Source organism: Balaenoptera ricei, chromosome 14, assembly GCF_028023285.1.
Source record: "Balaenoptera ricei isolate mBalRic1 chromosome 14, mBalRic1.hap2, whole genome shotgun sequence".
Classification (NCBI taxonomy): domain Eukaryota; kingdom Metazoa; phylum Chordata; class Mammalia; order Artiodactyla; family Balaenopteridae; genus Balaenoptera; species Balaenoptera ricei.
Window position 1 is genome coordinate 86,707,980 of NC_082652.1, and position 121,896 is coordinate 86,829,875.

A 121,896-nucleotide genomic window follows, 5' to 3' on the forward strand; every position below is an offset into this window, starting at 1 on the left:
AAAGAAAGAACAAGAGAGGGAAAGGAAAAGGGAAAAGAAAGCTTTTGCAAATTTAAATTAGAGCAGTAAAATCTTTTTTATAATTTAGTAAGCTTGGAAGAGAAGGTTAAGCAAACCTCAGATCTCCCACAAAATAAAGCAGCAAAAAAAAGAGAGTGAAAATAAAAAAGATTGGAAAATTATAAGATAAGAACAGCACTGGAACATATAAATAATAGATGGTTAGAGAAAGAGAACAGAAGTGGGAGAAAGAGAGCAGAGAAAAATGGTGGAAGGGAAATAATTCACAAAAATTATAATAATAATCCAGAAGTATTTCCCAGAAATGAGACACCTTGGCTCCTTGATTGAAAAAAAAATCTCATAAAGTATTTGGAAAAATACTCACACCATGACACATCATTATGAACCTCATAACAAAGGATCAATGCCAGGCACTATTGCAAACGCTTTGTTTCTACTTCAGTAGCAGGCTGTGAAGATTAAATGAACTGGTGGGCTGTGTGTGTGTGGTGCTTGCACGCTTGTGTGCATATACCACGATATAGTACCCCCGCTCTTAGTGTTAATATTATATAAACACTAATGTAATACACCATTAGACTGTGCTATTATGAAATAACTCTTTTAACACATGATCCTATTGGTAGAGACTATTATAATTGCCATTTTACACTTGAGGTACTTGAAGGACAGAACAGTAAAGGGATAGAGTGGGAACTCAAACCCAAGTCGTCTTCCTTCAGAGCCAGCACAATTAACCATCACACAATACAGGATCCTTAACTTAGGGCATGAACCAAGAGAGATTCCCAATAAATTAAAAAGCTGAAGATAGCAAAAGAAATTTATGAAAATATAAAAAGAACTTATAAGAAAATATTTTAATAATCTTGTGATGAAGAAAGACTTATTTCAAGACACAAAACCAGAAACCACCAACACTTGACTACAAAATTTAAATACTTTATGTAGCAAAAGGAAATTAAACAATAAGATGCAATTTTTCATCCTTCAACCTGGCAAAATTTTTAATCTAATTAATATCCATATCATCTAATGTTAAGATAAAAAGTACTCTTATACCCTCCAAGTGGGAATGTAAACTAGTGAAATGCAAATTGACAGTTTATATCAGAAACAGTGGCATAAAACAACCATTAAAATTTTTCTTTTTTTGACAATTTGAAGGATGAAAAATTACATGTCATGTTTAATCATTTTATGTAATCTTAAGCCAAATTACATAATTTCACTAGCAAGTACAAATACCTCCCAGAGAAAAGGTCAAGAAAATAATAATCCCTAACAAAAGAAAAAGTGTCACCTACATTTTCTCAGATTAATGTCTCCTGATTAATTTTATTTATTATAAAATGAATGGACTATGGACTGAACTGTGTCCCCCAAAGTTCATAGGCTGGAGCCCTAACTCCAAATATGACTGTATTGGAAATAGGGCCTTGAAGGAGGCAATTAAGGTTAAATAATATCATATGGGTTGGACCCAAATCTAACAGGATTAGTGTCCTTATAAGAGGAAGAGACCCCAGGAAAGTGCACACAGAGAAAAGCACCAGTGAGGACCCCCTGCCAGCCCAGGAGAGAGTTCTCACCAGGAGCCAACCCTGCCAGCACCTTGACCTCAGACTGGCCTCCGGGACTATGAGAAAATACATATCTGTTGTTTAAGCTACCCAGTCTTACAGAATATTGATATGAGGATTTTTAAGAATAATATTTCTAAGGTAGTTAGCATGGAAATATGTGCTCAATGAACAGCAGTTATTCCATCATGGCTTTTCGTTTCCAAATCACTTTCTGTCTGCGTTGAAACCCATGATCTTCATTCCCCGGTGGCTCAGATGCGCTGAACCGAGCCTCAGTTCCCCCCAGCAAATCTATTCCAGGGTCAAGGAGCTCCTGGGACCCTGGAATCCCCACAGGCATTTCTGGAGCACCCCCCTAGGAGAGCACAAACATCGACCAAAACACAGTCCGCTTTGAACTGTAATTAGAACAAACTGAGGACAATTCAAATACAGCTTAGAGAAGAGCCACTGACTACAGGTCCTGGGCACTTCTAAGCATGACTGATACATGGTAGGTTTTTACTAAGAGACTGGAGATGGCCCTTGTTGCTTCTACCTCCTGTCTCGTTTCACCTTTTACCTGCCTGCAAGGTAAACATACAAGTTTTAAACATCCCATAAAAACCTGCTGGCCCCAGATTCACTGCAGTGAGAGCCCTTAAGCCCTGTGCTTTGCACCCCAGCTTATTCTTCCATTCCCTCCTCCAGCACCCGGGCCTGATCTGCCGTCTGCCCTCTCCTAACAAGGGGTTTCTAGCCACGGAAATCAGCATCTCCCCGGTGTCCCCCTAGTCCTGCTTGTCGCTGATGCCTTTATTCCAGGCTGCTCCCTTCTTCAGGAGGCAACTGTTTTATTTGGGGTTTTTTCCTGCTTTGTTTCGTTTGTTTTATTATTTAAAGGGACAACCCTCTTTCCTCTCCCCCAGATTCTAACAAACTAATAAAACACACAAATTCACATCAGCACGTAGCATTACTGGGGCATCGCCTCTTACCAATTAATAACCACAAGTTTTATGCTTTGGGAATCTTCTGACTTCCTTCCAAAACAATTTCCTTTATATTGTATGTAAAGAATAAAATCGGTATTAATAAGTATGGAAAACTAGAAGCTAGCAGAAAGGGAATGAGCAGTGGTAACTCTGTAGCAGGCAGCAAAGTACTACTTAATCCCTCAGGAAAGAGAAGATATTTACAAGAGCCTGTCATTCTTCACTTTCTCTCCTAGGTGTGATGTGAATCTCTGGTCCTGCATTCAGATTTGGTAGTTATTTTCTACTGCATTGTGTTCCATCTAGTTTATTCCTGGTTTGAACCTTTCACGATGCGGCAGGAAGTTTTCCTTCTATGGCTAGAGTCACTGCACCTTTCTTGTCACGTGGTACTCTTCAGTTTCCAGGAGAAGTCATGTAATTTTGTTAGAATAAACAAATGTCTTAAATGCCTCTGTATCCAATATATGTCCTTCCTTTTGGAGTGGACCCATGTTTCTCCATCTGGGGCTCATATACTTGCCATGGAGGGAAGGGGGTAGGGGATGGTATGAAGTGTCATTTCAGAGTATACTTCAAACCACCAGGTAAATATGATATGTTTCTCTCCCAGATTGTCAATGTTACCTGAATACATGGATAGAAAATATTATTTTCTATTAAAACAAACATGAATATACAATGGAGTAGAAATGAAAATTCAAAAGGACTTTTAAGATAGACTGATAGCTATGAACAAATTTGTTACTTTTAAATTGCAGCATCCCCCAGATGCCCAGAGTCTGTCTTTCGGGGGATGGTCCGGAGGGGAAAGTTTAGGAAGGATTTAAATAGGGTCTCTGTTGATTGGAATGAACAGGTCTAGTCCAGCAAGTTTTTAATTTAAGCCACAAAGTTGATTTGTTTTGTTTTGTTCTCATCAACAGTGCCTAAGGGCACAATTCAAATAAATGCTGAGAAAATGATTAATTACTTCTCTCTTTTGTTCTCATACTCATTGTTGCCAAAATCAAACAGCACTTATTAAGCCTTCATATGTTCAGCTCTGATTGAGGTATGTTATTTTTGTGATAAGCAGAAACAGCATCATTTGTGAACTGTCCATAAAGAAATGGCTGAGGTAAGAAAAAACATCATTTCATCTCCAATTAGACTAGAAATTGTTTGTAGAGGAAACAAAGAAATCTTCAAGATGACCTTGAAGGAAAATAATATTCCAAACCTGTCACAGTGAGAACAGCGCACTGCGAGGGTAGACAAAGTAGACATTGAACAAGAAAACGGACAAGAGTGTGGACACATTCAGCATAGAAAGAAGGGGAAAAAACTAACATTTATTAGGTACCTACCATCCCAGGTGTCTTCCTGTATGTTGTTTTGTTTAACCCTCAAAATACCTTAGGAAAGTATGTTCTTTCCATGCAAAAAAATGAGGCTCAAAAAGGGATGGCAGAGCTGGATTTTGGACTCAGCAGTTTCAGAGTCCGTGGTGGTGGCGTCTACACACTCTGCGGAGCAGAGGTCACCGGTGATGGTTGAACTGAAGTGTGCAGTTCCGTAACCAGCTCTTCTAAGCTCCGCTGGCGTCCTGCTCTGATCCCATACAGCACTGGCTGTGCGGACCCTTCATTTGATGTTTACTGTTATCTATCCTTGTCTGATGATCATTCCCAAAGCAGCTTGTGAAACTCAGGAACCATGGTTTCCATAACTTTGTCTTCCCTGTGGAGTCCTGAACTATTTTAGTAGATGCCTGGCAAATTTTAGTTGCATGATTGAAGTTTTACCCGCAAGATTCTAGATTCTGTGTGCATAGGCAAAGACTCTTCTATATTCACGACTTAAACCTTAGCCTTTAGACCACAAGTAATGTGAATTAAAGGTGTGCTCTCACATTGCTCTCTTTCAGATATTTCTAACATTTTTTAAAATAACAGGATAAAACCGAGGCCAGGAACATGGTCTTAATATTAGGATTTCCAACTGGTTTGTGCTCATGAACACCAGTCTCTCCTCTTACGGGAACTGAACTATCATCCAGCAAGTCAATGGTGAGATAAGGAGGCAAACTGTTAAAATTTTAAGTTATGTTCCCCATATCGGATTAGTGTATCACAACCTTGTCGTATAAGCATCATGTCAAAAGGCCACCTCCTTAGGGAAGCCTTCATGGACTGCCCCCTATGGATGACCATGCTGGATGGAGTCCCTCATGGCATCTGTCTCTTGCTGTGGGGATGCATTTAACATGTATGAATTTAATTGATACACATTGATTTAATACTCAAAAGCACCATATTATACCATTATTGTCATCCAGAATGTGCAGATAAGGAAACTGCGAAACCCAGAGACCAAGTAAGTCTCTCAAGATCAGTTACAACGAGTTAGCCGCAGGGGCAGCGCGTGTGCCCGGAGCTCTGACTCCTAAGTGCCCCAGCTGATCTCGCCTCTAACGGCCAAACCCTCCTGCCTACCCCCAGCTTCATCTTCCTCATTGCCTCCTCAGGGTCCTACAGCAAAGAGAAGACACACTTAGCTGAGAATTTGATGATGGAATTTAATTGGACCCTCGAATCAGCTGTCGGTCCAATTACTGAACCAGTAAGGAGACGTGAGAGACGGCAACAGCAAGGCAGCCCTGCCCGCCTCAGGCCTGAAGGAGCACAGAGAGGACATGGGGTTTCAGGACCCTGGGAGAGGGAGGGAAGGGAGCAGAAAGGTCTGGAAACTCAGAAGCAGGAGGCTGGGTGGCAGAAGCACAGGAGCAGACCGGACGGCCTCAGTAGGAAATGCCCAGGCCTCTCCTCCCTGACCTGCTGCTGAGTCTTCATGAGAGAACCAGGCCAACAATGAAACGAAAATGATTTTTATCTCGAAAGCAAGATTTTGCTCTCACGACTTTTTAACATTAAGAGGTTCTACCACTTTAATTACCTTGTTATTGCCCAAGGCATTTGCATTTCCTCCCTGGATCCCAAGCTTCAGACTCGACACGGATAGATTCCGAGTCACCAAACACACCTGACGATGAAACTGGCTTTCAGTGCATGACCTTGCGAAGGCCAGCCCCACCTGAGGAGACTGATGACATGTTTGATGTTTCTGTGTTAACAGATCATCTTCCCTGGATTCCTCGCCATAGAGACGAGAAAAAATATAAACCAAACTCAATACATCTCTTGCTTTGAGTGAAACAGAAGCTCTGAGGGGGCAGAGCACACTGTATTTTTTCTTCTCTCCCCACTGAGCTCATCCATTAGGTAATCATCATTCTCACGTGTGAAGAACAATTACTGACTGATTAAGAAGGATGGGGAGACCCCTGGGAAGTTCACCTGAAGCCCTAGAACGCATCCTTTCTCCCTACGTTGTTAGCATTCTGCTAGTTTTCCAGTAATCATTTCTAGATTTTGCATTAAACAAATTTCTCGTCGCAGGGGTGCATCTGAACTATAAAATCATAGAAATAAATTTCCTATAAGACTTAACTGTGAGGCCATTTTAGTAACCATGAAGGTTTATCGTTTGGGTTAACCATATCATGAAGTGGGCTCGGTTACTCACAAACCCGCCAGGAGAAGCCAGGGCCTGGAACGCAATCACTGTGAAAGCTTTTTCCTGATAATTGATGGTGACGGGTTAGGATAAAGTGTAGTCTGCCTGCTCAAAAGGTTTTAAGAAGTATGTCATTTGCTTCTGTACGCTGAAAAGTATCAAAGAAAAGAAAGCGCTTACAGGCTCTCCATCAAAAACAGCTTTTTTTTTTTTTTGGAAAAGCTTTTTGTGCTTTTGTTCCAAAGGTTGAAGGAGAGTACAAGTCTGAGATCCCTAGCTCTCTGGCATCCAGAATTTTTGAGAAGACACACTAAGGAAACTATTGAGCCCTGCATACAACATTTTTAACTCACCAAGGAACCAGGCGCCGTTTCTCCATGTTTACCTACTCACCTCGCGCTTTTCGGAGTCAGTTTCTTGGTACAGCTCTCCTTCCTTTTTCTCTCTCCAGGTCACGGGTTCGGGGCCTCGAAGATGTCACGTGCACAGACGTTTCCCAGCTACGCCTCGGAGCAGAGCGAAGAGACGCAGCCGTCCTTGTCCCGGTCCAGCAGCTACGGCTTCAGCTACAGCTCCAGCCTCATCCAATGACACCCAGAGAGATGCTGAGACCAGAGAGACAGTCTGCCCGGACCTGCCTGGGGGCCATCGCGCCCTCTACCTCGCGGAGGACCAATTGCAGGGAACATTGAAATGGGTCGGGTCTATCCCCGCTCCCAGTGGAAGGTTAAAAACTGGAGTTCTGCTTCCTTGATTCCGTGGCTAAGTTCTTTATTTACTGAGTTTCTTGCGGGGGAGTCTACGTTTTACAAAAATAGAATCCAAATCGTCTGAACAGTCATTTAAATAAAATCCTTTGAGTCTGACAGTAGCAGAAGCCTGGGCAGGGTGAGAAGTCGCCCACGCTGGACCGTACCTGGGTGAAGGCATTGCCCCTGTCCTCCTAGCTCAGTCCTCCCACCTGAGGAGAGGTCTGTCCTTAGAAAGGTGACCCACCACAAGTTCTGTGGCTTGGAGGGTTTCGACAGGGACAAATCCAATAAGCTCTACAAATGGCATCACAACTTTCCGTATAAATAAGCCCAGTGACAAGGGAACACGCCCACGAAATTTAGAACACACTCTTAAGCAGGGCCTTGTAGCTCTATTCTGTGTGTGTGCTCTGTGTGTGTGTGTGTGTTGTGTGTGTGTGTGTCTGTAGACAAATATAGATATGGATATTGCTGTATCCATCTATATCTAACAAGTATATATCAATGTGTGCTGAGAGTGACAGGATATGCTCACTTAAATTGTTGAAAACTGTTATTTGGTGCATTAAAATTAAGATCGTTATGTTGAATAGCTATGTTTAAAATAGTGCTGTAAAAAAAAAAAAAAGGCTTCTTATTGGCAAAGTATTCATGTAGTCACGTCTGCTCCTGTGACAAACAGAGGTGACGATGTGAAAAGGGGGACCACTTTGGAAGCGAAGGAACCAGTCTGGCTGCACGTCACGTCACTGCACTGTCTTTCTGTTCAGTAATCCCTTGTTGGTGACGATGTTTCTCCCTTTGGCCCCCTCTGAGCTACGTGGGGAAGATTGGGTGTGATCCTCGACTGGCTTTCATTTACCCTCGAGGAAAAGAAGGACTCTAAATGACAATCTGTTTAAGAAAGAGATAAAAGTACACTTTAAATGAAATCAGACATTTTGCAGTCAGGAGACCAACAATAGGGACAGGATTGTAGGTATCATTTTATGTGTGACAGATGCTGTTCTCAGAGAGCCATCAGAGGCTTGTAATTTACTGTGTAACCAGAATTGGCTGGGCTTTACTTTCCTTTTACTGGATATGGGTTGGCTGGGATTATAAGAGAAAATGGATCCAGAAAAAAAAGTTATTTTCATTCCTGAGACTAATGACAAACCTACTAGATTTAAAGGGAAGTGGTGATTTCCACGTGAACTGGGGAAGTTTGGCTAATTTGGGTCAACATAGGTATTTTTGCCCTTAGTTTTGGAGTTTACTCAAGTAAAAATAAAAATCATTCTGCCCGAATTATCTGATGCCACGTGCCTAAGATGGTCAACTCATAAATACTCCAAAGGTGGATTTAAAGAACAGCGAGCCCAGGTCATGTAAGATGAAAACCTGATATTTTTTTCAATATCAAAATTTTTTTAAGCTTTCAAAGTTAGTCTGTTGAAAGGGTACCTTTTTTGCTGATCTGTGATAAGACTTTTCTTTCATCCATGTCCATAGCTTGAATGCAGTCACAATTCATTGTGGAGAGTTATTCGTGGTAAAAGCAGTATTCAGTCCCTCCGTGATAAATTTGCACTTATAGCAACTGCCTAGATTTTCCACATCTCTCAGATAAGTCTGAAAATGCCCCCAAGATGCTAATCATAAGAGTTAATGTGGCTGTGAAAAATAATTATTCTAAGCTTTCAGGGATAAAAAGAAAATTACTCAAATGCTCTGCACTGTGAATTTTGCTGACACAGCATAAGAGCGGATGACTGGTTCCTGACGATGATACAGCCTTCCCTGAAATCCCAGCTTTCAGGGTTGAACACCTCTGAATTACTTTTAGCACATGGCATTTGCTTTTGAAATGCCGCGAGTGAAACACACCAGAGCAACTCCCAGCTGAGACCATCTGAGCACAGCTCCCAGGGGTGCCGCGCTCAAAGCAAGCCTCTCGCGGCTCACTCGGTCGAGTTGTTGCTTACAGACCACAAGTTTCTACATGGAACTTAGGGGGACAGATCCTCAGGGGTCCTGGTATATGTCTCAGCTTTATTACTGTGCCAGAAGCACAGACAGCGGGTCCGGGGGGATTCTGCTAATTAGACGAGTCTGCTCTTGTGTCTGTTTGGTGGGAGACATGATTCCTGCATGAAGTAGTTTCCAGAACACTGTTTGCTTGTGATCATTACCAGTGAGTGTAACTGAGGGGGTCCCAAAGATCAGGCATAACCTTGGGCCGGTTCATTCAGAAAATAATGTCATAAAAAAGAGTCAGTGAGAGAGAAATTTCCTTCCCGTGTCCTTAAGCCAATCTCATCACAATGAGAATAATGCTGTAAAAGATTTCGTGATAAATTTTTGGAGATTTATTCTAGCATGCTCCTCTAACTATACCTAAAATTGCAACTAAGTCAAAATTGCTAAATGAACAGATAGGAGAATTTATAGTAACCTAATATACTTGGCATAAGGCAATGCACACTGTAATCAGTGACAAGCAGATAAATATTCTGCAAAAACCAAAGATGAAAACTTACTGAACCAGTCTGCTGGAAGGTCATAAAACCAGCACCAGTGGAGTAAGTAGAGTGGTCCTAGGCATGTATCCAACTCACTTGAGCTTGTAGGTTTTTGACTAAAGATGCCTCTACGCTTTGCAAGCATTTTTCTCCCTTCAGTAATTGTGTTCTTCTTTAATATACATGTGACTTTTTCATTGTGAGGGAGTGACTGCTATGAACCAAAGACATCTTTCAGCTCCTTCTGAAACTGACTCAGTCAGCTTTCCATCCAGATGTAGACCGGTGGACGAAGGTGGTCACAGTTTCCATATCGAGTTGGAAGAAAGCAGTGGTCAAGAACCCAAGTCATAAAGGATCTTCTGAGAGCAGAGAAAGCCTGGAAGACGTACACATTTCATGGAAAGATTACCTGAAGGGATTTATTTTTTATGTCCCCAATTTTTTGTTCTGATAATATTAATTGTTGTACACGTGACATTATAATTATGTAGAAAAGTACAAAATAACTTTGACCCAATGGTTTACTATTCTGGTGGGAGGGAAAAGAAAACACTTCTTTCTCTTAGTCATCAAACAAATAATAGGCACTCAGAACTAATTTGTTTATGCAATAAATATTTATGAATCAATAGGTTTTGGCCACTGCCACAATTTGAACTTAATGAAATAAGAAATATATATTTACTTATATATTAAGGAAGATGTGGTTTGATAGAGCATGTGAAATAAAGTGAAACGTATTTATTAAAAGTAAACCTCACCTTTTCCAACAAGTAGTAACTATAGTACTAGTCCTGGTATCTTGTACAATTTTCCTCTGTCTTCATTGGGCAATTATGTTTGAAAATAATTTATCACCTATAAAATGGTTAACCACTTATTCTTTCTGTCCAGTATAGAAGCAGTGGACTGATAAGTAACTTTACACTGTTAGTAGTTTCTATAAATCCAACTTATTGCATGTGGTATCTTTATAGTAGATATTAAAAACATCATAAAAATTGATGTCTGCCCCTCATTCTTTGGCCAATATCTCAGAAAACTCTGTAAAAAAGCATGATTACACTACTCCCTTGATTATTTGAGCCACTTACTAAAATTGACCATTAATGCTACCGTGAAAACAAGCTAAGAAAATTATATTCTTGTAAAAACATTGTAGTCCAGATATGATTTTTACAACACATACAGCACAATAAATGGGCAGTATACATTTAGTGGGGCTGAGCTTAGGCCTTTAACACTTTGTGTTTTATAGCAAACAATCTACTAAAAACTGCTCAAAGTGAAAATTATACATTTTCTCCAAATCTATCATGTCTGTCAATACCTTACAATTTCAAACTGCTTTATCAGTCATTAACTATACTTTATAATCCCGTAAACTTGGCCTTCTCAAAATAGATAGAACTTTGCCACTAGACCTGTGTTAATAATTATAGTAGATGATACACCACACAAATGAACTTCTAGCCTATGAAATCTATGGAGTGCAATTTCCCATGGAGGGGGTAGAGTAAGAGGAGGGGGACTAGTCAGTAGGGCAACAGTTTAGATAAAATTACAAAAACTCCAATGAAGTGTCCAGTGTTACACTGGGACTCTGCTGTCTTCATAATCTGACCTCAGTTCTATGTCACAGACATGGCCTTCTTTACTAGTTTCACCTCGTACTAAGTATGCAATTGAAAGAAGAAGACATCGGTTGTATCAGGTTTTGAAGTTACCACAGAAAGACAACACGTATCAAGTATGCTTCCTTCAGTTTAGTGAAAATTATTGCACACAAAAGAATATATCATCACAAAACACCCATGGTTAAATGTCTCTTCAGTGACACGAGCATCAGTTTCGTATGGTCAACCTCATCTGAGTTTCAACACGAAGATGTATTAGCTGTGACACTGGCTGGGGACTAAATAAGAGGTCAACAGCCTCACATGTGAATTCTCTATCAATGTATTCGAAAGATTCACCCACTTTCTTCTCTGAAACGACCACAAATACTTCCTTTTTTACTCGAGAATGTGAATCTTTGTTGTATCATTTCTACAATTATTACAACTAGGTGAGGCATGGCATAGTTCATAGACTCTCGGGGAAGTATCATGAGATGTTGGACACATTTTCTAAATAGATGGAATGCTAGCTAGCTCTGAAAGCAATCATGTAGAAGAAAATTTCCGCTTTATGTTCTGCTCAGGAGAAAACCAAAACCCGTGGGTATTGTAATTTATTCAAAGGCAAAGAAATGGTCAGGAATAGTTTCGCCTCATTCCAGGCTTCTAATCCAGGAATGTTTCCTTGACGCCATGTCATCTCCCAGTTAGGCATGGTGGGAGCCGAGAAATACCACATGGCCTCTAAATAAATAGGCCCTTGTACATTTAAGGGTTTCTTCCAATTTTTTAGATGTTCCTCACCCTTCCTGGATTCATCACCACTATATCAATAGAAAGGCTTGATGAGGCAATTCATTAGACTGGTTGTAGGTCATGAATGATTAGGAGAAGTTGTATTACTCCTACACTGTCTTCGAGTTCTTTGTTGGCAATTCAAACTTATTTATCCTAAAGCGATAGTTGAACAACTATAAAAAAATTAAGTAGATGTCTATGTTTTGTATTCCTGCTACTTCATCATATTATAATTGTGATTATTATTTTGAGGATCTTTATCATTCTGTAGCACTTTCGTTTAATTATTTATGGCATTTGTCACAACTTAGATAATAATATCCAAGCTACATTTTTTTTCATGTGAACTCAAAAAGCTTTCATTTTCAATTGAAATTTGGGGAATGGCATTTTTTACACTAAAATACCTTACACATCAAGTTTTTTTCTTACACACTTCAGTAGACAATTATTTAAATTAACTTTAGATAAATAAGTTAAAATTACTAAATAATATGAAAACCACATTTTACTTGTGATTTTAGTATATTTTTCCCAGTTGAAGATTTTAACATCTTGTTAAGATTTAAAGGAGAGGAAAAATACATTTTTAATTGAAATATACCAACTTCCTTCTAATAATTCAGCTTAGTAAGTTTTTATTTTACCTCATCTTCTATGTCTGCTACCCTAGTCCATATTCCATATTCTGGTTTTAAGAATGAGTGGATTAAAATTTTCTATAGTTATTTTGGTAAGTTTAGTAGTTGATGCAGTTAACTTCCTCAGTCTGCTCCCTGATTTTAGGACAATTTTAGACTTAAAGAGAACATAAAATCAATCCTTTTTGTAGACACAGAATCGTGGGTCAAATGGAGCAAGGTCTCCACACCGTCCCTGTAGTTGTGTTCATGTTGGAGTTTGATTGTTATCTTAACACTCAAGTGATCCACACCCTCATAAGAGTTGCTTATTTTCAGGAATCAGAAATTTAAAAACCCAAATTAAGGAGAAAAAGAAAATTGAGATGATGATTTAAAAAAAATTTTTTTTTAAGTCACCACATGATTTCTCTCAAAGAAAACATTATGAGAGGGTTTTTATGGTGTTTCAATATCATTAACTCTTTGAGGCTGAAAGGCAGGGAAAAATGAAGAAGAAAATGACAGAAGTATCTTGATATTAAGTATGAATCAGAAATTAATATGATATAGATCAATATGAAATAATTTGATTAATAAAATTGAGATTTACATATATATTGCATAATTCAAAGAACAATGCTTTTTCTTATCAAAAAGAAAATATATATATAAGTGGGTGGAGTTGGGGGGAGATGGAGTTGCAAATTTTTGTGATGACCTGAAGTAGAAGATTCTTTCCCAGTATAAGACACTATAATTTTAGTTATAGCCAGCACTGTATAAATCACAGCAACAAATCAGTCTACCCCTTGACAATAAATGAATATGAAAGCAAGAATCATCTTTACTGCAGATGACAGGAGAACTCCTAGGGTCTGCAGGGGCCCCAGTTACTCTCTCCACACAAGCCCTAACACACACACACACACACACACACACTTTTGACTATTTACCTACACTATATATTCCACTGTAATACTTTTTCCTAGGTCCACACAGAATTATCCCATCTTATAAAATCCTTATCCCTATGAATCTTCAAAATATATTAAAATTACGTGCTGTATGTCTGCTTTCTGTAAATTCTTTTAAATTAATTTATATATACTTTGTGAAGTCTTATACTGTACATTGTAAACAAATGTCATTTGTCATTGATTAAATTTATTGTTTATGAGTACTTTGATAAAAATAACTTTGGATGCTAGGCCCCTGTTAAGAAATAAAATACCCATTGCAAATTTGCTTCTATTGGAAAATATGTGATTTGACATTCTTTATTTTTAATCACAATCTATCCCAGATAAATAATAGTTTGGGGACGTCTGGACTTAAATACTCGTTGGGCCACCTTTGGGAAGGGAATGCAAAGAAATAGCTGTCCCTGGAAACTAAATGTGAATTTCTGGCAGAACAGAAAATATTATTATAATGTGGCAATAATAAAATTAGAAAATTAAATTATTTTAAAATCTGTCTGTGTGATTTTTCCCCTTGGTAAAATACATGAAATGCATAGTTCAAGAATTACCTTCTTCTGAATTCATAGTTTCTATATATCAATCCTTAATAGATAAGACTTATTAATGTCTTACTCATAATTCTAAGAAACTTACAAATGATATTGCTACCAGAAGGAAAATTTATACTGTGCAAGATTAAATTTCCCCCATCACTTAAAAAAAGGTAAAGCAGTTCAAAAATACTACTTTACACCACAACTTTGCATGACTGAGATTTTGAATATCTAACTCGATGGTTTTTACTCAAGAGTTGTTTAATATTGTTGGCACTGTAATATTATATGATTTCCTTAATTTTTGTTATTGAATGATGAACTGTAACTATGTAATTAAACAGAATTCTGGCGATCATATTCTGCTAACCTTTAAAATGTCAATTATGCCTTCACTTATTGGCTTGCTATTTTTAAAATAAAGTAAAAGAAGGAACACCCTTTATTAAATGTAAGGTTACTGAGAATTTATTATGTATTTCCAGTGTTTTTCTCACCCTATGTTATAATAGAATATAATTTTTATTAGGTTGACTCTGGTTTGGTGGAATCATAGAATATTAATATTGAAAATGACATTGGTGGTCAACACATTTTCTAATGAAGTCACACCCGAAGTTTTTAAGTGGCTTTCTCAGTGTCACACAACTAGAAAAAAGTTTTTCCTCCAGAACTATGCTCACCCTCTAATAAAAAAAAGAAAATTATTAAAAATGAACATTTGGTAGACAAAGATTTAATATCCAAAGTGACATGTGTGTGGTCATGACTGTACTAGACATCAGTGGCTTCTTTATTATTTTCCATCCCATGATATAGAACCTTTGTCACTTGGATTTAGACCACAGAACCTGTTCCTGAAACTTAATCTTTAAATATTAGCTGGACATATCTTATTACTTTACCAAATTAGTTGGGAATATTTTTCCTTTTAGAGAGTCATGTCTTTAAAGAAAGGGTGAGGCTTCCATAATATCAGAGAAATCAAAATGGGTGAGGAAGCTTGGGTCAAGCAGTCAGTCCTAGTGCTAAAATGTCCTGCTCCAAGCAGGTCTGGACAAGGTCATGAATTTGAAGAAAGCAATGAAAAATGTATGAGTGCTTTCAATTCTGTGCAGAAGGTAGAAGGTTGGAAAATACTTAGAGAGTTGCAATGATGATGCAAACACTCATTCTTTCTAACTGCTGAAGGAAATACAGCTTATTCTGGATATGACTTTTCTGTGCTAATTTCATAACAAATTGGTGATGTGAACTTGATGGATTTTTCTTTCCCTTTCTGTCACTATTAAAATCACGGGTATTATATTTACCGGGGAAAGGGTCTTTATGAAAAGTGCAAGGTTTGTGTAAGTTTAGAGCTGACATAAGAGAAGATATTTAATAAATGCATGTCAGAGGGCACGGCCCAATAGCAATTTTATGCTATTTTTGTAATATACAAAGAAAAGCAAAATCAAATAACTCCCCAAAATGGCAAAACTGCTATCTTTATTTCCAAGTTATTCAAGAAAAATATTAGGCAAATATACCTAATTTTGATATCCATATGGTAAAATTTTAAATCAATGTTTGAGCAAGAACTGGATAGAGTATCTAAATATTCATGGAAACATGAATTATCTTAGTATCTAGGTGTTTTAGGAAATCAGGCTGCTGATTTATACGATCTCAAAGGCTAGTCAGTGGCTAAATACTTACTGAATGCTTGATATTGACAAAACATGAGTAGAGGGCACCCGGTATCTCTTGGCTCTTATTCTTGCCTCCTTTTAATTACTTTTGATACACAGCAGTGCCAGGAGGGCACTCTGATGGCAAAAGGCTATGTGGCTTTCCACAGAAGACCTGAGATGGCAAAAATAAAGGAGTAAGGGAGGGAAGAGAGACCAGCCTCATCAGCTTCCTAAATCCCTTTCTCAAAGCTGTCTCTGCATTTCTCTCTTCCTCCTCCCCCTTCATCCCACCCCTCCCCCTCCTCCTCCTTCTTCTTTCTCAATCCCTCTCTTTTTCTCTCTCTCTCTCTAAATAGCTAGGCCTCGCTTTTTTTAATCACAGGAAATTATTAGGCAGCATAGTCTAACATAACTCCAAAATTACCTCTTGCTATTTCTATTGTATAACTTTTGTTAAACCAGTTTTTCTAAAATTCCCTATTCCTCTCGACACAAACGTGTACATAAGACGAATACGCACTCGCCATCACTGTCTATGTATGTGTGAATTACAGAAATCTGTTCTACATCTCTTATACTCTTCTGAATATTTGCAAACTTTGATTATAAGGTAGCTGAAAGAAAAAAAATACTATTTCAAAATTCTATTTAAAAAACATTAATTGAATCTTCTAAGAGCTGGGAATTCTAAAGTGAGTAAGACTTGGATTCTCCTTTTAAGGAACTCACCATTTAAGGAAAAGTATGCTTTTCAAGTCATGAAGTAGGTATATCCAGTCTAGTGCTGTTCAGCCAATGTCGCTTGACTTAATAAATTCCTTTCTTGTTCCAATATCCATTAAAAAATGTTTTAGGTAGCCTGCTGTTTCTGAAGTTTATAGTTTTTTAACAAATGTAATTCTATTTCAGAGACCTAAATAGATAGAGCTTGATGTCCAAAACAATAAATATTAAGGCCATTAGCAGAACTAATCCATTTCACTCACTCTAACTACAGCCACCTCACTGTCAGAAAAATCATCTAAAGTAAAAATGCCACAAAGGATGTATTGTGAATGTTCTCCTCAGTTCCGCACCCCACCCTCCTTCCCCACCATCTGGCCCTCTTTCTCAATACTGAGAGAGGCTGGCATTCTAAATTCTAAATTGCATGGACCATTGAGAGCGCTAAGAAATATAACTAAAATGAATCATCATAAATTTAGAAATTGTAAGTGGGATGACTAGGTATTATATAGGAAAGATTGTCCACTGCTACTTTTAATATTGTACACAACTTAGACTGATTGGGGGTGATATTTGATATCTCAGGTAAAATCAACATTGCATATAGTACAAACTATTCACTACATACGTGAACAAAATGTAATTATTCCATCCTTCGTGTGACATTTGTCCTTTCCAACTCTTCAATAGAGATGTAAAATGTATACATATCCAAGAGGCACTATTCCCCAAAAGAGATGTTATATTATGATGTTTGATATTTTAAACAATAACATTTATATGCTATACTTAACTGTGTGTTGTAGAGTTTGGGGCATTATTTTTAATGTATCAGAACATTATGAGCTCTCAAATAATTCAGGTCACTGCTAAGAACTCGAGTAAAAGAGATCATCTTTGTCTTTTTTGGTTCCTGTCTAGACACCATCTTTTCTTGAAGTTTAAATGACATGGGATTCTTACAATAATAACTCGTGGTTATTATTAACGTTGTTCCCTAATCTGGAAGTGATGGTAACAGGTCTTGGGCAGTAATGGGTTGTTTCTTAGTCTAACTTAATAGAAATATTCAACTTCAACACTGCTTCTATTAACATGTAAAGACAAAGAGTTTAGAGTTTTAGAAGAAATTGTTCAATGATCTATTTAGAAAAGCTTTGCAATATTTTGGTTTATGGCCATATGGAGTGAAGAAGCTAGAGGGCCACTCTGACTTGGGTCCATTGTTCATGTTAAAGTGACTCTTTCACACATTTATGAAAGCATATAACTAACTAGCACTGTGTAACGGGCCCTCAGGATGTGTGGACCTCCTTTCTCAAGTTGCCATTCTGTTTTGTTTATCTTGCTTTGCATTGTGTGTTTTCTTCCATTGAAGCCTAACATTCATATGTATATATACACCCTGATCATGCTGTTACTGTCTTGTTTCCTCTTACCCATGCATTCTTCTGATTCTCATTTACCTTCTGTGCAACTAATCCTTAAAATAAATTTATACTGAATACATGTAACCAGGGAAACACTTTCCTTTGACTTGCATTTATTCCATTTTAGCAGCATCCAAAAAAAGTCATGAAGTCTGGTGCCTCAGACTGTATTCTGGGATGGATGGGTGTTACTGACAGTTCCTCTGACTTAGTTTTTGCTGACTGCGTAGACTTGACACATTAATGTCTTCTTGTGGCTTGAGATGGTATGTCTCTTTACTACCTTTTGCTTCTTTTTGGACTAAAAATTTTATAAGGCCTGATGTTGATCTGAACAGTCAGGGAAACTCAGTATGATCATATGATCTCATACAAATCTTCAGATTGTATTCTACATTTTATTTGTGCTCAATTTGCATAGACAATAACTATTTTGTCATGTGGATCTGTGGCCCATGAAAGTGGGACAAAAATAAGTATGGAACAGAGAGAGTCAGACGGGTCGGAATCCAGTGTCAGGCCACCCTAGTGAAGCATCACAAAATCAGGACAAAGAAACAGGCCAGAAACCAAGACAGTAGAAAATACATATACTAAAAGTACGTGGGGAAGGACTTCCAGGTTTAATGCCAACATAGAAAGAGCTTGGCAGTGGCCATGATTACAACACGAAAAAGCTGAACAGACTAAAAATCAGTGACTTTCCTTGGATCTATCAGAGAACTGAGGTCACAAGGCAAACCTCCACTGCAAAATCTGCAGAGACAGACACATCCAGACTGCTACAGCAACCAATATCTCCTCACCTGGAGCAGAAGCTCTGAGGCCATCAACTAATAGGAACACGTACATGGTGAGCTGGACGAATTGCTGAACATAATTGTGGACTAAGCGTGAGAAACTCATGGGAACCATAGTCTAAGAGGGACCCCGAAAGCCACCAGAGTCTCACCACGAGGATCCAAGAAACGTTCCCTCATGGATCTGGCCAGGGAAGGGGCAGCATCACCACTGTGAAATAAGCCAAGAGCCTTCTCAGTAACAAAGACCTACGCTCCAGAGGAAAGGACTTCGTCAGAGCACAGTTCTCAAACCTAGTCCCAGCTCCTGCAGCCTTCCTGTCTCACCTAAGAAAGAAAAACAAAAATCATAATCATAATAACATAGTTAACAGTGGCCAGACTGTCATGGAAGTAGACTGGAAACTCTGCAGCCAGGGATTGGGGTAGAGGGCAAGAGGGAAAGCAATTCCGCCGGGGAAACATCTGTGAACTTAACAAAGTCATAGGCTGAGACTGAATCATACAGTAGTAGAATACCCTCCCCCCGCCCACTTGCCATCACACCAGTAGGGGTCCAGTATAATCACAGCAGACTGCAGACAAAAGAGCTGCAAGAGGGAAAATCTTTCTGAGGAGTACCTAGGAGTACTTGGTACATTTTTTCCTTTTTTCTTCTTTGTGAAGTCTCCCAGGAAGGGAAGGGGGCGCATGTGAAGCTCTCAGGACGCACTTTGTGACTGTGGCTGTGTACGGGTGGGGAGCAAAGTGCAGGTCCAGGTAGAGGCTCAGGTAGAGAAGAGACTGGGGTATAGGCTGTGCTCAGTGTCAGGAGCAGCGAAGAGGACAGCAGAAAATGCCCGAGACGCTGCCAGGAGCATTCATCCCAGACGAGCCCGAGGTCTCCTGATCTCAGGAGTTCCTGGGGTGGGGTGAGGGGTCGGGGAGAGGATGGAGGGTCCTTGGATGGGAAGCACCTGGGCGCCCCAGTTGCCAGACGCCCTTATTCCAGACTTGTCAGTAGGCAGTCTGGTCCACACCATCTTTCAAGCAAACCCCAATCATTGTCAAGGGCTCCCAACCCTCAATCTGAATCACAGTGCACTGAAGTCTCACCCCAAAGGCACAGCCAGCTGTGGGGACCAGGCTCTGGGCCAAAGGACATGCAGGGGCAGGACTGACCAAAGCCAGGGTGGGCGTATGTACTGCACATGTGTGGGCCGAGAGTGTGTACACTTCCAGAGCATTCTGGGCCACAGTGAGGGCTCCTGGGGGCCAATCCAATGTCTACCATGGTCCAAGCCCATAGCTGGAGATATATAGGACATGCTAACACAATTCAAAAGAAAGCTGGAGCACCTGTTTAATTTTAGACAGAGCAGACTTCAGAACAAGGAATGTTATCAGGGATAAAAAGGGCATTACATGTGACAAAGTGGTCAATTCTCCAAGAAACACTTGTATGTTCCTAATAATAGAACATCAAAATACACGAGGCAAAAGCTGATAAAACTGCAAGGTGACATAGACAAATCTATAACTGTAGCTGGAGACTGCACCATGTCTCTATCAGCATGTGATAGATCAAGCAGGGAGAAAATCAGAAAGAATATGGGTGACTTGAACAGCACTATCAGTCAGTTTGATCTACTTAACATTTATAGGATATTACATCCAGCAGCAGAATGCACATTCTTCTCAAGCTCACATGAAATATTCTCCGAGGTAGACCATATTCTGGGCCATAAAACACACCTTAATAAATTTAAAAGAATAGAAATCGTACAAATAATGTTTTCAGACTACAACAAAATTAAATTAGAACTCTGTAAGAGAAATATAGTAGAGAAATCCAAAAATATAGAGAGGTTTAAAAAGCATTTTAAAATAACCCATGAGTCAAAGAAGCCTCAAGAAAAATCCAAAAATATTTTAATTAGATAAAAATAAAAATACAGCTTACCAGAATTTGTGAGATACAGTGAAATTTATAGCATTAAATGCCAAGACTGGAAAGGAAGAGAAATCTAAAATCAATAACTGAAGCTTACACCTTAGGTAACTGGAGAAAGAAGAGCAAAATAAATCTAAAGCAAGCAGAAGAAAGAAAATAATAAAAATTAGACCAGAAATCAATGAAATTGAAAATAACAGAAAAAAATCAGTGAAACCAAAATCTGATTCTCTGAAAAGAGAAAAAAAAAATTAGTAAGGCCAAGCAAGGGTAGTCAAGAAAAAAAGAGAGAAGACAAAAATTACCACTATCATAAATAAAGAAGGGTCATCATTACGGATAGCCAAATGAAGAAACAATTGGATGTTAAAGGGTAATGAGGGAATATTGGGAACAACTCTATGCTAACAACTTGATAACAGATAAAATGGGCCAATTCCTTGAAAGGCATGAACTACCAAAACTCACACAAGGAAAAATAGATGAACTGTATAGCCCTATATCTATTAAAGAAATTGAATAGAAAATTAATAACCTTCCAAAGTGAAAGTACCATCCTACCAAAGATTTATGGAAAAAATAATACCAATTCTCTACAACTCTTCCAAAATACAGAAGCAGAGAAATCATGTCTAACTCATTCTATGAAGTCAGAATTATCCTAATATCAAACCAGATAAAACATTGCCAAAAAAAAAAGATAAATATCTCCCATAAACTTAGATGAAAAAAAAATCAACAAAATATTAGCAAAACAAATCCAACAATGCCTAAAAATAATTTTTGTTATCAGCTAGGATTTATTACAGTTATGCAAGGCTGGTTCAACATTCAAAATTCAGAAATGTAATCCATCACATCAACAGGCTAACAAAGAAAAGTAATATAATCATATCAATTGAAGCAGAAAAGGCATTTTACAAAATACCACGTCCATTCATGATTTTTAAAAAACTCTCAGCAAATTCAGAGAAAAACTTTCTCAACTTGATAAAGAACATCTACAAAACACCCACAGCTAACACCATACTTAATGTTGAGAGAAGGCAGGAATGGACTATCTTATCACTCCTATTCAACATTTTGCTAGAAGTCCAGGCTGCCACAATAACACAAGAAAAAGAAATAAAATGCATAAAGATTGGGAAGCAATAAATGAAACTACCTTTATTTGCCGAAGACTTAATTGTCTATGCAGAAAACTCCAAAGAATCTACCAAAAAAACCTGAAACTAACAAGTGAATACAACAAGTTAATAGGATACAAAGCATACAGGTCCTGTACATATTTAGTTAAAAATACACCTAAGTACTTTATATGTATACTTTTGGTGCTGCGGTAAACGACGTTGATTTTTAAATATCTAATTCTGATTGTTCATTGCTGGTATGTAGGAAAGCAATTGACTTTTTTTTTTTTTTTTAAAGGGAATGCTATTTATTTATTTATTTATGGCTGTGTTGGGTCTTCGTTTCTGTGCGAGGGCTTTCTCTAGTTGCGGCAAGTGGGGGCCACTCTTCATTGCGGTGCGCGGGCCTCTCACTATCGCAGCCTCTCTTATTGCGGAGCACAGGCTCCAGACGCGCAGGCTCAGTAATTGTGGCTCACGGGCCCAGTTGCTACGTGGCATGTGGGATCTTCCCAGACCAGGGCTCGAACCCGTGTTCCCTGCATTGGCAGGCAGACTCTCAACCACTGCACCACCAGGGAAGCCCGCAATTGACTTTAAAAAGAATATATTGACCTTTTATCCTGTTACCTTGCTATAAAGGGGAAGCTTGTAAGAGGTGTCTGTGGAGCTGCTGCCACTGAATACCCATTGCCTCTGTGGTTCTGCAGCCAAACATGTAGCAATATCTGGGGTGATTTTTGGTCTGCAGGGTCAGCAGTCAGGAAGAGCTGGACATGCAATAGAGGGGGGTAAAGACAAGTTGGAACGTGCCAGACCCTCTCCATCCGTCCATCAACATTGTCCTAAATAACCTACACAGAGCAATACCCAGTGTCCCACATCTCATGCAAGTTCCATTTTAGCCAATTCTAACCCATAACCACATTAAAAAAAAGGAGATTCCAGGACTTACAGTTCCTCTGTTAATCCAATGGACAAAACACAATCTGGCACACAGTTTCTCTGGATCTTTTTGCCTCAATTGTCGATTTGGATAATCATATTTAACTTGCCTATATCTTAGAGTTGTTTTAAAAATTAAATGGGATAATGTAAGAAATTTCTTTGAGAATTATAGTGCATAGTAAAAACATATAACAATATTTTTGTCAATAGCCCAAATTTATAATAGCTAGCTATTCATTAGCCATTGAAATGATGATCAAACAGACATCTAAGATTATAGAAAGGCTAGAAGAGTTTTGTATGTCTCTAGAAGCTATTGAGCTATTACATTTCTTTGTATGTTTATCATGGGAGCTAAAAAAAAATCAAAATTTGCTTCTGATGATCTTCATTAGAAATGATAAAATTTAAAAGCAAGATAATTAGCCACATCAAAAGCTGTAGCAAGAAATTTTAGTAACATTGAGAGTAAATTGGAGATTTCAGTCTTACCCAATCATCAGATTAAAGGATAATAGTCTTATCCACTATAAGTATTTTTGAATACCAGGAATAAAGGTTGTCATGAATAAGCGATTAAATAAGAAGGAGATCATCTTAAGAATGAATTAGCAGAAAAATACAAAATCAGTTGAGATTAAATTTTGAAGAGTGAAGAAAGAAAGTTATCAGAGCTCAAAGTGGTTTCCTGCTTGTGGACCACTGGAGTTGCCACTTTTTCTCCATTTTCTAAACTTGTTCCATCAGTGTCCTGGAACTGCTATGAGCCACCCATATCACTCAAATAAATTAACTGTTTTTTCTATAACATAGTCAGCATCTGCTTCTAATGCTTAAAACCAGTACCCTCAACTTTTACAGACACAAACCCAAATATAACAGGCTTCTTATTGTGCCGTTTTCTAGGTACTGCTTAAATACTTGTAATCTGGCACCTCATATCCTTTTATACTGGGAAATTTTCTCAAATTGACTCCAGGTTGTACTGTCCTCTCTACTTTTTTTCTGGATGAAGAGAGACATCAGGATGACAGCTATGCAGAAAGAACCACTGTTTATCAGCCCAAGTCAACATTCTAGAGTAATTTTTTAGGAGGAGGAGATTGCCTAAATATCTATTGCATGTCAGAGGATCTGGAAAGATCCTTTAGACCATTGGTGAAGAGTCTGAGATAAATTTATGGTAAATACAAAAATAGTAAACTACAAAAAGAGACAATTATTAACTCTAGGTAGGAAAAAAAGTTATGTAGGAGAGAATGCATAATCATTTTTACCACGGGATTCAACTAAGAAGAGTATTGGCAAGATCATTAAAAATAAACACCAAATATTGAAATAATCAAAATTTTAATATAAATATTTTGGAAGGATGGGTACATGGGAAAGGTATACATGTGTGGTGAGTTCGTGGAGAGCAAGACATCTAAATCAATAAAAAATGTCTAAAATTTAAAAAAATCTAGCAATGATATCTGTATACTATTCAGAAAAGTAGAAAAAATAATCAGAAGTGAAATTTGTTGTCTCAATGGAGGGAAAATGTGAAGGACAGGGAACTACTATTTTTTTGCAAAAAAAAAAAAACCCTTGAACAGCACACTTTGACTCTTTGAACTACATGCACTTATAAGATGAACTGAATGTTGCATTGAGATAGAAGCTACAAAGTATCACTGGTTTGATTTTTTTCTGCATTTAACTCTTCATGTTAATATTATTCTGTAGCAATCTTCTCCTAATATTCTTTGATAACAAGTGAAACTAACGATCTTGGAGCTCTACATTTTATTCATTCAAACAACAGAATACAGTATATCAAGGTAAACATTTGCATGCCTTACAAAACCCAAGTCTGAAATTACACATAAAACCAGAAAAAAATGTTCTAAAGAGGGTGACTATGTTACTTATCATTCAAACGGGGACAATAGGCAATAAATGGGGATTATTCCAGACATTTGTCACCCATACCCCCAAATTAGATCTTTTCTTACAACACCTTACAACATAGTGCTTTAAATCTTGAAAAACATAATATGTAATCCAACCTTGAAGACTTGTAACATTTTTTAAGAAAGCATTGCAGTTAATTCTAGAAGCCATAGTTCTACCTATCCGATCACTAGCAATAGAAAAGTTTTTAAAAAACCTTATTTTTACTTTTCAGATATATGTATAAGAGCCTAGAGACTTGACTTAGAATAATCCAATGAACAGACTAGTGGAAAAGTGTATTAATTTCTGCAAAAAGCCTGCACGTGAAGGTCAATACTTTCTAGACACTGCATTCTAATAGTGGCCTAACTAAAGATGATAATAAAATAATGGTATTACATGTTTATATTGTTTTATATTTTTCAAAGATATTTTCTTATCTCTACTGTGGAAAGAAGCTAAACTTTGTACTCACTGTTTAGCACCTTCATTCTCACTATATAAGTATCTGTATTCTACAGTATCTTCAATCTTGCTGACATTTCACACCAGCAGTACAAAATACAGCACGTTATTAAAAATCAAGGAGAAGCATTTTGATTACAGTGATTTCTAATTACGATGTGGACTCTACCAATTTGGAAAATTGCTGTAATGTAGCTGTAGTTTTTTTTTAACATAGTTCTGTATAAACAAACATAACTTGGATGTTTACAATAAAAGTAAACCTACTAAAATTATTTTTATTTTACTTTATCTTGTAAATTGATAGTCAAAGTATTTTAAATGTATATGTATAATATTTTAGTAATAAACGGAATTACTTAAAACTTTCTATAAATGTGACTATTTACTAACCGAAAGCACTAACCTCATCCACCTGCCTCCCACCCATATAAGCATGATTACAGCTAATGAAATTCCTAGGCGGTTTTCTCAGCATGCATAAAGGCTTTTAAATAATGTTCCAAGGTCTCTCTGATGATAATATAATCAATACCCTAATCATTGTAGGTTAATAAGATGTATTCTTTCCCTGACAAAACTGTGTATTCTATAATGACATTTAACAAACTTACCTACCTTGTCATCACACAGCAATTCCTTGTAACTGGTTACTTTAATGTAAATACTAAAATAAGGGCATTCAAAGGAAACACAGATTATTATGTATTATGTATCAGTATAAATTATATATGTAAAAAAGAATCTTAGGAAGCATCTTGTTTCCTAAATAACACCTTGCAAAAAAGATTTAAAACATAATTTAATTCAAGTCTGACCTTTCATTCCGTGGATCTGTTTTGATCTGTTTCCTTAGTAACAACTGGAATAGTAGGTACAACAGATTAGGGAAAAATATATATATATGTGTGTTTGTATGTACATACATACACACATACTATATATATACAATATACCTACTATAGATACCATATATAGTGTGTGTGTGTATATATATATATAGTAGGCATAGTTTTTTACATATATTAGGTAGAGTTCACAACTCCAGCAAGTTAGGTATAATATTAAAGAGACTACAATGAAAGTGATTTGTTAAGTAGAATATCCAAAGGAAGAAAATGAATGAACAGAATTTCATCAGCATAACAGCTGACAGTGTAGCAGGATCAGTAGAGGAGATCAGAGAAATTGCAGCAGGACTTAGGAAGGTTCCAAATCCCCGAAAAAATTCTGAGCCCTGCAGAGGAAGAATTTATAGAAAAGAAGGGACAGAGTAAATAGTTCTCATAAGTATTCTGAGTGAGAGATTTTTATAAAAGGTTAAAACACCCATGGAAAACGAGATGAGTTTCAAGTGTTCTGGAGGCTTTGCAACACGTAAGGGGTTTGCCACAAAAATCTTCCCTGAAACCATACTGTAATGGTAGAAATGTTTTACTCCTCACCTACATTAGTCATTGAGGATTTGGTTATCAGAATCTTCCAGAAAGTAATATTTTTATTAACTTTTAGGGAAAAGAAATCGTTTATCTTTTAAAGGATGTTAAGTTTGCTTCACCATGCAAATTGATAGATTCAGCCATGGAAACTTTCATTGATCTGATAAAGTCAAGAAAACAGTAGATGGTTTTCTTGTAAAACTGCCTTCCAACTTTGTTACAAATATATTTGTGGAAACACTTCTTGAATCCAGATATAAAGATCTATAAGCAAACAAAATAAAAATGAGAGCTAACTCTCATTGCATGTACGTAAGTACAACTGGGAGTGGTCGGTTTTACTTTTTCCCTTCTGAAACAGGTAGGGGCATTCACAATTTCTGTAATTCACAGATAATTGCACTATGTGGCGTGCATGTATTTAAAGATAAAATCATAAAATATCCACTGGTCTGCTAAAACTGTAAATTACAGCTTAAGAATCTGTCTAGACAATATGAGAATTTGGTTTGGGATTGCTTAAGATTATCATGAAAAGTCTCCAACTTTGAAACCTAAATGCAGCTTTTGTGATGAACCTTTTAGAAATGAGAATCTTTTTTTTCTTTCTTTCTTTTTTTTTTTGGCTGTGCCACACAGCTTGCAGGTTCTCAGTTCCCCAAGTAGGGGTTGAACCTGTGCTATGGCAGTGAAAGCCCAGAATCCTAACCACTAGGCCACCAGGGAACTGCCTAGAAATAAGAATCTTTTAAAGATGAGTATTAGAGACACGAATGATCATTATATTTGGTCATTACCAAACCACTGTGGTTTCAAGGTGACCATGACCATTATTGGGTTTCACAAATACTTTTCATTGTTGCCTGCATCTAGAATTTGGACAATGGCAGGCATGGTCTCTAATTGCCCTGTCAGTCATAATATTAGGCCAAACTGTGTTTTTGGCCAAACTTTGAAGCAACAGAAGTTTCTCTGTACCTTCCTATTCTTTGATCCCTTTTCCTCCTTCCCTACACCCTCCCAGTGCTCTTCCCCCTCTCTTTTCTACCCTACCACCCTATACCACCACTTCCAACTATCATTCTTTTTCTTGTATTTATATTTCACATAATTATTTTTTTTTAAACTAATAATGTCTAGGTACCTGACTCTTTTGAGAGAAATTATATATTAAAAATAATTCTCAAAAGTATAAAAAATTCAATATAAAAAAATTAAGTTATTGTTGGATCATCTACTACTCTTGCTCATAAGGCTAAACCAGGGATAGTGAAATTCTATATGAAATCAGAAATGAATTTATTTGAGAATAGAAAAGGAAGAGATTTCCCTGTCATGTTTATCTTCCTCTTGACCATTTAGTCATTCTACTGCCAAGTACTCTTCTGGACCAAGCTGACAGAGTAGGTTCTAGAAGTGGGAAGAGAGAGAGCTAACCTAGACCTGCCCTCCTACTCTTTTTAGCTGGCTAACAGAAGATGTCTTGGAAGGTCATTACAGTCCGCATTTGTTGGCAACCAGCCCAGCTTCCAGGCTCCCCTTTACTTCTTCTAATAAAACTCTGAATTTCCCAGTAGTGTGCTTTGGTCTCACTCCTACCTAGCTTTAGAGGTGAGCCCTTAACTGACTTAAGCCATTTCATCCTTTCTGGCCATAATGACTGTTTTATGATGGACAAGTAACCAAATGTGTTTGCTCTATCAGAGCAAACTCTTTACCAGACAGAAACAAGGATTATGAATTGCCAAGAGTTGTTGGCAGTCATCTTGGAAACACAAGGGAAAAGCCTGAATGAGAGTTAGGCTAACACCAAGGAAGTGGATCCAACACTATGAAAGGACATGCAGGAACTGTCTTATATCCATACTTAACTCTAGACATAATATTTAAGCCCTGGTAAATAACCCTTGCCTGAAGCTTGTTCTCCCCTTGATTGTTCCATTACATGATTAAATAAGTTTCCTTTTATGTGTAAGCTAATTAGAGTCAGGTTTTCTAAAACATTTCTGTTAAGAATGCTCTCTAGGTAAGGCAGTATTTTTCCTGTCAAATGAAATAAATTCGGTCAACTAGTATCCAAGGTAGACATTAAATAGTGGGAAGAAATTGTATAAAGATCCATGTGCATAATAGTCATCATTAATATGCTCAGATTAAGGGAAAAGCTTAGACTCTAGTCTTTGGTGTACGAGAGAAGGTTGGGTAGTTGACATAAATATCCTCTCCTGCACCATCTGAAGGTTGATTAGCAGGGACAGGACTTCTGTAGTTGTTGGTTGCCTAGAAAGACAAACACAAAGGATGTTAATAATTCAGTGCATTTCAGCACTTAATAAAGACACTCAAAACATAAATCTCTCCTTAGTTCAACCATGATATAGGTCAAATTTCTATTACAGCTAATTTCATAAAACATTCTCTTCACTGTATTGAACTTCTGTGAGAAATTACATTCTTGATTTGCAGGGTGGTGAGTGAGATACAACAGAGACCTAGCCTTGATTATCACTTGATATATTGTGATATAAATTACCTGTTTAAATGTAAAATTCCCTCTCCTGATGTTAGGCTATTTCGAAGAGAACCATTATTTGCATTTTTTATATGGAAAGTCTAGTACAGTATTTTCCCATAGTGGATAATCATTAATTTCTGTTGAATGGAAAAATAAATATTTTTAAAGTACACAGTGTCCTGGCTTAAAAATAAGCAACTGAACACAATTAAAAAATTACAGGGACTCCCCTGTTGGCGCAGTGGTTAAGAATCCACCTGCCAATGGAGGGGAAACCGGTTTGAGCCCTGGTCCGGGAAGATCCCACATACCGCAAAGCAACTAAGCCCATGCGCCACAACTACTGAGCCTGCACTCTACAGCCCGCGAGCCACAACTACTGAGCCCACGTGCCACAACTACTGAAGTCCGCACGCCTAGAGCCCATGCTCCACAACAAGAGAAGCCACTGCAATGAGAAGCCCGCGCACCGCAATGAAGAGTGGCCCCCGCTCGCCGCAACTAGAGAAAGCCCACAACGAAGACCCAATACAGCCAAAAATACATAATAAAATAAAATAAATATTTTTTAAAAAAATTACAGAAATAAATGGACATTCACTTTCAAGATGATGTTATATAGTCATTAATCTTCTCTACCTTAATTGGGTCACTTTGACCACCTGTATGTGTGTGACAGAAAATATGTAAGTATAAGTGACAGAGGGGGAGAGAGAGTGGGGGCGGGGCAGAATTGAAGGGAGGAGAAGGAGAGGGAGAGAGAGGGGTCTTTTGGTGAGTAGTCTGAAAATTTAGTGTGGTTTCGGTGTTTGCGAGGAGAAAGTCAAAGGAAAATTCAAGTGCTACTGTTTTCTACGTAGTTTGTCTTTAAAAAACCCCGAAAGAATCAAGTAGGTCTAACTTCACAGACCAGCTTACTATCTTTCTAATCACCATTGAAATTATCATTATTCTGCAAAAGCCTGGAAGAGTTGAATACCTAGTGAGGAAGTTGCAAAGCGCCTTTCCTTCTCTGAAATTCATAGCAATAAATGTGGCTTTGGATTGGCTTGAATGGACAACAGCTAAGGACAGAGAAGGGATCCGGAAATTGTATGTGACAGAACACAGTTTCCTTGCGTGCAGGCATGGCAGGTCAGACAAGGCCAGACTTCTCCAGCCTTTGCACTTGGTGCCCAAAAGCAAACCATGAGATATTCAGAAAAAAAATTTTTTTGTTTTGCAAAAAAGTAACTACCTAACAGAAAGAAGAAAGTTAAACTCATAGATTATTAAGAAGTTTGAAGCACACACACTGGATTGTCAGAAACTTTTTAGTACTTGAGGTTTTGGCCATGTAGCATTCAATGGCAAATAATTAAATTGAAGACATATGGATGTAATTTTAGATAACACTCAGGGAAATGTTTTATTGTAAAATTTTGTAAACAGAATAGTATGTGTTAAAGAGAATATCTGACCTATAGTGGAGACAATGAGCACGAAAATGAGCATCGCTCATGTCTTTAAACCCAGAAGGAAATCTCTCCTCTGTCAATTAAACATTAAGGGGCAGGAGCAGGTGGAATGAGGAGGACAGTGTCACAGCTCGCTCGATGCCTGCAGCCCAACAAAAGGGTCTTTAGCTTTATAATCTGAACGTCTGTTAATTAATACATTAATCCAAACATCGTAACAATAATGAATATCCTGCACTGTATCCTTCTATGTGCTTGCTATGCTTTTAGTTTAATTTAATTTAATCCTCACAATAACCTCACGACATAAAAATATTATCATGCCCTGTACTGGGTCAGATAGCATCCCCCCTAAATTTTTGTCCTTCCCAGACCTTCATTAACGTGACCTTATTTGGAAATAAGGTTGCTGCAGATGTAATTAGTTAAGATGAGGTCATACTGAAGTAAGGTGGGCTCTTAGTCCAATATGACTGGTTCCATTATAAAAGGAGAAGAGATACAGACACACACACACACACGGAAGAACGTCATGTGAAGACAGAGGAAGATACTGGAGTGATGCATCTACAAGCCAAGGAATGCCAACAACACCAGAAGCCAGGAGAGAAGCACAGAACAGAGTCTTGTCCCAAGAGGGAACTGATCCTGCGGAGACCTTGATTTTGGATTCCAACCCTCCAGAACTGTGAGAGACTAGATTTCTGTTGTTTCTAGTCACCCTCTTTGTGGTAATTTTGTTGCTACAGCCCTAGGAAACTAATACATATTTTGGTAATGTGCAATGTTGATTATTATTATCTAGTGTAATTGCTCCTTTATTTATGTGAATGTAGAACAAACAGTTTCAAAAGGTATTAATAATAGGAAACTAGTTCAGAAAATAACCATTTCATCAAATAGCTGATACTGGAACAACAGGCAACTGCATTGGTTAGGTTATTGAAAGGAGAATAAAAAAGAAGATTGCTAACTGCAAAATGGACTGACTTTACATATATGATGCACAAAAGGGGGGGGGAAATGACAATTCTGAGAAAACTTACCCTATTCTGTGTGTCCCAGTACTCTTTAAATAGGCCTCTTTTCTGTCTCCTTCTCCTTCTGGGAAAACATGTACAAGAGAGGTAATAAGAATGACACTCCAGCACCAGCATTATTTCAGACGCTCTATAATACCTCACCTGTACCTGCAGCCCACATGCCTTTAGTGATTATGTTAAAGCAGCTGTCCACAATGGTTTTATACGTACTCACCCGAAATTCCATTGTCCTAAATTTTTTCATTTTTCGTACCTTCTCCAATGTGCTCACAGATGGTGAAGGCAACTAAATGGATATGCAACCAGTGTTCCTTAGTAATTAATCTCAGTGAGTTTACTAAAGAATGGTGCAGAGTGGGTTATTATTGATACATAAATGACTTAGAGATTTCCCACAATTAAAACTTCCTTTTAAATGCCAACAGTGCAACTTCTTGGATGACAATGACAATATAACTAAGCTTTATGGAATCTTCCGGGTGTTTTACTAAACCACCTGTATGGATTATTTTATTCAGATTTCATCAAAAACTCTCTATTTAACAAACCGGGGAACTGAGGCACGGAGAGGAAGAGTAATTCGCCCCAAATCACAGGGTTGGTTATCAGTAGAATCGGGATTTGAATTCACAGCCCTCCTTTCTGACTACCAGGCTCACTGCTTCTACAGTCATGTTGTTGCAGGTGAAAACGGGCCATCCGAAACCATACTATTCAATAAACTCTCCACAGTTTCAACAAAACTTATAAAAACCTAACTTCAGGAGGAATCTCTGAAAAGAAAATACAAGAGAAGAGAGTAATGTAATTGAATGCAAAGATGAAATAACTATATCCAAGTGTATGGAAATTGTTATCATGGGGAGATGGTGACTATTTCTTTTCATCCCCCTAAAGAAAAGATTCTTATTGAACCACAGAGGGGATGAGTCAGATACAAAAATGTAGAGTTTTTTTTAAAGATGAGGTTATAATTACTTCACAGAAATTTTGAAAACCTGGCAAGATGGTCTCTCTCCAAGGAAAGGTTTTTCAGATAATCAATGTTGACTCTGATGGTCTCTTCTAGTTGCTATGAAATCCTCCTACCATGTCAACAGAATCACAGACTATGTGCATTTATGTATTTACTTATTAAGTAGTATTTAAACAAATTATTTACTTACTTTATGTGTAAATTTACTATGTGCAAGTCATATTTCTAAGGTCTTTTATATAAATTATTTATTCCTCATAAGAAATCTATGATACAGACACTATTATTATCCTCTTTTCACAAGTGAGGAAACAGACAAAGATCTATGACCTTTGATACTTTGTTAAATTATCCTTCACAAGGCTTGTTATATCATAATATAGAGTTAACTTTCCCAAGTAGGTCCAAATATATATATATACATGTGTTATATATATAAACAAATATATTTTTTTAACATCTTTATTGGAGTATAATTGCTTTACAATGGTGTGTTAGTTTCTGCTTTATAACAAAGTGAATCAGCTATACATATACGTATAATCCCCATATCTCCTCCCTCTTGCGTCTCCCTCCCACCCTCCCTATCCCACCCCAACAAATATATTTTTAACATAAGCTTAGCATATACAATGTGATGAGGAAAAGAGAAGATGATTTTTTTCTCCAGTTTTATTGAGATACAATTGATACAATACAGCACTGTGTAAGTTTAAGGTGTACAGCATAACAATCTGACTTACATACATGATGAAACGATTTCCACAGTAAGTTTGGTGAACATCCCCCATTTCATATAGACACAAAAGTAAAGAAACAGAAAAAACATTTTCCTTGTGACGAGAACCCTTAGAATTTGCTCTCTTAACAACAGACATACATAAGGTAGAGCCGTGTTAATTATATTCACCATGTCATAGATTGCATCCCTAGCACTTATTTATCATACAACGAGAACATGAAGTTTAGAGTTGGATGATCTGCGTCTAACTTGTGCTCTGCAATTGACTAGTTATTTGCATCTCTAAAGGTCAGTCCTCTCACCTGTAGAATAAAGACAGTAAACATATTCCCGTTCTGGTTGGCTTGATTCTAAGGAGTTTCCCTGGGATGAGGAATGATCAGTGCTGAAACCGGGAAAGTCGCAGGCAAACCAAGACACCCTATTTGCTGTGAACCTCAAAGCTGACAACAAAGGTAAAAGTAAGTGCCTAACATTTGCTCACTAAATATTAAATTTCTTCCTACAGACTCAGGTGTCAATCTCTAGACTGTATCTCGGCTCCTGTCACGCTTACTGGTGCTATGCCTTCCCCTAGCCATGCTCACTGAATATTGTCACTATTCTGGTCTCTAACTGGAAATGACACCAACTGTGCTCCAAATGCCTCCTGCTCACAGGCTCCCCGGTGCTGGGCGTGAAGGAAGAATTCAGTTTCCTTCAGGCACCCTGTGATGTATTTTGGCTTCTCTCCAGGTCAGCACATCTGAAGCTGAAGCGGCAGGATTATTCTAAACAGTTGCTAAGACAGAGTTCAGAAGGTCATTGTTTAGTCCCTTGGGTCATTTTTCAAGACGTTTCCATTCTAAGTAACGACCACAAATCAATACCAATGACAAGGTAGAAAGAACAAGTGCTTTTTGCTGTGTGGTGTTCGACCATGGTTATGCATTCAAGTCCACTGATCTTTTTATCACATTTAACCAAGTGGGACAAGATACTCTACAGTTCAATTTAGCTATTCATGTAAAATTGATGCATTTTCATGAAGCTAAATCCTTTCTGTCCAATATCTGTGACCCTCTCGAGGTCTGTCCTGTCACTCACTCTCTCCTAGCCATATTCCCTGTGTTCCCATGTGCTCCTGCTGTCATATCCGCCCTCGGTGCATTTTTTAATCAACCAAGGTGAAGCAGTAGAGAAATCCTCAGTGTCACTAACATCCTGGGTTCCTTACCTCAATTTGCTAATTTCTGACCAGGGGAAGACTGGAGGGCAGCCCATGATGGAGAGAAAGGAACAGCGACAGCTTCACGTTTCAATTTAATGAGACAAATGCTTATGGACCATCCATTATTTGGAAAGATTAGCGCTAAATGCTATCAAACACTAAAAAACGAATAAAACATAATCCCTGCCATTATGAATAGAAGGGAAGACAAGCATGGAAATGATTAAACTACAAAGCAGGCTGCAAGGTGTGGTGGTTAAGAAGTGCAACATGATTCTGGATGGTGACATCATGTCTACTTGTAGGGAGGGAGAAGCAGGGCAGCCCTCCCAGAGGAGACATGCATCCCACACCTTGAATGATCTGCAGGATCAGATCATTCTGAGGCCAAATATGGGGGAAATCAGCATTTTGGTGGCATAACAAATGGGAAGAGTCAGGCGTGTTCACAGAATAAAAGTTGTAGTTTTAATACAATTTGTCAATATTAGGGGAGTAAGTAAAGTAGAAAATATGAATGAATATTAGGTTGGGGTCAGATCAATTGGGCTGGGGTCAGAACAAAGGGGATCTGTGCCACAAGGTTAATGAGCTTAGCATTATTCTGGTGCCAGTGGAAAGACAATAAACAGGTCTTAAACAGGGAGACGACGTGGCCAGTCTAGCTTTTAGAAGAGGAACCAGGAGAATAACAGATGGGTTAGAAAGAGAGGAGACACCTGGGAGCAGGAGAGCAGGTTCGGGAGTACTGCTGCAGTCAGGTGAGCAGTGAGGAGAGCCTTCGAAGAGGTAGAGGCTGGGGATACGGCGACGAGATGGAGAAACCTATGGGAAACCCTATCAATAAGCACGCAGGACTGTGTGTGTGTATGTGCGTGTGTGTGTGTGTGTGTGTGCGCACGCATGCGTGAGTGGTAACGTTACTGGGGGAGAAGAGTGGAGATGGATGTATTCCTTCACTCAGCAAACATATAGTAAGTGCCTACAATGTGTCAGACATTCAAAATGTAGACATCAAAAGTTTGGTTCCTTCTTTCCTTAAGAATTTAATACTTCAGTTGGATCACAAGTATAAGGAATATGACTACAATTCCTTATTGTACAATATGACCCAATATGACTACAATATGACTACAACTAAGATTGCAGCAAATACCTAGACTGGTGAGTTGATGAACATGGGGCAGCTAAGAAGGGAAGAGTTAACCAAGAACATCCTAGAAAGTTGCCCAGTGTGCCACAGACAGTAAGAGGTAGGAAACTTTAGAAGAGGCCAAATGGCCACCAGCTCTCTCTAGGGCAGCCCCTCCCAACTCCTTTCTTCTCAATAATTTGTAATAAAGGCACCTACATTGATTGTTTCGGAGAATATATAACCATTTAAAATCACGTTGTTTGCTTATTAGAATATGCATGCCACTATATCTCAGTCACCACTGTCACAATAAATATTTAATGAATGAATAAATGAAGGCATTATTACTGTTCAACCCTGATCTTCTCCTCTCAGAATCCATCTCTCTCTCTCTCTCTGTCACACACGCATACCTCCCCCTCACCTGGCAGCCTTTCTCCTTCGCAGGAGGAGGGGGAGAGACGGGGTAGCAGGCAGAGCAGAGGCACCAGGCAGCCGGCTTTGTTAGTGCAGGGGTGCACTGCCCACTCCGACTAGTTCTGAAATGAGCCACGCTAGCCTCCTCTTCCAACTTTACCACAGCTCCTTCTCCGTTACGTGCAAGAGCAGCGCTCAAAGTACAGGGACTCAGTACCTGAGTCGTAAGACAGCTTGAGCAACTACTGGGTTATTAATAGAGAAACCCCAGCATCAGAATTACTCAGGGAAAACCAGACCCAGGAGGAGCTGCAATACTCACCTCTTATAAGGAATGGCAATGACGGTGGTAATTAGGATAATCAACAGCAACAACAAAGCTATCCCTGCAGCCATGAAGAGGATGGATTGGTTATTGGTTTTACCTGGAGGAAACAAAATTATAGGAGGAATTAGGAACTCAGCTAAAGCCAGAAAAGAAAGGGAAGTGGGAAAATTAGGAAAGGGTATATTAATCATCACAGGGTAACAATGTAAAACAAAGATTCCAATAAAAAATAGGATGACATAGGGGAAAAAGACTTTTCTTTCAGTCTCCTAAATAGTTCTGACTTCTCACAGATTTTCACTAGTTCCTTGATCTAATGGTGGGTTTGACACCTTAAGAAGACCAAGAATAGAAAACATTCAAGACAGATACCACTTCATTCTAATGAGCTCCTGATCACATACATGAAATCTTTTGTAGAAAAAAACCCCATCAAAATAGCATATAAATGAAGATTACTTCTTAGTTCTAATGCATTAAGTCATCCAAGACACAACAGTATGTAACTTTGATGTTTATAAGTGGAATTTTGTTCAAGAAATATTGTCTATTCAATTACGGTTAATGATAAAAATAATCAGGAAAAGCATGTTACTTTTCCAACTCAGCGATTAACTGGAAAGAGCAATGGTCAGGGAATCTGAAATTCTCATCCTGGTTCTTTCACTGTTTAGCTGTTTGACCTCCAGCAAATTCCTAACCTTCTCTGCCAGCCCTCCTTCAACTGTCAAGTGATGCCAACACTTCTAATTACATCACAGAGCTGTGCTAAGAGTCTAATGAGGCAATATTCAAATATTTGCTCACCTCTGGAGCCAGATCCCATGAGGTCAGAGACCATTTCATCTTTCAAATGTCCTCCTGCCCACAGCACACCTCACCCACCGCCACCCACAGAGCTCCTTACAAGGAGAAGAAACTCATCAGTATGTGTTGTTGATGGAAACAGGATTGAATTGAAACCGAGGCGCCATCTTTATGGCCATCTCTATATCTTTAGGCAGCAAATTTTCCAGGAAATTTGCAGGAAAGGGGCAGCTATGGCAGAGAACAGCACAGCTTCCCTCTCTCTTGAAATAAAAGCTCGAATGCTTGTACCCTGCCTCCCAGGCTACCTGGAATCCCACAGCAACCTGTAAACCATACTTTCCACAGCATTCTTCCCAATCCTTCACTCAGATGATTTCTTCCTTCCTGACCCACTATAGCTGAGATTTTTTTCATAAGAGCTCAAAGTCCATTCCACTCATTCTTTTGCAAGCTTTACTGCAAAAAGAAACTGAGTCAAAAAATAAATATTATTTTTATGTCTTAAATTTGTTAACCTGTAAGGTGAATAAAGATAGAAAAAATATATGAACACTTTTAAAGACCTTGTATGTAGTGTCTAAGATAGGGTTTTGTCCAAATACGATGGGGAGAAGGAAAGCGAAATTTATTCAGAACAAAAAATACATTGAACAACAGCAAAAAAAAATACATTGAACCACCACTGCAAAAGGAACAAGGATATTTTTTCCCCATCAAATAAGAAATTAATGTTTTTAAGCTCTTGGCACATTATTAAAAGCAAACAAAATACCTGAAAGTATTTGCATTATAACACAGGCCTATAAAAGGACCGCAGTTGCTATGCTGACATAATTTGAATACAGTAGATGCTAAGGTTAAATTAAACTGGCATGGTGGAAAAAAATGAAAGTTATGATCAAAGAATCAATTGACAGTATTTTGGGAAAATTATTTACCTGCTTTTTGAAATACTATTTAGATCTTAATTACAGTAAAAAAAAGCCAATCTGGGTGGACTACAGAGATCTAAATGTTTAAATGTAAACATGAGAAGAAACTATAAGTGAGTATTATTTAATCTCTGTAATGAGAAACGACTTTCCAATTTATACGAATAAGCAAATACATAGGATTGACTGGGTCAAAATGAAAAATATCTGTAGGTCAAAATCATCACAAACAACATGTAAAGGCAAAAAATTAGTATCTTTAACATACCTTTGCTATCAAGAAAAAGCTATGTTAAGACAATAAGAAAGATAAAAACAACTTATTAACCAAAAGTGCTTAAAGACAAGTTTGCACGAAAGGAATAAGGTGGCAAGATGGACTACCTCAGGCTGCATCTGGGGAGAGAAATCTGCCGCAACCTGCCTCTGGGAAGAGATCGCTCTCTGTGCGTCAGACCCTTCCACGAGCTTCTTGCACATTTGATTAATTACTTTTTTCCTAAAGAAATGCTCAGAAATGTGAACAAAGAGTTTTGCGGAACATTTATAACAGCAAAAAGAAAATCCTTATTTCCCAGCAGCACTCTAAAGTAAGACTACACAGCTGAGGGTCTCAAATGTCATTAGAGTCACAGGGCAGGGGGGTGGGGGGAGGCTCGTTAAACCACAGATGGCTGAGCTCCCCCCTCAGAATTTCTGACTCAGGAGGTTTGTGTGGGTCCCAGAATTTGCAGCTCCTGTGTGATGCTGGTCTGGGGCCACCTCTTAGAGAATCACAGCTATAGACATTAGGATCATGGGTGTAAAGAATCCCAATGAAATGGAAAACTGCTGACTCTAGATAGAAAGTTAATTAAAATTTCAAAGCCAGAATTCACAGTTGTGCATGCTATGATAGCTCAATCAAGTATAGAACTTAGGAGAAAAACCCTGCCAGGCAGCAACATGCCAAAATTTTAAAGTGATGATCTTCAGGGAATAGAATTAAAAGCAATTGTTTCTTTAAGCTTTTTGCTATTTTCCAGATGTACTAAATGATGTGTTGCTTTTAATAATCAGAAAAAAATAGTACAAAAATTTAAAGGTCTGCATGCTTAAAGCAGAATACTCTGCCAATTTTTAGTGGTTATATTTAAAGTGCAGGATGTAGAGAGCGTCTTTGCAGAAGTGTACTCAGAATCCTTAAGAATTAAGATGTCATTCTTTGCTAAGCTTTCAATTATATGAATTAAGTAGAAACCACTGAAAAGTATCTTCATTTGTTTCACACTGCTCACTTATAAAGCCAAAATCTAAATTTCAGATGCATTCCTTAATGTGAAATATGTTGCCTCTTTTTAACCTCTTCTAGCAATGGGTGACCTGCTGGACTCAGATCCATCTTCTTCACTCATCTTTTAACACATAGTGTTTCAAGGCAGACTGTGTACCCGGCATTAGAGATGAAATGGTGGGCACCGACAAAAAGCATGGGAGTCTGGTAGAGATTCACTTACAATCCAGAGTCTCCCGGCCTGTAGCCAATCCTACTTGTTACCTCGTTCTCAGCTTCCCACCCCTCTGCTGCGTTAATGTGAACCAGCAGGACTTGGACCAGGCTGGTGTAAGCATCCAACTTGCTGGGCCCTGTGCGGCTAAAACCGAAAACAAAATGGAAAAGCAAATGGGTGTGGGTGCTTTAGGGAGTTAATCAATAGTTCCTAACATTCACTTTTTCCTAAATTCTGCTAATAGACCTTAGCTTGAGTAATGTCAGCCCTCAAGCCCCTCTCTTAAAGAAAGAATTACTGTCTCTTCTCGGTAGCCACTTTTTTGCTAATTTTTTTTTCAACCTTCATCCCAATGCAGTGTTGATTCATAGGAGGACATGAGTGTCGTGAACCATAAAGCCATTATTTTCCCTCCCATCAAGAAAGATAAATAGGACTCCCCTGGTGGCGCAGTGGTTAAGAATCCACCTGCCAATGCAGGGGACATGGGTTCGAGCCCTGGTCCGGGAAGATCCCACGTGCCGCGGAGCAACTAAGCCCGTGCACCACAACTACTGAGCCTGTGCTCTAGAGCCCACAAGCCACAACTACTGAGCCCATGCGCCACAACTACTGAAGCCCGCATGCCTAGAGCCCGTGCTCTGCAACAAGAGAAGCCACCGCAATGAGAAGCCCGCACACCGCAACGAAGAGTAGCCCCCGCTCACTGCAACTAGAGAAAGCCTGCGTGCAGCAACGAAGACCAAATGCAGCCAAAAATAAATACATAAAATAAATAAATTTATTTAAAAAAGGAAAGAAAGATAAATACAGTTAAAACAATTTAAAGCACGTCAGTGAGATATATAAATGAGTAACTTACTCGAGGACTGCAAACCTCCAGGCTACGTTCCTGCCAATGACAAGGATTTACAGCTGAGTTATAAACCCTTAGAAAGGCTTGGGATATAAATGCTGCCAGGTCCTTGCCTCAGAGCCAGGCGGGTAAGAGCAGGCATTGATGTTTACTATTTATCTTTTATTAGAGTCTGGGGTGGGGTTAGGGACTGGGGAAACCAAGTAACTTAGACCCTAAATATCTGGACCAAAAAACATGCTGGGAAAAACTCAGAGATCCTGACCCTCTACCCAGCCCTGGGCAGGTCATGCTAGATACCAGTAAAAGTTATTCTTGCTGTCTTACCTCATCAAAAAGAAGAGAAATATTTGATTTCACTCTATGTACAGATGGGATACACACTGTGTGTGTTCCCACAGGATAGATATGTGTTCCCACAGGATAGATGTGTGTTCCCACAGCATAGATGTGTGTTCCCACAGGATAGATGTGTGTTAGTTGACAGACGCAGCACTATCAGGTTGATTCCAATTTTTGACTCACTGTACAATGCAAACATCCAATCTTCGTCCCACATTAGACACTGATTTGCTGAAAAAATAGATGGAGGAGGGAAGCCTTGGGCTCTAAGTCCTATCTTCTAATTCTTTTCCCTGGAACACCCCGACGTAAGATCACTTGATCTTCTGGACACTTTTTTGGCAACTGCAAAATGATGATGAAATCAATCCAAGGGTGGCTATGGGGGTGGCTCTACATAAAACATGTAGAGGGGCTTTATATATTTAAGCACCACATAATGTAAACTATTAAGAGTGAACTTATATTTTGTATGCACACATTCAAAATTAGAGTTAAATAACTAGTTTCTATTCTTTTCACGTTGAAATTCCATGTTGCACTAGTCATGTATAACAGAGGATGCTTGTTCCTGTAACTAGATTCACCTTTCTGGGGAAAGGTAGAAGTGGTGTTGATAAACATGTATAAAATGGTTGTAGCTTTGGAGGACCACCGGAAAAAATGGTAGTCTGAAGTCTGTTGAACGTTCCTGTATGCCTGAAATACAGGCATGGTAATATGATTCCAAGTTTTCAAAGGTCAACTTTCTTTGTGTAGATCAATTCTGTACTCTTTGTATTTCAGAAACCTTTCCCTGTTTTATAGGAAGAAGGTCCTAGGGAATAAATTATTTTCAGAGAATTAAAGGGCCATGACATCAACCTCTAATTTTTCTTCTGAGTGAATAGTAACTATTTCTCCTCAAAATGAAAGTATTATCATATATGTGGAATCTAAAATATGACACAAATGAACTTATCTATGAAACAGAAACAGATTCACAGACATAGAGAACAGACTTGTGGTTGCTAAGGGAGGGGGGGAGGGGGAGGGGTGGGTTGGGAATTTGGGGTTAGTAGATACAAGCTATTATGTACAGAATTGATAAACAGCAAGGTCCTACTGTATAGCACAGGGAACTATATTCAATATTCTGTAATAAACCATAATGGAAAGGAATATAAAAAAGTATATATATACATGTATAACTGAATCACTTTGCTGTACAGCAGAAACTAATACAATATTGTAAATCAACTATATGTCAATAAAATTAAAAAAAATAAAAGTATTATCACATTTTAACTGAGAAACATAAGGTGCAGAGAATCTAAATAATTGTCCTGTAATTACAGAGCAAGCCAATGAGGAAGAGAATTTCTAATCTTATGTACACGTTTTGCTGCAATGGTTTTGCCTCTCTTGATGGAAAATAGTTTCCCAAGTGACTTAAACACTTTAAAACTTTACGTCAGTTGAGAAACACATAGTCTAAGATAGGCTGTAAAGTCTACTACTCAACAGGCTGACCGCAGTAGCTACACTTTCTGGTGTCACTATGTGCACTGGCTGTACTCTGGGCCATAGCGCTCTACAGCGATTGAAGTACCGTAAGGGTACCCAAGTCAGCATATGCGGCATAGGGATGGTGAACGTTCTGATTTGGTAATTTGTTGAGAAAATTTTCAAGGCTGACTCCATCATATTAGATGTCTCACCTTTCTACCCAAGTATTCCTTAGTCTTACGTTATATTTCTTAAAATATTTCTCCATTTTCATAAACAGATATTATTTATTAAACGAGATTGTATTTACACATCACAAGTCAGAATGTCAAGACCTGTACACTTCCTGCTCACTTCTGTGGTGAATTAGTGTGCAGAAAAGAGTTAATGTAGCAGCCCGATGACTGCTGGCCTTAGAAAGGCCTGCTTACAAGGTTGGCCCTTGGCTAGTGTGTGGGAACTTGGATTTGGGGAGTGTTCTCACCATTTCTTAACTGTTAGGGTGGTTTACTGAGTCTAAACTGTTGATACAAACAATGTGGTTTATGCTAAACACCTGCTTTCCTTCTGGGAATTAGTCCTTCTGACTTTGCCCCACGCATCTTTTCCCTTTGCTGATTTTGCTTTGTATCCTTTTGTTGTAATAAATCAAAGCCATATCTTTGGAATGTAATCATCAAAGAAGAGAGAGCCCATATCTTCCAATTCTGTGGGAAGGTAGAAGCCTAACTTCCAAGGGCACCTTGCTCCGAGGTGCAAAACTACCTCCTGGCGTAAAGATGTAAGAAGCTCATTTTTCCTTTGGATAAAGCCAACTAGCTAACACAGATGGTCATACCAGGTGAATTTAGGATGGGCTGTGTGTGACAAATGATGCTATCAAGTCCTCCTACTTGAGGACTAGTTACTGTTTACCTTGAGAACATGCATATAATGGGTTGGATCTGCCAGGCTTTACAAAAGGTTAAGATTTCCTTCTGTCTTTGCAGTCTCTTAGTGGACTGCCTGTGATGCGTATCACAATTCTGGTTTCATGCTTATTCAACAATAAAATTGTTTTCTTTCCCTTCTTCCTTTGTGGAGCACTTTTCTGGGTAGGGAGGAGATTTTGTTTCCAATTCTAATTCCCCAACACATTGTTGTTATTACTGTTGTTTAACCAAGTGTAACTCTACATTACTGTGTCACTATCATGCTTATCCATGAGGATATAATAGGAAATTTTTCAAATACTCCACTAAAATCAAGATGAACATTTTACCCATGCAATAAAACATAAGTAGGCATAACATACCATTTAAATTATTTATTTATTTAGCTGTTCAAGATAAAGGTCCATAAATATGAGAGACTATAACTCTTCAGAATATTTAATATAGAAAGTAAACTTTTGTTTTTTCTTGGGAGATTTTGAAGGTTAAGTCCTTGCTGTCCTTATTCCAATGACTAATAACTCCAGCTCTGGATTCAATGGTCATTAGTCAGCTACGAGAACTAGAGGGAGAGCAGGATTTGAGAGGAAGGAGGAACTTAAGATGGAAGGAGGGTGTGTTCGGGAACTCTGAGCCGATCCCAGGGAAGTTGCTCAAGGGAGCAAGCTTTCCCACAGGGAGATTCTGCTGGGCGGGTCTGGTGAAGACCTTGGGGGCAGGTGTTTGCAAAGCCAATGAGTCACGTGACAGCTGAGCTCTCACCAGTCCTCTCCATCAAGAACCTTAATTCGCCTTTGCCTGGAGGCTACTCCTAAAGTTCCCCTAGTCTGTTCCTGGCGTGGACATGACTTCATCAGCAACCAGCACTCCCCTCCAAACCCTGATACCTACTACCTGATTCTGCTTGTCCCTCATATGACTGTGTGAACACCCTCCCTCATGTGACTTCAGGATACCTGCAAACCCCAGAAAAGGGGACAAGTCAGTGGGGAACCCACAGACACAGCACCTGGGGTGACCTGAGCAGGTGGAGCTGGAAGAAAAGAGTGGGTGATCAAACTCCCACTCCTTTGCCTACAGATGCTCTACATGTTGGCTCAGTAGGTAACCCACTGTACCTAGAAACCTCTTAAAAGGATGAACGCAAGGCTGTGGAACTCCACAGTAGCCAGCTTCTCTGGTGATGTTGCTGTTGATGGCAGTAATGATTTTTTCCTTCCACTTGGAGAAGCAATATAGTGCCACAGTTAAGAAAAAGAACACTGAAGCCAGTCTTCATGGCTTTGACTCCCAGCCCCTCTCCCTAATAGCTGTGAAACCTTGGATAAGGCTTCATGCCTCACTTAACCTCTCCATGCCTCACTTTCCTCATCCATAAAATGTAGCTAATAATAGAGCTGTTGTGACAACTAAATGAGTAATTACCAGTAAGTTCTTAGAGTGACTGGCACAAACATAAGCATAATGTGTGAGTTTGTCATATAGTAGCCAAGACAAAGCCCTGTGACACTTAGTTCTTATAACTGCTATTTATAACTTTTCCCTTGGGTCCTTAGAAAACTTTAAACTTCAAACTATATGGCATTTATAAAGGACTATATATAAATGTGCTATAAATGTCATACAGATATTTTCAGAATATGAAACAGACAGCAAGCTTTGGGCTGAATATTTACCTCCAAATATTCTATCCAACTTAAGACATTTTAATTAAAAAACTGTTTACTAAGTGCTCTACAAAACATGTGAAAGCTAATGTCTGGCTATAAGAAATAAGCGCTCTGGTAATAATTGCAAAATCTGCAGCTTTATGCTCTAGAGTTTAATTATCCATCTGATCTCTCCATTTTTAAAATAGCCAGTGATTTAAAAAAAGGAATTGCATGATTGGATTTCAAAACTGATATCTTTACTTATTAGACCAGGAAGAGAAGACAGTAGCCAGCATAAAAGCAAAACAACCTGTTTTGATTAAAGTATTTGGGATTTGTGTGTTTCTTGTGAGTGTAAAACTGCCCACACAAGCACATGTATTTATTGAATGTTTACCATATGGCAGATTGTTCCACCTAACAATATTCACAGTTATCTTAATTCACAAAATCTGTGTATATACACATACAAATTAAAAGAGTGAAGAATTTATCTCAGTGCTCTATATAAAACATGAAAAAATCAGAATAATGGTTATACTTTGCAAGCCTGTATTTTTTTATATTTGTAAACTCACCTCTTATGTGGCCCCAATTTGGGGGTCATTTGCACATCCATCATGCCCTTGAGCTTCTTTGATTTGAAGCCACAGAAAATATCCCATCCTTTGTTAACGTAGCTTCTCATCTCAATATTTACTCTTTACTTGCCTGTGTCCATCACTGTGTTGATAGGGATTTTTCATTTCACTCACTATTCACCTTAGCTAAAGCCATTTCTCACTCCTCACCAGTGCCGTGGAGAGCTTTAAACAGTTCAACCTTACATCCGTGAAAGGAAGAATCTCTTCCTGTGGGTTAATTAAATAAAACACTACTCTTATACTTAAAAGATTGTGAACATCATAGTTATTTTTGAGTTTTAGGCAAAGTGAAATGCATCAAATTAACTCTGGAAATGAAGTTTAGAGTGACCAATGAGAATTACAAAATATTTATTTTATTAAATTATCCAAGCATACTCCTCTGTTAAATAAATAACTCTTAAAAACCCCTGAATCGTTTCAGTGTAAATAACTTTCAGATACAAATGGGGGTTCAAAGATGGATCTCTACAAATGACAGATCCGTGTTTATTCTTCATTTCTTGCTCTTTTAAATAACACAGACCTCTGCAAACCTACTAGGTCACCTTTGAATATCTGTGAAGGGTCAGGTCAGTACATGTTTGAAATACCTCAGTTGAAGTTGGAAGTAGTTGTCTGACTAATTGAATTGTAATACTTAAAACTAGAATTGCTATTAAGAATGAAATGCCATTAATCTTACATGAAGAACTAATTTTTTTTTAAATTTTAAGTAATTTTCTACTTGCCTTTGGGGAAAACTTCACACAGTCATCTAAGTTCAGTTTCTAATAAGGCTCTAAGAGACAATTACAAGCTGTTAACAATTCCCAGATGCTTTAAAATTAAAAAAGCACACACACGACAAAGGAGTCCAAATGGCTATTTTGCCTTTGGAGTCATTAGGCAGGTCTCTCACACAAGTGTGGTCATGGATTTTAAGTGGGAAGAAAATCAGTACATTTTTCTGAATTTGAATTCCTACCTGTACTCTAAGTTCCTAAGGGGAGGAAAGTGTCATGAAAATTACTTGAAATTCAGGCTGAGGATAAAGATCCACTTAAAGAAAAGCAGTTCCTAGGATTACCTATTTCTAATACCACCAACTTACTTTGTTTATAGTAGTGATAACAATACAAATTCATCAATGTTCCTTATGTAAGAGCACCATCAAATCCACTTAACATTAGATTTTCAACATTTCCTTCTCTCTGATATTAACTTGTCAATCCAATACCTTGTTTATCTACACAAATACGGTACGTATAAACAATGACTGCAGGCAAACATTCCAGGACTGTGTGCCTTAGGAAAGATGAATAAATCAACATGTGGGCTCACAAAACAAACTGAATGACTGACTGGTTGCTTTTTTTTTTTTTTTTAATTAGATGTCTCATAAAAGAACTGATGTGGGCAGAGGCAACTGTAAAGCTACAACGACATAATAGGCCCTGATTGAGTAATCAACTCACTTGTGATGTTGGAAACAGTATGTTTCACCTGGATACCCACTTATCACCCAGAATTTTAATAACATAACTAAACTGGGCTAAAAATTGTAGTTGATCTGTATTGGTAGAGGCTATTTGAGCCTGCAGGCAGTGACACCAGTGCTCTGGGATTCCGGCCCTATGGTTCTATCGTATAAATTAACTGTCATGGACATTATTTCCTATGTAGGAAGAGATGATAAAAGGCTGAGGTTCATCACACCGGGTCACGGAAATGGACGTATCTGGCAGCCCAGCGCATACCAGCTCAGAAAACTGCCATGCTTACAATAGTTGCATCTATTATAAATTCAGAGGAGTGGGACAGAAGGTTCTGGATTAATAAATCCCTAAAAAAATACATTTTGTCTACAACTTGAAACTGTTTAGGAATCCAAATCACCTTGGAGAAAAATGAGTGAATTTTAGCAGAAACTAAGGCCAAAGAAAGAAATGAAGTTTATTTCTCCTCCGTAATATTCTCATGGTCTAACTCAGGAGCACAGAGTCCAGAGGCAGTAATCTCCACCAAGCCATCACAGGCAAGATTTAGAACCTATAGCATCTATTCCTCTACGCTACCCCTTGGTCAACCCCATACCTCACAGAAGAAAGATATGGGAAGATTCTCTTGGCTGTGGCCCCGTGATTTCCTAGTGAAAACTTCTGCAATCTCCATTTATAATTTCCATCCTCCACGTCTACTGACTAGCAATTATACACCATTTATATAGAATATGCAAAACAAGAGAACTAAAAAAGGAAATCACCTTTTTGAAAGATATATATGTGAACAAAGTGCATGAAAATTTTCTCCCCAAACATTGCAGTGGATCTTCTGAGAGTTCAGGTTTCTTTGATCAGCAATCACTAAACCTCAAATGTTGTGTTGATGAAGAAAATCTAGAAATAATCCAGCTAGAAAACTGGGAAATAAAATGGACACAGTCCCTACTAGACATACAGAAATATTAACATACACAGAATCGGTCAAGAACACTTATTAAGCACATTCTGGAAAGATACGTTGACAGCTCTAAGCAGAGATGTCATAATCCTTAATCTCAAGTAATTTCTAATATAAGAGTCAGGACCATCGCAAATAGACGAAGTTATTAAATGACTCAAGGGTATCAGTTTCCTAGTTATAAAAGTTTGAGAAATTCAAGATGCTTGATGGTTCGATGTCAGGGAAGCAGTTTGAGCTAATATGAAAAGATCATAAGATGGTAAGATCAGACTGAAACCCTAAAGAAAAGGGGGTAACTGTCGTGAAAATTCGTAAATTGGTTGGGAATAGGAGAAAGTAGGAACGTGGCGTTGGTGACAAGCACAAGCTGACATTCCAATCTGACCAACGACACCTCCCCCTTCTCCAGGCCACCTGTGTGCCCAGCCAAGTGGGTAGGGTACCTGTGGCCCATCACTAAGCCTGTGCATCAGCTTGGGTCTGCATCAGTGTGGAGGAAGGGGCACCTTTTTTCTAATTTATCTGCCATTTGTAATTTGTCTACCTGAAGTGGGCTACTTTTTTGTGGCCCAAAGACCCAGTATGTGACAGTGGTAGCCTAGTTTGAGACCTCAGTCATTCATGTACTGATTATTGCAACTGACTCTTAGCTAATTTCCTCTGCCTCAAATTTCTCTTTTTCTACTATTTGACTTACACTTCCTTAAATACTACTTTGTGCCATCTTTGATCAAGAATTGATAGTGGCTTTCATTGCTCTTACATGAGATCTAGTATTTCACCAAGTTATCACTTAATTGAGCCTACCTCCTTCTATATTAACCCATAACTCAGAATCTCTGTACCAACCTAGTCATTTGAGTGCAATCACCCACGCACAACTCCCCCGCCCCACTCCGTGCATACTGTGTACATCCCCGGACTCTGTTTTGTCTCTTTGCTCTGCTCTGATCATCAAAGCTTTATTTGAAACTTGATGGTTCAGATGAGTGGCCTCGTTGGTGGAAGATGATTGGGGAAAGACATGAGTAACTATACTTCTTAATATAGTTAAAAACTAGTCTTCTCCAGAAACTTTCTGAGGGACTGATTTCATTTCTCTGATCCTCATTATTTTTATAATTAATAAGCTCAGTTGAAACAATTGTAGTTTGCACATCACTAAATTAATATTAAAAGACTTCACAAATTATTTTGGTAGAACTTAAAATACTTTTCTCATTACTAATGAAAATCCAGAGGATATTAAGGGCCAAAAATAATTTTGGTCACTGTCAGTATGCGTGCATTTTTCCCCTATTCCTGGCCCCTGTGGTCTAGACAAGCTTCAAATTCAGAAAACTCAGTCTGGAACCATTTTACACTACTTCCCAGGTCTTGAGTGCAAACAGGGGGAGTCAAGTATTTCTTTTCATTCAGCAAAGAAAGTCAATAGTAAATTTGGGTTCAACTCATGCTTCTGCCACTTTCTCCCTCTGTTCAAAATAAGTCAAGGCCTGGATATACGATGTATTGGTTGACATCGTATCATCTTTTCAGTGGCCTCTCAGTACCTGGTACTTGTCTGAAGATGAACACAGGCAGGCAAAATCAGGGGAAGAACGCGTGTGTGTGTGTGTGTGTGTGTGTGTGTGTGTGTGTGTGTGTACAATACAATAGTCCTGAAAATCTCGCTTTTGGATCCCATAAAAGAAGTTGATGGGACCTAACAAAAGTATGCCCTGGTACTTGTCTGAAGATGAACACAGGCAGGCAAAATCAGGGGAAGAACGCGTGTGTGTGTGCGTGTGTGTGTGTGTGTGTGTGTGTGTGTACAATACAATAGTCCTGAAAATCTCGCTTTTGGATCCCATAAAAGAAGTTGATGGGACCTAACAAAAGTATGCACAGCGGTTTATAAAATCTGTGTCACAATCACCTTTCTCTTGACAGTTGAAATAAATTAAATCAGCTCTACATCTTATACCTGTCTCTCTGCTTTAATCCCTACATTGATTTTTGACCAAACAGCCTCAGGACTTGAAATAATCGAATCACATCAGGGAAACACAAGTGATCTATTTTTGCTTCCCATCTGATTTTTTATCTTCAATCTTTACTTATAATTATTTTTAAAAGGAATTAAACCAAAACATACAGTAAACAGCTGTCATCTTCTATCAAATATAACTTTTTACTAATGGGCCAAGTTGATATTCTTTCAACCTGTCAGTTGAATGTCAGAAAGCCATTTTTCAAGAATTCAAAACACTTGAACACTAACAATGCTGACCATTACACTGTCACCTTCATTTCCGACACTGTTTATAGCTTATGTACAAAGAAAAGAAACAGCTTTGTGCAAGGAACTTAGCCATGTTTGGGTAACTGAGAGACATTTTTATTAATTAGTAAGAGTTAAATAATTATACCTCCAAGAATCCAGTTTCTCTATGATTTAAGGTGTTTTTAATAACTTTTCCAACATATAATGGACAAGATTTTATTTCAGTAGTGTTTGAAAATGGTTCTTTATGACTTTTTCTGGATACAACTTTTTCTTGCCTTGGTCTCTGAGAGAAGATTAGCGACTACCTTTATTCTTTCTTTTTTTCTGGCCAGGTTTTAGAAACACTTCTATAATGCAAGAGTATTTTTTTTTAAAGGTGAGAAATATTTTCTCGATGTCTCTGAAGGAATGGAGTCAACATGAAGAACCTCTTAATATTTCTCCCCCAAATATTCCATCAATCCTCTTTTTCATCAAGTTCTAAGCTCCCTCTGTCATTAAGAGGAGTAGAGAAAGCTTTGATGCTGTCCGAGGTGACTATGTACAAAAGCTGCTAACCTCTGGCAAAGGGCCTCCTTAGCACACACAGCTGCTCCAGCGGCCGCAGTGGAGGCTGCTCTACATACAAAACCTCCTCTCCTTCCTTCCTGATGCAGGAGGGAATCTCAGCCTGCAGTATAAGCAGAGTCTATGAACGCGCAGCCACGTCCTAGGAAGCCTTGGCTCTAAAAGTCTACACACAGGCCAAGGCACATGAGTTGGCTAGAAGCATATGGAAGAAAGGCAGAAGGAAAGATGGATGGATGGGTAGATGGATAGATGGAAGGATGGAAGGAAGGAAGGAAGGCAGGAAGGAAAAGAGGAAGGGAAGAAGAGGGTGAGAATAAAGTGAAATAAAATTTCTGTCATCAGTAAATATAAATTGCTTTCTCTGACAGGTTCCTCTGCAGTGAGAAAACTTGCCTGGAAGCAGAACTGGCAGTCTGAGACAGACTTCCTCCCGCTTGCCTGTGCGGGTCTACACAGGCCTCTCTGTATCTGCCCATCAGTCGGTGAAATACCACTTTTCCTTACACTCACACAGGTTTTGTGGAGCCTGAAGTTTACACAATTTAGGGCTTCATCATGACACAGGAGACAAATTACTAATACAAAATAAGTACCGGGCCTTGGAAGGAGCCAGCTCAGGTGAGAGGCCCTGAAGATCAGTTTCAAAGCTTCAAGGCCAGTCTGTTCCTGCTCCCAGCTCTGAAAAAAACTGAGGGAACCAAAGCTCTGATCTGGCAAAGTAGCAACCACATTATTAAACATTTATTACACTTTACTCAACACTGATTCAGCAATACCAAGCTAACACCTTATTATTGCTGAGGATACATGAGGATTATAAAACCTAGTTACCACCCTCAAAAAGTTTTAAAGTAATTGGAAAATTTAAAATTATACAGCGGAAAAAAAAGAGAAATTATACAGCTGAAACTTATAGGCTGTTGATGCCACGTATTTTTCAGACTGACTGAATCTTTTTTTTTAATTTTAGGAAAGTGGCAGATCGAAAAAATGGGAAAGATCTATTATTGTTAAATCTGTGATTGATGGATTAGCAAGGTAAACACTAACATTCGATAACTGACAACTTACTAAATTCAATCATTAAAGATATTTTGAATAATAAAGTCATGAAAAAGACAAAAGAAACCAATCCACAGTGGCTGGCTTTTTCCATTTTTGACACGTTAAGGCATCTGTCACCTACTCACCATCGGTTACGATCAGTCTCATCACGAAGGTTTCAGTTTCTCCTGTGCTGGCTTTGAAGCCACAGCGGTATAGTCCTGAGTCAGAGGCCATAATGTGGGGCATGGTGATGAAGGTCCTCCTCATTCCCTGGGTGCAGTTGCTCAGTATCTGTCTTGGATACTTTGAAGTGTAACTTCTTCCTTGGGACAAGTTGCAGCTAGTTAAGAGGTCAATCTGATGGGGCTGGATCTTTTCCCATGTAACTTCTTGTAACAGCCATTTCATTTGAGGCTGGCAGGTGAGTGTGACATTTTTTCCAGGTTCTGAGACTGTCTGGCTATTTGATGGCACAGCTGTCTCAAAACCGTCTGAAAAGAAGAAGCAAATGATTATACTTCGGTCCTCGAATTCTTGGATGCTAAGGCGGAAGCCACCCAGAAAGTTCTATCAAAATGATTGGTGATGGACAGGAGACCTGCAAGATGGCGAAACAGTAAGACGCGGAGATCACCTTCCTCCCCAAAATACATCAGAAATACATCTACATGTGGAACAACTCCTACAGAACACCTACTGAACGCTGGCAGAAGACCTCAGACCTCCCAAAAGACAAGAAACTCCCCAGTACCTGGGTAGGGCAAAAGAAAAAAGAAAAAACAGAGACAAAAGAATAGGGACAGGACCCGCACCAATGGGAGGGAGCTGTGAAGGAGGAAAGGTTTCCACACACTAGGAAGTCCCTTCGTGGGCGGAGACAGCGGGTGGTGGAGGGGGGAGCTTCGGAGCCATGGAGGAGAGCACAGCAACAGGGGTGCAGAGGGCAAAGCGGAGAGATTCCCGCACAGAGGATCGGTGCCGACCAGCACTCACCAGCCCGAGAGGCTTGTCTGCTCACCCGCCGGGGTGGGCGGGGGCTGGGAGCTGAGGCTTGGGCTTCGGTAGGATCGCAGGGAGAGGACTGGGGTTGGCTGCGTGAACACAGCCTGAAGGGGGCTAGTGCGCCACGGCTAGCCGGGAGGGAGTCTGGGAAAAGGTCTGGAGCTGCCTAAGAGGTAGAAGACCATTGTTTCCTGGTGCACGAGGAGAGGGGATTCAGAGCGCCGCCTAAACGAGCTCCAGAGACTGGTGCGAGCCGCGGCTATCAGCGCGCACCCCAGAGACGGGCATGAGACACTGGGGCTGCTGCTGCCGCCACCAAGAAGCCTGTGTGTGAGCACAGGTCACTCTCCACACCTCCCCTCCCGGGAGCCTGTGCAACCCGCCACTGCCAGGGTCCCATGATCTAGGGACAACTTCCCTGGGAGAATGCACGGCGCGCCTCAGGCTGGTGCAATGTCATGCCGGCCTCTGCCACCGCAGGCTCGCCCCCCATCCCTACCCCTCCCTCTCCGCGGCCTGCGTGAGCCAGAGCCCCCGAATCAGCTGCTCCTTTAACCCCGTCCTGTCTGAGCGAAGAACAGACGCCCTCAGGTGACCTACACGCAGAGGCGGGGCCAAATCCAAAGCTGAACCCTGGGAGCTGTGCGAACAAAGAAGAGAAAGGGAAATCTCTCCCAGCAGCCTCAGGAGCAGCGGATTAAATCTCCACAATGAACTTGATGTACCTGCACCTGTGGAATACCTGAATAGACAACGAATCGTCCCAAATTGAGGAGGTGGACTTTGGGAGCAACTGTAGACTTGGGGTTTGCTTTCTGCAACTAATTTGTTTGTGGTTTTATGTTTATCTTAGTTTAGTATTTAGAGCCTATTATAATTGGTAGATTTGTTTATTGATTTGGTTGCTCTCTTCCTCCTTTTTTTTTTTATATATAGATATATATTTTTTTTCCTTCTCTTTTTGTGAGTATGTTTATGTATGCTTCTTTGTGCTTTTGTACGTATAGCTTTGTATTTACCATTTGTCCGAAGATTCTGTCTGTCCATTTTTTGTTTGTTTGATTGTTTGTTTAGTATAGTTTTTAGCGCTTGTTATAATTGGTGGATTTGTTTTTTGGTTTGGTTGCTCTCTTTTTACTTTCTTTTATTAATTACTTTTTAATAATTATTTTTTATTTTTTATCTTAATAACTTCATTTTATTTTATTTTATTTTTTAATTTCTTTCTTTCTTTTTTTCTCCCTTTTCTCTGAGCCCAGTGGCTGACAGGGTCTTGGTGCTCTGGCCGGGTGTCAGGCCTGTGCCTCTGAGGTGGGAGAGCCGAGTTCAGGACATTGGTCAACCAGAGACCTCCTGGCTCCACGTAACATCAAACAGCAAAAGCTCTCTCAGAGATCTCCGTCTCAATGTTAAGACCCAGCTCCACTCAACAACCAGCAAGCTACAGTGCTGGACACCCTAACCAAACAACCAGCAAGACAGGAACACAACCCCACCCATTAGCAGAGAGGCTGCCTAAAATCATAATAAGGTCACAGACACTCCAAACCACACCACCGGACGTGGTCCTGCCTACCAGAAAGACAAGATCCAGCCTCATCCACCAGAACACAGGCACTAGTCCCCTCAACCAGGAAGCCTACACAACCCAAAGAACCAACCTTAGCCACTGGGGGCAGACACCAAAAACAATGGGAACTACAAACCTGCAGCCTGCGAAAAGGAGACCCCAAACACAGTAAATTAAGCAAAATGAGAAGACAGAGAAACACACAGCAGATGAAGGAGCAAGGTAAAAACCCACCAGACCAAACAAATGAAGAGAAAATAGGCAGTCTACCTGAAAAAGAATTCAGAGTAATGATAGTAAAGATGATCCAAAATCTTGGAAATACAACGGAGAAAATACAAGAAATGTTTAACAAAGACCTAGAAGAACTAAAGAGCAAATAAACAGTGATGAACAACACAATAAATGAAATTAAAAATTCTCTAGAAGGGATCAATAGCAGAATAACTGAGGCAGAAGAACGGGTAAGTGACCTGGAAGATAAAATAGTGGAAATAACTACCGCAGAGCAGAATAAAGAAAAAAAAAAAATGAAAAGAATTGAGGACAGTCTCAGAGACCTCTAGGACAACATTAAACGCACCAACATTCGAATTAAAGGGGTCCCAGAAGAAAAAGAGAAAAAGAAAGGGACTGAGAAAATATTTGAAGAGATTATAGTTGAAACTTCCCTAATATGGGAAAGGAAATAGTTAATCAACTCCAGGAAGCACAGAGAGTCCCATACAGGATAAATCCAAGGAGAAACACGCAAGACACATATTAATCAAACTGTCAAAAATTAAATACAAAGAAAAAATATTAAAAGCAGCAAGGGAAAAACAACAAATAACATACAAGGGAATCCCCATAAGGTTAACAGCTGATCTTTCAGAAGAAACTCTACAGGCCAGAAGAGAGTGGCAGGACATATTTAAAGTGATGAAGGGGAAAAACCTACAACCAAGATTACTCTACCCAGAAAGGATCTCATTCAGATATGAAGGAGAAATTAAAACCTTTACAGACAAGCAAAAGCTAAGAGAATTCAGCACCACCAAACCAGCTTTACAACAAATGCTAAAGGAACTTCTCTAGGCAGGAAACACAAGAGAAGGGAAAGACCTACAATAACAAACCCAAAACCACTAAGAAAATGGTAATAGGAACATACATATTGATAATTACCCTAAATGTGAATGGATTAAATACTCCAACCAACAGACACAGGCTTGCTGTATGGATACAAAAACAAGACCCATATATATGCTGTCTACAAGAGACTCACCTCAGACCTGGGGACACATACAGACTGAAAGTGAGGAGATGGAAAAAGATATTCCATGAAAATGGAAATCAAAAGAAAGCTGGAGTAGCAATACTCATATCAGATAAAATAGACTTCAAAATAAAGAATGTTACAAGAGACAAGGAAGGACACTACATAATGATCAAGGGATCAATCCAAGAAGAAGATATAACAATTATAAATATACATGCACCCAACATAGGAGCGCCTCAATACATAAGGCAACTGCTAACAGCTATACAAGAGGAAATTGACAGTAACACAATAATAGTGGGGGACTTTAACAATTCACGTACACCAATGGAGAGATCATCCAAACAGAAAATTAATAAGGAAACACAAGCTTTAAATGACACAATAGACCAGAAAGATTTAATTGATATTTATAGGACATTCAATCCAAAAACAGCTGATTACACTTTCTTCTCAAGTGCGCATGGAACATTCTACAGGATAGATAGAGAAAATTACAGACCAATATCACTGATGAATATAGGTGCAAAATTCCTCTACAAAATACCAGCAAACAGAATCCAACAACACATTAAAAGGATCATACACCATGATCAAGTGGGATTTATCCCAGAGATGCAAGGTTTCTTCAATATACACAAATCAATCAATGTGATACACCATATTAACAAATTGAAGAAGAAAAACCATATGATCATCTCAACAGATGCAGAAAAAACTTCTGACAAAATTCAACACCCATTTATGATAAAAACTCTCCAGAAAGTGGGCATAGAGGGAACCTATTTCAACATAATAAAGGCCATATATGAAAAACACACAGCAAACATCATTCTCAATGGTAAAAAACTGAAAGCATTGTTCTAAGTTCAGGAACAAGACAAGGATGTCCACTCTCACCACTCTTATTCAACATAGTTTTGGAAGTCCTAGCCACGGAAATCAGAGAAGAAAAAGAAATAAAAGGAATCCAAATCGGAAAAGAAGAAGTAAAGCTGTCACTGTTTACAGATGACATGATACTATATATAGAGAATTCTAAAGATGCTACCAGAAAAGTATTAGAGGTAATCAATGAATTTGGTAAAGTAGCAGGATACAAAATCAAGGCACAGAAGTCTCTTGCATTCCTATACACTAATGATGAAAAATCTGAAAGAGAAATTAAGGAAACACTCCCATTTACCATTGCAACAAAAAGAATAAAATACCTAGGAATAAACCTACCTAAGGAGACAAAAGACCCGTATGCAGAAAACTATAAGATGCTGATGAAAGAAATCAAAGATGACACAAACAGATGGAGAGATATACCATGTTCTTGGATTGGAAGAATCAACATTGTAAAAATGACTATACTACCCAAAGCAATCTACAGATTCAATGCAATCCCTATCAAACTACCAATGGCCTTTTTCACAGAACTAGAACAAAAAGTTTCACAATTTGTATGGAAACACAAAAGACCCCGAATAGCCAAAGCAATCTTGAGAACGAAAAATGGAGCTGGGGGAATCAGGCTCCCTGACTTCAGACTATATTACAAAGCTACAGTAATCAAGACAGTTTGGTACTGGCACAAAAACAGAAATATAGATCAATGGAACAGGATAGAAAGCCCAGAGATAAATCCACACACATATGGTCATCTTATCTTTGATAAAGGAGGCAAAAATATACAATGGAGAAAAGACGGCCTCTTTATTAAGTGATGCTGGGAAAACTGGACAGCTACATGTAAAAGAATGAAATTAGAACACTCCCTAATACCATACACAAAAATAAACTCAGAATGGACTAAAGGCCTAAATGTAAGGCCAGACACTAGAAAACTCTTAGAGGAAAACATAGGCAGAACACTCTATGACATAAATCACAGCAAGATCCTTTTTGACCCACCTCCTAGAGAAATGGAAATAAAAACAAAAATAAACAAATGGGACCTAATGAAACTTAAAAGCTTTTGCACAGCAAAGGAAAACATAAACAAGATGAAAAAACAACCTTCAGAATGGGAGAAAATATTTGCAAATGAAGCAACTGACAAAGGATTAATCTCCAAGATTTACAAGCAGCTCATACAGCTCAATATCAGTAAAACAAACAACCCAATCCAAAAATGAGCAGAAGACCTAAACAGACATTTCTCCAAAGAAGATATACAGATTGCCAACAACCACATGAAAGGATGCTCAACATCACTAATCATTAGAGAAATGCAAATCAAAACTACAATGAGGTATCACCTCACACCAGTCAGAATGGCCATCATCAAAATATCTACAAACAATAAATGCTGGAGAGGGTGTGGAGAAAAGAGAACCCTCTTGCACCATTGGTAGGAGTGTAAATTGATACAGCCACTATGGAGAACAGTATGGAGATTCCTTAACAAACTAAAAATAGAACTACCCTACAACCCAGCAATACCACACCTGGACATATACCCTGAGAAAACCATAATTCAAGAAGAGTCATGTACCATAATGTACGTTGCAGCTCTATTTACAATAGCCAGGATATGGAAGCAACCTAAGTGTCCATCGAGAGATGAATGGATAAAGAAGATGTGGCACATATATACAATGGAATATTACTCAGCCATAAAAAGAAACGAAGTTGAGTTATTTGTAGTGAGGTGGATGGACCTAGAGCCTGTCATACAGAGTGAAGTAAGTCAGAAAGAGAAAAACGAATACCGTATGCTAACACATATATATGGAATCTACAAACAAAAAAAAACAAACCAAAAAAACGTTCTGAAGAACCTAGGGCAGGACAGGAATAAAGATGCAGACACAGAGAATGGACTTGAGGACACAGGGAGGGGGAAGGGTTAGCTGGGACGAAGTGAGATAGTGGCATGGACTTATATATACTACCAAATGTAAAATAGATATCTAGTGGGAGGTAGCCGCATAGCACAGGGAGATTAGCTTGCTGCTTTATGACCACCTAGAGGGGTGGGATAGGGAGGGTGGGAGGGAGATGCAAGAGGGAGGAGATATGGGAATATATGTATATGTATAGCTGATTCACTTTGTTATAAAGCAGAAACTAACACACCATTGTAAAGCAATTATACTCCAATAAAGATGTTAAAATAATTAATTAATTAATTTTAAAAAATGGTGATGTTATTTCACATAGTTTCACTAATTGTAAATATCTTTATACCACACTTTATGTAAGAAAAAGGCTTTTGAAAGAAGCTAGAACATAAATAGAAAAGAGGATATGACTGTTCACACATATTCCTTCAAGTTTTACTCTGTTAACCATATAATAAGAAACATAACTGAAACCCCTGGAGCTTTTCTTGGTAGTGATCATATCAAGAGGCTGAATTTCACAGCACTGTTCTGTGGTAATGTTGGGCTGGTGTCTCAAACACTGAGTGTCTGAGTATCAAATATCCAGATTGTTATCATACTGACTAAGATTTCAATGGTCGTAAAAGAGAGAGCAAATCATTTTCATTGAATATATACATAAACTTATTTTTCAGATATATGAGTTATCTTATGCAGAGATAGGGTAGGGACCCACATGTGATATGAATTCCTGGATACCAAGAAGGTTATCCAGTATTTTCCTACCTTCCTACCACCATAGCTGGAATACCCAGCACAGAGCACTCAGTAAATATTCACCAGCTAACTAAGTCAGTAGTTCGTATAGTGTGGTCTGAAGACCCCAGGGAGTTTCTGTATCTCCCTCTGAGACCTACAAAATCAAACTTATTTTAATAGTTATATTAAGATTTAATTTACCTTTTTAAATCTTATCATACAAGAATATATATATATTCTTAGAAATTCACTCATATAAGAAGATACCAATGTTTTCAGAGGCTCTGATGGCTAATGGGTATGTGCTTATAAATTCTGGTCTTTTCAGTTTTACTTAATTTTAATTTCTAATACAGTAAATATTGATAGTTATAACACACATAAACAAAAAACTCTTTGGGGTCCTCAATAATTTTAAGAGAGTAAAGGGGAAAAATAATTATAAAATTCATATGGAACCACAAAAGACCACAAATAGCCAAAACAATCTCAGAAAAGAACAAAGCTGGAGGCATCACACTTCATGATCTCAAACTATACTATAAAGCTACAATAATTAAAACAGTGTGGTACTGGCATAAAGACGTAAATACAGACCAATGAAAGGGAATAGAAAGCCCATAAATAAATCCACACATGCATGGTCAACTGATCTTCAACAAGAGTATCAAGAATACACAATGGGAAAAGGAATGTCTCTTCAACAAATGTAGTTGGAAAAACTGATATACACTTTGTGAAAGAATGAAATTGGACCATTATCTTATACCATACATAAAAATCAACTCAAAATGGATTAAAGACTTAAACGTAGGATCTGATACTCCAAAACTCCTGAAGAAAACATATTATGACATTGGCCTTGGCAGTGATCTCCTGGATATGACACCAAAAGCACAGGCAATAGAGCAAAAATAGGCCAGTGGGACTACATCAAACTAAAAGGCTTCTGAACTGCAAAGGAAAAAATGAACAGAGAGAAAAAAACACCTAAAGAACAGGAGAAATATTTGTAAACCTTATATCTGATAAGGGTTAATTTCCAAAATATATAAGGAATTCCTATAGCTCAACAGCAAAATAAACTAATTGCCCAATTTAAAAAATGGACTAAAGACTTGATTTACATAATAAGACATATAAATGGTCAACAGATACATGAAAAAATGCTCAATGTCACTAATCACTGGGGAAAGGCAAACCAAAACCACAATGAGATATCACCTTACACCTGTTAGGATGACTAATATAAAAGGAAGGAAGGAAGGAATGGAGGGAGAGAGGGGAGGGAGAGGAAGGAAGAAAGAAATTAGCTGTTGGTGAAGATGTGGAGAAATTGGAAATTTTGTATATTGTTGGTAGGAATGTAAAATGGTACAGCCTCTATGGAAAACAGTATGGAGGTTACTTTAAAAAATTAAAAATAGGACTACCATGTGATTCAGCAATACCACTTATGGGTATTCATCCAGAAGCAGCACTCCTATATTCAATGCAGCACTATTCAAACAGCCAAGACATGCAAGCAACCTAAATGTCCATCGATGGATAAGTGGATAAAGAAAATGTGGAATATACATACAATGAGATATTATTCAGCCTTAAAACGAAGAAAACTGTGCAATATGAGACAACAGGGATGAACCTGGAGGACTCTATGCTAAGTTAAATAAGCCCATCACAGAAGGACAAATACTGCATGATTTCACTTATATGAAGTATCTAAAATAGTCAAGTCATAGAAGCAAAGAATAGAACAGTGGTTTCCAGGGTCTGGGAGAAGGAAGAAATGAAGAGTTGCTAATCAATGGGTATTAAATTTCAGTTATGCAAGATAAATAAGCTCTCAAAATGTGCTGTACAACATAGTGCATGTAGGTAACAATACTGTTTGTATACTAAAAAAAAACTGTTAAGAATTTATATCACATATTAAATGGTCTTACCATAATAAAAATAATTTTAAGAGTATAAAGGGATCCTGAGAGCAAGCAGTTTAAGAACTTGATCTACAGAATAAACTTCAAGAATTATTTTTCAAAATTACAATAGCCCAGAATGGTAACATGTCTATCTATTTAGTAGTTATTAACACCTTTTTAATTTGATAGCTTCACAGTTGCCAACAAGGAATTCTGACCTACTGTTTAAGTAAAAAAACAGTAATGGTGTCACAAAGCACACAGACTCCAGATAAGAAATGCAGGAAGGTGAGAGCTCCTGTCACAGCCTCTACCCGTGTCACAAATTTGCTCAGGGCTTGTCTGGGAGCCACTTTCTTGTCTTCCAATTAAAAAAGCAAAGAAGGGCAACAAAAGCAAATATAAACAAATGGGACCATATCAAACTAAAAAGCTTTTGCACAGCAAAGGGAGTCATCAACAAAACAAAAAGGCAACCACTGAATGGGAGAAGATATTTTCAAGTGATATACCTGATAAGGGGTTGATATCCATAATATTTAAAGAACTCACACAACTCAATTTCACAAAAGCAAATAACTCAATTTAAAAATGGGTAGAGGACCTGAATAGACATTATTCTAAAGAAGACATACAGATGGCCAACAGACACATGAAAAGATGCTCAACATCACTAATCATCAGGGAAATACAAATCAAAACCACAATAAGATACCACCGCACACTTATCAGAACGGCTATTATCAAAAAGACAAGACATAACAAGTACTGGTGAGGATGAGGAAAGAAGGGAACCCTTGTGCACAATTGGTGGGAACATAATAAATTGGTACAGCCACTGTGGAAAACAGTATGGAGGTTCCTCTAAAAATTTAAAATGTAACTGCAATATGATCCAGCAATTTCACTTTTGGGTATTTATCCAAAGAAAATGGAAACACTAATTTGAAAAGATACATGCGCCCCTATATTCACCACAGCATTATTTACAATGGCCAAGATATGGAAGCAACCTAAGTGTCCATCAACAGATGAATGGGTAAAGAAGATGTGGTATATATATACACAATGGACTATTACTCAGCCATTAAAAGATAATGAAATCTTGCTATCTGAAACATCATGGATGGACCTAGAGGGTATTATGCTAAGTGAAATAAGTCAGATAGAGAAAGATAAATACCATATGATTTCATTTGTATGAGTAATCTAAAAAAATAAAACAAATGAACAAACAAAACAAAACAGAAGCAGACTTATAGATACAGAGAACAAACTGGCGGTTGCCAGTGGGGAAGGGAACGGGAGGTTAGGTGAAATAGGTGAAAGGGATTAAGAAATACAGATTTCCAGTTATAAAATAAATATCGGGGATGTAATGTACAGCATGGGGACTATAGTTAATAATACTGTACTGGGAATTCCCTGGTGGTCCAGGGGTTAGGACCCAGCGCTTTCACTGCCATGGGTCCAGGTTTAATCCCTGGTCGGGAACTAAGATCCCTGCAAGCCACGCAGTGTGGTCAAAAAAATAATAATAATAATATTGTATTAATTTTGTATGGTGACAGATGAACTAACTTATTGTGGTGACCAATTTGTAATGAATATAAATGTTGAACCACTATGTTGTACACTTGAAACTAATATAATGTTGCTTGTAAACTATACTTCAAAAAAAGAAAAAACAAAGAGTAGAGAAGAGAGGACAGGAGAGAAGAGGAGAAGAGAAGGGAAACCACCCTTGAAAAAAAGAAATTTATTTTAAAATACAATAAGATGTGCTATCTGTGTTAAACTACAATATTGTGTCTGTGAGTCTCATATCTACCAAAAACCAGCTTCCTTTCTTCAGCAAGTGGTTCCATGTGACAAAATGTTGAAAAGAGAAACCACAGCCCTCCAGTTTACAACCTGAAACCATACAGCTATTTACCAAAGTTAACACTTCACCCACATAACAAGCACACAGAAAACATTTCATCTCTAAGTAAGCTGAGACAAGGCCAGGGCAAAAAAAGAATAAAAGGGAGAACATGCATAAGAAATGGAAAAAGTAAGAAAATAAAAGCTTAAAGGAAATGAATGAGAAATTAAAATTCATACAGGGAAAGGAAGGTATGAGAAAAGAGAAGGAAACTGTGGGACAATATAAATAAAAGGCTAAATCAGATACGGGACACTGTGTTGGGAAAATGAAAGAACATAAACAAAATTTTAACAAGAAGGAGAAACAAAATTTTCTGTGAGCCATGCTGGACCCTGGAAAATAAGAGGCAGGCTTGCCCTTGCCACAGTTTTGCTGTCTGTCTTCAGGGCCAACGCACCTGTTTGGTTTGGTTTGGTTTGGTTTTCCTCTGTGGGTCTTGCTCGGGGGTCTCAGGTGGAGCTGTCCCTTGGGGAGCAGGTACAGGGAGGCTTTCACAGCACAGGCTCTGTGTAAGGACCCGAGCCACCTGTCAATAGACGAAGACTGGACCTGAAGGCCGCAGGCCCTGCCCCAGGGGCAAGTGGTTGAGAAGCACAGAGTAACCCCACTTAACCTCTCCTGATGAACAGAATAGCTTGACTGGTGTCAGAGGAAAATCCAGACCCAGCTGAGGTCTGCAGAACCTGCCTCGCCTTGCATGCTTGTTGATGCTCAGGCCACCTGATCCCCCTGATGGGCACATGTAAAGTGACATGAAACGACCCCGAAAACAACAACCAGAGAGACCCCACGTCACAAGAAGACCCGGCATCTGGAGGTGCTTGGAATTGGAAAGGGAATCTACTTAAAATAGGGGTCAAGATGTCATCGTTAATAGGGAAAGAAAAGTTTGATTAGGATTTAATTGTAAAAATAGAAACAAAAATAATAAAAACCAGTTAATTTTATACTTCTATTTAGTTATATATCAATTCGCAGCATACACACAGAATAGTCTGTGTTGTGTTTTGTTTGAAAGATTATTTTTTAGAACAGTTTCAGGTTTACAATGAAGCTGAGAGGAAGGTACAGCAATTTACCTAATACCTCCCTGCCCTTGCGCACACACGCACGCACACACGCATGCGCACATACACACAGCCTCCCCCGTTATCAACATCATACGCCAGAATGATACATTTTTTACCAAGGGTGAACTGACACATCATAAGCACACAAAATTCATAATTTACCTTAGGGTTTACTCTTGGTGTTGTACATTCTATGGGTTTGGACAGATGTACAATGACATGTATCCATCACTACAATGTCATACAGAGGAGTTTCCCTACCCTAAAATCCTCTGTGCCCTGCCTAATCATCCCTCCCTCTGCTCAATCCCTGGCAACCACTGATGTTTCTATTGCCTCCATAGTTTTACCTTTTCCAGAGTGTCATATAGTTGGAATCATACAGTATGTTGCCTTTTCATATTGTCTTCTTTCACTTAGTAATATAGATTTAAGATTCCCCTGTGTCTTTGCATGTTTGATAGCTTGTTTCTTTTTAGCACTAAATAATATTTCATCATCTGGATGTACCACAGTACCATTCACCTACTGAAGGACATCTTAGTTGCTTCCAAGTTTGGGAACTTACGAATAAAGCTGCTATAAACAACCACGTGCAGGTTTTCGTGTGGATATAAGTTTTCAATTCCTTTGGGCAAATGCCAAGAAGCATGATTGGTGGATTGAATGGCAAGAGGTTGTTTAGTTGTGTAAGGAACTGACAAACTGTCTTCTAAAGTAGCTGCACCATTTTGCATTCCCACCAGCAAAGAATGAGGGTTCCTGTCGCTCCCCTTTCTCGCCAGCATTGGGTGTTGTCAGTGTTCTGGATTTTGGCCATTCTAATAGGTTTGGCTGTGTGTTGTTTTCACATGATATTTTGTTGTAGAATAACATGATGAAATCCTCTGTACTTTGAATGTGATTTTTCTGGCAAGATAATAGATCATTTTTGAAAATTATTTCAGTGCTTCATCATCTTTTCCAAGCACCATTCAGTCCCTGGTTACTACAAACATTCCTGGGTGCCCTGTGCATCACGCCACTGCCCCAGCCCACCGTCACATCCCAGCTGCTCACCCTTCCTCCTTCACAGTCCTCACTGGTCATTGGCTCTGCATGCAGTTTGAGCAGCTCTGCAACAAAACTCATCAACTTCACAAAACCCTGAGATTTTTTTTTACTATAAACTTCATAAACCCAGACCTTTGTATAGATGTTTATATACCATTCTATCCTTAGGACTTAGAACAGTGCTTGACATATAGCAAAACATCAATCACTATTTTTCTAATAAAAAATTAATTTGCAGTTTCACTTGGCAGACAATATGCAATGCGTATCCATTGATAATATTAAGAAATGTGTTTAGAATCACATTTGTAATGCCTAAACGAATTAATGTTTTCGGGCAACAATCATCAATGCCAGCAAATTCACAAAAAAAGGCACTCATGTCTCCACAACACCACCTTGGAAGTAGTAGCCTTGCCCAAATAATCAAACCTGACTCTGATCAAGCCTCAAAATCTAATGACCAATTTGCAGAACTACAAAGAGCAGAGAAATACGTCAGATGACACGCTGGCAAGCAATCCCTGGGAATATGGAAAACTCAAAACGCCTCAGCACTGAATAGGATCTCTCCCAGGCCTGAAAACCAACTTCAGACGCTGTCTCTCTCTCTCTCTTCTTCCCCATCCGTTCAGAATTCTGCAGGGAACCCATTGCTCCTCTGACTGTGCCTAATCAATTCTTACGTGAGCTTCAGTGCAATGAGCACCATTTCCACCAAATCCAGCACTGCAAACGTCACCAACGTTCTTGACCTTCAGTACTGGATCCTTGTCCTCCTGGAAACACCTTGGCTTCTGTGACACTGTACTTTCCTGCTTGTCCCCTGTCCTTCCTGACCTGCCCCGGTCTCCTTTAGGGGTCCCTCTTTCTTTGCTGGTCTTTTAAAATGCCGTCGTTCCCCCAGGACTCCACTGCTTCCCCCCACTCCACTCACCATCCCTGGTCATCCCACCTGCTCTCCGGAGGAAGGCCAAGTCCATAGCCCCTGCTCAGTGAGACCTCTCCCCAGGGTAAAGCCTGAGACAATAACTTATTCTTCTGATGTTTAAAACAGGCTAAAAATTAAACAGCCAGAGTTGCCTGAAGCTTTCTGCAGGAGCATTGCTTTTACACCAGCTAATGAGAAGTGATCAGAGCAGTAGCTCTTCACAGTCCCAACTGTGCCTAGACTATGTATGCGCTCAGTTGAGAACTTTTCTAAAAACTCGTTAATATAAAGTGTTCCCTACAAATGCAAAATAAAATGTTGGCTGCATGGGACTGTGGAAGTGTTCTAAAGTGACCTGAGATGAAGCTCTCAAAAATAGCAAGCAATTGCTAAGAGTAGATCTTAAAATTTCTCAGCACAAGGAAATTTAAAATTCTGTATCTATATACATAGGGTGACGGATGTGAACCAGATTTACTGTGGTGACCATTTTGCAGTGTATACAAATATCAAATCATTATGCTGTACACCTGAAGTTAACAATGTTATATATGTCAATGATACCTCAATACTAAATCAATTCATTAAAGCAAAAAAATAAGGGGAAAAAGGCAAGCAAAAGAAATAGAAACACAAATTCCTGGTCACAAGCAGGCAGCAAGGTTCAGAAAGAGGAGCAGTGGCCCTTGTGGGGCTCGAAGGGCAGGCAGATGGGGAGGAAGCTGCGGGTGGAAGGAAGAGCACAGACTCGAAGGCCGAATTGCCGCGTATGACTTTGCCTCCCCCCAGCTCTGCCTGCGACAGACACAGAGTGACACAGGACTGAGGTGTCGAGCAGCTTCAAGCAGAACAGAAATAGAGCACCCACAGTAAGCTGTATGGACTACACACTCCGACCACCCCACAAACTCCTGTGATGTCATCATTTCAAATGTAGAAAGCCATGAAAGTAGTGACGGCATTTCTCCAAAGAGCTGGAATCCTCCCAGGTGATGTTTGCAGGTGTTGTGGGCTGAATTGTATCCCCCAAGATTCCTAAGTTGAAGCCCTAAGCTCCAGGACCTCAGAATGTGACCTTATTGGAAACGGGTTGTTGAAGATGTAATTAGTTAAGATGAGGTCATGCTGAAGTAGGATGGGCCCTGATCCAACAGGACTGGTATCCTCATAAAGGGAAATTGAGACACAGACTTGTACACAGGGAGAATGTTGTGTGAAGATGAAGGCAGAGATCAGGGTGATGTATCCACAAGACAAGGAATGCCAAGGATTGCCAGAAACCACCAGAAGCTGGGAGAGAGGATGGAACAGATTCTCCCTCCCGGCCTCAGGAGGGGCCAATCCTGCGACACCTTGATCTCAGGCATCCAACCTCCAGAGCTGCAAGATAATACACTGCTGTTGTCTAAGCCACCCAGCCTGTTATTTTGTTCTGGCAGCCCTAGCAGACTAATGCTGGGGGTGAGGACTTCATTGGCTGAATTTCTGGTACAATCTGGATCTTGCCAGAACTGATCAGAAGCAGCAAGGCCGCCAGGTTAGGGACATGGCCAGTCTTCACAACTCCTCTCCCCATGTATTTTCTGTCTTTCATTTAAAGTGAAGATAAGAGGTAAAGGAACCAAACAAGATAAAAATAAGCTAATAGACTGCTTGATGGAAAAGCACAGATAAAGTGGGAAGAACGAGAGCTGCGTCAAGAAATAAAAACACAGGCCAACAAAGTCATCACGGAGGCAGGCCCAGCGAGGCCATTTGTTTAAACAAAAGAAGTAACTAGAATCAGGCAGGCGTGTCCTGGATGGCAAGTCAGAGATTCGGCCCAAAAAATACATAGTAAGACAAGGTTTGCCTCATGTCCAAAATGCGATGACCCTCTCTGGGCATCGAAGAGTAAAACGCTTGCAACTCAGCCTGGAAGGACTTGTGATTAAAATCCCCTGTGATTCAAAGCAGCCGCTGTGGCCGCAGCACCCAGCCCAGAGCCCAGCTGCCCCCAGCAGTCTCATGGAGCTCCTAGATGCTCCAGGAGGTCTGTGGGAAGGGTGACCATGCCTTCTCACACTGTAAACTTTCCTCATGGTTTTTGTTTTGTTTTTTTTTATTGGAGTATAGTTGACTTGCAATGTTGTGTTAGTTTCAGGTATATAGCAAAGTGAATCAGTTATACATATACATATGTCCACTCTTTATTATTTTTTTTAGAGTCTTTTCCCACAGAGGCCATTACAGAGTATTTAGTAGAATTCCCTGTGCTATACAGCAGGCTCTTAGTTATCTAGTTTATATATAATAGTGTGTATATGTCAATCCCAATCTCCCAATTAACCCTCATGGGTTTTAATTGTTAAAAGAACAACACTGCAATCTCTCTGTCATGGTACAATGAGAATGATGCTTTTTATTTAAGTCAGTAGCACAAGGTTTGTTGAAAACGTTTCACTTTTGGGCAATTCTGCAATTTCTCCCAACTAGAAAAAGAAATGACTCACAGGATATAAGAATTTTAAACGGTCTAGTTCTAAGGTCTTATAAAACCAATAGATGACAATACTGCCCAGGAGCATTGGCTTGCTTTCTGCTAAAATGTCAGCAATTGACCTCCCAGATTTGGAAATTTAATGTAGCGTTTCTGTACGGCAGAGTTTCACAGAGAAAGAATCAGAGATAAACACTAACCCTAATCATCCCCTACTAGAGAATATGTCACGTTAGTGAATTGTCTAGACTACATTAAAGCATTTGGTCTCAGATACTGTAAACATTTTCAACATATTTTAAAAGCAAAATAATAAACCTTGAATGAGTCCTTATTATGTGCCCGCACTAAATGCATGACATGCGCTAACGCATTTAATCCTCAGACCAGCAATCAGAGGTGAGTCTCCCGGCTGGCTGATGGCACAGAAGGGAGTCCCCCCCCGACCCCCGGCAGGGGTTTATGGAGCTGCCCTGGCCCTCATCTCTGGGAAGGGTCTACATGTGATACTCAGAGTCTTCCTCTCCACCCTGCAACTGGGCTAGATTGCACAGACACAAAATAGGCTCCCAGGAAGCCCTTCTTTCTAAATATCTTATTTTATGATGCCTTAAACCCTATAATTAGAAATCAGTTTCTTTACTTGTCCTTGTTAAAATGCATGTAACAACCTCAGCTCTTGGCAGGCGCCAACACACTGGTGTGATATCATCCATTAGATTGCTTTCTGAGTGGAAGGAAAGGAGGCAGGTTCCCGCAGGTGAGTGGCCTGGAACAGACAGGCTGCAGCAAAGGACACTGAGAAGAGGTAGGTGTCAGCCTGGCACAGGCCACGATGCTCCCGGGGGGGGCAGGCAAAGGGCAGCGGAGAGGGAGCACTTGTGAGTGCAGGGAAGGGGCGGGTGGAGACGTAAGCAGGGAGATAGATTACAAATGGGAGGCAATGGTATTTGACCTATTTTGTCATTCATTCATTCAACAAAGATTACTGACTATTCACATAAAGACAAATAAGCCACACATAAATCAATGATGTTAGAATGTTCCCTCACACCATGCACAAAAATAAACTGAAAATGGCTTAAAGACTTAAACATAACACATGACACCGTAAAACTCCTAGAAGAGAATATAGGCAAAACATTCTCCGATATAAATCATACCAGTGTTTTCTTAGGTCAGTCTCACAAGGCAAAAGAAATAAAAGCAAAAATAAACAAATGGGACCTAATCAAACTTATAAGCTTTTGTGCAGCAAAGGAAACCATAAACAAAATGAAAAGACAACCTGTGGAATGGGAGAAAATATTTGCAAATGATGCGACCAACAAGGGCTTAATTTCCAAAATATACAAAGAGCTCATACAACTCAATATCAGAAAAACAACCCAGTCAAAAAATGGGCAGAAGATCTAAATAGACATTTCTCCAAGGAAGACATACAGATGGCCAACAGGCACATGAAAAGATGCTCAGCATCACTAATTATTAGAGAAATGCAAATCAAAACCACAATGAGGTATCACCTCACACCAGTCAGAATGGCCATCATCAGAAAATCTACAAATAATAAATGCTGGAGAGGCTGTGGAGAAAAGGGAACCCTCCTACACTGTTGATGGGAAAGTAAATTGGTTCAGTCACTGTGGAGAACAGTATGGAGGTTCCTTAAAAATCTAAAAATAGAGTTACCATATGATCCAGCAATCCCACTCCTGGGCAAATGTCTGGAAAAGATGAAAACTCTAATTCAAAAAGATACATGCACCCCCAATGTTTATAGCAGCACTATTTACAATAGCCAAGACATGGAAGCAACCTAAGTGTCCATCGACAGATGAATAGATAAAGAAGATGTGGTATATGTATGTATGTGTGTGTGTATATGTATGTATGTGTGTGTGTATATGTATGTATGTATGTGTGTATATATATATATATATATATATATATATATATATATATATATATATAGCTCAGCCATAAAAAAGAATGAAATATTACCATTTGCAGCAACATGGATGGACCTAGAGATTATCATACTAAGTGACATACATAAATAAGTCAGACAGAGAAAGACAAATATCACATGAAATTACTTATATGTAGAATCTAAAAAAATGATACAAATGAACTTATTTTACAAAGCAGAAACAGACTCACAGACATAGAAAACAAACTTATGGTTACCAAAAGGGAAAAGGAAAGGGGGAGGGATAAATTAGAAGCTTGGGATGAACAGATACACACTACTATGCATATAATAGATAAACAACAAGGACCTACTGTATAGCACAGGAAATTATATTCAATATCCTATAATAACCTATAATGGAAAAAATCTGAAAAATAATATATATCGATATATATGTATAACTGAATCACTTTGCTGTACACCTGAAACTAACACAACATTATAAATCAACTATACTTCGATTAAAAAAAAAGACAAGGCACAGTTCTGAGTGGGTGGAGAAACACATAACCAGGTCACTGCACAAGCAGAGCCTCTGGAAATTGCCCGTTGAAGCTCTGTGTCCGCAGAAACCCTGGGATGAAAAGGTGTGATTTTGTTTCCCAGCCAACTAAAAGCCATTCTGTAGGCTGACTCTGGACTCACCAAGGTCTGTCAAAGTTTCTTTGACCAAATGCAAAGTTATTTGCCCTAAGAAAATCTGCTGAGGATGCGAAAGGGAAGATGCCTGATTAACTAAGCTTCATGCATTTAGAGCATCTACCCCAGGTTCAATTTCCTTCCTCATTGCACATTTTCTGGCACATCACTATTTACAGTATTTATTTTAGTATCTACTTCATTACATTTCTTTAATATTTCCAGCTGTTTTTGTGGAGAACAAATAAAAAGGATTTCTGATGAATGACATGAAAAATGGCTAAGGAGCAATTGATATAATGCTAAAAGGGGGGAAAGAAGAAATGACACATGCACATCCCCACAATCCATCACACACACTTCACATAAACACGTGTTTGAGGGCTCACCCAAACAACTCACCCAGTCAACTGCCACAGAAAGAAAAGATGTAACAAAATTAACTGAATTGCAAAACTAAGTTTTAAAACACACTGCTCAGAAAATTGGGAGTTCACAGTTTTTGCCAACGTGATTCCTATCCAATTAGAATTTCTCTGAGAAATTGGAAGCAATTTCTGCAAAATTCCACAGCCAGAAGACTTGATCTATGAAACAGAAGACATTTTAAAAAAGGAAAGGGGAACTTGCTGCCCTTTCGTCTCCCTCGGCATTGCAAAAATCTCCAGTTAATAATAGCAACAGCATTTAAAGAAAAGCAAGCTGAAAATTCACTCTTACAGCTCTCTTTTGAAAATCTGAATATAAGCCTATTTTACTTAGGAAAAATATCGTATGCTGTATCTGGCCATCACTGAGAAAGGCTAGGGTTTCTGGGGGGCTTAGACTTTCAGACATTTGTGTCCTCCATAAGGGATAAAGGCAACTGATGAAGGGGGAGAATTGAAAGATCTGGTCGCTTGCTTGGGTCTCTCCAAGCAATGAGTTCCGAACAGCCCCTGCAATGCAGGGAGCTCTATAAACTTGAGAAGGGGCGGTGGTGGACATGGACACTGGCACGTGATTTCAGCACTCCATGCAGGTCCCCTGGGACCCCTCTGCCCTTTGGGGGCACACCAACCGCTGGGTGTTCTCCCTGGGAACACTTCCTAACAGGTCTCTTTCACACTCACCGTCCTCCTCAGGGGCTGCACCGAGGCTGGCACGGTTTCGGAACTTTACAAAATTTTACTTGGAGCCTAGAATTTGAGCTTACACCAGTGTGAGGGGAGGAGGCCACCGAAAAGTCTTCTTCGGGAACGTGGCTGGAGCTGATGAAAACTGTTTCACTGTTTGACTCCATCATCCCTTCAAGGTCTAGCTCGTCTTACTCCTTTCGAAGGGCCTGCTCACCGCTCCCCACAGCAACCTCTCCACCACGGGGTCCAATGGCTTCCACTCTCACTCCACACGTCTATTTAACTAGTAACAAATTACTACACGTGCAAAATAGAAACTGCTGTGTTTCCTGTTTTTGTGGATACGCCTTGCTTTTCTCGATTAGGCTGAGCTCCTTGGAAGCAAAAATCATCTTTCGAATATTTGTTCGTTGCTCGTTTCTCCACCAGGTTCCAAGAGTTTTCAACATAATTGCACCATGAATTGTATTTATTTTAATCTCTGGAAACACCTCACGTAATATCTTACACATATATGATGATCAATAAACAATTGCTAATTCATTTACTTCACCAGTAGGAGTTAAGCATGTTCTTGGAGAAATCTGTGCAATAGCTAAAAATGCAAATTATGCCACATCTCTGCTTTGAAAGGTTCAGATGTTTCCTGTTGCTACTATAGGACAAAAACATATTCTCTAGCAAAATCCTTTATGATTTTACCTCTGCCCTTATCTCCAGTCTCATCTCCTGCTAGAATCTGTCAAACTCTCTAGTTTCCCCCAAGAACAGCATTCACTTTAATGATCTTGCACCAGCTACCTCTTCCCCTGAAATGGCTTAATACACTCCTTCCACCCATTCGAGGAAAATCGCTATTTACCCTGCAAAACCCAACAGTGGCACGAGCTTCTTGGAGGATCATCATAAGATAGACAAACCACACCCTCCTCTGTTTTACTTCTCTACCTGTTATTATGCTGTCTTTTATTTGTTGTTCTTTTGCCCTGCCCTATGAAACCATCAAGGCCTTAGACAGTGCGTCTTCAACACGCCCACTCAGCACAATGCCAGGCACGTGAACTTGCTCAATAAATGCTGTGGAATAAATGGGTGCGAAACCAGCTCTGAGGATGACAACACATTATAAATTTAGCAGAAGATCCCAGGAACCTAAGGTAATATCTTCCAGTCCAGGTCCTCCATGAGTTTGGCTCTTTATTCCCAGATTTGCCGAGTGGAAGAACACACAGGAGCTGTGCCTCCTGCCACATCACTGAGACCAAGCAGCACCACAATATTTACAGCTTTAATACCTTCTCTCCAAAGGGCTGCAGGTGCTTTTCCAACCACAGCAAGAGCAACAGTATTCCTCACAACCCTCTAAGGTAGGAGAGGCTGAAATTATGTCATTCAAGCCACAATTAAAGACTTAAAAATATTGAAAAGACAGTGTGAGTGTGGCTAGAGTCACCAGATCTGTCCAGAAAAGCAAGAAGCCAGGAAAGAGACAGAGAGAACTGGTAGCACAAGGCAAACAAGGAGCTCCCATGTCATTTATTTGGGATTTAAAAGGGAATTTGGGATATATATAAAAGATAAGTTTAGTAGTAAAAGGATATAATAATATATGTATTCAATATTCAATTTCAGTTCTTTTTAAGTCAGAGAAAATGTATACAAACAAATCCTAGGAAACAGTAATCTTTTAAAAGAAGTATATGTATGAAGATGGCTATCAAGCATTAGTTAAAATACTGGGGTCTTCCTAAAGCTCTGAAGGGCTGCTGCTGTGCTTGTGCGCTCTCCCTGTTTCATTACCTTGGTCTCCCAAGACTTAGAGAGGAATCCAGATGCCATGTCATGAGGACATTCAAGTAGCCTTAGGAGAGGCTTATATGTACATGAACTGAGGATTCCCACCAAAAACCAGCACCAAATTGCTAGCCAGCTGGTGCTTTTTGTGTCCTATTTAAAAAAGCATTGCCCCACCGGACACAGCCCTACCCAGAAGAAAAACAAGACCCAGCCCCACCCACCAGAACACAGACACCTGTCCCCTCCACCAGGAAGCTTACACAACCCACTGAACCAAACTTACACACTGGGGGCAGACACCAAAAACAACGGGAACTACGAACCTGCAGCCTGCAAAAATGAGACCCCAAACACAGTAAGTTAAGCAAAATGAGAAGACAGAGAAATACACAGCAGATGAAGGAGCAAGGTAAAAACCCATCAGACCAAACAAATGAAGAGGAAATAGGCAGTCTACCTGAAAAAGAATTCAGAGCAATGATAGTAAAGATGATCCAAAATCTTGGAAATAGAATAGAGAAAATACAAGAAACGTTTAACAAGGACCTAGAAGAACTAAAGAGCAAACAAACAGTGATGAACAACACAATAAATGAAATTAAAAATTCTCTAAGAGGAAACAATAGCAGAATAACTGACAGAGAAGAACAGATAAATGACCTGGAAGATAAAATAGTGGAAATAACTACCGCAGAGCAGAATAAAGAAAAAAGAATGAAAAGAATTCAGGACAGTCTCAGAGACCTCTGGGAAAACATTAAACACACCAACATTCAAATTATAGGGGTTCCAGAAGAAGAAGAGAAAAAGAAAGGGACTGAGAAGATATTTGAAGAGATTATAGTTGAAAACTTCCCTAATATGGGAAAGGAAATAGTCAATCAAGTCCAGAGAGCACAGGGAATCCCATACAGGATAAATCCAAGGAGAAACATGCCAAGACACATATTAAGCAAACTATCAAAAATTAAATACAAAGAAAAAATATTAAAAGCAGCAAGGGAAAAACAACAAATAACACACAAGGGAATCCCCATAAGCTTAACAGCTGATCTTTCAGCAGAAACTCTGCAAGCCAGAAGGGAGTGGCAGGACATATTTAAAGTGATGAAAGGGAAAAACGTACAACCAAGATTACCCCACCTAGCAAGGATCTCATTTAGATTTGACAGAGAAATTAAAACCTTTACAGACAAGCAAAAGCTAAGAGAATTCAGCACCACCAAACCAGCTTTACAGCAAATACTAAAGGAACTTCTCTAGGCGGGAAACACAAGAGAAGGAAAAGACCTACAATAACAAACCCAAAACAATTAAGAAAATGGTAATAGGAACATACATATTGATAACTACCTTAAATGTAAATGGATTAAATGCTCCAACCAAAAGACACAGACTGCTGAATAGATACAAAAACAAGACCCATATATATGCTGTCTACAAGAGACCCACTTCAGACCTAGGGACACATACAGACTGAAAGTGAGGGAATGGAAAAAAATATTCCATGCAAACGGAAATCAAAAGAAAGTTGGAGTAGCAATTCTCATATCAGACAAAGTAGACTTTAAAATAAAGACTATCACAAGAGACAAAGAAGGACACTACATAATGATCAAGGGATCAATCCAAGAAGAAGATATAAAAATTGTAAATATTTATGCACCCAACATAGGAGCACCTCAATCCATAAGGCAACTGCTAACAGCCATAAAAGGGGAAATCGACAGTAACACAATCATAGTAGGGGACTTTAACACCCCACTTTCACCAATGGACAGATCATCCAAAATGAAAATAAATAAGGAAACACAAGCTTTAAATGACATATTAAACAAGATGGACTTAATAGATATTTATAGGACATTCCATCCAAAAACAACAGAATACATTTTCTTCTCAAGTGCTCATGGAACATTCTCCAGGATAGATCATATCTTGGGTCACAAATCAAGCCTCGGTAAATTTAAGAAAATTGAAATCATATCAAGTATCTTTTATGACCACAACGTTATGAGATTAGGTATCAATTACAGGAAAAATATCTGTAAAAAATACAAACACCTGGAGGCTAAACAATACACTACTTAATAACCAAGAGATCACTGAACAAATCAAAGAGGAAATCAAAAAATACCTAGAAACAAATGACAATGAAAACATGATGACCCAAAACCTATGGTTTCAGTGCAACCTATGGGATGCAGCAAAAGCAGTTCTAAGAGGGAAGTTTATAGCAATACAATCCTACCGCAAGAAACCAGAAACATCTCAAATAAACAACATAACCTTACACCTAAAGCAGTTAGAGAAAGAAGAACAAAAAAAAAAAACCCCAAAGTTAGCAGAAGGAAAGAAATCATAAAGATCAGATCGGAAGTAAATGAAAAAGAAATGAAGGAAACAATAGCAAAGGTCAATAAAACTAAAAGCTGGTTCTTTGAGAAGATAAAAAAAAATTGATAAACCATTAGCCAGACTCACCAAGGAAAATAGGGAGAGAACTCAAATCAATAAAATTAGAAATGAAAAAGGAGAAGTTACAACAGACACCGGAGAAATACAAAGCATCCTAAGAGACTACAACAAGCAACTCTATGCCAATAAAATGGACAACCTGGAAGAAATGGACAAATTAGTAGAAAAGCACAACCTTCCGAGACTGAATCAGGAAGAAATCGAAAATATAAACAGACCAATCACAAGCACAGAAACTGGGACTGTGATTTAAAAACTTCCAAAAAAAGCCCAGGACCAGATGCCTTCACAGGTGAATTCTATCAAACAATTAGAGAAGAGCTAACACCTATCGTTCTCAAACTCTTCCAAAGCATAGCAGAGGGAGGAACACTCCCACACTCATTCTATGAGGCCACCATCACCCTGATACCAAAACCAGACAAAGATATCATAAAGAAAGAATACTACAGGCCAATATCACTGATGAACATAGATGCAAAAATCCTCGACAAAATATTAGTAAACAGAATCCAACAGCACATTAAAAGGATCATACACCATGATCAAGTAGGGTTGATCCCAGGAATGCAAGGATTCTTCAACATACGCAAATCAATTAATGTGATACACCATATTAACAAACTGAAGAAGAAAAAGCATATGATCATCTCATAGATGTAGAAAAAGCTTTCAACAAAATTCAACACCCATTTATGATAAAAACCCTCCAGAAACTAGGCATAGAGGGAACTTACCTCAACATAATAAAGGCCATATATGACAAACACACAGCCAACATCATTCTCAATGGTGAAAAACCGAAACCGTTTCCTCTAAGATCAGGAACAAGACAAGGTTTACCACTCTCACCACTATGATTCAACATAGTTTTGGAAGTTTTAGCCACAGCAATCAGAGAAGAAAAAGAAATAAAAGGAATCCAAATCGGAAAACAAGAAGTAAAGCTGTCACTGTTTGCAGATGACATGATACTATATATAGAGAATCCTAAAGATGCTATCAGAAAACAATAGAGTTAATGAATTTAGTAAAGTAGCAGGATACAAAATTAAGTCACAGAAATCTCTTGCATTCCTATACACTAATGATGAAAAATCTGAAAGAGAAATTAAGGAAACACTCCCATTTACCACTGCAACAAAAAGAATAAAATATCTAGGAATAAACCTACCTAAGGAGACAAAAGACCTGTATGCAGAAAACTATAAGACAGTGATGAAAGAAATCAAAGATGATACAAATAGATGGAGAGATAAACCATGTTCTTGGATTGGAAGAATCAACATTGTGAAAATGACTATACTACCCAAAGCAATCTACAGATTCAATGCAATCCCTATCAAACTACCAGTGGCATTTTTCACAGAACTAGAACAAGAAATTTCACAATTTGTATGGAAGCACAAAAGACCCTGAATAGCCAAAGCAATCTTGAGAAAGAAAAACGGAGCTGGAGGAATCAGGCTCCCTGACTTCAGACTATGCTAAAGCTACAGTAATCAAGACAGTAGGGTACTGGCACAAAAACAGAAATATAGATCAATGGAACAGGATAGAAAGCCCAGAGATAAACCCACGCACATATGGTCACCTTATCTTTGATAAAGGAGGCAAGAATATACAATGGAGTAAAGACAGCCTCTGCAATAAGTGGTGCTGTGAAAACTGGACAGCTATATGTAAAAGAATGAAATTAGAACACTTCCTAATACCATACACAAAAATAAACTCAAAATGAATTAAAGACCTAAATGTAAGGCCAGACACTATAAAACTCTTAGAGGAAAACATAGGAAGAACACTCTTTGACATAAATCACAGCAAGATCCTTTTTGACCCACCCCCCTAGAGAAATGGAAATAAAAACAAAAATAAACAAATGGGACCTAATGAAACTTAAAAGCTTTTGCACAGCCAAGGAAACCATAAACAAGATGAAAAGGCAACCCTCAGAATGGGAGAAAATATTTGCAAACGAATCACCTGACAAAGGATTAATCTCCAAAATATACAAGCAGCTCATGCAGCTCAATATCAAAAAAACAAACAACCCAATCCAAAAATGGGCAGAAGATCTAAATAGACATTTCTCCAAAGAAGATACACAGATTGGCAACAAACACATGAAAGGATGCTCAACATCACTAATCTTTAGAGAAATGCAAATCAAAACTACAATGAGGTATCACCTCACACCGGTCAGAATGGCCATCATCAAAAAATCTACAAACAATAAATGCTGGAGAGGGTGTGGAGAAAAGGGAATCCTCTTGCACTGTTGGTGGGAATGTAAATTGATACAGCCACTAAGGAGAATAATATGGAAGTTCCTTAAAAAACTAAATACAATCCAGCAATCCCACTACTGGGCATATACCCTGAGAAAACCATAATTCAAAAAGAGTCATGTACCACAATGTTCATTGCAGCTCTATTTACAATAGCCAGGACATGGAAGCAACCTAAGTGTCCATCGACAGATGAATGGATAAAGAAGATGTGGCACATACATACAATGGAATATATTACTCAGCCATAAAAATAAACAAAATTGGGCTTCCCTGGTGGCGCAGTGGTTGAGAGTCCGCCTGCCAATGCAGGGGACACTGGTTCGAGCGCTGGTCTGGGAAGATCCCACATGCCGCGGAGCAACTAGGCCCGTGAGCCACAACTACTGAGCCTGCGCGTCTGGAGCCTGTGCTCCGCAACGAGAGGCCGCGACAGTGAGAGGCCCGCGCACCGCGATGAGGAGTGGCCCCCGCTTGCCGCAACTGGAGAAAGCCCTCGCACAGAAATGAAGACCCAACACACCCAAAAATAAATAAAGAAATAAATTTTAAAATAAATAAATAAATAAATAAACAAAATTGAGTTATTTGTAGTGAGGTGGATGGACCTAGAGTCTGTCATACAGAGTGAAGTAAGTCAGAAAGAGAAAAACAAATACTGTACGCTAACACATATATATGGAATCTTAAAAAAAAAAAATCGTTCTGATGAACCTAGGGGCAGGACAGAAGTAAAGATGCAGACGTAGAGAATGGACTTGAGGACACAGGGAGGGGGAAGGAGAATCCGGGACGAAGTGAGAGAGTGGCATGAACATATATATACTACCAAATGTAAAAGAGATACCTAGTGGGAAACAGCTGCATCGCACGGGGAGATCAGCTCCGTGCTTTATGACCACCTAGAGGGGTGGGATAGGGAGCGTGGGAGGGAGATGCAAGAGAGAGGAGATATGGAGATATATGTATACATATAGCTGATTCACTTTGTTATACAGCAGAAATTAACACAACATTGTAAAGCAATTATACTCCAATAAAGATGTTAAAAAAGAAATAGTGGGTATTGGAAACAGTCTAAATATCTAGCAACATAATAAGGCTAAGTGGGTTATAAAAAATAAAGATGTCAGTGCATCAATGTTGGAAATGTTTATGATATAATGTAAAGAGAAAAAATGTATTAATGCCATCTGCACTTTGCTGAAAGTTATAAAATGTGTGCCAATGAATAAGAATTGAACGGGAAATGGAAAGATGAAACAGGAGAATGGGATCTTGAGCTCTCTTATTTATTTAATTTTCATGCTCTAAAACCTCTGTAAATATTGTTTTGATCTTTTTGGTGAGTTGTGTAAGGAATTATTTTCAAAGGAAGGGGAGCCCTTTTGAAGGTGGGCTAAACTTGGTGACTCATGTCCAAAGAGTAGAACATAGAAAGGGAGAAGAGTAACTTTTTGGTGGAGAAACCTGGCAAACACACCTTAGCCAAGGGATTGGGGTAACATTCCCAGTGGTGTGTGGATATCAGATACCCCTGATATGATCTGATGCGAAGGGCACCTCACCTCTGTGTATTCTTTCCAAAATCCCCAAATCCCAGGATAATTATGAGAAAAACATCAAAGCCCAAATCGGGGACACTCTGCAGGATATGTGGCTAGTACTCCTCAAGACTGTCCAGGTCATGAAAACCAAGGAGAGACAGAAATTGTCACAGAGCAGAGGAGGCTGGGGAGACGTGACGGCTAAGTGCAGTATGGTGCCCTGGATTGGACCCTGGAACAGGAGGAGAACTTTGATGTAAAAGTGAGGAAACCCCAGTAAAATCTGGAGCTTGGTTAAGAGTAATACACTAATTTCAGTTTCTTTCTTTTAACAAATATATCACGGTAATGTGAGATGTTAACAAGGAGAAACTGGGTAAGGAGCACATGGGAACTCTCTGGACTATCTTTGCAACTTTCCTGTAAACCCCAAAATACTCCAAAATCAAAGTTTATTAGAAAGAGAGGGGTGGGATTTGGGAACCTAGAAGAGGAAAGGGAGACAAGACTGACGGTGGAGCAGAGGAATATTTTTCCAGTATCATCTAGAGTGACACAAGGAAAACTGAGTAAATACAGTGGGAGCATTGGGGCTGCCCTGCAGTGGGTTCAGAAAGAGGGATGATGACGAGATACGGGTGGACCCAGAGGCAGAAATAAACTGGGTGTTGGTGAAGTGAGTCAGCACAACAAGCTGGTATACACAAAGCAACGTTATATTAAAAGGACCTATTGTATAGCACAGGGAACTCTACTCAATATTCTGTAATAACCTAAATGGGGAAAGAATCTGAGAAAGAATGGATATATGTGTATGTATAACTGAATCACTTTGCTGTATACCTGAAACTAACACAACATTGTAAATCAACTATACCCTGATAAAAAATAAAAATTAAAAAAATTAAAAAATAAGATAAAACTGCCCAACATTTTGTTAACTAAGAATACAAGTTTCTCTGTTTCTTCTGAGACATGACCACATTGAGAAGGATGGGCTAGTCCTATTTTTTTTTTTTTTTTTTGTAAATGACTAGTTCAATTTTATTTTTATAGAAAAACAATAATAATATATAAAATAACATATTAATACACACATACACTATATAATATACTTGAACATGTGATCTCAAATGCTGAAATAGTAGATCTCTTTATTGAGTTGGTTTAGCATTGTCTTTTCAGATGGTATCATTGGTAATTAAGTCATTCCCTGGTGAGACAGGCAGATTTTAAAATGTGATTTATATCTCTGTCTTTTAGCTCATTGCTAATTTTAGGGATAAATATGAAGTAGCATAATTTTACATATTATTTTTCAATGCTATTGGGATGATCAAAGTAACAGCTGTTTCTCTGGGGTCTTGATTGATATAAAATAATGTACAAGTCCTATTTTTTAAAGTAAGTAATAAATGTCAAAATTCAGAGAGAGCTTCAGTGAGATAAGTTTGGGCTCTGCAGGACAGAGCAGATTAGTGAAATCAGCTGAGCTCCAGTATCTTTCGCCCAAATACTGACATTTATCCAACTAGAAAAATGAGTTATTAGAAGCCAATTAGCCCACCACGTGCTAGAGGCTGCCCTTTTTGGAAGGTGGGACCAAAACAAATTGGAAATAAACCCTAAATAAGTGTCTCTCCCAACCCAGTGCGAGGACAGCCTTAAAATCAGTGCTTGTAGAGAGAGGCGAAGCTGTCAGCCCACCAGTCATGAGCACACCTACTCCTTCAAGTCACTGCGTCTCCAATGTCATAGATGAGGACATCCACCCAGGTTTGGGAAATCACCCGCTGCCACTCGAAGTGAAGCCACGACCCTGAGATCCGTCTCCCCCAGGCATCTGCTCTTCACGCCATCCTCACCTACTCCATACTGCTCAGTCTGTGTTTCCATTTATTTACAAATCACTAGATCAAGGTAAAGAGGTAACTACTTTGGCATACATTTAAAAAATTCTGTGTCTTTTATTCTTTTCTCAAAATAAAATAGAAATTATTCAGGAATATACTGAACAAATAATTTTTGCCCAGTATATTAATTAAGATATCTCTTAATCATATTTCTTAGCTGTGAACTTCTTAAGTTTTTGTTCAGTTGAATGAAGTAAATTCTTCATTTCCTTATACTTATTCAAAGTGTTGTTTTAGCTTCTTCGTTTCAACATAAAATGGCCAAGCCCTGTTATGGGAAGGATATTGTGCAAACCCAGCAGACCCCAAAAAATCAGAGGTGTTACCATGACGTGACATAACTGCCTACTTTTAAAACGGTGCCCATTCTATACTTTTTCTTTGTTTCTATCCACATGTCTCTTTCTTTCTTAGTCTGAAGAAAGGGTAAATAAAACTCTATAAATTTTGAGACTGAGATACCTAGAGTATAAAATTGTTTAAAATTTGGGATAAAAAATCCTCCCCACTGGAGCTACAATCGTCACCCTGATTTGCTGAGCATTTCGGCTATGTTTCCTGATCCCTGTCAATAAGGATGATAATAATGTAATCTCTGGATCTGAGCTAATAATAATAATAATAATAGCCATACTTTCTAGAGTACTTCTTATTTGCTTGCCACTATGCTAAGTGCTTTTCATATAGTATTTCATTTTAGTGTTTACAATAATCCAATAAGGTATATACATACCTTATTATTAGCATTGTCTTATAGATGATGAAACTAAGGCCAGAGAAGTAAGGGAAAGAGGCAGGATTTGAACTTATCACTCATAATAAATGCAATATATTTCCAAGTCACCACATACAGCACAAGAAGAGGCTAGGAGATGCAGAGCATCTCAGAAACCAATCTCAACAAAGAGTCACATTCACTGGCTTCTTATAACTAGAATAAGGTACTCCCAGGCTTCAGTGACACTCTGCTTCTTAAGAGGAGAAGCAGTAGAAAAAGTCACATCTGATGGGCAAAGGCCCCTCACACAGCAGGTGGTACACGCTGCCTCTGCAGATGTGCCTTTAAGGTTGGCCCAGCTTCACCACGAACATCCTACCTGGATCCACAGAGTCATCTTCCCAGCCTCCACCTCATGACCTTTTCAAAAGCAGTGGAGAAATGAGAGAGAGAGAGATCTGGAGAATATCACTGATATCACAGAAAGAAAAAGGAACATAAGGACGTTTTATAAAGTAGAGTGGCAGAGTTTTGACCACAAAACAAGTCCTTAATTGAGATAAATATGTGTAAAGGATTTGATATTGTCATAGATCACAGATCAGATTATTTTGCCATTTAAGTTTCTCATTTCTCAAAGTGGAAGAAGGACTAGCTTGGCCACAACTGGAAAACAAACAAAAAAAATTTTTATTTTCTAAAATGGAAAACTGCCAGAAGCAAATTCAGAATTTCACTAATCTATGCTTATGCATTAAAGTGTAAATATTCAAAAAAAAAGATCACCTTAGAGCTGAACTGGTAAACCTCTATCTGCCTTGCTCTGTGGTTATGGTCCCTTTGCCAGCTCAGGTCTCAGAGGCAGAAGGAGGCACTGTGGATAGAGAATGCTTCTCCCACGGCTCAGGTGCCCTAGTCAAATGCTTGTCATTAAACAAAGAATCGGCCCCAGGGACACAGGAGAAACCTCAGACAGGCTAAGAGAACTGAGGGTTATAGACCGCCCATAGGAAGGAGAGGGAAGGAAAGAAGATGCTTCTTATCGAAGTGTGCAAGGAGAAGACTGGCATCCCATGCCTTCTCTATAATCCCTAGTGTTCCTAATGAAGCTTCCGAAAACAAAGTAAGTTGGGGAAAATACATCACTGTTATTAGAGACATTTCCAAAATTTGGAAAGCTGTCTTATGGTGATCATATTTTCTTAGCGTTATTTCAGAGCAATGATCGAAAGTGTCTATTATTTATAATACTGTCCAAGAGTTGGGTTTGTAAATATATCAGGAAGTAGAGTTTTTCTGGCTCTGAAATCCTACCTTTCCACAAAAATATTCCATACAACACATTTCAAACAGCTCCGTGGCCCTTAGTGTGTTAGGTGAGCACTAAGAAGTCTTGAGAGCAACTGCATTGCTGAGCCTTCGGAGGAGTTTGATGAGATCTTCCTGAACTGTTTCCGACCACCTCATATTAGTGCCATTGGCAATGAGAGGAAGAACCAGTGGAGCTTAGTTCAAGTTCATTACCACTATAAGAAATGAAACTCACAATGTACATCCTACATCAATATATTCATCGTGTCCATGGACCTAGGACAAAATATTTCTTTTCCAATTTTGATTTGAACCTGGTTGGCAATTCCTTGCAATGGCTCTTTCAGTCTCCAGTTTTCTCACTGAAGAGCTGTTGAGTTCAATATTTGTACCAGGTCCTATACATCGCTCTTTTAGAAAAATATTTCTACTCAAAGAAATTGGAAAAAGAAGGAAGGGCAAGACAGAACAGACTTTTGGCCCTTCTTCTAATTGAGAATGACAACCAAAACCATTTCAGTTGCATTCAGCTGTCATTGTTACTCCCAATAAAATAGGAATGTTCATGCTCTAAAGTAACTAACACACAAGTAACCATCAATTGAGGACTTACTATATTTAATACGATGCTTTTTGAGTTCCGACCCAAAACCTAAAACCTTCAAAGGAATTACAATTAATAATGCAAGAGGTCCTGACTCATCTGAAAGTAAATTGGTACAAGAAAAAGCCCACAAAATATTTCTGAACTCTTTTAGCATATCCTGATTTTTTTTAGGAATTCTATTCCTGGTCAGTTTAAATGGGGGAGGATTTCACCTTTCACCAGGAGTTGTTCGTTTTGAAAACAGCATCATTGGTGACAGTACCACTCAGGGTAATTGCATCTTCAACGGCACGTGTAGTCATGGTTCACAGTGATTCTAGATGGAGTGGACACATTTGACCACTTTTCACATAATAAAGCCTGAACACTTACATGTTTAAATGTAGACTTATAATAAATTAATTTCTTGTTACTTCTCCTTGAAATTATACTTAAAGCATTATGTTTATTCTTTTGAAATTGTATGTGTAGGTAGGTTTTATTATCTGTGAATATGATTTCAAAATAGTTAAAGGGATTTATAAAGTATTGATTATGAAAGAGAAGATTGGCTCTAATAGGGTTTAGAATCACTGCTACTTGCTTTAATTTATTAGTAGAATAAGTGGAAATATATAGACACATATAGGCATGTTAGTAAGTGACCAAAGAGCCTGTGTGATGTATTTTTCAGTCTAATAAGTGAATCCACTGTTAATGTCACTAACCAAAGACCCTGGGTGCCTTCTGTTGTGCCGTGGCTCTCCACTTACTAGAATTCATCTAAAAGCCACATTAAACTTGTAAACACTGGAAGCAAAGATGAACTAGAAACAAAAAACAGAATTCTTTTTCAGTTTACCATTAGTTCTCAAACACACTGTTTGAAACAAGGTCATAAAGAGCTCATATAAATATACCTCTTATGAATGTGTATGTCCTATTGCTATGTGTCAATTTTTAAAAGCAGAAACTAATTGAAATTGTTATATCTGAACCCCGCGTTTGCCATCTCCCTGGCTTTTCTATCTTGCTGTAAACTCTTCCTCTAACTTAGGGGTGACTTCCATTTTCCCCGCACAGTACACACTTCCCTCCAAAGTCTGCAATTTAATTTCTACTTCCGTAATTTTAAAGTTATCATTTTACACTTTCCATTTTCCTCTAAAATTGCCTTCAGTGACGGCTTCCTAACTCCATTATCTTGGAATTACATTTATCACATTTACGGGTTTGCCTTTTAAAAATAAAACAAAAAGCTGTAAAATTGGGGGATCTGAGTCTAATCACAGGATGTGTCAGAGCCAGTAGTGGTGATTACTAATATACCTTAATGTGTTGCAATCAAGGTGAGGTTTATCACAGTCATGTTATTTCATTTCACAGGTATACCTTGTAGAGTAACAGATAGGAGAATAAAGCATCTTTTTTGCCTGTCAATAGATTCAGTAGTATTCAACCGCAAAAATAATTTACTCATGGGCTTAAATTAGGCATCTAAGTGGTGCATATAAATAAATTGCTGGTGGCTTAAGCAACGAGAAATAACCACCAAGACGATGATTTGTGAGCTATCTGCTCACAAATAAAACCAAAAACCTCACTGCAGATTTCAGGAAAAGACTAATTTAGTGCATAGTTACCTATACAAGCATATATGATAAGTAAACCAAAACCAATTTTAAATAACAGAATTTAAGAATATGCTAGCCCTAGGGAATAATTTAGTGTGGCATTGACCATCTCCACTTGCCCTCTCCCCAAATATTATTTCAACTCTGAAAATGAAATATATCTTCTGAAAAAATTAAAAATAGAAGGTAAAAAATTAGGTTGTCAGACTAATCTGTATGAAATAAAATGTTTTCCAGAAAGCTATGACTCGAAGCATTTATCATGTCAACCAGAAACAGTCATCATATGTTTGATTCATTGCATAAGACAAAAAGTATATTTTCTTGATTTTTAGACAAAAGTCAAACCACAAAATAGTATTTTGCAATGAGTCATTCCCAGGGAACTAGAGATCTAGCTTCATCTTCTGTAAAGAATAAATGGTTCATCAACTGAAGTATAAACCTACTAAGGGCATGGACCATGTGTATGCCATCTGTGTATAAGAGAACACCAGGGAAGATTTTTATACTCAATATGTGTACCTAATGACCATTCATTATAGTCTCAGTTTTGCTTTAAGAGATGTTAAAAGAACAGTCCTACTTTCTGCGTGTAACTTCTGAACCTCTGTGACATGGTGTCCTCCTGATGGTCTCTGTGTTGGTACACGCGTCACCACATGCCAAGTACCTGAGTAGGAGCCAGCCTTGATACCCCCCGCCTACTCCTCTCAGCTAGCCCACCCCCAGGCTCAGTCGCACATGCTCCCTACAAGCCCTCAGTCTGCCCCTTCCCTGCGTCCCACTCTTGCACGTTCTTACCGTCCCCACTGCCCTGGGTTGTAGCAGTAGCCTGAGCCTGACTCTCCCTATTCATGCCCACTTCTATCCATCCATCCCTTATCATAGAGTCACAGCAATCTTGGTAAAACACAAAGCTGGCCCTGTAGATCCCAGTTTAAAAGTCTTGAATGCATTCCCAAAGTCTTTATGGGCCTGGCTTTTTTTTTTTTTTTTTTTTTAGCAGCACCATAAAGCCTTTTTAAAAATTTTATTAATTAATTAATTTATTTATTTATGGCTGTGTTGGGTCTTCGTTTCCCTGTGAGGGCTTTCTCTAGTTGCGGCAAGCGGGGGCCACTCTTCATCGCGGTGCGCGGGCCTCTCACTATCGTGGCCTCTCTTGTTGCGGAGCACAGGCTCCAGACGCGCAGGCTCAGTAGTTGTGGCTCACGGGCCCAGTTGCTCTGCAGCATGTGGAATCCTCCCAGCCCAGGGCTCGAACCCGTGTCCCCTGCATTGGCAGGCGGATTCTCAACCACTGCGCCACCAGGGAAGCTCCCAATGGGCCTGGTTTTGCCAACCTTCAACTTTGGTCGACTGCTCACCTGTCCCTGAGCTCACTCTGGGTCCTCCCATCCCCCGCACACAAGGTCAGTCCCTCCCTCAGCTCCATCCTTCCTTCCCCTCCTCCCCTGCCTGTGCCTCCGGCTTTGGAGTCAGGTGTGGATCCTTCCGTTAAGTTTTTCTGTATCACTCCTCCTCCTCCCGCTAGATTAGACCACCCTCCCTCAATTTATGCCCATATTTTAACCTATATTTATCTCTCTATTCACAGTGCTGCTTCTAAGATACGCTTCTGCTATAGCTGTTGACTTTTAAGAATAAAACAGAAGGACTTACATGTTTCCTTACCCAATTTTGTCTTGATAGTTTGAGTACACTTTCCCAAATTGTTGCTTTTACCTCTCTATCATCATTCAGAACATCAGGTAAGCCCTGAGTTTTGCATAGAAACATATCTTTGATTCCTTATACAACTTGTTGGCAAAAAAAAAAATGTCACTGAAAATTATCCAAGACTGAGGCTCCAGTGTAATATCCATTACATCCATTGCTCACTATGCTTTGAGATCACAGGGGGAAGGTTTAGTGAAAAAAAAAAAAATGAGTAGTTTGGATTCACTCTGAAAAGGAGCAAAAGAGCTTGATAATTGCTGGGAGCCCCTGGATTCAAACCTTGAAAATGGCCTGGAATATTGGATGTGTGCTTACGCTGAATTTTGTAGATGGACTGTTTGGGGCAAAGTAGTGATACTGCAGGAGAGTGAGTTGGGTGCTGTTCTCTGGACACAGGAAGCCATCAGAGGAGGCAGGAGGTGGTGGAGAGCCTGTCCAGGGCCTAGAAATTGAAAGATGAAGGAGGACTTGGGAATCATGTAGCTTCAGGAAGATCTGGCAACCAAAACGAGAGAAAAGAGCAACGGGGAGAGAAATGTCAAACACACAAAAAGGTTGAAACTTCACATAGTAAATGCTTTGACGGGAGAGGCTGCGACCACTGCACCAAATGAGTACTGGATATTATCTCAGCCAATTTGCCGCTTCATTTCTCAGGGATGACCCAACACTGGTTGTGGCCTCTCTGCTTCCATCATGCTCAAGGTGAGAAAGAATACTGGAGAAACTTGAGTAATTCAAACATTCCAGAAAGCTGCTGGGGAAATTTTTTCAAACACAGGAGAAAAAAACTTGACCTTTTATATGACTAAAGTAGCATATCTAAAATATTTCAAAAGAAGCCATGAACCAGGAAATTTTATCACATAGGGCAAAACATTTCATTTTCACCACAATAATTGAAAGGGTCATTTGGAAGGTAGATAAAACCTTTCAAACACTGTCTGGTAGCAAAAGAAAAGTCATGACTCTACTTTTTGAAAGAACTGAAGGCAAGAAGGTTAAATTTTAAGAATAAATAGAAGGTGAAGAAACAAAGCATATTATCTCTGTGTGAAGTAAATGGCATTCTGCAAAGCATATTTTTATCTTATTTTGCTGATCAATGCAAGGCAGGACCATCAAGTCTAACAACGAAGAACTGTTCATCATGACTGATAGGTAACTACTAGTAACAAGATGTGTAATTTGCAGAGTAGTACCAGACACTGCATGAGGATTTTAAAAATGAAGTTCTTTCAAAAAAGAGCCAATTAGTTATCTTGAGGAACGTGAACTATCCCCTTACCTTCATCTGCTCTGTTCTCACTCTTTCCTCATAGACTCAAACCCCAAACTGGCAAACATGGAATATGACCTTAACTGTCTCCCTTACCTCAGGAAAGATACAGCAAATGAACTTACTTCTCTCCCTCCACTGGTTCTGATTAAAGGTGGCCTAGTCTCTTTGTCCTTCATATTTATGAACCTTCACTTCATGTGTTTTGAAACACAGGAGTTTCCCACAGAAAACACACCCCTGTTACTTTCAAATGTCGATTCAGATAGGAGATAAAAGAATGCCCCGTGCAGCATGTACTATATCAGCCCTTATTGTCCTATGAATGCATCCCTTACTTTTTTTATTATATTATTTGAAAAATCTTGACCCTTCTCTCTTTTACTTTCATGAACATATGTTCTCTGTACCTCTCACTCTACACAGCACTACTCATAACTCTTCTTCAAAAGAAAACAACTTTGGTGCATTCTTTTTGATGTGGCAATTTTGGCCAATTAATGATAATAATATTTAACATGTACTCAGTACTTACAATTTGACCTGAGATGTGACACTTTCTGGGGAGTGTTTCATTGAATCTCAAAGCCACCCTACATTTTAAAGGTACTATTATTATCCTTCTCATTTTAAAGGTGTGGTAACAAAGTCATGGCTACTGAAGCTACAGTCAGTATTTGAATCTGAAATGTGATTCAATTTCTTAACAGAAAGAACCAAAGGCTCATTATGGACCAGAATAGTAGGTGTGTATCTTACAGCACATTATAGTTCCTACTTTTTTTTTTTTTTTTTTGGCCAGGCTGTGCGGCCTGTGGGATTTTAGTTCCCCCACCAGGAATCGAACCCGTGCCCCCCGCAGTGGAAGCACTGAGTCCTAACCACTGGACCGCCGGGGGAGTCCCGTAGCTCCTCCTCTGACCTATACAAACTAGTGATTCTGGAGCCCTTTTAAATAAAAACGTCAGCCCCCGTGCACAGTGTAAATCAGCTGTACGTGCCCTCCTCCTGTCTTCAGTCACCGTCATCTTCAGATGCGTTTGCTTTTCACGCGGAGGCTATGGAGACGCACATCCATCTTTCTCCCGAGAGCGCAGTCTTTCCCGATTGTCAGTCTGATCGCGACCATCTGCACCACACGAACCCCCAGTGTCAGGCCCCCTGGGCCAGCAGAGTCTGTCGCCCCTCTTCTGCCCTCATCGCCTCGTCACCAAGTCCGCCCGCGGCTGTAATCTCCGTCCTCACCACGCCACTCGAGGCCTCACGTGCCCACACTCTCAGCCACTCCCCCGCGTCCTCGTGCAGGCTGCTCCGTCTGCTGGAACCCTCCTGAATACCTCTTCCAAGGGGATCTTCTGTAAAGCCTTCTCCGCCTTCACTGCACAGGAAGTTTTCACCTTGGTATCTCTCCCGTCTAGACACTGCTGTCAGAAATTAACACACCTTCTTGTGCACTAGACTGTGAGCACCTCCAGGGCAGCAGTGGCCTCAGCCACTCTGGTCCACTGAGACCAGAGGGCACCAGCCTTTTCACCGTCCCCACCCAATCTCCTTAATACGCCAGCGACCCCGCCCTCCAGGCTGAGCCCCTGTGAAAACGTCAAGTTCAACGTGTGCCTGGTGGGGAGACTCATGAGGTCTTCCTCGCTTTACCTGATCTTTGAATATGACCTCACATGACCTGTCTGCTCATTAGTCAATGTAACTGTACATCAAAGTGAAGGACATAATAAACATTAGATGTCCTGCACACTCTAAATTGTATCCAGTGCCGTTTGGCATAATTTGTCTCCATGATGTTCTTTATTCTTATTACCCTAGAGACTTCTTTCCTTCAGGTTTTTGGTTTTGGTTTGGTTTGGGTGGTGTGTGTGTGTGTGTGTGTGTGTGTGTGTGTGTGTAAACTGAAAACAAGATCCTATTTCCGTCTTTGGATGACTACACTTAAGAGAGTACTAAGAATCCTTACTGTTTTTATTACCCATCATTACCAGGTCCATCAAACATAAGAAATTCCCCATGAAAAATAACAAGTTATCATTTACCAAATGAAGCACTAAGGTGTATACAAAGCTGGAAAAGTAAACATTCAGAAGGTTTTTATAACAACATTGGAGATGCAGCAAATATATTGCAAAATTTAACATTTGTTCTAACTAAAAAGGATAGATAGTCTTTTTCAAATATTAATAGAGGCCTAATAAGGATCATTTCATTGAGAAATCATTTCATTGTCAAGATGAAAGGCCTTGCGTGTTTGCTGAGTGTCTATCATGCTTTACACTAAACATAGACTAGGGTCAAAGGAACAATCGGTGTTGAAGAGCCCAAGACCCAACGTAGAAACGTTGGGCTTCAACAGAACCTCACACTCTTCTCTGCACTATTCTCATGAAGTCAAAAAACTCAGACCCAGGCCAAACTGAGGACACACAGTGCTGAAAACCAAAGCCTGGGAAGGGAGCCCCTCTCGGCCCCACCCCCCAGCTCCACCTCCACCTCCAAACAGTTTTAAGTTAGAGGCATTGAGAGTAGTTTTGAAGCAGAAATATGGTAACAAAATAGCAAAATACAGCATAATGTTGGAGAGGCTGGGTCAGGTTGCAGGAAGACAAGATTGGAGGATGAGGGGCTGGTAGATACAGGAGGACCTCGGCTTTGACTGATTCGAACCCCACCAAACACATGATTTTTCAAGTCTCTTAGCAGCAACTGCCAACATGTTCTCCTTTATCCCTGCCTTGCCCCATCAGCTCTGGCCTTTCTTAAAATGTGCTGTTCCCTAGTGAAATCTCTATCCCCCTTATCTGGGAACTGGCCAGTAGGAATCCATCACTTTATCTCCATGTATCTTGGAGGCCTAAAAAAAATTAAGTGGGTTATGGGAAACTTTCAAGAAAGTGACAAGCTTGATATAAGTGACACATCTGATTCAGGGTGGAAATAGGTTAATCAATAAAAATCAATGGAGTACTGTGCCTTTGGACAAAAGAAAATGTTTCTAGAAGATAGATACAGCATCATGTATAAAAGGATAGCATACACAGAAACTGTCTAAATAGGCAAGTGTTACAGAAACTTAAAATTTTTACAAAGTGGGCACTAGCTTCTTGGGTTGTTCTTTAGACCTTCTAGCCAATATTATAAAACTTTGAGGAAAATATTATGCAAAATGGAGCAGACTGAAAAATTAAACTGGTGAACTCAAATTTATTTACAATCTATCTTGAATTCCCCCTCTGAAAACACTATTGACCCCCTGCATTTTGGTTGTACATGTAACTGTTCTGTGAGTCCACAGGAAATAAAGATACATTGAAATTTATATCACATTGTGAAATGGAATAGATACATGTTATGTGCTTTGAAGCACCTGTCATGATCAAAATGACTAAAGGCAATTCTAACTGGAAAGCAAAGTAAAAAAACAAATTGGAAATTTTGTATAATGACATATAGAAAGGATAATAAAATGCATGTTTTCTGGTTAAAAAAATAAAAGATATAGTTGAAAGAGTAAAAATCCCAAAAGAAACCCCAAGACTGCTGAAAAACACCTTTTTGAAAGTCCAGGGAAAGTAAGTGCTACAGATCTAAAGGTCTGGGTGTTTAAAACAAAACCACTCATGGCTAGACTGGCAAAGTGAAAGTGCCACCGTAGGATGAAGGTCTCACCAAAAAACAAAAGATCATTCAACTGAGAGAGTGCTGAAGCCCAGAGGTACAAATGAGGCCAAAAACAGTATTTGAAAAACATCTTGCAAAAGACCGCAAAATAAATGCCAAGAAGTTTTTAAATACATCAGAGAGAAAGTGAGTGAGAGAAACTTGATAGCATTTGAAAATAGCACACACAACAAGTTTTTCAGAGAACAAAAAGAGAATGAGAATAAGGACACTTAAGGAATTATCTGATTCCATCTTTATGGAAGCTATTAGGGAATTTGCAGATTTTCCCATTAGAACAGAGAGGTAACATGTTACTCTAAAGAAATGATGAGCACTTGACCTAACTCAGGAACTGGACAAAAATGACCTCCCCAGGAACAGGGAAACTCCACTCAAGTTTCTCTGCAGATGCTCGATGAAGGCTAGTTTGACAAAATGTGCATCTGATATTTATGAATGGTGGCCATGCTTCAGAACAAGTATCTTTCCAGTGGGCACCATCCAACAGGGGAGCTCTAGATAGGTCACAAAATCAACTACACTGAGGCTCACTCTTGTCCAGAAAACTGGGAGGATATGCTGGAACAGCACTTAGTTCATAACCAGCTATAAACGAGAAAGGACACTGCATCATGATATCTGCAAAGAGAAACAACACCCAACTCACCTCCTAGAATTTCCTAAGTAGACAGTGATGTGGAAAAGGAGAGCCAATGGATACACTTATTTAGATTTCCAGAACTTCTTTCTCCACTTCCAATTCACAGATATTGCGAAGCCACGTTCCCCTTTCCAAGATGGCTCCATCCCACTCTCCCCACTGTTCAGAGCCCCGGTGTCATGCTGAATTTCTCTTCCCTTACACGCTCACGCAATCAGTGGCCTGTCAGTTGTACCTTCTAAATATCTGTCAAACATGTCTCCTGCTCTCCATCCCCACTGCCCTGTTCTAGCCCAGTTACACCCCCTCCAGTCTGTGTTCCTGAAATAGCCTCCAGCCCAAGCTCCCTCCAATCTTGGTCCCATGCAAACTACTCTCCACGACACAGTCAGTCTACTCTCTCTCCTCTGGCCAAACCCTTCAATCACCTCTCCGTCCCCGGCATGGCACACAGAACCACTCAGTGTATGGCCCCTGCTTGCCTCTCCCTTTTACCTGTCCCCATCCCTACCTCATACTTTACCTTACAGGTTCATGGGCTCCCACCTCAAGCACCTCACACTCTCTTTGTTCTCTGGACCTTTGCACGTGCTGGTCCTACTGTGGAGGATACATCTACTCGGCTCCTTCTTTGGCCAGCTCCTGGCCCTCCTTTAGTTGTCAGATACCCTGCCCACAACTTGCACAATAAGGAAAGACAAGGGTCACCCTAAGGGCTCTGATATCCCCCTTTGGCATTTATCCCCATCAGAGCATCTATCATACTGTGATATAGTACCACCTATTTCTCTTCCCTACTAGTATATAACAGGGATGAGGGCAGGAGCTCTATCTTCTCACTCATCATAATATCTCAGGTTCCTGGTGGACTGCCTGGCAACTGGTAACTGCTTACTTGGTGTTTGTGGAAATACTCTTGACACAGAACAAGAAGATCCAATTTTTTAGGGAGCGTGGAAAGGGAATCCAATGCAGCCACCATTCACCCAGCACCTGCTATGACCTCATAGGGTCTTGAATACATTATCTCATTAATCCTCAAGCCTGCCCATAAGGCATATATTATTATTCCCACTCTATAGATGAGTAAACTGAAGCTCGATAAAAATGAAGGAACTTTCCAAATGTCACAAGACTATTAGGAAGAAGGGCAGAACCAGAACCCAAAGTTCTCTGCCCACAAATCCATTTTTGTTCTCAGTGTCATGAAGACAAAAAGCAACACAATAGATAGAAAGAACTTCTCTGAAAAGAAAATTGTCAACAGTGTAAATCTCCCATGAATTAATCCTGTAACTAAGCTCACTATTATATATTTAATATATATTTTTCTATATTTACATTTAATTGTGGCAAAATTTACGTAACATACAATTGACCACCTTCACCATTTTTAAGTGTACAGTTCTGTAGTGTTAGTACAGCGACAACATTGTGCAACCAATCCTCAAAACTTTTCATCTTGCAAAAGTGAAACTCGATACTATACCCATTAAACAACCCCCATCCCCTGGCCTCACCCCCTGACAACCAACATTCTACTTTCTGTTTCTATGAATTTGACTGCTCTAGGGACCTCATATAAGAGGAATCGTGCAGTACTTGTCCTTTTGTGACTGGCTTATTTCACTTAGAATCATGTCCTCAAGGTTCATCCATATAATATCATGTGTAAGAATTTCCTTCCTTTTTTAAAGCTGAATAGTATTTATTGTGTCTTTACCACACTTTGTTTACCCATTCATCCCTCAGTGGAGACCTGCATTGCTTCCATCTTTTTGGCTGTTATGAATAATGCTTCTGTGAACTTGGTGTACTAAACTCACAATACATTCACAAATAATGTGCTAATAGACATCCATAGCAAAACGTTGCAAATGACACTAAACCATTCTGTGTGGTGAAATAACAAACCAGTGGGGTGAATTACCAAGGTATCTCAGCAAGCTGTGAAATATGCAGAAAAGTGGTTAGGTACATTTTAATAAATGCCCAATGGAAAGAATATATTTAGGGGGGGAAAAAATCTCCTCTACTTATCTTTTAGAATGAAGTTAGGTATAAATAATTAAATTATTTAGGGGAAAGAACTACACCAAAAAATACTTCAAACTATATTTTATATATAATGTGCTATAAATCTCTGTTTACCACCCAGGAAAGTACTTTACACTTCCTGGAAGGTATCAGAAGAGGTTGTTCTGTTCCACTTAATTGTGTTTGGAATAAACACCTTTCCTATGTACTGACCAGGGGTTGATGCTGACGATTTCCTATGGAAGATTCACTCCCCTCCCTTCACCCCACCTTTTTGCTGTTTTATTGAGTCATGTCTCCTAAGTGCAAAGCACAGTGTCCAAGTGTGTTGGGATCATGGGGAGGGGGATGGGGTATGGTCCTCAGTGGAGGGATCTGAGGGTTTTGATGGGGGAGGCAGTGAAGAAACTGGCATGGCACCTGCTAGGTGGAATACAAAGAAAATGACATATAGTCAATTTTTTTTTTAAGTTTCTTTTCTTTTCTAAAAAATTTATTTATTTTTATTTTTGGCTGCGTTGGGTCTTCATTGCTGCGTGCAGTCTTTCTCTAGTTGTGGCGAGCGGGGGCTACTCTTCAGTTGCGGTGTGCGGGCTTCTCATTGCAGTGGCTTCTCCTGTTGCAGAGCATGGGCTCTAGGCACACGGGCTTCAGTAATTGGGGCACGTGGGCCCAGTAGTTGTGGCTCGTGGGCTCTAGAGCGCAGGCTCAGTAGTTGTGGTGCATGGGCTTAGTTGCTCCATGGCATGTGGGATCTTCCCGGACCAGGGCTTGAAGCTGTGTCCCCTGCAATGGCAGGCGGATTCTTAACCACTGCACCACCAGGGAAGTCCCAGCCTATAGTCAATTTAAAAGTAGTCACAAACAACATGTGGGGAGTGGAGAAGGAGACACTGTTTTCCATTTTAGGGACGGGCCAACATTTCTTTAGCCGTGCCCTGAAGGATGAGTAGTATATGGAGTGAAAGAATATTTAAGGGAAAGAAAAGGCACAAAGACATGAAATTCAGAAATACAGAGGATGTTTAGGGAATTAAAACTTAACCCACTCTGGCTGAAAGAAGGATGCACAAAGGGACGAGCTTGGAATGTACACAAGGACCAAATCTTAGAAGGCCTTGAATAGCACTTTTCAATATTTAGGCTTAATTGAGTAGATAAGGATTGAAATGTCAGATTCCCAGAGGTTCCAGGAAGATAACAGAAATTACAGAAGCCAGAAGGTAGAACGAGAGGGAACAGTGGGAACTGTGGAGAACTTAACGAATGTATCATTCACGAAAAAGCGGCTGCTACTCAGCCTAGAAAAGGCTGCCAAACAGAAAAGTCAGGTCAATATTGACGGTCCTTCCAGATGTTTATGAGTGTCTCCAATTTTCTGAAAATGTGCTGGTCAAATGGAGTGGTTCTTAGGGGCCAGAACCGGCCTGCAAATGCTGGTTTAGATAGTGAGGCTTCTCCTGGTCCAATAACATCTCTTTCATCTTGGTTTTTTCATGTCCACTAAACACTGTTTTACCAAGTCACCCTTATGTGCTAAGTTCTTTTTCTCCCTCCACTCTCATGGTTTGTCCTTCACTTTCTGTTTGAATGCATTTTCAAAATTCTGTATTAATAAGACTACTTCATATGGGTATTGCGAGGAATCAACAAAAGAATCCATGTAAAGCCTTTAGGACCCTGCACAGGGCTGCCACATAATAGACATTCAATAAACCATAGTTATTGATGCCAAAGATCACCAGCCAAAGCTCTGAGTGCACACTCATGCACACTCACGACTGCACGTTTACACTCTACCCCAATTTCCCTCTTGGGCTCGGACTCAAAACACCTCGTGCCTATGAGAGAGCTCCATGCGGATGTCCAGAACTGAACCACTCAGCCCCACCCTAGACCTTCCTCTTACCTCATACACCCCAGTTCAGGAAGTGAGAGCACCATCTGCCCGGGATCCCAGGTAAAAAGCTGGTACCACTCTTGAATCCTCCTGCTACTTCACACCCAACAGCCAAGACAAAATGAAATCTTCTCTTTCAACTCTCCTGCTGTATAATCACTGTCGGAGCCCATTCCCAGAAATGTGGGAGCTGAGCAGACTGCCTGCCTTATCAGGGGATGATCAACAATGAAGGAAATCAGGTACCCCTCATCGGCACGTAGAACACAGACAACTAGAAACATAGTCCTACCAGGTCCAGAGTCCGAAAACTGGGGCAACAGATGTTGTCTTTCTGGGTAGTTGATGGGCTATGTTACTCAGATCAAACTTTCATGTAAAAGCATCTAGATTATGAATAAACTTTTTAAAAAAATACATAGAAGTAAGAAACAATAGTGCTTTGCAATATAGGCTGAGATAACATGGATGAGATATTTATTTTGAAAGTCTAGCCACTTAAATGGGAAGAATGAGAGAAAATAAGGTATAAAGAATGACTTCTATGGTTTTGAGAAGCGGGGATATTGACTCAAATGAGAGAGACTGGGAGCAGAACAGATTGTGTGCGGGGGTGGATTTATTTTTTAGAAATGTAGATATTTGCATTTCTAGTAAAATACCAGGCTCCATTATTAGCACTAAACCTCCTATTAAAAACTAAATATGCTGGGACGAAGTGAGAGAGTGGCATGGACATATATATACTACCAAATGTAAAATAGATAGCTAGTGGGAAGCAGCCACATAGCACAGGGAGATCATCTCGGTGCTTTGTGACCTCCTAGAGGGGTGGCATAGGGAGGGTGGGAGGGAGACACAAGAGGGAGGAGATATGGGGTATATATGTATACATATAGCTGATTCACTTTGTTATACAGCAGAAACTAACACACCATCGTAAAGCAATTATACTCCAATAAAGATGTTAAAAAAAAACCCAACTAAATATGTATGTTAAACAATTTAAAATATCTTAAAAGCATCAAATTTCAGACAACATAGGAGTCATTCGGAGAAATCTAAGAGAAAGTGACAAACTAGGGAGGTGAGAACATGGAAGGAAGCCACTTTTGCCCTGAGCACACCTGGCCAATCTCAGCAAACTTGAACTCTGATTCTGAGCCTCACACTGCACAAGTGACATGGGTGTCAAGGCCCAGGGCCTCCCTGCGATAGGTAATGGAGGAGGAGACTCTCTTCCGGTTGAGACAGCTGGGGGTACACCTTCATGGTAAGGATGAAATGGAACTAAACCTGCCCTCATTCACATCCCTAGGAGACCATGGAAAGAAAGAAAATCCTTGAGTAGCTGTAAGCACAAGTCAGTTCTCATGCGAATTTACAGTCTAAATTCCCAGAGCAGGGGTGCTCCATAAAGCCTGAGTTTAAAGTAACCCAAGACAACGCCTCTGTGAATGAAGGTCCATTTATTCTGGGACCAGAACAACCAGAACAACCAGAAATGCTTTATGAAGAGTGATGTGCAGCACACAGTCAATAAGAGCCAAGAACATAAGGAAATAAAGCAGTAAGAGGAAGAATCAGCAACAGGGGGAAAACAGATATTAGAAATGAGCCTTTTGATATTAGAATGTCAGCCATAGATTATAAAACAACTATGTGTACCTAGTCTGGGGAGAAGAGAGGGTGTGCATCGAAAAGAACAAATTAGGATAGAGAGACAATGAGAACCAGGAGTGGCTGTGAACAAAGTCCCAACAAAGCACGAAGGCAGGGGGAGCAGTGCTCCAGCAATTTCTGGGCCAAAGTGCTGGCAGCTGTAATGGTTTTTTATATAAGTTCTGAATCTTTGGGAGGGGAAGAAATCAAAATAATGAAAAGTACACTAGTAAGAGACTCTAGCTTGAATATACCCCCTCTCTACTTTATCCCCCTATGCTGTCTCAGTTTAATTCTTTTGCCTGTCTTGTCTGACACACTACTATAGCCTCTGTATTACTTTGCTAGGGCTGGCATAGCAAAGTACCATAGACTGGGTGGTTTAAACAACAGAAATTTATTTTCTCACAATTCTGGAGACAGAAAGTCTGCAATCAGGGTGCCAGCAGGGTTGATTTCTTCTGAGGCCACTCTCCTTGGCTTCTGGATGGCCACCTCTTCCTTGTGTCTTCACATGGTCTTATCTTTGTGTATGTCTGTGTCCTTATGTCCTCTTCTCATAAGGACACCAGTCATATTGGATTAAGGTCCACTCTAATGACCTCATCTTAACTCAGTTATATCTTTAAAGACTCTATTTCCAAATACAGTCATATTCTGAGGTACTGGGGGCTAGGACTTCAACATATGAATTTGGGGAGGACACAACTCAGCCCATAACAGCCTCTGGACTTCCCTCACTTGTCCCTCTCCTCTAATCCCCTTGTAGAGTCTTGCCTGACTGCTCTTTCTAAATTGCAAACCATTCACCTAACCCAAATTCTTAATGGCTCCCCATTGCCTACAATAAAGTAAAATCACCTTAGAATGGTGTACGGTTGTGACACAAAATGGAACCAGAGGGAACATTAGCTCCCACCCCACTGCAAAGAAAATGCGATCTGAGTCAGAATAAGGCCTTGCTACGCAACACAATTCCAAGTCGAGTATTCCCAAAACTGACCCCACCCCTCCCAAGCAAAGATCTGGAGCCCCTGTAGAAAGCATAACAAAGTTCTTTTCTGCTCTCCACCCTCCAGATTCGCCACCTGGCACCACTAGCCACTTAAACTAATTTACATTCGGGCTTCACCCAGGAGGCTGAGCTCCCAAGCACACCAGACTCACTCTGCTTTTGTAGCATTAGCGTGAGTTCCCTCCAGCAGGCATGCCGTCCCGCTAACAGCATGATCATCCTTCAACCCAGGAGCTTTGGCATCTCCCTCTATGAGTAAGCTCGAGCACCTTTTGTTCTCTGAAGCTTCCGTAATGACCTCCTCCCGCTCCAGTCATTCTTCCAACACACACGTATAGGCACGTGCACACACGCACTGCCGCCACCACCATCCTATCGCAACCAGCACCTGTCCCGTGCATCGAATGGCATTATAAATGAGTCCTCAGCTTGAGATCAGAGACTGGGGCATGTCTATGTACCTGCAACCTCTGGCACACTAAGGTTTAACTGTTTATTGAATGAAAGCTAGGAGTGGATGGGAAGGAAGCCCCTGAGGAGGGGGGAGCTTCATTTGGCTGTGATTTAGCAAGGTAAGCAGAGACTCTGTGAAGATTGCACTGGTGGCCCATGCCCTGGAGGCAGTGCCCCTGCTGCATTTCAGGGCTGCAGGCTCGCTCTCCCTCGGTTCCCAGTCTCCCATCTTTCTTTTTCCCCACCTCTAAATCATCCCACACGCAGCTGCTAGAGTAAGGGCTCCAAATAATGGCTGCAAACATGACCCACGTGACTTCCGCTGTTTGAAAACTTTACTAACCACCAAGGAAGTTCAAAACTAGACCTTCCACCACTGCCCTTCCTCTAAGCTTGTGACCAAATGTATTTTTCATTTGCCCCAAATGCAAAGAGCATTTCCCTTTCATGGGATTTTTTCCATGATGCATTTTTTTTCTGGAATCATACCTAGATTTTTGGCCTGGTGCAGGTACCTTTCAAGGTCCCCCAAACCGGAAGTAACCTCTGCCACTCTCAACTCCCCAGACATTGTTCTATGCTACTTATCAAGTTCCACTGTACATCACGGTTACTCAGTCCTCATGTTTACATAATGTACAGTATGTACCTCCCCTCTTAGATTATAAACGTCTCAAAAACAGTGACTTCTTACTCATTTCTTCTTCTCCTCACAGCAAACTGTAAATGTCTATTCAATGTATTTAGAAAGGGCTTACAATTCTTTAAATTACTGTTATCAACATTCATCCAATAAAAGACTAGAACATCTCAAAGTGTCATTTGAACAATAAGGTATAATAATTTGCTCTTTGGTTCAGTTCTGCTATTTTCACTGAAAACATAATAGTCAGACTGTGTTAAGAATAAAAATTCAAACACTCTGTCAGCTCAAAGAAACACAATACCAGTAATTGGAAATGTTTCCATCTTATTAAATGTTCATTCTTTTAGGAACCATTTGTAGGATTTAAGGAAAATAAGAGGAAGAAGTAACAAGTCCTATGTTCAATAAATATTCTTTATTTATATTTACTGACTTATTTAAATGAGCAACTATGCTTCTTAAAAGATAACAGGGACATAATTTGAGAATTGTGGTGTCACAGGCTAATGGGACACAAAATGATCTCATTTGGGGACATACACTAATGTTACTGAGCTTTGCCTCAGAGACAAGTATTGAATTCCCTGGCTGTTTCTCAAATGAAAAATGGTATACACACTTTCAACTGTAGTGCCCAGTTTGTAGGGAGAAATAAATGTACTCTCTCCATTAGTGGAATGAATTAGGTGGAGGACCTAAAATTTTCTGAAGTTTTGGGTTCTTCATGTCAAGAAGGAAATTATCCTAAAGATATGCATACACCTTCAGTAAGCTATTCTGGAAATGTCAGTGTTGGTAGCATATAGGATTTCATGTAGCCTGCCAAGAAATGGAACAAATATGTTCTTAAGAGGTAATTTGCTGAAATGAGAATATTAAGTTTCTGAAGTATTCTGCTAGTTAAATGGTGCACATAAATGCTCACAGAATTCATGCCCAGACATCATCCGTATTGGCCTTACTAAACCCAGCGGGTATGACGTGTATAGCTATTTATAGTGCTATGAAATGTGAATATTGCATCTCACATCTCCATCCTTAGAAAGCTTTCTATATCAATCTTCTGTGGAACATGGGTCTTTCTCTCTGGGCAGATTATGAAGAAGACTTTTTTATTTTTTAATGTAAGTTGGTTAAATAGCTTAAGTCAGGGAAAATTTTCTCACATTGAGATTTATTGGATTGTGAGTAATCTCTCAAGCGAAGTGCCAGAAGCCCCATCAGCTGAGTTATTTAATTAAAACTATTGTGGAGTAAGTAGAAGAGATGGTGCCTAGGGGAATAATTTTGCATTGATCCCTGAAGGATGGGCTTGATAGTCTTAAAATTCTTAAGGGTTTCAAAATCTTAAATGTCTTCAGAAATGTTCTCGAAGGAACAGAAAAGCTATCCTGGTTGCAACCTCCACTCCCTATAAAAGCCAAACAAAAACAAAAACCAGCAACCAAGAGCAGAGCTTAGAGACAAGTCTTCTTTCTATAAACGCTGAACCAGCTGCCCCTGGACAGCATTGGCTCAAAGAGAAAGCGGGCTGCACAGCCCTAAGCTTCTGGTCCTGAGAGCTTGACCTTTCTCCTTCTTTCTTCAGTTATTTATTTTCCTTTCGCGTCTTCGTTTTTAAATTTCCCAAATCCAGCATTTTTATCTTACAAAATTTTTTTTATCATTTTACCCTCCGTCAGGACTGTGGTCTGTCAGGATGCACATCCCCGTAAGGTCTCTTTGAAGGTCCCTGACGCCTCCCCCTAATCCTACGAGAAGTTTCCGAGAGAAGATGCGGTGAACACAGCTCCATCGCTGCTGTTCTCAACCTTTGATGAGAGGAATTTTTTAAAAAGAATCTAGAAGCCGAGACGGTCCAGGGGAGGGTCTCAGTGTGCGTGGGCCCAGCGGGTTCCGATTACCCGGAGGGGCTCTTACTCGCGAAGCCACAATCCCCGCCCCGCGCTCACACCGCACGCCAGCAGCACCCACTCTGCAGAGGAAGCGTGTTCCAGAGCCCGCGGTTGGCAGCCGCCCGAGTGCTGGGGAGAGGGGGGTTGTGGTCACAAGTGATAGAAGAGGTGCAAGTTGTCTTGATGGCTGAGGGCCGAAGGAGGAAAACCCAAGAACTGTGTGTCTCCGCTGCGCGAAGACCGTCTCCGAGGGCCACGGGGAGCCCGTGCTTCTGCTTCAGCTGTAGTTCATCCTCGAGCCAAAGCCACCCTTACGCTATGGTCATCTTGGAAATAACAATAGCTGCTCAAGGAAGGGTAGGGCTTGTGGAAGCAAACAAAACCACCACAGGCTAAGATCACAGCCAGGTGCCTCCCCTGCTCTGGACCGCCTGAGTGGGTTTCCCAACAAGTCTAGGGAAAATGTTCTCTTCTGGCTGTTGACCCGGCTGAGAAGTGGGAAAGCCTGGGCGGCCTCGCAGGGCATGGAGGTGGCACAGTGGACACAGGCCTGTGCCCTCAGGTGGACAAACAGAAAAAACTACTCTCACCAAACCCAGATGTGTATTTGTTCCTTATGTTAAACTTTACCTGCCATTCAACTGTTGAATGTAATTTTGTATATAAATCCAGTATTGCCTTGTTTCAGAGTTGTTTTTTATGTCTCCCTTTTTGATTTTTGATTACAGAGCTTTACCCCAAAGCCTGAGCACTGAATCTCATGGTGATATGTGCTCTCAAGCATCTCCTCCCTGGCTTAGCGAACAGAAAGCAACTCAATGAAAACAACCTTGGCCCGGGTTCTGGTAAGTAGTCCACTTTCCGATTCCCATTAATTTCACCCTTGAGAAGTGCAGTGACCGTAACCTTGCTTTCCACAAGTCTTAAAATGCTCTTTATCATTTGCCTTCTCTATGTACTATTTTATTTCATTAAGGAGTGAGATTTCTCAGCCTTTAAAATGTTTTTGTTTTCATCAGTCGGCTATTTCTCATTGATACTACCTAATATATTTTCTCTTCCTTAAATGAAAAACTGCTGAAATATAACATTTCACAGAACCCTTTTTTATTCTCATATATGTATGTGTATAACACACAGTTATACAGATGGGGAAACTTTCATGACTTATTTCTGAGCTTGTAAGAATGGACCTTAACAGAGTTTATTATTTATTAATATTATCTATTGGTATCTATTAATAATTATTTATTAATTCTTTAAACAGTAGATATGAAAGAATTTTTTTCTTATTCTTCTACCTCACTTAAAAACAAACAAACAGGGGCTTCCCTGGTGACGCAGTGGTTGAGAGTCTGCCTGCCGGTGCAGGGGACACGGGTTTGAGCCCTGGTCTGGGAAGATCCCACATGCCACGGAGCAACTAGGCCCGTGAGCCACAATTACTGAGCCTGCGCGTCTGGAGCCTGTGCTCTGCAACGAGAGGCCGCGATAATGAGAGGCCCGTGCACCGCGATGAAGAGTGGACACCACTTGCCACAACTAGAGAAAGCCCTCGCACAGAAACGAAGACCCAACACAGCCATAAATAAATTTTTTAAAAATTAAACTTTAAAAAAAAAGAGACCTGCTGCTACTAGATCTTGTTTTAAAACAAACAAACAAACCCAACCTCAAAGCAAAAGAGAAGCATCTGACGGGCAAAGCTGAAAGAATCCAGCAGGGACAAAACATGCTGGTATGTATTGGTGACCCATGTAACAGGAGAGTAAGAAAGACTCTTTTTCCACGGCCTCTTAGCCCTGTTTGGAATTTCCACTGACTGGCAAAGAAGGCTTTTAGACAAAGGCTTCCCCTCCATCATTTTGCACCTTTCACTAATATATAAGGTAGTGCAGGTTTCTTCTTTCCTTCTGAATTTGCGATAGATAACACACAAGCTGAAATGAGAGTATGAAAATATTCTCAAGATACATTGCAAAATACAATTGCATAACACATCTGGATTCCTATGCCTTTTGAAGCATTAAGTCAACATGTTGAAATAAACCAAGCGATGAATTTTAAACCAGAATAAACTGCATTCATTGTTGATCAATCCTATGTGTTGGCTTGCAAAGTAGGTTAAAGCAGAGCCAAAGTTATCTATTTTTTAGATAATATTTAAAGCAATTCTCCTGAATGCTACTCCGCCCAACTCCATGTCCAAATATTCTGACTTACCTCCTTCAAGGTAAACTTCAAATTCCCCCCTTTCAGGGAATCTATCCTGAGTTTCCCGGTTGAAAGTAAATTCTATCCTCTGAACTACAATAGCACTTACTCTTTACTTTATGTTATAATTTGTGATATACAACTTTTATCTCCCCTAATGCTCTGCATACTGTTTAGGGCTAAGATCATGTCTTTCTAGCTTCCCCACCACAGACATTATCTTGAATATAGTAGGTTCTCAATAAGACTTGATGAGTGAATTAATGGATAAGTGAATTCGGTCCCACAAATCAGCACACCCATTTCTACAAGCCAGATCTGGGCCACGCCCCCATTTCCAGATTTAAATAAAATTTAAATCCGGAGATCACCCCAACATTAGAAAAAAAAAAAGTAACTGGCCAGAGAAAAGCAAATACTGACATTGACGGGAATAGAGATAAGACCCACCTAAGACCGAGCATGGATGACACACAGGGAGCCTCATCCCACCCAGGAAAGAATGAAACCTTAAAAAGGAGACAGTGAGGAACAACCCGTGTCAAAGTTGAGATGGGGGGGGGGGGTTGGAGTGTGGAAGATCACAGAGTGGGAAATCTGTGTGATACAGCAACACAGAGCACCAGAATGTGTGGAGGGGACCATCTAACCCTCTCCTGTACGCATGAGCTAAGAGGAAACCCGTCTGGCTCCTACACCAGTTACGCGTCTGTCCTGCATCTCGAGTCTCCCCCGCTTCTTCCCTCCCTCCCCTCGCTATGCCCTCTCCAGTCTTTAACACGAATGCTCCCCCCACTTCGATGTGACCATCCTTCAATGCCACGGCCTCAGCTTCCGTCCCACGTACAAGTAGTTTCTTAGTGAACCATCTTCTTCACGTGCGCTGGGTGATCATCCAGACGACTCCAAAATTGGTATTTTCAATCCTGAACTTCATTATCGTTTGTCACTCCGTAATTTCAGCCATGAGCTGGTCAAAGGCTACTTTACAACTCAATGCATCTGAAACTGAACTTATTTACTCTCTTCCAAGCCAAACTGGTCTCTTAATTTCCCATCTTTTTAAGGGAAACCATCATTTTTCAGTCCCTGAATCATAAAAATTTGGAATCCTTGTTTTCCCTCTTCCAGCCCTCCAGGCCAAATCAGAATGAAGATCTTACCCTTAACTTAGATAATTACCTGTGAACTGCTCAAAATTGCAATTGTATCCTTCTTCACTGTTTTTATTAGAAATTCAATAGATTTGAGAGAAGTTTCATAAAACATTTTTAAGACAGATGGGAAACAAAACACCTGTATAAGAAAAACACCTGATTGTGAACTTGGAAGACCCTTGTATTCCTTCCTGGTTCTATCTCCTTCCTGCCTGTGCTTCAGAAATCTGCTTTCCTTAGAGTTTTACCACACGTTTGTATCTATAAGTAGCATATTGTTTAGTTGCATGTCTCTAAACTTTGAAGGAAAGGAATCATCCCCTGTGTGTTTTTTTGAAACTTGCTTTTTTCTTTCACACAATGTTCCCAAAATTCATCCCTGTTGATGAGCATCGCGATCATTCATTTGTTGGCTATCACAGTGACCTGCTGCCTTACACATTCTCAGGCATTCCTCCTACATGTGGGCAATCCCCAGAATATACAATAGAGAGAAGGATTAGGTCTTAGGAATGGGGTTCTTTAACTAGCTAACGCAATATCATTTTCCAAAATAGATGTGATGGTTAATTTTAGGTATTAATTTGGAGGGTGGTTTTGGATAAGATTAACATTTAAATTGGTGAATTTTGAGTAAGCAGATTGGCCTACATAATGTGGGTGGGCCTCATCCAATCACCTGAAGGTCTGAATACAACAAAAAGACTGGCCTCCCTGGCCTCCTTTCCGCCTGCATCTACACCATCATTGGTTTTCCTGGGTCTCCAGCCTGCTGGCCCACACTGCAGTCTCCATGATCACATGAGCCAGTTCCTCATGATAAATGTCTTTCTATACACAGACACATCCTATTGGTTCTGTTTCTCTGGAGAACTCTGAATATTACCAATACCAATAATACAGTAGATCCACCAACTTACACTCCTACCAGCAGTGGATAAGCGTTCCAATCCATAAAATAGTTGTTCACCCTGCCCCTTAAACTCTTCCCCTTCTATAAGGATGCAACTAGTTTAATCTTCTAGGTGGTGAAAAAAAGTGGTCATTATGTGTCTCCCTCTGAAAACATTCAGAGACTTCCCACAGTCTATACTGCAGGGTCAAGTTCCAACCCCATTAGGCTCAGCAACATTGGGCCGTCCCATCTTTCCAAGTTCTTCTCCGACATTCTCCTGCCGCATGGGCTTTGGCTTCTTTTTTAAACATAGGATCTACTGTATAAAACCTTACCTGGGGCCCCACAGCACCTCTGCTGTAAGAGCAGAGAGAGGGTTCCACTGTCACAGTTTCTTCCTCACCCTCAAGGCTGCCTCTCAGGTGGTGAGGGGCCCTGGAGCCCAGGTGAGACCTACCCCTCCTGGAGCTCTGTCCTCTGCATGAATCAGACTTCCTCATGCCTTCTCCACACCATCAGTTCCCCCGGAGATGCCTTTTTCTCTTCTTCCCTCACACCAGTCTCTCTATGCTAAAAAATTCCTGGTACAAACTATTATGTATTAAATAAGCTACAAGGATATATTGTACAACACAGGGAATATAGCCAATATTTGATAATGACCATAAATGGAGTATAAGCTTTAAAAATTGTGAATCGCCACATTGTATATCCGTAACTTATATAATATTGTACAGCAAATCTACTTCAATTTTTTTTTTTTAATTGTTCACGTTCACTCTGTTGGTGTCAAGCTCCCCTTCCTCTCATTTCTGGCTCTTTGGAAACACCAGCTGGTTTCATCCTGGTGCTGCGGCTTGGCAGCTCAGCAACCTTGAGTTGGTTAATGACCCTGAACTTCAGTTTCCTCAGCTGTATAATGTGAGCATGCTAATCTCCCACCTGGTGTTTCACAAGCATTAAACGAGAGGACAGGCATTTACTTCACACACAGTAGGCACCTAATCAGAGTTAGCTAGCAGAGTTTTTGGGGTGCATCATACATTTGGGAGGACATTTCCATAAATATAACTACATTTGCCTTAAGTGACTAGTAAAGCCAGAGACACATGGGTTACGGTAATTTTCTCCACAACCCCACTTCCACCGCAAACTCTGCCATGAAAGGGCTACCTTTGAAATGTCACCTCTCAAGTCGCCTCAGCATATTTTTCCATGAGGCAGTGAAATAAATGCAGCCATTCTTGCCATTAAATGATCTAAATCAGTTACTGATTAAGAAATGCCAGTTCTGAAGGTAACACATGTTTTAACATAATTTTGCATTAACAATATCATTTATCCAGAATAAGACATCCAATTTGCTCTTCAACTCTGGGCTGAAAACTCAAGGGGGAGGGAGGCCAAAAGGACAAGCAATGATGGATGTCTCCTCATTCAAGGGTCCCCGCCGGCTCCTATGCCCCCTAAGCTGGCACTTTCCATCCTGTAATTGCAACTCTATCCAATGGACACAAACGAAGTCTGAGAACTTGAACAGATTACTAGACCTTACTTCCCTTCAGTGTCCTCACTCGAAAATCAAGGTTACGTCCACAGCCAAGTGTGCAGGGGGCGTTAAACGAGAAGACCTAGGTAAGGTACTGATCAAGTTCCTCACACATCATCAGCTTTCAGTGAACAGGAGAAATCAGTATATTTAGAGAGCATGTGGCTCAATTCCTTCACCTTTTTGAAGATCTTAACGATCTATTATATAGATTAAGATTTCCGGATTCCAAGTCCAATCTTTCACTGTGAAATAGATCAACTCCCCCTTTATGTTATACAAGCATGTAACATTTGTAGATCCTGATATGTTGTTAATAAAGCACACATGGAAGAATTTAAGTATATTTAAGGTTAATTTAGTATATTTAAGGTTAAGTATATTTAAGTATATTTAATGTAAATACAGCTACTATATTTTATAAATTCACTACCTTTCTTAGTTTTAAAAAAAAATGAAGCTCTCCAAATCTCAAAAGTGAATGAAATACTCTCACTGGCTGGTTAATGCAATCTATTCTTTAAAAATATAAATGATCAAAAACAACAGCAAAATATGTTTAAGAATACCATCAGATTCTAATCTGAACTAGATGGAGAGTTGGCTGCCCCTTTCTTGGTGACTGACTGAAAATCTCACCACTGTTTTTGAAAAAGCCCCATGAGGCAGAGATCTCCCTTTTCCTATCCTCAAAATAATAACAGGAGAAATAAATCTGGATGATAAAATTAAGAAAGTATTGCCAAAATCATTCATACATGATGCTAATAATCCTTCTTTGGTGTGGCAACCATAATTTAGTTCTCAATAATTTAGTGCTACCCTCTATCCTAAACCTTCACAAGAGGTCAAGCTACCTGTTTTTGTTTTGTTTTGCTTTTAATAAAAATTGCATATGTTTAGGGCATATACAACAAAATGATATGTGGAATGATTACTATAGTCAAGCTAATTTACACATCTTCTCCCCATATAGTTACCATTTTTTGGTGATAAGAGCACCTGAAATCTACTCTCTTAGCAAATTTCCAGTGTTCAAGACAATGATATTAACTATCATTAATGTCTTCATGCTGTACATTGGGTCTCTAGACTTGTTCATCCTGCATAACTTCAACTCTGTACTCTGACCAACATCTATCTCCCCCGTTCCCCACCTCCCCACCCTGGTAACCACCGTTCTATCTGTTTTCTTTTTTTCCTTCTTTTTTTTTTATTGGGGTATAGTTGTTTTACAATGCTGTGTTAGTTTCTACTGTACAGTGGAGTTCCTTGTGCTATACAGCAGGTTCTTATTAGTTATGTATCTTATACATATTAGTGTATATATGTATATATGTACAATATCTTCTTTAGCCATTCCTCTGTTGATGGACATTTTTGTTTTTTTAATACTTTAATTTTACTGGAGTATAGTTGATTTACAATGTTGTGTTAGTTTCAGGTGTACCTGTTTTCAATTGGTTGTTCTTTACAGAAATCGGAATACCCAATTTGGGACCCAAACTACAAAAGCTCACCACACGAGGCAGGGTGGGGAGGGGCATCTATCTCTGGCCATGGTGGCTCAGGCCACGTGCCAAACAGCTCACACCTAAGACCCTTCCCGTCCTCTCCGCCACCTGCATGGCTAATCAGAGTGGACTATACACTGAAGACGCGCAAACAGCATTTCACAGGTGGCTGCACACACAGCAAATGAGATCCCGAGGGGCAAAAGGGAGTCTGTAATAAGTAAGTACTTAGCTGAAGAGATTTTGCTAATGGACACTCTGTAAGCCTCACCCATATACACAGAATTATTATTGAGCTTAGGTACACCTAAAGAGAAAGGGAAAACTAACACATGGGAATTTTTCTTACTTCCTGATCATTAGATATTCCTTATATAGTACTTTAAATTGTTCTTTTATAATACAGATTTCTTAAAAAGAAAGCACTATATCAGGTGGTATTTGATGTGCTCTGCTGGATGTCTATTTGGGATATAATTTGAGAGACACCAGACAAGAAACACACAGTCCCAAATTATTTCTTTCCCGAGACTATCTCTGACAACTAAAACTTTCATCACTAGTCATTTTGTATCAAAAGCCTAGGAAATAATAATAGTGACAGTAATAATAACACCTACCATTCCCCGACTACCATGGGCTAAGTTCCTTACATATAAGATCCCTAAACCATTCAACAAAGAGAATGGTATTATTAACTCAATTTACTGTTCAGGAACCTGAGATTCAGAGGGACTGAGCAGCCAATATAAGGTTATAAAGGAAGTAAAGGCTATAAAACCCAAGTTTTTCCAACATACCACACCCAATCCATGTGGCTATTACTTGTAGGACTAACTAAGCGTCAAAGCACAATCACTGGTAGACATGGCAGGAAATACTTCAAGAGATCATTCGATTCTTTCTGAAATGACAGCTTGCAATTTCTGAAGCATCTTCTCTAGTGAAACTTGGATGAAGCTAAAAACAGAGCCAGTGCTTGAACTCTGCCTAGGATTCACTAATAAACCCAGATTTGGTGTTACAGAAAGGACTCTGAACAAGCAGGGTTGGAAGCAAAAGGAAATGGGACTACATCACAGGAGGTGTCTGATCCCTGAACCCAAACATTGCCAACATCAGCTTAATCTAGGTTCAAGCTCTCATTAAGACAAGATAAAGCCTGTGCTTTCTCCCATGACATTCGAATTCAAGAGACGCTTCTTCTACTCGGAAATGATAGCACATTAAGAAAAATGGAATTGATTCACAGTATTATTTCTTTGAAACAATAATATAGAATCTAGAAATGGAATTGGAAAATGGCACAAATATGATAAAGCATTTCACAGCTTCTACCTGGTCTTTACAGAAACAAATATTGTAGATGGGTAAAAAGGTAAATAAAAATTTCACTTACCTGATGGAACCACCTGTATCACCTTTTCCCAGGTTCCATGTGGGAAAGTATGAAGAAAGCAGGAATAGAAGCCAACGTCCACCTCAGAGGCATTATGGAAGGACAAGGTCATATCGTTAGAGGCCGTGGTTGAATTTGAAAAGTAAACCCTATCAGCGTACGGCTCTCTTATGATCACACGGTAAGTAGGGTTGAAAATGGCTATGGACTCTCTCTCCAGTGTCTTGATCTTGAACCACTCCATCTGGGTTAAAGTGTCCTTTGATGGATACACACATTCTAGGGCCATATTCTTAGCAAGTTTAACAGTTGTGTCCCAAAATATCTCTTCACATCGAGCTGAAAGACACACCATCATGTGATCATGTGAATTCAATTAGACCTGATGATTGAAACACCAAACAGACATCTGAAGCTTACTCTAGACCTAGCAAGATAGTAAACTGAGATCATGGTAAAGGCTAACAGTTTCTACCTTAGTCTAAAAAGGTTTCCACTGCTGATAATTGGTATTTACAACTTGTAGTTTTTCTGAACAAGTGAGAAATTATCTAAGCCAACTAAGAGCATTATAAATTCTGAACATGTCACACTATAAGACTAAAAAAGGAGTAAATTCTTTAAATGAAGACATTATCTTTACCTTTGTATACATAAAGAATAGCCAAGAGGAAAGTAAGGTAATCCATCTCTGGAACCTGTTTGGGAGGCCAGTCTAGAGAAAGACAATTTTATAATGTCACATTGAGAGCCCCAGCACGGTGCACTGTTTCCTTCCTCTCAGATCCTATCAGCAGTGTCTTCTTTATCTGAAGTATGAACACAGGAAAAAGGTCTTAGCTTCAAAGTCAGGTTTGCCCTCGTACAAAGATGGGCAGATTTGAGTTACTTCTCTCTCGGGGAAATAGCTTATTTTCAAGCTTTCATTTTCTACAAAGATTCATTCATTTGAACAAACATTCTCTGAGTGCATGCTCTGGGCCCAACTCTGCTCTAGGCGATGAGGATACAGCAATAAATTAAAAAAAAAATATCCTTGCCATAATAGAACTTACATTCTAGTGGGAGGAGGCATAAAATAAAATAAAGAAGGACAAAATAGAGTTAGGTGGTAAGTGCATGAAGAAAAACAAAGCAGGAGAGTGGGGACCGGGATGGGGTGGTAGTGTTTCCCCCTGGATAGGAGAGCTGGGGAGTCTGCACTGAGAATGTGACATTGGGGCAGAGTCTACAGGGCACGGGGAGGGGCCTGCAGCTCCACCAGCATGGACGGCCCACGGGGCATGGCCTTCCTGTCACCTCTGCCTCTTCGCTGACCTCAGGCATTTGCTTTGGGGGTGATGAAGGGACTGCTGAAGGCCCTCCAGATTCCAAAGTATCATGGCTCAGGGAATATACAAATCCACCATTATCGTTGATTTTTTTAAACTTTTTATTTTGAAATAATTGTGCAGTCACAGGAATTTGCAGAAATAGTACAGAGAGGATCTATGTACCCTTCACCTAATTTCCCCCATGGTTCCATCTTACATAATCTTAGGTGCGTCATTGCTCCCTTCCCTCTCTTATAAAATAACAGTTCAGTTTCCTAAGAACTTGCTGGGAACGTATAACCATGTCAGCATAAAAATATATTATTGCCTCTGTAACAAGAGGCAACAATGTAAGAATGCATTTGACCCCTGATGAGAGGGTCAAAATAAAAGGGGGGTAAAAATTGAGAAAAGGGGGAGCACGCACCACTAAAGACAACTTTGCCTAATGCTGACTCTGAGCCTATGTGATTCCATCCAAAAGTTCACCAGCAGGTGTCCTCTCCTTAACAACAGTATCTAATGTGGGAACTTTCTCAGGAAACATGAAATCAAATATGAAATAAAAAATGTAATGATAATCAGAACAAAATTATAATGTGTCCATATAATAACATATAGTGCTACCTTATGGTTACAGAGAATTCTATTTTCCAAAACCTTTCACATCTATATTATCTGTGCCTATAACAGCTCTGTGATATAGTCAGATGAAGTAACTCTCATCTCTGTTTTGTAAGTAATTTAATGAAACAACTTGATGAAAATTTTACTGAGCTCTACCAGGTACCCTGCTTAGGTCCTGGAGACACAAGCATGAGAAAGACACAGTCTCTGCCCTCTAGTCATGTATAAAGTATTGGGTCAGGTAGATTAAAGGAGCAATTCGTTATAATAAAACTAGATCATTTCTTTGATCAAGTTTTACAACATCCCAGAGAGGAACAATTCATTCTAACAGATTTGGGGAAGATTTTGTAAAAAAAAAAAAAAAAAAGTGCACCACATCCTGGGCCTTCAACCTGAATGAGACTTTCCAAGTAGAGAAATGAGAAGAGGAGATAAAGGTGCAAACACACGGGGCATTTTCAGGAAATGATGTGATTACCGTCTAGTGGGTGGGAAGGGACAAAAATGAAATTGGGTCTTGTTTGAAAGTGTCTTGAATGACATCCATAAGGGAGTTCAAACTTGACATCTTGCTTACATCTGTCACTCCAGCACCAAGCACGATTCCTGGGACATGTGTCTATGGCATAAGCAATAACAGCTCTAGGAGGAACTTGTTTTAAAAAATCATTGTAGCTGGAGCCATTGGGAGGAGATGGGGACAGACAATGACAAGAGATTAGATTGTGTAGATAGATAGGATGAAGATTTTCTGATACAATTCTAAGAGCAAGTGGAAGCTGTTGGAGGCTTTTAGGCACCAGAATTACATGATCTGATTTAAATTCTTAGAAAGAGAGCCGAGCATCACCCATTTCCCTCTCCTCACTGCTAAAAAAAACCTGTTTTGGTTTGGGCATCCACTTCTCCCAAACCACTGGGATATTATGACAAATCTGAGCCATTCCACTGACAACTATGACTAATTTGGGGGCTGGAGGTGGAGAAGCCAAGCGTGGACTGAGTAGATCCAATCAGAGTCAAGGAAATTATATTTCAATTCAGAAAGACAGAAAGACCCTCAGTGAATGCCCGCCCCCCCCCCCCCCCACTGGGAGTAAGGACTCAGGAATGTGGGAGGATTACTGGAAAACAGGTGCTCATTGATAATAACTTGTAGTAACCCCTTCATTCGCAAGGCACCAAAGTCAGCGTAGCTAAAGGATGAAGAAAGCAGAAGGGCACTTGCATTCTGATATGTCTAAACTCAAAGGACATAGAGGTCTCAGATGTGAACGAAAGGTGCAGAAAGACATGGGACTGAAGATAAAGTTCAGCTGTTACAACTTTGCTAAGGATGAGCCCTATTTATCAACGTCTAACCAAAGGCAAACAGAGACTGGTCCCGAGCTATTTTTGTTGTGTAGGCAGCCATTTTTTGCATGATTTATGAAGGGATTTTGGCTCAAGGTTTTTTTCTAATAGAGCTGTCTGTATAAAAGAGCTTCATCCTCAAGGATGGCATTAATCAAGATATTCCTGGATTTCTCTACTGTTGAATACGTCTCAGCAAATCTCCGAAGTGACTTCGTCTCACAAGTTCACCTGGGTTGGGTGCCCCTAGGTGGCCTGGGCTGGGTGCCCCTCTTCAGACCTGCTGCTTCCTCTCCTGGCTGTCCTTACAGACCTTCTCCACCTCCTCAGCCACACCGCTCTGCCCTCTGTGAGATGTTCTGCTTTCCCGGATGCCGGTGCCCTTTCTGAAACTGGGAGGATCCTAGTCTCCACTCGGTTCCCCAAGCCAGCACTCCCCAGCCCGCGCTGAGACTCCTGCTGTGTCTGGGAGCCCATTCCTGCTCCCACATCTTTCCTCCCCAGCTTGGACAGCTGTCCACATGCTGGGAAGCCGAGGCCTGTGAAAGAGAAAACCCGGGCTAAGCCCTGAGAACAAGCCGCTGGGCCGGAAGGGTCACAGCTGTGTGGTCCTTAGTCCCCTCCCTTGTTTTTAGAGGCAGACCTGATGGTGCCCGTGGCTGGGAGGTCTGGGCTGCTCAGAGGCTCCTGCTTCCAGGGGGTGCAGGTGGTCCAGGTTTCCCCTCCCTGCCTCACAGCATCTTCTTAAGAGAATCTTTCCAACCAGGGCCTGTGGCGAGTCACAGACCTGCCCCCAGGACAGGTTCCACTGCCGCTGAGGGGCCATAAAAACTTACTTCCATTCAAAGAAGAGACTTTAGTTCAGCCTCAGGGGGATCCTCCAGAACAAGCCAGCCCACTGTCCCATTGCTGGAAATAGTTTAGCTGGAACTCAGACATGCCCGTTTGTCTACGTGTCTACGGCTGTTTCTGTGCCACTCTGAGGAGCTGCAGCAGAGCCCACGTGGCCTGCAGAGCCAGAAGTATTAACCTTCTGGCCCTTCGCAGAAAAAGTTCACCAGCCCTTGCTTAGGGTTATTTATACCTGGAGAGCGAACCTTTATTACTGAAGTTCATCCTTGCTCAGGCTTACTTGAAGGAAGGTAGTTTAAGCCTGATAGCCCGAGACTGGTAAAAGAGCTAAATTTTCTTATTCTCAAGACCCAAACTATCAGATTTTCCCAGGAACAGATTGAGAAAAAGGACTTTATGCAACACCCTTTTACTAAACTATGCCCATCAGTAAACGTACAGGTTCATAGAGATCAACCATTCATTAAAGCTTTTCCCCGCAGCTCCCCTCCTGCTTTACCTACTGGTCATCTTCCTGTATCCACAGCCCGAACTCCCACCCACTAATAATTTTAAAAGTGTGAACTTGGTCACGTCCAGTTCTTTTTCCTAGAAGGTTACTAACCTTGAGATGTGAGCGCTCTGCACGCTCTGACTCTTCTTTCCCGGTGTGTGTCTTGGTTAAGGGCTTCCTGTTTACCGTGGCCTCTTGGCCTCACCCCCTTTCGGTCAAGGCCATCTCCCCGGCTGTGCTCATCCCCTAGTTGGCATCTTGGGACCAGCTGGGGGCGTTCGTCCTATGCCCTCTCCACCAGAGCTCCCTCAGGTCGGAGCTGGAGTAAATCACTAATATTTCACTAAGGAGGATTAAAACCATTCAAGAAGTGTCCCTGCTTCTGGAAGCATCTTTACCGTTTTAGCTTCTCAGACTCATTCCCAACTCAGACATACTTCTGTCCTTCTCTTTGCCCCACCTAAGCTTCTACAATCTGAAAGGATGTACTTTCACTGTGAATGTTCTAACTCTGAACTGAAACTACACACAAAAAACTTGAAATTGGTTACTTTGCCTTTTCTTCCCCATTTGTTTTCCTGCCAATCAAAGCACTTCAGAGTCAGAAGTCTCTGAAGTGCAGGAAGCTTATCTCTGCCCATATCTCAGGGTGTTTGAATCCTACCTCCTAGATACTCTTTTCGGTGTTGTTTTCTGACTCTCTGATTCTCTGACACAAAAAGCACACACGTTGGTGGTTTCCTAAGAAGTGTCCCCCACAAGTCTATCAGCTTCTTTGTCCCAGACATGCAATAGTTTCTAGGTTGTTCCAGAGGACAGCAGAGTTAGTTTTACTTATCCTTTTGATGTACTAGGGAATGGAGGTTAAACCACCATGAAGGGCTGTGGCTGAAGTTGAGTTCATGCAATTCCTGGAAATACTGGGGAGAAAAGATGGCATCTGACAGAAGAGAAGCCACTTGCTGGGGTCTAACCTGCCCCAAACACTGAACGACAGGTCACACACTCGGGCTGGCCTCTTCTGCACACCGTTATGCCTGAAAGCATGCAAAAGACCTTGAAGTGCTGCCTTGTGTCACACAAATATCTTCTGAGCACTTAATTGTGGGACAGAGGAGGCTTCCTAAAACACCTGCCTGACTTGTGTCACTCCCTTCAAGGCCTCACCATCCTCAAAAGAATATCCAACTTCTTACTGACTTACAAGGCCAGATGCACTTGACTCTGCTGTTTTTTCCTGTCTTACACCTTACATCTTTGCTCACTCCCTTCCTTCGCTCCAGACCCACCTAATAGTTTGGGCTTAAAGGTGCTGCTTACCTAAAAAATGAAGGTGGTTTACTGATCTCATGCAGCCCAGAGAGCAGCTCTGAATGGAAACCAGGATCCCTTCAAAGATTTCAAAACAAATGTATCTCTGCTGGGACCAGAGGGGGATCTGCTGCGTTCCTTCATAACAGCAAGAATATCTGCACAGGTGTTGCCGTTCTGATACAATCAGTCTTGAAATAATAATAAGCAACAAACCATTCAGGAAACCAATACAGAACTTTTTCATCAGAGTTCCCTCTGGCTAACGAGTGAGTTAGAGAAAGAAGTAACCAGATCTGTGGCGGAAGCTCGGCTCACCGGAGAAGTCAGTCAACCTCACTGAGGAAGAATATCAAGAATATGGCTAAGCAAAGGGAAGAGGCCTCCTGGAGGAGAAAAAGGTGCTTTGAGCAACTGTGGGACATGAAATACTCTCTTACCTCACTGAAAGGGCTTTCTTTGTCTTATGTGAATGGTTTACCATCTTTTCAACACTAACATCTAAACTCCTGTGTCACCCGATGTTCTAGTCGGCCAGGATTGGGTAGATGTTTCACATACATGTAAAATGCTCTCCCTTAATTAAGTTGCATCAAATAAAGTGTAATTAGGTCTCATGGAAAACGGTTTTTCAGAAATGGGTAGACAGTGAATGGTGGCTCTGCAAGTCAGGTTGTCAGCCTCTTTTTAATAAACCCAGAACTAATTTGGGTTTAAACGAAAGAATTACCGATGTTCAGCATATGACAACAGTGACATTTCAGCACAACAGGCAAAGAACTCAGTGTCTACTGTAGGGTGTTAGTGAAAGTGACTGGCTATTGGGAAAAGCTGCAGTCGGCACCCACCCCCCCACCCCACCCCGTGGACGTCTGCCACCCCCGGGCAGCAGGACCTCCCCACGCCCACCAGAGGGCCCGCACAGCTAGTGTCTGGGTGGGGGACCTAGACTCTTGCCAACACATTTATTGCATCGGAATCCAAATCCAAAGCTTGAGGATTCAAAGCAGGGTATCAGCAGGGCCCCAGGGGTCCGTTCTGGCCAGAGGTCGGCAGGGCTGCAACCCCACCAATATGCCCAAGACAGCAGCACACAGGCTCTGCCAGCAGCAGGGGAGCTGGGTGTCCCCGTGGGGGGGCGGCAGGGCCTGTGCCGGCTGCAGGGATGTCTTCACAGGCCTGTGGGGGCGGCGCTGGGGGAACTGTGGCCGGCCTAGTGGCACGCAGCCAGTGCCCCCCAACTCACACCCATTCGTTCTGTGACCTGCTCCGCGTCCCTTGTCCCTTCAAGTTGCTTCCTTCTCACCTTAGACAGAAGTACCTTGGAAAGTTACAACTAAGGACCCTGATCACTACACTCAACTGTCACAGCAGCACACATTTCAAAGGTATTAATAATTCGGAAAAGAAAAATATTCTAAAAAAGGGGAGAACATGTTTTATAAGCTTGAGGGTAGAGATGGATTTCTGGTTTTGAGATTACATACATTTAGAATATGTATATATATAAATATATTAAGGTACACATTTTAAGATGTATATATATATATGTGTGTGTGTATATATATATATATATATATATATATATATATATATATATATATATACATATAAAATGCCAAAGCCAGGGAAAATGTGATAGCTTTTCCTGCATAAAAACTTAAAACCCTGGCGTGGCAAATATCACACACTAACAAAGCAAAAGGCAGGACAATCAGGAGAGGGATGACACAGAAGTATAGTATTTTCTAAGTGCAAAGTACTTAAATATCAATGACAAAAAGAAATCCCACAAATGTCCCAATAGAAAACAGGCAATGGATGCTAAACATCAATTCACATAAGAAGGACTACAGATAGAAAAATGTAAAAAGCTATTTAATCTCACCAGTTGTAATAAATGAAATGAATGAATAAATAAAAATGAAAACAATGACAAATTAATTTTTGCATGTCAAATATGTAAATATACACATGAAAAGAATGATAGTGACCATTGTTAACAAGAGCAGATGGAAACACAAATGCCAGATGCTGTGAGTGCAAATGCACACAGGTACACACTTTCTACGCAGAAGAGTTAAGATATGACTTATTGTATCCTCTGACCCAGCAAGGTCACCACAAGATATTTATCCTAAAGAACAATAAATTTAGCAAAGATCTGTGTTTAAAAATGGAAATGTTTATTACAGCATTATTTCTATTAATGAAGACTGGAAACAATCTGCATGCCTTTCTCTAGTGGACTGGCTCAATTAATTGTGCTAAGTCTACAGGCTGGGATGCTCTTCGGCTCTTTAATGGTCATGCAGATCTCTATTTAGACATGCAAAATGTCTGTAATATACCAAGTGAAGAACTTTTTTCAACACACATCCACTCATAAAAATAAGACAGCCAATGAGCCATTCTGAAAAGTTCTACCCAGACTGGGAGCCCACACCCTCTCCTCACCTGGTGTGGCATTGCTGGGCCTAGCAGGCAGCACCCAGGACTCCACTGGCCACTGTCTTCTTCTTCCTCCTCTGTTGATCAACCTCCCCTCTCCTGATGGTCTCAAGGTTTCAAGGAAATAAATACCTGCACACACATTTTCAGGACTCCTGACCTGAGTATCAGGCCCGGGGAAGTACTAAGTTCCTCTTTGGGAATTGGTTCTAAAGACCCCAGGAAGCAGCAGACAGCCACTGCCCATGGACGGATGGGGACTTGCAGATAGTCACTATCTCTTCTCCGCAGCCATCCCCTGACAGAGCTCATTCCTTTCTCCTCTGCATCCCACGTTACTCTGTGCTGCTGCTATGTGATAACAGTCCCTCTGCATTATGGTTAGTCAGTGAGAGAGAGTGAGAGTTACTCCCCTATAAACAAGAGAGTATGGCCTTTGCAAAGAGACTTATGTGCAAAAGCTGATCCATTTTGGACTAGCTGCGGGGCCTCCAGCTCCCAGGACTTTGATGACAGCACAGACCCTGCCAGCCCCAGTGGAGCACCCAGGCTGGCAAACCCCACCCTCATGTTATCCCAGCCAAGTGCCCTCCACCCAGATGGGGAATTTCAGACACAAAGCTCTGAATATTTCATTCGGCCTCTTATACTCTCAATACTGCTGCACCCCAGGTACTTTAAAGAAATTTTTTACTTTCCAAAACAGCACAAAACATACATGTGCTAGGATACAAAATTAATACACAGAAATACGTTGCATTTCTATACACTAACAATGAGCTATCAGAAAGAGAAATTAAGAAAACAAACCCATTTACAATCGCATCAAAAAGAATAAAGTACCTAGGAATAAACCTACCTAAGGAGGTAAAATATCTGTACTCAGAAAATGATAAGATCCTGATGAAAGAAATTGAAGATGTCACAAACAGATAGAAAGATATACCATGTTTGTGGATTGGAATAATAATATTGTTAAAATAACCATACTACCCAAGGCAATCTACAGATTCAATCCAATCCCTATCAAAATACCAAGCGTATTTTTCACAGAACAAGAAGAAATAATCCTACAATTTGTATAGAAGCACAAAAGACCCCAAATAGCCAAAACAATCTTGAGAAAGAAGAATAGAGCTGGAGGTATTACACTCCCTGACTTCAGACTATACTACAGTATACTACTAAAGCTACAGTAATCAAAACAGTATGATACTGGCACAAAAACAGAAACATAGCTCAATGGAACAGAATAGAGAGCCCAGAAATAAACCCATGCACTTATGG

At 39.8% G+C, this 121,896-nt stretch overlaps 2 protein-coding genes across 3 annotated transcripts in view; one reads left to right on the forward strand and one right to left on the reverse strand.

Moving 5' to 3' along the window:
• DOK6 (docking protein 6) overlaps positions 1 to 10,523 on the forward strand; it is a 401,706-nt gene extending 391,183 nt beyond the window's left edge. For both annotated transcript variants that reach the window (XM_059894815.1, XM_059894816.1), the window contains one exon: positions 6,594 to 10,523. In XM_059894815.1, coding sequence (XP_059750798.1) covers positions 6,594 to 6,733 — 140 coding nt within the window. In that variant the 3' untranslated portion in view covers positions 6,734 to 10,523. The remainder of the gene's footprint in view (positions 1 to 6,593) is intronic.
• A 17,996-nt stretch (positions 10,524 to 28,519) lies between these two features.
• CD226 (CD226 molecule) lies at positions 28,520 to 112,916 on the reverse strand. The gene is made up of 6 exons (XM_059894111.1): positions 112,850 to 112,916; positions 112,207 to 112,545; positions 51,886 to 52,233; positions 36,260 to 36,362; positions 31,461 to 31,518; positions 28,520 to 28,722 (listed from the first exon to the last, which is right to left on the reverse strand). The coding sequence occupies exons 1-6, from the start codon at positions 112,893 to 112,895 to the stop codon at positions 28,609 to 28,611; spliced, it is 1,008 nt and encodes a 335-aa protein (XP_059750094.1). The 5' UTR covers positions 112,896 to 112,916; the 3' UTR covers positions 28,520 to 28,608.
• Positions 112,917 to 121,896: the final 8,980 nt, after the last annotated feature.

Excerpts from the sequence above, each read along its gene's own strand:
- CD226 (XM_059894111.1), bottom strand. The coding sequence starts at position 112,895 with ATGGATTACCTTACTTTCCTCTTGGCTATTCTTTATGTATACAAAG. Across the intron at positions 52,234-112,206 it reads GATACAGGTGGTTCCATCAG|ACGGTTTTGAGACAGCTGTG; the intron begins GTAAGTGAAATT and ends TCTTCTTTTCAG. Across the intron at positions 36,363-51,885 it reads GAGACTGATCGTAACCGATG|GTAAAACCAATAACCAATCC; the intron begins GTGAGTAGGTGA and ends TGTTTCCTCCAG.